Source organism: Mesocricetus auratus, unplaced genomic scaffold, assembly GCF_017639785.1.
Source record: "Mesocricetus auratus isolate SY011 unplaced genomic scaffold, BCM_Maur_2.0 Super-Scaffold_100007, whole genome shotgun sequence".
Classification (NCBI taxonomy): domain Eukaryota; kingdom Metazoa; phylum Chordata; class Mammalia; order Rodentia; family Cricetidae; genus Mesocricetus; species Mesocricetus auratus.
In genome coordinates, this window is record NW_024429191.1 from 65,742,255 (window position 1) to 65,855,807 (window position 113,553).

At 44.0% G+C, this 113,553-nt stretch overlaps 4 protein-coding genes across 22 annotated transcripts in view; all 4 read left to right on the forward strand.

Annotated features, from left to right (window-relative positions):
* The window catches only part of Tex14 (testis expressed 14, intercellular bridge forming factor), a 121,776-nt gene extending 112,960 nt beyond the window's left edge, over window positions 1–8,816 (forward strand). The window contains exons 28-31 of the mRNA XM_040749429.1: window positions 3,182–3,274; window positions 5,448–5,557; window positions 7,529–7,580; window positions 8,461–8,816. Coding sequence (XP_040605363.1) covers window positions 3,182–3,274; window positions 5,448–5,557; window positions 7,529–7,580; window positions 8,461–8,497 — 292 coding nt within the window. The 3' untranslated portion in view covers window positions 8,498–8,816. The remainder of the gene's footprint in view (window positions 1–3,181; window positions 3,275–5,447; window positions 5,558–7,528; window positions 7,581–8,460) is intronic.
* A 9,144-nt stretch (window positions 8,817–17,960) lies between these two features.
* Window positions 17,961–41,608, forward strand: Septin4 (septin 4). 13 transcript variants are annotated; one of them, XM_040749432.1, is made up of 14 exons: window positions 18,043–19,496; window positions 20,042–20,086; window positions 21,402–21,409; window positions 34,491–34,787; window positions 35,094–35,187; window positions 35,557–35,643; window positions 36,262–36,385; window positions 39,821–39,955; window positions 40,069–40,186; window positions 40,276–40,377; window positions 40,564–40,660; window positions 40,752–40,914; window positions 41,105–41,151; window positions 41,389–41,608. In XM_040749432.1, the coding sequence occupies exons 1-13, from the start codon at window positions 18,074–18,076 to the stop codon at window positions 41,121–41,123; spliced, it is 2,712 nt and encodes a 903-aa protein (XP_040605366.1). In that variant the 5' UTR covers window positions 18,043–18,073; the 3' UTR covers window positions 41,124–41,151; window positions 41,389–41,608. The 13 variants fall into 13 exon arrangements, 12 of the variants coding, with proteins under 12 accessions (XP_040605366.1, XP_040605364.1, XP_040605365.1 ...); XM_040749430.1 differs by having other exon boundaries at window positions 18,059–19,496; window positions 41,052–41,151; XM_040749431.1 differs by having other exon boundaries at window positions 18,059–19,475; window positions 41,052–41,151.
* A 2,200-nt stretch (window positions 41,609–43,808) lies between these two features.
* Window positions 43,809–68,276, forward strand: Mtmr4 (myotubularin related protein 4). Of its 5 annotated transcripts, none has more exons than XM_040749441.1 (19): window positions 43,809–43,823; window positions 45,161–45,199; window positions 49,177–49,266; window positions 49,601–49,717; window positions 50,449–50,531; window positions 52,044–52,204; window positions 52,320–52,416; window positions 52,602–52,715; window positions 54,339–54,535; window positions 54,724–54,852; window positions 55,358–55,469; window positions 55,927–56,122; window positions 56,341–56,526; window positions 56,605–56,775; window positions 56,921–57,075; window positions 62,592–64,011; window positions 65,367–65,477; window positions 65,720–65,808; window positions 66,043–68,276. In XM_040749441.1, the coding sequence occupies exons 2-19, from the start codon at window positions 45,197–45,199 to the stop codon at window positions 66,218–66,220; spliced, it is 3,609 nt and encodes a 1,202-aa protein (XP_040605375.1). In that variant the 5' UTR covers window positions 43,809–43,823; window positions 45,161–45,196; the 3' UTR covers window positions 66,221–68,276. The 5 variants fall into 5 exon arrangements, with proteins under 5 accessions (XP_040605375.1, XP_040605372.1, XP_040605374.1 ...); XM_040749438.1 differs by lacking the exon at window positions 43,809–43,823 and adding an exon at window positions 43,890–43,995; XM_040749440.1 differs by lacking the exon at window positions 43,809–43,823 and adding an exon at window positions 44,348–44,788.
* Window positions 68,277–68,792: 516 nt separating this feature from the next.
* Hsf5 (heat shock transcription factor 5) lies at window positions 68,793–110,688 on the forward strand. 3 transcript variants are annotated; one of them, XM_040749442.1, is made up of 7 exons: window positions 68,794–69,924; window positions 75,479–75,853; window positions 83,349–83,446; window positions 88,264–88,785; window positions 91,158–91,332; window positions 108,480–108,546; window positions 108,799–110,688. In XM_040749442.1, exons 1-7 carry the CDS (start codon window positions 68,970–68,972, stop codon window positions 108,839–108,841), a joined length of 2,235 nt encoding a protein of 744 aa, XP_040605376.1. In that variant the 5' UTR covers window positions 68,794–68,969; the 3' UTR covers window positions 108,842–110,688. The 3 variants fall into 3 exon arrangements, with proteins under 3 accessions (XP_040605377.1, XP_040605376.1, XP_040605378.1); XM_040749443.1 differs by lacking the exon at window positions 108,480–108,546 and having other exon boundaries at window positions 68,793–69,924; XM_040749444.1 differs by lacking the exon at window positions 108,799–110,688 and having other exon boundaries at window positions 68,801–69,924; window positions 108,480–108,792.
* The last annotated feature ends 2,865 nt before the right edge of the window (window positions 110,689–113,553 follow it).

Below are 113,553 nucleotides of genomic sequence, written 5' to 3' on the forward strand. Positions count from 1 at the left end.
GAAACCTTTAGTTCTTTCTGGCTTCTAAGAGAAAAATTTTGTGGTCATTGAGATCTCAAGAAACCTGCACTCTTTATATGTGTTGTAAGGTGTCTACTTGAGCTCACTCCCTTTGCCTCTTGACTTATTTGAACTACCATTCAGGGCCAGGACAGGAAGAGGTAAGTCATATACACTTGAACACAAGCCTGAAGGGATAAAAACCTCTGCAGCCAGTGGAAGTAATTAAAAAGGTTTTTAAAGAATTGTTATTTTTGTTATAAACACACAAACACAATAGTTGCTGTGGTCATAGTGTCTCTTCACAGCAATAGAACACTTGACTAAGACACACTCTCTTAAGTAATGTTTTATATAATTTTTAATAAGATTTAAGTTGAGGCTGGAGAAATGACACAAAGATCAAAAGTACTGGCTGCTCTTCCAGAGGACTCTGGTTCAATAACTAACACCAGAATGGCAGCTCACAAACCGTCTGTAACTCCATTTTCAGGGCTCTGACACCCTTCTGCATATATACATATAGGCAAAAAACAATGTGCATAAAAATAAAAAGGAATCATAAAAAGGATTGAATTCAATATGAACTATTTCACAATGAACAAAATAAACTTTGAAAAGAGACAAGACTTAAATCTGAGGTGGCACTTGCTCCTACCCTCATCCTACTCCTAATATTCATCCCCCATCTCCTCAGGGAAGCCATACACAGTGCTTTCAGCAGCAAAAACCAGAAAGCCCCACTGCCATGGTCAAGTGAGTTTTTCTCATTTAACAAGAGGTTGATGTCATACCAGAGTCAGAGACTTAGACTACTTTTCCTTTTTCTGCTCACTGTGATCCCGTGACATGTTGGCCTTTGCTCTGGCTTTATTTGTCCCACTCTAAAAGGCTAAATCATTCTTTTTAAGGAAGGACAAAAGAAGCCTAAAACAGAATCACAGAAGTAGACGAGTCTTAAGAGCTGAGACAGGTCTCTTCTCTGTCTCTCTGTCTAGCTCCTTCTATTTCTTCCCTTCCCCTATTTCCTTATCTTCCCCAATAAACTTTGCATAAAAAATAGCCAAGACAATTTTTTATTTTTGGAGGATACAAAGAGCAAAAGGGCAAAAGGGAGAAGACTTTTTTGTCCAGTAGACATTTTGGAAAACATTTTTATTAAATTTTGTTTTTCATTTTCTGGGGTTTTTTTTTGGTGTGTGTGTGGTGTATGGGAGCATACATGTATACCATGATCTTCATGTGGAGGTCAGAGGACAGCTTTGGGGAACTTGCCTTCTCCCACTTTTGTATGGGTTCATCCATATCATCTCACCAGCCCTGAGAAATCTTTAATCTATGATGTGTGTTGTAATTATTCCATCCATCTTCTCAAAGCACTTTCAGCAAAAAACTATGTGGACTATTCAGGAGAAAGGATGAATTGCCCTAGGTCAAGTTAGTGCTGGGTATGGTGGCATATTTTTATATTTCCAGCAGGAAGACCAAAGTTGAAAGCCAGCTTGGGCTTCATACATTTCACTATCCAAGTGTAAAGTTCTTTATACCTCATCACCAAGTTAGCTACTGGGACTGGGGATGTGGCTCAGTTGGTAGAGTGCTTGTCTGGAATTCGTGAAGCTTTCTGTTTGGTTTTTGGTTTTGGCTTTATTGGTTTGGTTTTGTTTTTCAAGACAGGGTTTCTCTGTGTAGCCTTAACTGGCCTAAACTCAACTCTGCAGACCAGGCTGGCCTAGAACACACAGAGATCCATCTGCCTCTGACTCCTGAGTGCTGGGATTAAAGGTGTGTGCCACCACACCTGGCCAAGGATTTTGTTTGATCCCTAGCACCACATAAACTCAGCCTAGGGACACATACTGTAACCCTAGCACTTAGATGTAGAAGTGGGAAGTGCCAAAGTTCTTGACCAGCTTCGGGTGCGTAGCAAGTTCAAAGCCAGCCTCGGCTTATATGAAACCCTGTCTCAAAAAGTTACTGTTGTTTCTTCCTGTTTTTGACATGTTTGTTATTTGTGTCGGAGGTGGCATGGCTATAGCACACATGTGGATATATCAGAGAACAACTGGCAGGAGTTGGTTCTTTCCTTCCACCTTGTGAGTCACAGGAACCTAACTCAGTCATCAGGCAAACACTTTACCCACTTTACCTATCATACCTGGAATTTACTAATTTGCCTAGTCTAGCCAGCCAGCCTGACCTAACCCTAACCCTCTAAATTTTGGGGTTACAAGTGGACTGGCTTTTGTGTGGGTTCTGCTTCATGTTTATTTGACAAGTACTTTTTCACTGACATGCCCCCTCCTGCCGCCTCTTTATCTTAATTTTTCAAAAGGGCTGGCAGTGCTGCCCCCAAACAGGTTTCCCACAAAGTTCAGGTGTCTCAGTGCCATGTGACTGGTTAGTCCTAGACACTACTATAGAATGGAAGTGTTAAAAGAAGCTTTTCCTTGCTAGCTGCTTTGGTTTATCCCCCGCCAGCCACCTGGGCTCTGCCGCATTGTAGTCCCCAAATAAACACACAAGACGCTGTATTAATTATGAAGCTGTTGGCCTTGCTTGTTTCTTACTGGCTAGCTCTGACTTAAGTAATTACCCCATAATTGTTAATCTAAGTATGTCTCTTACCGGAGAGGTTTCCGGGCTTCCTACCCCAATGGCGTTACATCTTGACTCTCCTGTGTTTCTCCTTCCCAGAATCCTCCTGGATTCCTAGCCCCACCTATCTAGATTCCTATTGGCCAGACAGTGCTTTATTGACATATACACAGGACTTCCCCAACATGGAAGATCTGTTTTCAGTTGGAAAGTGTGCATTTTAGGCCTTCTAGAAATACTTTTTATCTTCTAGCCTCAGAAGTAGTTCAGAAAAAACACTTAGAAAGCATGTACAATTATAGCCTCATATAGAAACTGAATTTAATAACCTATAATTGAGACAGTTGGCATTGGAGGGAGTGATCTCATGGGTGCTAGGGTTTTGTCAAGGAGCTAAAGGACTATTTAGTGCACATATAAGTTAGATAAAAATGACCTCTTGGAGTCTAGACACAGTCTCACACTTAATGTTCTTTCAGTTCTTGGGAAAGCACCAGTTTTAAGGACCCTTTCACTGTGCAGTGATATGCCAAGAGGGAAAATGACTCTCTCGTCACCATTATCTTTACTTGCCCCTGGACAGAGCTCATTCTTCTCTTGATGAGGACCTGGAAAGATTGCTGCAGTCACCTGAGGAGAACATGGCACTGCTGGACCCTTCCAAGGGCTCTACAAGGTTGTCTTTCCCCTTTAAGGAATCATTTTCTTACATTTCACAGGGAAAAGAACATACAAGGTGCTATGTGTCTAGGGCATAGAATCGTAGACTCCCAGTTCCTGCATTTTTTTTCTTCAAAGAAGTAGCTAGGCTTTTGGCTTGTTGGAGAATGAATGTCTGTTGATGGTATTGCATAGCTGTAGATCAGCCAGCCCTGACTCCATTTGTCTGTACCCTCACACCTGCCTGTCTTCCTCCAACCACCTACTCTCCAAGACACCAATTAGGAGACTGATATCAGTTAGAACTCTTACAGTCACCTTCAGCATGTGCATCAGTCACTTGAGTTAAATCAGAAAGTCATATGTATCCAATTTTCAGATAACACAAATCTAAAAGTGAATGCTAATATGATAGATGGTAGACTTAAAATCCAAAATTATCTTGACAAGTGGAAATCTTAGCTACTCTAACAGATAAAGACAAAGCCAGGCATGAACCTGTAGTTTTAGCTATTTGGAAGTCTTAAAGGGGACAATTAATTGTTTGAGCCCAGAAATTCAAGATCAGCCTGGGGACATAGGGCTACAGTGTCTCAAACAAACAGAAGTGTAATAACAAAAATAATAAGGTTAAGCTGGGCAGTGGTGGCACTTGCCTTTAATCCCAGCACTCGGGAGACAGAGGCAGGCAGATCTCTGTGAGTCTGAGACCAACCTGGTCTACAAAGTTGAGTTCCAGGACAGAAACCCTGTCTCAAAAAACCAAAAAAAGAAAAAAAGAGAAATAAACTGTTCAAGATCAAGGAAGTACACCATGGGTAATGAGTGTTGAAGGAGTCCTAGGACACATTTCTAATGGATGTTAGCAATCCACAGGGAGGACACAGAATAGTCACAAGTCTGGAATCCAGGTCATATGAGATATCGGAGGAGTCAGGGAGACTCAGCCTGAAAAAAGCAGATGAGTGGAGAATTAATTTAATAGTTTACCTCAAATGCCCAAAATACTGTAAAGTGAAGAACGTGTGCTTACTGTCTTCTGCACCAAAGGATGAAGCTGGTGACTAGATGTTGCTAAGTAACAGATTTTTACTAGTGAAGCCCAAACTTTCTAATCATCACAGCCATTACAGAGAGGAAACAGCCATTTCAACAATGGCTATAGCTGCCCAGGTGAACTGGATGCCCTGCAGTCTTGAGTGTTTGGACAGAAGTAGAAGATAAACTTAAAGGCCTTTGCCTCTGAATATGTTATTGCAGGTTAAAAGAGAAAAATCTCCTTTTACTCTAGGTGACTTTATCTTCTCCCCCACTGTAGAGGGGTAGCTGTTCTGCTCTTAAGGATAATGTGACTTTCAGCTGCTTATTTAGACTTCCCATATCACAGGGAGCTTGAGGGAAAAGAAGGCAAGGTGATACATTATTTCAAAGATAATGTTGATTATAATATAAGGAAAATACTCTTTTTTTCCAGTTTGGGGCTAGCTGTGTATGTTTAATGGTTGAAAGCAGAATCTGATTACATAGGCTTTCAGAGTTAAAGTCCAACTTTAGAACTTCTTAGTATGTCATTTCGTATGCCTTGGTTTTCACATCATACAATGTAGGTGGGTAGCTGGAACTGCTTCATACAGTTCTGAAAATGAAGTGAATTAATATACATCTTTTTAAAGATTTATTTATTTATTATACATATAGTATTCTGCCTGCATGTATGTCTGCAGGTCCAAAGAGGGCACCAGGTCTCATTATAGATGGTTGTGAACCACCATGTGGTTGCTGGGAATTGAACTCAGGACCTTTGGAAGAGCAGTCAGTGCTCTTAACCTCTGAGCCATCTCTCCAGTCCCCGAGTTAATGTACATTTAATCTAACCTTGTTGGCCTGGTGACACATGCCTTTAATCCCAGCACTTTGGAGACAGGCATGCAGATTGCTGAGTTCAAGGCCAGCCTGGTTTACTACTTAATGAGTTCCAGGCCAGTTAGGGCTACATAGAGAACCCTGAATGTAAATAAATAAATTAAGTAAATATTAAAGATAAAAAACTAAAATACATAAATAAGTATGCTGACACTTGACCCTGTAGGAATATCCCACCAGTACTAAGTACTCTATGTTTACTTTGGAGCATAGTCTTGTTCCCCTGTTATGTATGTATTTAATGTCCCAAATCATTGTCATTAAAGGGAGAGAAAACCCAAAGATCAAGATGCAGTTGAACAGAAGATAAAAAGAAATGAAAGCATCAAGCCAGAGAGAAGGAAATCAGACAGCTTTTTAGGGACTTTGGAAGAAGGTATGGATGAATGCTTATTACGTAGTCTGAAGTCCTTGGGCTTTGGTAACCCAGTGAAGTTTTCCTTTTTTGTTTTGTTTTGTTTTGTTTTTTTGAGACAGGGTTTCTCTGTGTGACCTTGGCTGTCCTGGAACTCACTCTGTAGACCAGACTGGCCGCAAACTCACAGAGATCCACTTGCCTCTGCCTTCTGAGTTATGAATAAAGGTATGTGCCAGCACTGCCCAGACCATCAGAGCTTTTAAGAAATGTTTCCCAGTTGCTATATACACAATCTTGCAGCCTGGGATAATGTCCTTTTCCTTGCAGTTCAGTTCATGATTATTGAGAATTGCCAATCATAACTTCATTACAAAACAGTAACATCAAATGTTTTTTTTTCTTCTTTAGTCTTAGTTTTGATTTTTCCTTTTCCCCGAGATAGGGTTTCTATGTGTAGCCTTGGCTGTACTGGATCTCATTCTGTAGAGTAGACTGACCTTGACCCATCTGCCTCTACCTCCCGAGTGCTAGGGTTAAAGGTGAGTACCACAACCACCTAGCTGTTCTTTGGTTTTTTGAGACAGCCTCTCACTCTAGCCTCACTCAGCATTTCAAACTCAAAGTAGTCCTCTTACCTACCAGGTGCTGTGATTGTAGGCACAAGTCAACACTCCTGGCTTTTCTATTCTGTTTCTAAAACAAGCCATGGGCCAGCCTCCATTTGTACATTGTCTGTAGAGCTGTTTTGCATTTAAATATATTCAAAAGAGGTTTAAATTTAAGTTGAGTGTGGTGACTTGCCTCAGTACTCAGGAGGTAGAAGCAGGAGGATCACCCACGGATTTCAAGGCCAGCCAGAGATACCTTACCTAAAAACAAAACCAAACCAAGAGCTTCAAGATTGTTCAGTGGGTCTTGCCACCAAATCTGAGGGACCTAAGTTTGATCCCCACTACCCACATAAGGGAAGGAGAGATCCAACTGAAGTAAGTTGTCCTCCAACTTCCATATACATACGTGCACATACACACAAATAAAAATAAGGTAAAACATAAGAATTTTAAATTTAGCTTATATGTGTGTACTGAAGAAATATTTAAATGGAGTTAAAAAGACATGTAAAAGTTATAGGCTAACCTTATTTCAAAAGTATTCTAGTAGAGGGTCAGCTTCTAAGACTCCTTTACAAATGGTCTTCTGTGTTTATTTTACTCAGGGAGTTAGATGTACACCCTTTCAGGTCTTCTAGTCTTCCTTACATCCCTTCCCTAGTCCCTTTTCAATCTCCTTCTCTGCCCTGTTTTGTGCCTCAGGATGCAGACCCTAGTGGACTGTATCTCCTTGACTTTCTATTAGTCAATGGGGGCCCTGGTAGAAGATCAGAGTGCAAGAAAATTGTTAATCATCTTCTGTTCCTACCTACTTGAACAAGTATCCTACTTTTCTAACCCAGTTCCCACTCCAATTTCCAGTAGCTATCCTGCTGACCCATCCCACTGCTAGGCTACTTTCCACTTAGTCTTCCCACAGCTACTAGCCAATAGATGCCTTGTCAATCCTTGTTTGTTCCCTTAACTCTAATTATACCTTTGTGTATAGCCACTTTGTTAAGAAATCTTTATCTGTACTAGCTATGTTTACATTTTATTTCCTCCAGAACTCTGATTGGCATAGGGCCCAGGGTATATGGATATTTAGCCAAGATTGAATTCACTGGGAAGATAACTCAGGGAATTTGGAAAGGTAATGCAAGGACTTTTGAATTAGTATCACTATTACCTATTGTTATCACAGGGAGCTATAAGATATTAGAAGTAACCATTAACTGTGTTTTCAGAAAAGTTGTATCTTTATAGTAGTAGAGTAGAACAAATAAGTAAACAGCATCCTAAACTAGAGAGTACTCTAATGTGAATATTGAATTCTGGCAGCCCTTGACCTAGAAGCTAACCAGACTTTTTTTTTTTCTCCCTCTTGTGTTTCATCAAGATGAACTAAAGCCCTGTTTTTGGAAGCGACTGGGTTGGTCTGAACCTTCCAGGTAATGAAATAGCATGTTTATAGGTCAGAGTTTGTTCTTTTTAGATTGCATGAGCATACTTAAAATATTTACCAGTTTCAGCTGGGCGTTGGTGGCGCACGCCTTTAATCCCAGCACTCGGGAGGCAGAGGCAGGCGGATCTCTGTGAGTTCGAGGCCAGCCTGGTCTACAGAGCGAGTTCCAGGACAGCCTCCAGAGCCACAGAGAAACCCTGTCTCGAAAAACCAAAAAAAAAAAATATTTACCAGTTTTTAAATAAATACCATTGACAGGTTAAATTTACACCACGCTGCTCAATTTATAGTTAAATATCTCTATAATTGATAAATATAAGATGAAGTTAATGCCAGCTTTGCTTAAATAAGTGATGTCTTCTCAAGAAAGGGAATATGAAAGATGCCACTGTCAGTTGCTTTGTAGTCATTTTGCATTTCCATGATATATTGTTGATCCCTATCTGCCTTGATTATACAAAATTCCTTTTCTGTGACTTCATTTGAATAGGAAAGTGTGTGTGTGTGTGTGTGTGTGTGTGTGTGTGTGTGTGTGTGTGTGTGTGTTTTCTAAATACCCACTGGGTTTAGGCTATGAAGTGAGAGGTAGAATGCTTGCCTGGGATGTGATCCCAAGCACTGCACAAGAGTTTTTAAAAGTATGTATAATCTCAGCCAGGCGTTGGTGGCGCACGCCTTTAATCCCAGCACTCGGGAGGCAGAGACAGGCAGATCTCTGTGAGTTCGAGGCCAGCCTGGTCTACAGAGTGAGTTCCAGGACAGCCTCCAAAACAATACAGAGAAACCCTGTCTCGAAAAACCAAAGAAAAAAAAGTATGTATAAACTCAAAACTTCCCTTTTTGCCCTTTAAAATCTGTACACACAGGATAATTGTGCTGGATCAGAGCGACTTGTCAGAGTGATTGGAACTGGATCGGAGGTGGTTCCAGCCTAAATTCAGGTGTTATGGCTTATGGCCTCCTTTCTTCTTTTGTCTGCGTCAGTTGCCTGGAGGACAGTGATTCCAGTCTGTAACTCACACTTATTTCTGCTGCTGCTGAGGGCACAGTCATGTGACCCTATCATGTATAGCATGCTTAATCATTTGTTTTGAATCAGGTTTCTGAATAGTGCAAGGTGACCATAATGGCAAACATTGTGTTCAAAATAGCTTTTTATCTTATTGATGTAAATTTTTGAAACTAACTTTGTTATATAATAAAACATTTACTTTTAATACTGGTTAGGTCCCAGTTGTGTAAGATCTGTTTCTGGGCTTTAGTTTGGGGGTTGGGAAAATTGCTGTATTTCCCTTTTAGCTAGAATCATCTTACTAGGAGATAGCAACAGAAACCTAATTACTTTAGAACTTTCTGAGGTGAACAACATCATCCCCACATATTTTAGGTTGCACACCTCACATACTAGTGTACTTGAAGAATGGAATTATGATAAAACAAAAATCACAATGTGATTATTAACTAGATGCAAATGTGTATCTAGACTGAAATCTAGAGGGTTTGTGTACATGTATAATTTTCACATATGAATAACAACTTTTCTTGGAAGCTTTGTATTGTTGTACAGTTTTAGCATTTTATTTTGTCTTGGTAGGTAGTAGGTCTTTGTTGTGAAAACCTAGTAGCTCCTATTGTGGATGATCACATTCATACATTTTAGATTACAGAAAATTTCCCCTGACCAGATAAAATAGAAAGTACACATTTGTTTGGTTACTTTCAAACAAACAGTTGTTGTGTTGTAACAGAGGAAACAAATAAGTTACCTAGGTGTGTGGTGGCCCAAGAATGCCTGCAATCCTAGCACTTCAGAAGCTGAGTCGGAAGGCTGGCCTTGATTCAAGGCCAGTCTGGGATATAGTGTGAGACCTTTCCTACAGAAAGCAAACAAGGGGATGACAGGGTGGCTCAGTGAGTAAAGGCACTTGTCATTGAGTTTGACAACTTGAATTTAATCACCAGGACCTGCATGGAAGATGGAGAGAGCTGGCTTTCAGAGGTTGCTCTCTGACCTTTCTCCACACACACAATGAATAAACAAATGTGATAAAAACAAAATAAAACCACTCCCAAGTTTACAAACAATACTACATGCTAGGAACTGTGAGGATATAGAGACTTATGGTACAGTTTTCCCCTCAAAAACTTCTGATAAGACAATTATATGTAAGAATATGAAGACTACTAGCAGATACTACATGAGAAGTGGTGACATCAGTTCATAATCATTAATACCCTAATGCCTGCTCATAAGAATCATAATCTAGGGTGGGCATGGTGGCACACATCTGTAATCCCAGCACTTGGGAGGCAGAGGCAGGCAAATCTTTGTGAGTTTGAAGCCAGCCTGGTCTACATAGTTCCAGGACAATCAGGACTATGTAGAGACCTTGTGCACATCAGTCCTTTTCTTGTACGTAGCAGCCCTACCATTCTTTAGGGTGCTGCTTCTATAATTCTCGTCAGCTAGTTCAAGCTTCAGCCCCTCATTTCCCATTGACACTCAACAAATTACTCTCACATCTAGCTTTAAGAAGAAAGTACAAGCCATTTGGAGAAAATTAACTCAGCTTCCCATCACCACAACTCCTAACACGGCCACATCAATCTCTGTAGAGGAACAGATGTAGTCTCTCTTGAAGTACAGTTCAATGCATTCTGTATGTACTTATTCTTCCCACTTTCTTTTATCCTAAAGGAATGTAGGAATGTCCTTTTTATCTCAGGATAGTTTCATTCCTGTCCATTCAGAGTTTTCCTTTTTATATAGCATTTTCTTTTCTGCAACTTCAACTTTTTCCTTTTTCTTTTACACAGACACACATGAGAGAGAGAGAGAGAGAGAGAGAGAGAGAGAGAGAGAGAGAGAGAGAGAGAGAGAGAGAGAGAGTGTGTGTAGGGCCAAGGTCTGGAGTCTTCCTCAATTTCTGCCTGCCTAAACCGGGCTGTGGTGGCACACTCCTTTAATCCCAGCACTCAGGAGATAGAGGCAGGTGGATGTCTGTGAGTTCGAGGCCAGCCTGGTCTACAGAGTGAGGTCCAGGACCTCCAGGGCTGTTACACAGAGAAACCCTGTCTCAGAAAAAAAAATCTGTCTGTCTTCCTCATTGAAGCAGCATCTGTCACTTGAGTCCAGAACTAACTGATACAGCTAATCTAGCTAGTCAGCTTGCTTGCTCCTGGGATCCCACCTCTGTCTTCCAAGCACTGGAATTATAGGTGAGAGGCTGTGGTGGTTGCAAAGAAAATGGCCCAAAAGAGAGTGGCACTATTACGAGGTATAGCTTTGTTGAAGTAGGTGTAGCCTGGTCTTATAGACCATGTCCTATTGCCTGCAAGCCAAGACGTAGGACACTGGGCTCCAGCACCATGTCTGTATACACACCACCATATCCCACCATGATAATGGACTGAACTGAGCCACCACAATTAAATTTTTTCCTTTATAAAAGTTGTCATAGAAGCCAGGTGTTGGTGGTGCATGCCTTTAATCCCAGCACTCGGGAGGCAGAGGCAGGAGGATCTCTGTGAGTTCAAGGCCAGCCTGGTCTACAGAGAGAGTTCCAGGACAGTCTCCAAAACAATACAGAGAAACCCTGTCTCAAAAAACCAAAAAAAAAAGTTGTCACAGTCTGCTATGGAATATAATTTTGTACACTGAGGAATTGTTGCTGTGATTGGTATAATAAACAAGCTGGGCCAGGCGTTGGTGGCGCACGCCTTTAATCCCAGCACTTGGGAGGCAGAGGCAGGCGGATCTCTGTGAGTTCAAGGCCAGCCTGGTCTACAAGAGCTAGTTCCAGGACAGCCTCCAAAGCCACAGAGAAACCCTGTCTCGAAAAAAAAAAATTAAACAAGCTGACTGGCCAACAGCTGAACAGAATAAGGTCATGTGGGAAAGCCAAACTGAGAATGCTGGGAAGGAGAAGGATAGAGTCTAGAGGATTGCAATTTGGAGGTCAGGGTGAACTACAGAGTGAGTTCAAGACCAGCTTGACTACAGAAAGCAACAAAATGGTTCCAGAGATGGTTCAGCAGTTAAGAGAACTTGCTGCTTTTTCAGAGGTTTGGAGTTCAGTTCCTAGCGTCTATATCAGGGATCTCACAACTGCCTATAAGTTCAGCTCCAGGAGTCCTGACATCTTTTTCTGGTCTCCACAGGTACCTAAATACGTGTGGTGCACACATACACATAAATTGTAATAATAATAAATCTTAGCCAGCCATGGTGGTACATACCTCTAATGTCTGCACTTCCCAAATGGCAGAGGCAGACAGATCACTGTGAGTTCAAGGCCAATCTAGTTTACAAAATGAGTTCCAAACTAGCTAGGAGCTACACAGTAATAGACTCTATCACAAACAAACAAAAACACTTGCCATGCCTGTCTGCTTCCTGCCATGATTACAGACAAATCCTCTGAAATTGTAAGCAAGCTGCCAATTAAATGCTTTCCTTTATAAAAGTTGCCTTGGCAGGCGGATCACTGTGAGTTCGAGACCAGCCTGGTCTACCAAGCGAGTTCCAGGACAGCCTCCAAAGCCACAGGGAAACCCTGTCTCGAAAAACCAAAAAAAAAAAAAAAAAAAAAGTTGCCTTGGTCTCTTTATAGTAACAGAACAGTAACTAAGACAGTGACCTAGTTTTCTTCTATGGTTTCAGTTAGTGTGTATGTTCTAACAATCCCAGATTTGTATTGTGAGTCTAGGAATAGGCCTCTCATCTGAGTTCATGTGCTTACCCATACATTCTATGTCTCCTCTTAGGTTTCTTTCTGGTATCTCACTTATACAGCCAATATTGAACTCAGTCTTGGCCTCATTTGCTTTTGGCATTCCCTTTCCAATCAGTAGTGTTAGTGTTCTGTTATCCTATCAAACAAGATATCCAGAAACCATCCTTGACTCTCATTACTTAACTCATTACATTTAAGAAATCAAGTCAAAGCCGGGCGTTGGTGGCACATGCCTTTAATTCCAGCACTCGGGAGGCAGAGGCAGGCGGATCTCTGTGAGTTTGAGGCCGGGCTGGACTGACAGCCTCCAAAACAATACAGAGAAACCCTGTCTCATAAAACCAAAAAAAAAAAAAAACAAAAACAAAAACAATAAAGACTTACTTGATTCAAGATGGGCATGGTGGTACAGAATTATAATCTCAGCATTTTGGAGGCCAAGGCAGGTATTTCAGTGGATTAGAGGCCAATCTGGGCTACAGTGTGAGAGAAACAAGCAACAACAGCAACAAAACACGGTTAAGAACTCCCTCTCCCAGACAAATAAGAATTTTTTACCTCCAAAGTACATGTTGCCACTTCTCCAATTTTTGTGGCCACTCTCCCTATCCATTCTGCAACAGCCTTATTTTCTTTCTCTTTCTTTCTTTCTTTCTTTCTTTCTTTCTTTCTTTCTTTCTTTCTTTCTTTCTTTCTTCCTTCCTTCCTTCCTTCCTTCCTTCCTTCCTTTCTTCCTTCCTTTCTTTTTTTTTTGGGACAGGGTTTCTCTGCAGTTTTGAAGCCTGTCTTGGAACTTACTTTGTACACAAGGCTGGTCTCAAACTCACAGAGATCCTTCTTCCTCTGCCTCCCAAGTACTGGAACTAAAGGCATGCTCCACCACCACCTGGCTGCAACAGCCTTCTGAAGTGGTCTCTTACATCTAATTACATTTAATTTAAGGCTGGCCTTGAACTTCTGATCCTCCTGAATCTACCTTCCAAGTGCTAGAATTACAGGTACTTGACACCATACCTGTCTTACAAGTCTTTTTAATAACTCTTATACGAAATTCACTACCTTAGACCTTCAAGCAATGATGAACCAAGCAGAGTCTCTGCTGTCATTGAGTTAAATGACCAAATAGTATTAATAGTAAATGCTGTAATGATAATAGACAGGTTAGAATGATATTAATTGCATCTGGATGGTAAAAGGTGACTTAACATTAAATAAGGTATTCAACAGAAGCTGTTCTGAAGATGTGGCCTTTAACCTTTGGCTAGAATGAGGGGAAAGAGCCATTCTTGTGACTGGAGGATGAGCATCCAGCACCAGGATCAGCAGGTGCAGACCTCTATGGGAGCCCTGAACTGAGGCATGAAAGACCAGTATGACAGAGAAGTAAGTAGAGTAGGTCATATGGAAGCAGTCAGAGAGTACAATGAGGGGCTGGGGAGATGGCTCAGGGGTTAACAGACTGGCTGCTCTTCCAGAGGACCGGGGTTCGATTCCCAGCACCCACATGGCCGCTCACACCTGTCTGTGACTCCAGTTCCAGGAGATCCAAAGCAGCCTTCTGGAACACAAGGTGCACAGACATGGGTTTAAGTTAATAGAAACTCCTTATTAGCAAGCCACTGACTACACAGAGTATTCAGGATCCTGGTGTAGCATTGAGCCTTTCTCAGGGTGAGCTTAAGCACAAAACCATGTTCTGGGTTGACATACTTCAGTTAATAAGAACAGTTAACCAGAAGTGGAACTATAGAAGCCAAAATCAAGGATAGCACATTTAGAAACTTTCCCAGTACTATGAATGTTGATGAATTTGGCATGTTATGTGCATGCTGAGTTTTGCAGCCTGAATGGTGCTCTCATCATGGAGTTAGTCATGATAAGGTCTGGGGGCCTACTAAGGTTTGGTGCCCTGTTCCAGTATTGGGCCCTCAGCTATGGCACAGCAGTCCTTCCAGAGGTAGCTCCAGACTACACCAGGGAGACATTAAGAAGCAGTCTCTCTGGGCAGGGGTGGCACACCTTTAGTCCCAGCACTTGTCAGGCAAAGGCAGGTTGATCTCTGAGTTTGAGGCCAGCTGGTCTCAAGTTCCAGGACAGGCTCCAAAGTTACACAAAAATTACAGAGTCTCTTTCCACCATTCCTCTGGAGAGGCAGGTCAGTCTCTGTCTGTTTCTCTTTTCTTTCTTTTTTTCTTTTTCTCCCTCCCCTTCCCTTACTCCCTTCCCTCCCCACAAAAAATTCCCACATTAAAAAAAAAGAATGATGGAAATGGGGATGATGGTAAGATAGCTCAGTGAATACAAAGCCATATAAACCTGATGACCCGAGTTCAATATCTGGAACTCACAGTGAAAGGAGAGACCAACTCCCAAAAGTTGTCCTCTCACCATACATTTTTCTCCCTGCCCCCCTTTCTCTCTCCCCTAAATAAAATACAAATTCTGAGATGGTGTCCATGCTTTTGCCTGAAAAGCTGTCGTGTTGCTTATGTTGCTGGTCTTGGCAGCCCCTTTGCATGAGATTTAGAAGACTTTACCTTAAAATCATGGCCTTAAGCCCTGGGCCCATATTAGAACCATCTGAAGAGGAGGTCTCTCTCTCTCTCTGTCTCTGTCTCTCTCTCTCTCTCTCTCTCTGTGTGTGTTTGTGTGTGTTTTTTAAACAAATACTGATGTTTAGGTCTTACCCCTAGAGTTATTGAATTTATTTAATTGAAACTATGTGTGAGCTTTTAAAAACTCTCCAGGAGACTCAAGTGTGCACTCAGGATGAAAAATGATTGTTCTGGGGCTGGATAAATGGCTCCAGCAGTTAAGAGAACTTGCTGATATTGCAGAGGACCCCGGTTCCATTCCAGTCACGCCACATGGTGGGTTACAACCATTCTCATCCCAGTTCCAGGGTTCAGATGCCTTCTTTGGCTTCTTCAGGCATGAGGAACATGGCACATATGTACGTGCAGGCAAAATACTCAAAATCAGTGTATCTAGTAAATGAAGAAAGAGCTATTGTCCTAAGGGGGAGACACAAAATGTTTATTACAGAATTGTTAATAATATTGAGCCAATGGAAATAACCCAAATGTCCAATAGTAAAAGACTGGTTTAAAAATTAAGAAATAGGGAAGTGGTGGTGCACACCTTTAATCCCAGTGCTTGGGAGGCAGAGGCAGGCGGATCTCTGTGAGGTCAAGGCCAGCCTGGTCTACAGAGTGAGTGTCAGGACAGGCTCCAAAGCTACAGAGAAACCCTGTCTCGAAACTGCCCCCCCCAAAATTATGAAATAACTGTAGGTGAGTTCATTTAAAATCATATCAGGTATGGACTAACATGCTTATGACATATGAAATAATTAAATATTCTTGTAGATGTAATATTACTCTGTATATAACTTTATAACATCCACATATGGTAAATGCAGAAACACTAAAATAGGAAAGTGATCCTTTTACGTAATTTCAGCTTTTTGTAATTTCTTGCAAACTCCCTTAATTTGGGGGAATAGAAAGAATTTAGAAATACTTAAAATTCAAGTCCCTTTGGAGGTTAGAATGCCATTATAATTAACCATAAACCTAATTAATTTTTATCATAACTCATTTGAAGAAAAACTAACAGAAGAGACTGGTCAGTGTAATGTACAAAACATGAAGGTAAGTCTTGGCCTAACATCTGTAATCCCAGCATCTAGGAAGCTGAGGCAGGAGGATTTCGAGTTAGAGGCCCCCTGTGCAACACAGTAAGATTCTGTCTGAGACTCAAGAACCTTGATCTTTGAAAGTGGTAGAAGGTTCCATGTGGTCATTTCTGTCAAAAGAGGGTAAAGGAATGTCAAAAGGTCATTGAAATGGGAAAGTCACTCTTCGAATAAGAAAACTCGAAGGGGCCTGGCAGTGGTGGTGCACGCCTTTAATCCCAGCACTCAGGAGGAAGAGGCAGGCAATTTGAGGCCAGCCTGGTCTACAGCTAATTCCAGGACAGCCAGGGCTACACAGAGAAACCCTGTCTCAAAAAACAAGAAGATAGATAGATAGATAGATAGATAGATAGATAGATAGATAGATAGATAGATAGATAGATAGATAGATAGAGGTCAGGTGTACCTGCCTGTAATTGTCACAACCTGAGAAGCTGAGGTAGGAGGATCGAGAGTTTGAGGCCAACCTGGGCCATTTAGTGAGAACCTGTCTCAAAAGAGGAGGGGACTGAGAAGGTGGCTCAGCAGTTAAGAGCACATCCTGTCCTTGCAGAGGGCTTGAGTTTGATTCTAGCACTACGTCAGGTGGCTCACAGTGGACCAATGCCTCTAGCTTTGAGGGCACCAGCACTCACATGTTTACTAAAAACAATGCCCAGGGCAATAAGTTCCTGAAAAGGGCTGGCCCACGGGAACTGGTGTCAGAGCAGAACCAGCCAGGGCTTAGAGAGCAGGAGCCTTTCTGGAGGGAGGCCTTTCTTGGGAAGTTTTCGTGAGCCTTTTTGGGGTCAGCTTAAAGTTTTCTTTACACCGTTGAACGAGTCTCTGTGTTGTCAATCCCTGACACCCTCCGCACATTCTCGGACACAGGCTGCGCAGTGGCACACATGAACATATACATAGCTTAAAAATGCATGTTTTTGCTGGGCGTTGGTGGCGCACGCCTTTCATCCCAACACTCGGGAGACAGAGGCAGGCGGATCTCTGTGAGTTCGAGACCAGCCTGGACTACCAAGTGAGTTCCAGGACAGCCTCCAAAGCCACAGAGAAACCCTGTCTCGAAAAACCAAAAAAAAAAAAAAAAAGCATGTTTTCTATTGGAATATAGCCTGATATACATTACATAAACTGGGTATAGGCACATGCCTATAATCCCACACTCCTTGAGAGGTGGGAGAGGTGGAAGCCGGAGGACTAGAGATCAGAAGGGTAAGATCCTACAGAAGGAGTTCAAGGCCAGCATGGGTTACTCTCAGAGTGTCAGGGGGCGGGGTCTGATTATCTGAATCTAGCTGATTGCTAACAGGATTACTAGTGAGAAGGAACATTAATATTTATTGTGTGATACTCATGAGCCAGGCAGTAGTTTCCAGATTGAAACTAAGACTCAGGTAAGAATCAGGTCCACTCATTTATGATCAAAACCAAGCTACCTCCAGATCTTTACATATGATACTACATGCTCTTGGAACAATATGAAGATTTATGATTTGAGTAACCTAGGTTTTGACCCTAGAGCCACCACACCCCATTCACAAAACTTGGAAAAGGCTGGAGCTCTATTTTTTTTAATTCAGATGTAGCAGTTTCAAAAAACTTGGAGTAACTCTGTATATCATCACAAAAGGTACCTTGTTAACTGTGAGCTAGCATAGAATGACTGACCTGAGTGGCTGACTTCTTCTCTGGATGAGTCCCTGAGAATTCCTAGAAGCCAGGGAGAATAAGGAAAATTCCAAAGCCTTCCCTGTATACAAGGAAGTCCAGATTTTCTTACATACTTGGCCAGAGGGTTAGTGTCAAGTCCACAGACAGATTCAGTTTTCATCTGGGTAGTGATTTTCCATGAATTGTAACTGTAACACAAGATGTTTAATAGAAAGCTCTTTCCTTTGTGACATCATCAGACAGATTGTAAAGAGAGCCATTTCAAACACTCCAAACAGCAGCCACTTTCCTGGGGGACCAAGAACAGCAGCCCTGAAAACAATGAGGATAAACACTCATGCTTAGTCGGTATCCTGAAAACAAGCCAGCTGATAAAACATGGCGTCTACTCAGAAGGCCACAGTCTTTCATGTGTTGAAGACAAATAAAAGTGGGAGCAAGGTAGCAGTTTCATCACACAGAGGGGCTGAGGTTACTGCCTGCACTCCTCAGCGGGGACATGGGTGTATTTCCTCAAGCCAGCGGGTTGCTCCTGTCTCCCTGAGCCCTTCTTCCCAGAGAAGAGCTGAGGCTGCTTATCACACCACTCACTGTTCAACATCAGACTATCCTCGACCTCTGTCCCCACAGTCAGGGCCTGGCCTCTCTACAGTCTCCACTCAGAGGGGAACTGAGACCCGACCAAGAACAGAGACACCCCGCCATCGTTCTCCTCATCGAAAGAACCAGTCGGTCCAGACAGTATCTTCCCATCTCCAGGGAGGGCATCGGAATGTCAGTCCAATAAGGGAAGAATCAACACGAAGATGTGAGAACAAGCCAGGCCGTGACCTTGGCTACCATTCCTCTTTGGCTTCTGATGGCAAATATCGTCACTTGAGTTTTATAAATGAAAAAGAGGAGGACCCACCCTCCAAGGTCCAGAACCCCCAGGGGGTTAGAGTACCCCGTAAGATTTCAGCTTACCCAAAGGATGAAGCTATACAAACAGAGCCCACCCGAAGGACTTTCGAGGTCAAATCTTCAAGAAACGTCTCGGAGCACGGCAGTCGTGTCAGTAGTGACCATCAGGCAGTCCTTAGAAAGCTCCCTCCCCAGGAACCAGAAACTGGTCCTCCCTGCTCAATTCTTTCAGAACCTAAGCAAAAGACCATGAAAGCATCATCAGGCCTGAAGCTTTCTGTCCTTAGAGATTTAGATGGGGCACCTCGAGTTCCTTTGCGTTCAGATCGTTCAGTCTGTATTGAGACCAAGCCCTCCTCAAAGGTTTTAATATCAGAAATGGAGCCCCCTGTGAAGTCTCCAACCCGAGACCGTGAGTGTGGCCGCAAGGTGACCATCTCCCCAGGAAAACAGTCAGCACAGTCAGCTCATCGAGTGACAGCTAGAGCAGCAGCTGAAGGGCACTACAGATCTCCCCTGTGTTCAGAGCTCTCACTGAAGCCCTCCATCCATGCAGAACTGGAGTTGACCCCTCGACCTTTGCCCCCGAGGTCCTTACCTAGGTATGGGCCTGGTTGCTCATGGTGGGCCTTACTGAATCCTAAAGTTGAAATGCCCCCAAACCAGCCATCAATATTTGATTTTGAACCTACGTCCCCTCCTCCCCTAGACCCTTTTGAGTCATTTTTTGAAATGGACTCAAACCCTTTCTGTGAGGACCTGGTGTTCCAGAGAGAAAAAGTAAGCCTACCATCATCACCAAAGGAGTCTTTACACCGAGTACCATTGCCGGAAGTGCCAAGGATCACGAAGTGCACCAGCAAACAACCCATTCAAGGTTTCAATGCTTTCTTCCTGGGTATGTGATGAAGTGGAGTGCTAGGTGCAGCCCACACTTAGTGCAGTAGGACACTGGGGTGGGCAGGAAAGTGGACCTTCTTAATTCTGGGCCCTGAGGCTGCTTTCCTGCTAGTGCCAAGCTGCTTCTGTCGTTGAGCTCAGTGCTCCATGCCTTGGCTGCCAGCTTCTCTGAGCTCCAAACTAGTGACATCAATGCAAATGGTTAGATCTGGAGTTTAGCACTATCCCCAGCAGGCAATCAATGCAGCTCAACTCTTTCATGGAAGGTAGTGGACTTCAGAAGTGGATTCCTTATAGCATACATGAAGAACTGAGGCAGGGTGAGGGCTGTTAAAACCAGTAAGGGCCTCAGGTTAGTACCCTAAGTTCAAAGTAGAGGAGGTAGGGCATGCATGGGCTGGGTCTCGGACTTGCAGGAGGTGGAAATGGTTAAAAATGCAGAGAGATGGGAGAGGGACAGTGGTGAGAGGAGAGCCTCTGAAAAAGGCCAAGGGGGTGGTGACATCCCACAGGCAGGAAAAAGCAAGTTTCTGTTACTTTCAGATGTTTCGGAGGAAATGTACAACCGGATCCTCTGGTGGCTGAAAGGTCTGTGTTGCCCCTTCTTACGGGGGCCTTGTGGGGAGCTTGAGGAGGGTGAAGGCAGGTGGGAGGGTGGCCGCCATGCCTGTTTTGTACCGCTGGGTCTTTTAGCAAAGTAAATGAGTAGAGTTTAGACCTTCGGTTCTGTTAGTCATCCTTTGGGAATGTGAACCTTTTTCAACAGTGAGTTCTACTGAGAACTCACTTCCTGGAAGGAGAACAACATAAACCCTGTGGTCCTTAAACTTAATCTCATCTACCATATGTTGGGTTTTTTGTTTGTTTGTTTTTGAGACAAGATTTTGTTATGTAGCCTTGGCTGGCCTTGACCTTGCTATGTAGGTCAGGATGGCCTTGAATAGAGATCTGCCTGCCTCCAAAGTGCCAGGGCTAAAAGGCGAGTACCACCATGCCCAGCTTCTATCACGCCTTTTAAGATGTAATTTATTTGATGTGTATGGAGTGTTTTGCCTGCATGTAGCTCTGTGCCAATGAAGGACAGAACAGGGCATCAGATCCTCTAGAACTGGAGTTACAGACAGTTGTGAGCTGCCATGTGGGTGCTGGGAATTGAATCTGGTTCCTCTGCAAGAGCAGCTAGTGCTCTTAGCCTCTGCGACATCGCTCTAGCCTGCTATCATGAGCTTTAAAGAAAAGTCATCAAAACAAACTACCTGCTTTTAATTAAGTCTTACCCATTGCTGCTGACTCCATAGTGGCTGGTGAAGGGTGCAGAACTCTCTTGGAGCCTAGCCTCCACTTGTTGCCCTGGTAGGATCTCTGAGCCTGCTCACCCCTCCCTCTCCATATCAGTGGGTCTTGCATTCACCTCTGCAATCATTAGCCTCTTCTCAGGTCCTTCTGTTCCTTCTTATGCTTGGCCACTGGTGGCCTGGGAGTGTGAGGGTCAGACCTCCAAGAGTGAACATGTCTTAGTAGCAGAAATTCCTGCTGGAAGAATTATGGCATGATAAGCTCCTATCCTATAAATGGGACACAGGCCAGGGCTCTGGATGACATTCCTGGGGAGGAGGGATTCCAATGAATGCACTCCAATCCTAATCCTTCTCCCATTTGTTGGGTCTGACCAGTGTGGACTGCTTTATATGAAAAGTTCTTATCATGGTGTTCAGTGTCGTGAACACTCAGTAAACATAACTGCTGGGACATCTGGGGCCCTAGGATGGGACTTGGGCTGGGTTATGCCCATATCAACTGGATATCTTGAGTAACACTCTCTTTTTCCCTCTTGTTGATACTTTCTGAATTCCATTTGCTGCCCCCCTGGAAATGCCTGACTTCTACTTCTTTGTTATGACAGATGAGGAGGTAAGAATCCCTCTGGGAGGTAACTTCCAGACCAGTGTCCCAACCCCTTATCTAATTCCTACTCCTGTCTCTGATGGAAGGGGGCGTGGAAGGAGACATAGCTGCTACATGTGGCAGGGCAGGCTGTTCACTGCACAAAAGGGATATTTGTACAAAAGTGTCACACGAGCTAAAGTTGCAGCTTTGAAGTGAGAATAGAGCTCTTTTGCCCAGTGCTCTGTGGGAATCTGGGCAGCTATGGGCTGGGTCATTCCCCATCTGGCTCTCCGCTCCTCTGCCTAGGACACTTCAGAAAGGGGTCGCCTTTCTGGGTTACACACTGAGTCCTTGAGTTGGAGAAGCATGAAGTGGCCTCTGTTCTTGGCAGCCCTGTTTCATCCTAAATTTGGCAGTGTCCTGATTTTGCAGTGCATTTACTGTTCCTTTAAGTGCTTGTCTTAGTCCATGTTTGATAAGATGGTCAAAGCTCTTCCTGCCCCCATTCTTTCTTGGACCACATCTATCTCTCACCCAAAGCCTAGCAAACGCTTCTCGTGAGTCCCATCCATACTGACTGACCCACGATGAACAGGACTTCAGATAGAAAAGGAGTGGAGACAGCAAGAGCTCAGATAACAGAACAGCTGAAGGGGAGGTGTTCAGGAATGCAGTTACCACCCCCTCTGCTATGAGTTCTTATTCAGCTTCAGGCCTGAACTCAGCTGTAGGTGGAAGCAGCCTCTTTAGAGACTATCTCCAAGCAAGGCAGTAAGTCCCACTTTCCTCTGTATCCTCCAGTCCCGCCCGCTCCTTCATTCCTTAGACAGCTTTTTAAATCAGGTGTGTGACACTCTGCCAAGACACACACACACACACACACACACACACACACACACACACACACACACACATACACACACCAGTTCTTTTCTTTGAGATCCTGACTACACAGATGGGGAGATAAGATATGGACAGGAAAAAATAACATTATGTACTAGTCTGTGCTCAAATACCCCAACAACCAACAGTCTGAATGAATGCTCTTAGAAGGACTTAGGATGTGGGGAATCAGGAGGAGAGTAAGTAGAGGTGGTCACCCCATCCTTAACAAAGCCACAGGGAGATAGCTTAATACAAATGTATCCCTTTGGAAAGGGGGACTGTTTTCTTTGGTTCAAGAGTTGATGTCTGTGACTGAGCAGGCTCCTCTCCATCCTCCCCAGGCCTCCTCCCCTTTTCTGTGCATCTTGTTTTAGTTTAGGAAGTCAAAAACCTTGGCAGCTGAATGACTTCTTCCCAAAATAGCTCTTATCCTGTCTGGATAATTACAGCTCTTCAGCCCTGTTCAGCAGCAAAGCTGCTCCCCAGAAGCTGGGACAAGAAGGCTCTTAGGCAGCTGGGCTGTTGCTCTTCTCTGGTTCTCTGGAAGCAGGGTTTGGGTAGAGTTTGGCAAAGTTGTCACCATGAAAAGCCAACTTCCCCAACCTGTCCTTTCAGTTTACATAACTCTTAGGCAGGCCCAGGATGGAGACTCCAAAGTCCTGGTGTGCGTGGTTCCTCTGATTTGGGAATGCTTGACCATAGAGACTGTTCCAGATTCCATTCCCAGCAGGAACTCTCCAGTGGCTTGACCCAGGGCCATTATGAAAGGATTCCTCTGGGTCCACAACTACGAGATGCCAGATTCAGCCCATCTTTGTCAGTCTCCTTTGGTCTAAGGAGTGGGGTTGAGAGATGCAACTCATCCTTGGATTGGGATGATAGAGGATGGAGTCTCCTCGGAGAAGACCCAGGCTGTCAACAAGAAGGTCCAACAGGGCCTTCAGTGGGGCAGGGAAATAGCCTTCTCCTCTGGCCCATGGAGTTCCTGAAATAATGCTGCTCTTAGTACCAGGGGCAGCAATACTTCTGATGGACAGGGCTACTCCAGCCCCAAGATGATGTGTCTACAGGATAACTAACCTGCTAACCTCTGGACATGACTTCTCAGGCTATCTGAGAACGAGGTGGTTTCTTCTTTGTTGTCTCTATCAATTATGCAAGAATCCTACTCTGGAAATTAGGGCAGGAACCAGAGGAGGCCGTTACAGTGGCACTTAAGGCAAACTAGAGATGTCTACAGGGTAACACATCAGTTGATCCTGAAGGACAGGGTGGTCAGACTCCTGCTGACTTCTGCACCCTGGCGACGTTCAACTCTGAGGCACTCTATTTACCAAGGAAAGCCCCAAGTCTCTCCGGAACTCAGGAGTCTCCATTCAGGAAGGTGGGAACAGAATCCTAGAATGTAAACTATTTGAAAGGAATCCTGGGAACTTGCTCTCCCCATTCCTCTTGCTTCGTGGGGAAGCTAGTATTGAAAGCTTAGAGCAATGGGGGTGAGAGTGAGGCAGGACATCTCAGGAAATGAGGCTTTTCACAGCAGCTTGACTACCCCTCTACCCAGCTTGTCACCCTCTCAGTGAGTGCCACCTTGTTTCTTTTCAGCTACCCTGGGTAGCTAGTTCTGGGACAGGATGAACAGCTTCTGGCCCATGACTTGCTAATCTGGGGACAGGTTAGGTTGACCAGCTCCTAAGGGTTTATTACTGAAAGTCCTGCTTTCCATGAACCCTCCTTAGTCCTGGACAAGCCAAACCTCATGGAGTGATCTACCCCAGCACTGACCTCTGGAGAGAAGAAGGGAGTTGAGAAATGGTTTCCCAGCTTCACCCTAAGATTTGGGCAGCTTGCTCTTGGCCTGTTGTAATGAGGGCAGGAAAATGTGGTTCCTCTTGGCTTTGATGGTGAGACTAAAGCTAAACTTCTTAGTTTTTGTTGTCAAAGTAATGTCACACAGGCACATACATTTTTGGACTTCCTAATATATATTTTTCTTTTATGTTTACTTAATTTATGGGTATGGGTATTTTTGTCTGGAAGCATGTCAGTGTACCACATTCGTGCCTGCTAACCCCAGAAACCAGAAAAAAGCATCAGATGTAACTGAAGCTGCATATGGTTGTGAACCACCACATGGGTGCTGGGAATTGAGCCTGGGTCCTCTGGAAGAGCACTCAGTGCTCTTAACCATTGAGGTATATCTCCAGACCTTCCCTCCCATCAGTGGACCTTGAAGAGCTAATCACTTTCCTGACTGAGTCCACTGCCAGTCTTTTCTGTTAGAATATTTTAGTGATGTTTGAGATGGCGATTTTAGTAAGGGAAAAGACAGTGGGCTTAGGCAGATGAGGAGCATTGGCTTCAGGGGGCAAGGTACTACTTGAGTGAGGAAGGAAGATCTTTAACCCAGAAGCCACCCTGACAGCTGTTCAGCCAGAAGGCTGCCGTCAGGAGCAGCAGAAATGGCCATATCCCATCACCCCCTGCTCAGCTGCCTTTAGTTCAGCTGCTGGGAGGGGAGCAGCAAGACAGCTGCTCCTCCAGGGCTGGACAGAGGCTTGGAGGAGGGGAACAGAATGTGAGTTATGCCTCTTAGTTCCTGGGAGAAGCCCGGCTCTGAGACTTGACCTGGAGAGGTCAAATCTCTTCCTTGGTACACCCACCATAGTCAGCTAAGTCCAGACAGTATCTGGGTGACTTTTCTCAGGAATGTGGGTTGGTTGGTCTAAGACCAAGACCTGAAAAGCTGACCCCACAGGTGGCTGCAGCATAGTCCGAAGTCACTTGAAAGCATTACTCTGGTATTCTTTGCTCCCATCTCTCTATACCCATTGCCCATGGACACTCCTAATCCTTTGGAGGGAAAACATTTGAAATAGCCACAGTTTGCAGCAGCTGGTTGGGTGTTGATAATGTCCTCATTTGCAGATATAAGAGCTACTATTCATCTGAGTGACTTTACCATATCATGTTACTAAATATTTATAGCAAACTGTGGAGTAGACTTCTTCCTCTCTTTCACAGATGAAGAAACTGGGGGTCTGGGTTTTGTTTGTCAACAAGGAACACCAGGGAGCATCCCATTCTGGTATTCCATTGTGCAGGACAGATATTCTTCTGTAGCTGCATCTTCCCGGTAAATACCTTCTCAATATTTCAGAGACATCAAGAACTGTGAAAGGGATGGTATTACTAGGCAGAGAGGTAGCCTGCGCTTGACAGAATGAAGGACAAGTGATGGGTCAATGAAATAGAGAGCCTCAAGGCTTGTCTGTGCACTAAAATCAGAATGGAAAACTAATTAGTCCTTTGTTTTAGTCGGTCCATATTGATTGGCCAGTTCCCAGGGGCAGGGCCCTGGTTACCATCACATATAGTCTCTGTCCCTTCCCTGGATAGAAGTCAGGAGAGGTTGAAACACACTCTAGCCCTTAAGGGGCTTTTGCTTAATTTGGGAGAGGGTGTGGGCATCCAAGGGCAAACAAGGTCTAATGAAATGAGTCAGCAAATCTTCTAGCACTGAAGCATTCAGGAAAAGCCAGGGTGGGGGAATACCTTGTCTCAGTATGACAAAAGCCTTGGTAAATAATTTCCTAAAGACCGCATTCAGTGACCTTGGGACCATGGGAGGTATTTAAAGAGTCTGGGAAGACTGAAGGAGCCTCTTAGAAGAATCAGACCTTCCAGGGAGTGACGACATCAGAAGGCCTGCAAAACCTTTCCCACCTGGAACTCAGAGATGGAGTTGGAAATCCCTGCTTTGTTGAAATGGCTGGCTCTAGCTTCAGAACTGATCACTGTGGGGAGCTGCATAGCAGGTGCCAAGAAACAAAATGATTCCCAACCTGTCCCAGGAACACGAGGCAGCAGCTGAGATAGTGGTGGTGGGCTTAAGGAATTTTGTGTTTTTGTTGTTGTTGTTGTTTTGGTTTGGTTTTGGTTTTTCATGACATGGTTTCTCTGTGTAGCTTTGGAACCTGTCCTGGAACTCGCTCTGTAGACCAGCCTGGCCTCGAATTCACAGAGATCCTCCTGCCTCTGCATTCCTTGTGCTGGGATTAAAGGCATGCACCACCACCACCAGCAAGGAGTTTTTTGTTTCCTGCTTGTATGCAGACTTACTGAGGTTTCCTTGAAAGACATATCCCAGCTCTTTGTTTCCACCAGAGCTCTTACTATGTCATCAGTAAGTCTTTCATTTGTGGCAGAAGGGAGACACAATGGAAAGGGCTGATGAGAGGCAATGGTGGCCTTTGCTTATCACAGAGATCTGAAATACTGGCTTCCTGTGGTAATCATTTTTATCTTGGGCTTGAGCTTGGCACCCACACAGCCTCCTTACTAAGCAGCTGTGCCGTATGCAGCCTTCATCCGTGAGTGGGTAGAAAGGATACAGTAGAGGACACCAGGAGGTTTTCTGCACAGGTCTGGGGTAGCAGGCTAGAGCTGTGACTGCTGGTTTGAGTTTCTCAGGGAGTGATGTGGTCCTTCTGTGCCTAGCTACATGTCTGTTCCTCAGGTGTTCGGCTCCCCGCGCTAGCAATGCCCAGGAAACTGGACTCTAGTCAAAGATATCCATGCTGCGTGCTCCGCTGGATGTTGAATTTCAAGGGAGACTCAGAGGTCTATGAGCTGTATGGTGTGAAGGCAAGGTTGGCCAGCTAGAGGTGGGAAGAGTACTCTTAGTCATCAGTGCTTTATGCAAGAATGGCTCAATCCAGGCTGGGCTGCTGACCACATATGTATCCTGTCCTGATCAATACAGAGGAAAAGCTAATTGTGGGGAGTATCCATTTTCCTTCAGCGAGAGAAACAGAGGCCCAGGAAGATCAAGGGATGTATTCTGAAGCTAAGCTCACACAGAGCCCTTTGAATTCTGCAGGGTTACCATCCAGGCTTGTGAAAGTGCAATGGCTTAACCTATCTTCAGCTGTTAATTCACCCAGTATGTTAACGTACTATGGTTAGAAAGAGCCTGCGCGCCATCCAGACCCATGCTTCTTGGCTTGGATCTGAGTTTTTATAGTCTAAGGCTTCTCTTGGGGCCTTTCTCAAGGCAAGCTGGCACCAACACGTCTCAAGTCATTTAGGGCTCCAGAGCCTAAGCAGCAGGTACTAGGAAAGAGCTGCAGGAGCCCAGCCACAGCTGAGGATAAGCCAGCCGAGCTGCCTTTTGAGATATTTCTGGGTCCACACTTAGAGTGGGCTAGGGCTAGAGCCTGGCGGATTTGATGATAAAGGAAAACAAGACTTTGTGGTTAGACCTGCCACGCCCTCCTCCTTTTTAAGCCTGTTTATATGTTTGTATGTACATATGCATGTGTACTTGTGGAAGCCGGGCCAGAACTGTACCTTTGGTAAAGGTAAAGCCACCCACCCTGTTTTGTTTTGTTTCCAGACACGATCTCTTACTGGGACCTAGAGCTTACCAGTTAGCCTAGGCTAGCTAGCCAGTGAGCTCCAGAGATCCTGTGTAAGATTACAGTATGCCATCACACCCAGCTTTTTATATGGATTCTAGATATCAAACTCATGTCTTCAAGCTTGTACTGAAAGCACTTTATAGACTGAGCTATATCATCTCCCCAACCTGTGGTATGTTTTTGTTGATACAGACTTTTCCCCCACTCCCACCCACATGACCAGAAAGACTGACATGTATCTTACAGGTGTGTGTTAGTGGCCTGGGGCTGTGTGTAGCCTAAGGTTGACACTCAGAAGTTACAGCAACAGCAGCTGCTGCATCTGTAGACTCCCAACAGCACTGGGGTTTCCCTTTTATGTTTTTGTTTTTCTGTCTACCATAGGCCTTTGTCGGAAACCTATTTATATCTTCAGATATAAATACAGCCTGAAGACAAGCTGCAGGCCCCTACTATGTCCCTCAGGGTCTTTCTCAGTCTCACCATGACCAAACTTCTTTGCTTTTGTTGTCCTCCAAGGCAGTGATTCGCAACATGCAACCCTTTGGGGTCGAATATCAAATGTTTACATTATGATTCATAATAGTAGCAAAATCACAGTTATGAAGTCCCAAATTTTATGTTTGTTTTGTTTTGCAAGACAGGGTTTCTCTGTGTACCCTAGCTGTCCTGGAGTTTACTCCTTAGACCAGACTGGCCTCATACTCAGAGATTTGCCTGCTTCTACCCTTTGTGTGCTGGGGTTAAAGGTATGCACCATCAACTCCTAGTACCAACAAAATAATTTTATGCTTGGGGTTCCCCACAATGCGAGGAACTCTATTAAAGGGTCGCAGCATTAGGAAGGTTGAGAACCACTGCTCTAAGGCCTATGGAAGTGCACAGCACACTCCTTGGATACTGCATCCACTTTGAGAATGCCACTAGGAACAGTCAGAAACTTAGAAACTGTCTCGTTTTACCCTCTTATGTTTTGGGGTAAGAAGTGAAACAAGTTGCCTAGTCTCCAAACTAGAAAGGTTTTTCCTCAGCCCACTGGCACTTGTACTGCCCCCTTATTCAGGTAGGGGCCAGTCAGTCAGCCTGCCTTTGGGGGAGGGATCAGGGAAGGGTATGCTTCTGGAAACTTCCACAAGAGCCTGACAAGTTCAGACCCTACTTAACTCAGGAAATCCCAACTCCCTTCTCAAGTGTCTCCCTTCAGCTAGCTGCTGGTGTGACCCTTCTGACCTTCTAATACTCCTAGAGCTGCTGGGCATTGGTCCCACTGCGTTTGGCCTGCTTTATTGGATTATGTTTGGCTGGCCTTTCTAGAGGCCCTCCACACTCTGCTTTGTTCCAGGCAAGGCTCCCTTCGCCTCTTAGAGCCCTTCTGCCTCTTCCTTCCACCCTTCCAGCCGATGATCCCTGGATAATTTATGCAGCGAAGCCTCTTTAAGCTTTAATCTGGGGTCTTGAACAAAAAGGAGCCTGCTGCTAACCTGTCTTTTTCACAGCTTTGAGTGGAGGTGGAGAATGTCTGACATTTACCTCTTAGGAGGTGTAGTGTGCGTACGAGCAGTGAGTAACTTGGATGTTCCTTGTTGAATCTCCGGGGGTAACTAATGCTTTCTCTCCAACTCTTGCCACAACTCGTCCTCCCTGTGCAAAGGCAGCATCTTCCAGGGATGCCAGTGGGTGGTTTATTTTTCTCTGGGGAGTGACTCTAGTTCCTACGGTGCAGTGCTGCCTGGAGAGCCCATTCTAGAAAAACAAAACAAAAACAAACAAACAAACAACAACAACAACAAAAACCAGTTGCCCTGGGCTTCAGGAGGAGCTCCACTCAGGCACCCACCGCGGCTGCAGAGGTGCAGGCCCCGCCCCGGACCCGACTAGCCCCGCCTGCCTCACCCCGCCACCAGAGGACCGCACTCTGCAAGGCGAGTGGAGCCGGTGGTGCAGCGAGGTCGGCGCGCAGCTCCCATCGCGGGTTGCTGGGGCGCTGTCCAGGAGGAGCCGACCCGGCTCGGGCTGCAACCATGGTAAGGAGAGCGGGCAGCCGGAAAGGTAGGGCCTGCCACTCCCGGGCGGCTCCGAGGGGACGCACAGCGCTGCAGCCCTGGCTGGCCAGGGCGGGAGGTACTGTCTCTGGCTCCGGGTTCAGAATAGGCACTGCTGGCGCTGGGCGCCGCGTCGTTGCTCTCAAGTTATTCCTTCTGAGCCGGGCAGCTTTGAGTCGGCCCCGACCCCCAGGGTGCTGCCCAAGGTCTTGGAAGGAATAGGTCAGTTCTGTGGGAGGTGCCTGCTGGTAGCCTCTGGTGCTAGAGAGGACAGCGCTGATGGTAGGGCGATAAGTATCCGCCCTTGTAGGAATCAGCTGTGTTACCTGGATGACCCTTCTTCGTTCACCTACCCCTTCGGAAAACACAGAGGAAATCCATAAACACTGCCTATTTCTCTAAAAGGGATGGTAACATACATGATCCACATCCCCTGGACCTTTCTCGGAGCGGAAGAGGAAAGCCCAGTTCACCATCGTGCAGGAGCGCAATCAGCTCTATCCCTTTGCCTCCCAGACCAGAACCTTGGGAAACAATTCCTCCTGCTGCATCTACCCTCTCCGTGCAACTAGGTCCCTCTGCAGTGTGTGGGGGTTGGGGCGGGGTGGGACTCATTCCTGCCACCTGCCTGTGAGAAAAGAAGCTGTAACCCCAGATAAAAGTTTTCAATCCTTGGCTCTGAGGATACCAGCTCTTCTGCTGTTGTTACCAGATCCTGCCAGAAATGCAATGTATGGGTGTCAGGGCTTCCAGGCCACACCTACCATCCTCTTCCAGACTTTGTCTTCTGTATGGGGAGGCACAAGCTGTTTACAGCAGGAGGGGATTGGTGAGCAGCCCACAGGGCAGGATGTTGGCTGTGAGCAGCTGCCAAAAGGGAACTCTGGGCCTTGTGGAATCAGAAGCTTCCAGTCTAGAAAGGCCAACCTTTTGGGTTGTTGTCTCTCAAGCTGTGTCTAGGCAGAGGCCCAAGTTTTGGCCAGGAAGTATTAGTGGCCCTATGACCTACTCCAAAGGGGTTCCTGGGAGAGGCCAAGTAGTGCTTGTCCTTGTCCTAGTCCCCCACCTTCTTCCCACATGGGAGATGGACAGACTGATTGTTCTAAGACAGAAGAAGCTTGGGGAAGCACTGATTACCCCCAGTGCGTTTAAACCCAGCAGGAACCAAGGGCCCCTTTTCCGCCACACACTAAGTTCAGTTCAACTGAGGTCTTTGGGCTTTCAGCTTGGCCCAGGCCACCCTGCTCTTCCCTAACTAAAGATACCATAGTACTACCCAGATGTCCGGTTTCAGGCCTCTGCCCTCACAAGCAGCCAAGTGCTTAGACTGACTGGTTCATGTCAGGCCACACTTCTCTTGTGTTGCATCTTGCCAATGGAGACCTGTATCCTAGCTTCTTTGGAAACCAGTGGGGAGACCTCCAGATGAAGAGCTCCAGGAAGTTTAAATTTCCACATGAAAAGAATGATGACAGGACAGTTTTACTGACTATTCTGTGAGTTGAGATGCTCCTCATCTTCAAATCCACTTGAGGTATTTGTTACCTGGGAGTCCTTTCATTCCCCAGCTGTCCTGGTGGCAAGGAAGTTCCAGGACATTAAAGCCCTAAAACTAAGGCAGTGTTCAGCCTTACAAAGGATATTTCTGCCCCAACCAGAAACACTGACTTCCTGACTCTAAATGGAATGCTCCATCTGTATACCCCTGCTAAGTCTCCTATCTAGATCAGCTCTGAAGCCTCTGGAATGCCAGCCTCCTTTCATTTGAACCCATGTTCCACAGAGACCAGGTATCCTAGAGATCCTGTAGCAGAAATGAGGTAGTGGTATCCCACTCTTCATGAGCCCAGAGGGCATGTGTCTTTGGATGGCTGGAGTTAAAGTAAAAGAAGTCAAAGAGATTGGAATCTTTGGGGATAGGTTCCTTGGGTGGCTGTCCCCATGTACTGATGGGCCAGGTCACCTTAGGAATACTTTCTAGTTATCAGGCAGGCTCCAGTATCCTTAGGGGTTAACAGGAGAGGTTAAGTGGGTCAAACCTATGCTGCAGACTTACTGGGAGGTTGGTGATGTGCCCACCAGGATAGGAAGCAGGCAGACATCATGGGACAGCCAATCAGAGGAGGGAACTGCGGAGGAGCCCAGTGATCCTGCTGCAGCTGAACTGTCCTTGGATGGAGGGTGGGAGCCCAGGGAAGGGGAGGGGAAGAGGGGGTGGAGAAGAACATTCCACAGGCTTTTTTGGCCCCTGCCAGAGACTGAGCTGGGTCAAAGAAAAAAGGGGAAGGAACAAGTCAGGAAGCCAGATGACAACAAGAGTATCAAGACAAGGCTGTTCTGTGTGAGGACCTCTGCCTGGACATAAAAGTAGACCTAGAGTTTGCTGACAGGGGTCTGAAGTGTGGGGCATGGACCATTCACTGGGATGGCAAGGGAACTCTGTCCCTGAGGACGGGACTGAAGCTGGGGTAAGATGGGGCTTGGGGAGATGGGTAGACCTAACTGGTCTTCCACTTGGTCTTGTTCAGCATAGGAGCTCAGTGTTGGAAAATGGTTCAGTCCCTGGTAAGCCGGGGGAGGTGGATAGACAGATGGACAAAGAACCTAGTGCCCTAAACTCATTGTCTGGAGCCCTTTGGCTTGCCCACGTTGATGTACAGTCAGCTCTGGCAGGGAAGATGGTGATGCCAGGAATCTGGTAGCTCCGCTGGAAGACTCTGTGTTTAGGATTCCCATCAGTGCTTCTCCGTCTTCCTTCATGCTGTCTTCTGCTCTGTGCTCCAGAGAGAACATAGTTCTTTCTCAAATGGTTAGCAAGACCCCCCCAGATCTACTCCTGGGTCACTGCAGGGAGTTGTAGGAAGATTTTCTGGAATTCCCCAGACTCATTAGCTGCCAAACAACAAAACCTGCTCCATCCTTTCTCTGCTGCAGCATAATTAATTTGGCCAAGCTGGGGCACTCTTGAGAGTGAAAGGCGCAACAATTAATCATTATGCTAGACCAACAAGCATAAACTGGGTTGTATGGTTACCCCATTGGACCTCATATGTAATGGGTGAGAGAGGCCTGTGTAGTCAGGCTTGCTTAAGCATAGCCTCTTGGGAGCACTAAGGCCTACATGCTAGTTCCAGTTTCCATTCTCTTTCTCTCTCTTTTTTGGTTTTTCGAGACAGGGTTTCTCTGTATTGTTTTGGAGCCTATCCTAGAACTCACTCTGTAGACCAGGCTGGCTTCGAACTCACAGAGATCCGCCTGCCTCTGCCTCCCGAGTGCTGGGATTAAAGGCGTGCGCCACCACCACCGGGCCAGTTTGCATTCTCATGTCCAAGCAAACCATGAAGATTGGTGATCAGCAGGTATAGGGACCTAAGTCATACCAGGCATTCCCCCTAACCTTCCATTATCTCTTTTAGCATAAACCTGGCAATGTGCATGTCTATCTCTTTCACTTCTGACCTTTGTAAAAGATCTATGCAGGAAGACTGTGGCCATCTTATCTCTCCTACTCTAGCTGAGACTTCACAGTGGTCCAGGGTAGCCCTACTGGCTTGGCCAATCCCCAGAGGGTGACTCAGCCTCTGGAGATGGCCCTTGTCCATTGTCTGTGGGTGGCACGTGGCTGTTGTGAGGCAGAGATGAGCCCAGCACTGCCAGGCACCCCACAAAGAATGCTGACCCCAAAAGGAGAGGGGAAACTCTTGGGAAGCTTATAGCTATGGGGGACTAAGGTCAAGAGGGGGGAAACCACTTGTCTTCCATGATGATGGTGGAACAGGCTTCTGCAGAGAAGTTATCGAATTCTATCAGCACCCCACATCTGTACTTCTGAGTTCAGGGAAATGGGCAAGGAGGCAACTAAGGGAGGGGTCTGTCCCTAGATGTTGCTCCCAGTTTATGGTACATTTTTAGAGCAGAAGGTTAGCCCTCCCAAGCTCTAAGTGTTTTCTTTTTGGTTTTTCGAGACAGGGTTTCTCTGTATTGTTTTGGAGGTTGTCGGTCCAGCCTGGCCTCGAACTCACAAAGATCTGTCTGCCTCTGCCTCCGGAGTGCTGGGATTAAAGACATGTGCCACCACCCAGCTACAGTGTTTTCTTTATCTTCTCTCACCTGGCTGTTCTTAGCTGTCCTTCATATTTAACATCCACTGGGGGTAACAGTTAGTCCTCGATTCTGGGGTTTAGTGCCACATTTGAATATTGTTCAGCATTTAACGTAAGAGTAGGGTCAGTGAGCCTAAATCTTGGGCAGCAATCCTGGAAAACAGCCCCTGTAGTAGAATATGCACCTCTGTTCCCAGATCCCTGACTAGTGGTGAACCTGCCGCTGGCTTTTTACTTGCTTGGAGGATAAGCACCCCCTCCCCCACCAGTGTCCCTGTCCTTTTCTGATGCTACATTCCTCTTGAGTGACACACTCAGGTCTTAGGCCTCACTGTTCCTTTCGCAGTCTGATTTCTTTGCCTTTGGGACAGCGGCTGGTCCCTGCCTAGGGCAGACCTCCAGAAATGGCAGCCTCAGTGATAACGGAGGACAGGGCTCTGTAGGGCTGGCCTCAGAGGCCCTTGGCAGTCTCTTGTCTTGGGGAGACTAGTGAGCAGGTGTGCGTGGGATAGGTATGAGCACCTCCTCTGGCTTTGTTGCTGTGTCTTTCCCTTCTAACCACAGTACTTTCCTCCTCACCTTCTGTCTTTTGCCTCCATCTTCCCATCCTGCCCCCTCCTGTCACCCCCGCCTGCTCTACCCCAACCCCCAGATCAAGCATTTCCTGGAGGACAGCAGTGATGATGCGGAACTGGGCAAGTTCGTGAAGGATTTCCCAGGAAGCGAGCCCTGCCACCCAGCGGAGGCCAAGACCAGGGTGCTCAGGCCCCAAATCGTGGAGCCAAGGCCCCAGACCCCAGAGCTCTGTGATGATGACCTGGAATTTAGAGCCACCTTGTGGCCCCAGCCCTCTGAGAGTCAGCAGTACTTCTGTGCCCCAGCCCCTCTCAGCCCTTCCTCCAGGCCCCGCAGTCCATGGGGCAAGCTTGATCCTTATGATTCCTCTGAGGTAGAGACTCCAGCCCTACCTATGCCATTCAGTGGGTGGGTGCAGAAAGACCCCGGGAGGGCACAGAGAGAGGCTGGGGCAGGTGTCTGGGTATGTGCACATGCATCAAATGTGTCCACAGGGCCTTTGGGTCCTGGATCAGTCCTAGCTCTAAGGTTTCTGCCTTGAAGTCAGAGTAGGGACTGACGACCTGGCCAGTGGCCTCAGACGGAAGCGCAAAGGATAGGGCAAAGGCCCAGAAGAGAAGAGGAAGACTGAGGATGGAGCTGCTTCTAACCCTATGCTTTATGTCTTCCTGTCCACCAGGATGACAAGGAGTATGTGGGCTTTGCAACTCTCCCCAATCAAGTCCATAGGAAGTCTGTGAAGAAAGGCTTTGACTTTACACTCATGGTGGCAGGTAGGAAGGGGCAAGGCTGGGCTGGGCAAGGGCTGTTTCAGGTGCAATTAATGTGTGTGTCTGAAGAGCACATGGGGAGAAGGAATGAGCGCAAATGACTGTGCCCTTTTTTCTAAAGTCATACAAAGCATGGCCAAAATGTGCAGATTTGGGAGAAGAGGAAATGGGAGTGATGCACCCACAGTTTTCTAGTATTTTCCCCTTCCCTTGCTATTGTGGGCAGTCTCTTGACTTCATTCAAACAAGATGACTGTATAAGCTTCCTCTCAGTTCTGAATTACCGTGTTTTGGTTGACAGCAGTTTGCCCCAGATCTTCATCAAGTAGACCTCACCTTGTGACTTGGTGCCTCTGTCTTCTCTCCCATCAGGGGAATCTGGCCTGGGTAAATCCACTCTTGTTAACAGCCTGTTCCTCACTGACCTGTACAGGGATCGGAAACTCCTGGGTGCCGAAGGTAAGGAAAGGAGAAAGAAGTGACCTCCCTCCCTACAGGTGCTGGAGATGGGGCCTTCCCTGGAATGCTGGAAGTCCTGGCTTCCTAGAGAGACACATGGTTTCTTTCCTTAGACCAGTCTGGTTTGACAGTCCACCAGACAGCTCCCTAAAGACCTGGGTGCTGTGCCGGGCGTGGTGGCTGTGCTGGGCGTGGTGGGTGCATGCCTTTAATCGTAGTGCTCAGGAGACAGAGTCAGGCAAATTACTATGAGTTCGAGGCCAGCCTGGTCTACAGAGCAGGTTCTAGGCCAGCCAAGGCTACCCTGTCTGGGGGTGGAGGGTGAGTGATGAAGCAGGGCAGGACCAGCATCCTGATCTTTGAATGAGTTTCTGACCCCTAAAGGATTCCAGGAATCCAAGAAAAAAGCCTGGAGCAGAGAAGAGGCTGGGGCCAGAGCCAACAGCCACCGGCATTTCCTGTGTTGGGAAATGTGTATTTTGCTGGTTCCCAGGGAACAGGCCCTCAGGCGCCTGGGGGTGAAAAGGGAGGCAGTCTGGGTAGCAAAGCTATTTGGGGTGGGCAGGTTGTTTTGGCTGGGCAGGACCATGCCCTTGCCTCAGTTTCCCTCTTCTCCAGAGCGGATCATGCAAACCGTGGAGATTACTAAGCATGCGGTGGATATAGAAGAGAAGGGAGTGAGGCTGCGGCTCACCATTGTGGACACGCCAGGTTTTGGGGATGCAGTCAACAACACAGAGTGGTATGTCTGAGCAAGTCAAACCCCAGCTGTCCCTGTCCCGCCACTTGCTGCATGCATCTACACAGGTCACACACGGTCACAGACATAGTTTCATTTGCTAGGAGGAAGAGGTCTGTGACAGCTGGATTCCTTTAACTGGACAGCTGTCTCTTCTGTAAGTGAGGAAGGTTTGGAATGGCCGGTCTCATTAATTAATTAATTAATCAATTTATTTATTTCTGAGACAGACTTACTATGTAGGCTAGGCTGGCCATGACCTCAGAGATCTGCCTCCCAAGTGCTGAGATTACTGTTTATTTTGACAGGGTCTCTTGTTGTATAGCCTGAGACTCACTATGTACCTCAAGCTAGCCTTGAACTCAGCAGTTCTCTTGCATTAGCCTCTCAGGTGTTGTGAGTGCAAGTATGCATTTCTGTGCTCAGCCCCCCAAAGATGTTTTTAACATTCTTTCCAGTTTCTGACATACAGTTCTATGGTGTTTGTGAGGACATAATGTGAAAAGCCTCAAAAGAGCAAACACCCATGAACACAGGTAGGTGCAACACAAACACCATCACCCTCCTTTCTTTCCTTTCCACAGCAGTTATTTTAGATGCTGCAAACAAGTCTTGTTTAAGGGTGGTGGGAAGGAAAGAAAAGCAAAAGAGCAAAGGGGAAGAATAGCAAAGGGAATGCCAGGTGGCATAGTGGTACATCACTGTAATCTCAGGACTTGGGAGCTGGGGGCAGTGTCAATCATGCAGCCAGCCTGTGTTATATGAGACTGTCTCAAAACAAACAAACCAACCAAACCAAAACAACAACAAAACAACTGAAAGAGTTAGGGAAAGAAGAAGAAACTCCAGGCACCCTTTGGGCTACCTAACAAAAGAAAGGTGGTTTTATAAACCTTAGCTTTTGTTTTTTTCATGTACTAGAGGGATGCTTAGGTAATGGTCACACATAAGGGAACAGGTGCAGGTAATGGACAAAAAAAAAAAAAAAAGGCAAGAGAAAAGGGCAGCGAGTCTGATGAAGAAATTAAGCAGATCACACCAAGAACACAAATCTTCATTGGCATTTAGTACTGCATGATCTTGAGCAAATTGGTTGCATTCTGTCTCCTAATGGAATAAAAACCAAAACCAAAACCAACAACAATAAAACATCAGTCATTTCATTTCCACATCATCTGAATGATCTGAAAATAGCCCAGAATTATGCCTATGCATTTTAGCAGTAGTAACTGCAGTACCAGAAGCAAGATTTGTGGGTCCCCTTGTTCATAATTATAAGAATTTCATTATGGTAAGAACGACAGCAGACCGAGCATGGCCTTCCTGGGTGTAGATTCCTGTGTGACTGCACAGGGTATATGCCCATGATGCTTACCCTAGATAACTGTCTTAAGCTTAACCAGACCCTCACCGACATTCCTTAGCCCTCATCGCCTGATTTTTGTTACAACATGTGGCTGTCCTCACAGATAACTGATTCATCATCAACTTTTTTCTGAGCTTTGACTGGATGGCCATCTCTTACATTCTTGCTACAGCACTGTGCCAGTTAGTGGTACATGATCTTGTAGTTTCCATGGATGTGTCTGATGGGCTGAGGAGATGCTATGTTGTCATCATCTTTCCTGCCCTAGCAGTATATCTCAGCAGACACATCTGTCCTGAAATCCTAATCTGAACTAGTACCTGGTTTCTACTGTGGCAGTCAACTTACCTCCTTTTCCTTTTAATAAATAATTTCAATTTCAGTAAGAATTCCCTTTCAATAATAATAGTTTCCTGACAATTCTACTTTCCTGTTTATAGTGTACCTCCATAAATACTAATGTAGTTAGCCTGCGGGAATACATGGAGCATAAACATACAAGGTGGACATTTTCAGGGATGCAGAGCAAATATGAATGATCTGCATCCCTGAGATGCATACAGCCTGGTTGGTATAGTGGGAGAGCAGAGGGAGAGCTGGTTTGTAATGAGTTGTGTTCATCAGATAATAAATGAATGGGCCAGGCCACATGTAGTTGCTGACACTGAGCTCTAGGAGTCACAAAGCCAAAGTAACAAACTCAAGCAGTAGAGAATTTACTAGCCAAATAATCTGGAGCAAGTCTCTCACAGCATTCAGATTTAGTTTCTTTATGTACAAAATGAGAGTGTTGAGCTCAAAATGCTGATATCATGGCTGTGAGGATTAACCTAGGTAACAGAAGAGCAAAAGACTTGAAAAATGAAGTTTTCAAAACACACACTCTCGGGCTGGAAAGATGGCTCAGAGGTTAAGAGCACTGCCTGCTCTGCTCTTCCAGAGGTCCTGAGTTCAATTCCCAGCAACCACATGGTGGCTCACAGCCATCTGTAATGAGAGCTGGTGCCCTCTTGTGGTTTGTAGGCATACATGCAGACCGAACACTGTATACATAATAAATTAAATCTTTAAAAAACACACACACACACACTCTCATGGGGAGGGCATCATTGTTTAACCATGGGGACAGATTCTGAGAAACACATTATTAGGTTGTTTCGCCTTTGTATGAACATCAGAGTCTGCTAACACAAGCCCAGATGTCATAGATCAGTTACTTGACGAGGCCTCTCAAGGGCAAGAGACTGAACAGAAGAAGGATGAGGCTGCTGCTGACAAAATACAGCAACTTTTTACAATAAACATTTCTTGTAAGTAGAAAGCATACACTAAAGTACAGGGGATGAAGTGATAGCCATTTGTCATCACTTACCGACTTAGATTTTTCTCATGTGCTGTACCGTCAGTGTCCATGGTGTGTGTTTGTGTCCTGGGCCTGAACACAAGTCGCTAGGCTTGAGTGGCAAGCATTCTTACCAACCAAGCTCTCTTCATCAGCTGTCTGTGTGCTGCAGTTTTTACATGTCTGACAGCACATGCAACACATAGGTGTTACGTTATGAAGGCAATGTTTTTTAGTTCGGTTACCCTCTTGTGGGACTAATGAAATATATGTATTCAAAGCTGATTGAAACATTGCTTCGTTGTGTTTGACTATGGGTAGTAATATACACATGGCTGTGGAGTGAAGAGGAGAGCAGTGTACGTTGCTAAAGTCAAAGAGACATTCATGGAAGAACTGCGTCTTGGATAAGATAATGAAAGGGTTTAGAGGCAAACTCTAAGGCCAGACTGAGCTTGACTTAGGGTTTCTCTGGTTTCCAACTGGTATTCCCCTGCTTCCACTCTGCTATGCTTGCTTCTTTGCCAGGTCACCCTTCAGCCCCTTTTCCTCATCAAGCTAGTATTAATTGAACTGTCTAATTTTCTATGGAGACGTTAATACTCCCATCCTACCCAGGTAGTTCTCTGAAAGAGTAGCCAAGAAACCCTGAGCAAAACAGAGCTCAAGCCAGAGTTCACCAGGCAGCCCCCACTCCCACAGTTTCTCTGCTTGTTTGTCCTTGCTCCAGCTGGAAACCTGTGGCCGAATACATCGACCAGCAATTTGAGCAGTATTTCCGAGATGAGAGTGGCCTGAATCGCAAGAACATCCAAGACAACAGGGTGCACTGTTGCCTGTACTTCATCTCACCCTTCGGCCACGGGTATGGTCTGAGCCTGAGGCTCCTGGCACCACCGGGTTCTACTAAGGGAACAGGTCAAGAGGTCCACAGGCAGGGCTACCACTAGCAGGTGGTCACAGATTCCTGTTCCCCAGGCTCCGGCCATTGGATGTTGAATTCATGAAGGCCCTGCACCAGCGGGTCAACATTGTGCCTATCTTGGCTAAGGCAGATACACTGACACCTCCTGAAGTGGACCGAAAGAAATGCAAAGTGAGGGGAACTGATGGGGGGAGGAAATCAGGTGGGCTTCTAGAAAAGATGGGGTACCCAGAACTGTGGACCCCTCATCTGTTTGCCAGATCCGGGAGGAGATTGAGCACTTTGGAATCAAGATCTATCAGTTCCCAGACTGTGATTCTGATGAGGACGAGGACTTCAAATTACAGGACCAAGCCCTAAAGGTGGGGCCACCCTAGGGCACCCCTTTCCCATCTTGTTTCTGCTGGGCAGAAGAGGGGAGTAGAATTCTGTGTCAGGACAGACTATTGGGGTGGAAGAAGGACCCTGTCTTCTTAGAGAACAGAAGATACAAGTGGAAAGGACAGGTGAGAACAAGGATGCTGACCGGCAACCATAACTTCTTTTAGGAAAGCATCCCCTTTGCGGTGATTGGCAGCAACACTGTGGTAGAAGCCAGAGGGCGGAGAGTTCGGGGACGGCTCTACCCTTGGGGCATAGTGGAAGGTAAAGCTCTGAGCTTGTGAGCAGAGTACCCTTGCCCTTAGGGGCTCTTCTTTACCTGTGACCCTGGCTGACTCCTAGCCTTGCTATGCAGTGGAAAACCCAGGTCACTGCGACTTTGTCAAGTTGAGGACAATGCTGGTGCGTACCCACATGCAGGACCTGAAAGATGTGACCCGAGAGACACATTATGAGAACTACAGGGCACAGTGCATCCAGAGCATGACCCGCCTAGTAGTAAAGGAACGGAATCGCAAGTATGACCAGAAGCCAGGACAAAGCTGGCCAGGGGAATCCCAAGTCCTCCCCTTATTACTCTACAGGCCCCAGGCTTCACTCAAGTTGGTGCTGGGGTCCCCCCAACCTTACTACCCTCCTTTCCCCCTCCCTTCAGCAAACTGACAAGAGAGAGTGGTACTGACTTCCCTATCCCTGCTGTCCCACCAGGGACAGATCCAGAAACTGAGAAGCTAATCCGAGAGAAAGATGAAGAGGTGAGAGCAGTATGCCGGGGCTGTCAGCCTGGGATGTCCCGTCTGATAATTCTCAGTGTCTCCCGGGAACAGAAAGACCCCCTGGCTCTGGCACAGATGTGGGATGTTGAGCAGCCCCACCATTTTCATCATATATAAGGGCTACCAAGGCCCCAGCCTCAAGGGATTAGAATCTGGGGACACTTCCCCAATACAGTAAGACTACCACACACCTTTTGACGTATGTGCCTATTTCAGCTGCGGCGGATGCAGGAGATGCTACACAAAATCCAAAGACAGATGAAGGAGACTCACTAACGGGCCTTTGGACCTGAATATTTAAATCTCTTCTTCCTGCCCATGCTGGCCCCTCCCTGCACCAGCTCTGCTCAGGCCCCTGCAGCTACTACCACTTCGCCTTATATCCCTGCTGACTTCTCAGAGACTCAGAGGAAATAAACTTTAATCTATATGCGGCTTTAAGTGTCTGTATCATGTTTACTAAAAACAATACAATACTCGGGGCAATAAGTTCCTGAAAAGGGCTGGCCCACGGGAACGCCCTGACCTTGACCTTTTCCAAAGACTAACCGCCTCTTCTGACACACCCAAATCAGTTTCTGGTGTCAGAGCAGAACCAGCCAGGGGTAAGGAGAGAGCAGAAGCTTTTCTGGAGGGAGGCCTTTCTTGGGAAGTTTTCTTGAGCCTTTTTGGGGCCTGCTTAAAGTTTTCTTTACACCGTTGAACAAGTCTCTGTGTTGTCAATCCCTGACACCCTCTGCACATTCTCGGACACAGGCTGCACAGCGGGTGAGGCAATTTTCTTCTTGTTTTTTAGTGTGCATTGGTGTCAAGGTGTCAGATCACCTGGAACTGGAATTACAGACAGTTGTGAGCTGCCATGTTGGTTCTGGGAATTAAACCCAGGTCCTCTGGAAGAACAGTCAGTGCTCTTAAATGCTGCGTCATCTCTCCAGCTCCCTATGTGTCAGTTTGAAAGGCTGATGATACTGGTTTCTGGCTTTTGGTAGGAAACAGGAAGAGGGGAGAGCTTCCCCTTCCCTTATAGCATTCACTCTACTTACAACACAGCTTGCCCAGCCAGGCGTTGGTGGCGCACGCCTTTAATCCCAGCACTCGTGAGGCAGAGGCAGGAGGATCTCTGTGAGTTCGAGGCCAGCCTGGTCTACAAAGTGAGTTCCAGGACAACCTCCAAAGCCACAGAGAAACCCTGTCTCGAAAAACCAAAACCAAACAACACAGCTTGCCCTATTGTTCAAGACCATTTCTACTCTGCCTCCATTATCTGGGCCCCAAGCCTCCATGTTTCCCACATACAATACTTTCATTTTGTAGCTGCCTGTTGTGAAAACAAGGTATTAACTACATGGCAGCCTCCACCTTCCTGTTTTCCCCCAGATTTGGATGAATAGATAATGCAGAATTAAGTTCCAAATTCCAGGAAGCTTTTGGTAGAGCACTGAACAAATGCTGGAGATCCTGTAGTTAAAGACTGTACATGCCGGGACAGAAAACAACACATCACTGTCCCCAAGGAGTTCAGGATCCAGCTTCCGCTAGGTTACAGACCCTGGTTCCAGATCCTGGGGCTGGAACAGTGAACCCAGGAGAAGTTCCTACTTTCCTATGACTTTTAACTGTACTAAAAGTTACAGTGCTTCATAAACCAAGACATGTGAGGACACTAGCCTGATACCTAAATGCCCAGACCAGACTCCAGAATTGTGTTGAGAATCGGAATTATTTTCCATTTCTGTTTGGGTAGTAGTAGCAGCGCGGGTCACGGAGATCTCCAGTGGTCACCCTCCGTCCTGTGACTGGCTCCGGGTGGCTTGGGAGTCTTGTCACTTCCCTCTTTTATAGACTAGGAAGCCGCCGCTAGCTAATAGCAGTCAGACCCATTTCTCCTCTGTCGGCTGAGAGATCATTATTCAGGCCCGGCGGCCAATATAGGTCTCGAAGGACGGCAAGGTCGGTAGTCGATAAAAATCGAATTACTTGTCCAGACACGCGGGGGGGGGGGGTACACCAGCGCCGGCAATGCGAAAACTCTTTATTCCTAGCCTTCTAGAAGCGTCTTTCAAGTGTTGCTTTTCCATAGCTTCAGCGGTCCACAAGCCCAGCTCTTTTCGCGGGCTAAGAATTTTTTCCAGGATTGTCTCTTTCCTCGGCCGGGGGATGAAAAACAAGGGATTAATGGAGTTGAAGGAAGACTGGGAAAGGACACAGAATAAAATCTAGTCCTTCCCCTTTCCCAGCCGGCGTGCTTTTCTCCCATCCTTGCATTACCGGAGCGAAACAAAAACATGACTGGATTAAAACGCAGAGCCACCGGGAAGTCATTCGAGAACTCCCTCCAGGACTCAGTCGTCACCGGAAGTGACCGCAAACCTACCCCGCATTGTCCCGCCCTCCAGTTGCGCTACCAGTAGGCGACGGGGTCGCCGTACTTCCTGTGCCCGGAGCCGTAGTCTGCAACCCCTCTTAGTCCTCTCCCATTGGCTGCCATAGGGACGCGCTGTGATTTCCTATTGGTCGCGTCTGTCCTCTGGCGCCAAGCCTCCACCCTCCGGTACTGTCTGGTCTCTGGGTGCCGGATAGGTTACAGGCTGAGAGGGCGTCTGCCCACTGGACCAGTGAGCAGCGTGGAGAGTGAGGGCGGCGGCTGCGTGGTAAGGCAGGGCGGAACTCCGTGTGGCCATTGGCCAGGGCGGGTACAGGCTAGAGTTACGATTGGTTGGGGAGAAGGGACCGTGGTGGGGTTCGAGCTGCGCGGCCTCAGCAGCTGCGGGAGACGGAAGTGGTGAGAGCGCGGCTTTGGAGGGTCGGGCGGACGCCGCCTGGGTGAGTCACTGTACCCCGTGCACTGCCAGCTTGGGAACCACAACGACCAAGTCCTGCCGGGCCCTCACCGGCTCTCTTGAGTCCCGCCCTCTGTCATTAGGGGCTCCGCCTCCGAGCCTTTAGCCCCGCCCCTAGAACCTGGGCACCTGGGATCTCCTGCCAACCTGGCCCGTCCCCCTACCCCAAGACCAGATTCCCTAACTGAGGAAACCTTGGGCCTCCCAGGCCTGGTCCTTGTCGCTCCCTTCCTCTCTCCGTTTTTCAGGCTGCGTGCCAGTGAGCCGTGAGGCAGCACCTCCGGCTGGCCGCTTGCGGGCTCCCCCGTGAGGGAGGGAAGGTTGGTAGGATCACAATGGAGGCTTTAATCGCTGTAGCCTCCTGTGGGACTCTGCTGCTCTCCCTTACCCCCGCCCCCCAGCATACCAAACATGAAGGAGTGTCGGTGAAACTCAGGCCTGGCTCCTTAAGTGGGCCTAGGAGGCCTTAACTTGAAATACTTGCTAATTCGACCCATTTGACAGATGTTGACTCTCTGGCCGGGCTGGCCTGATTCTGCCCTTGGAGTGTGGACTCCTCCCTATAACCTTCATCCACTTGCTCTCAAGTATGCTCAGCAGGACCGGGCCAGCCCTGCTGCTCTTTATCACAGGTTGTGGTCCTCTCCCTCCCTCTTGTCCTCTGCTCTGGACTCTGCTCCCGGTAACAGGTCAGGTGGGTGCTACTCCTAGACTCAGAGAAAGGCCGAACAGCCCAGTGGATTCAGGCCCCTGCCAGGGCCGAACGTGAGTCCCAGGTGGGCAGTTGCCTGTGCAGAGTTGGCATTTCTCCTCTTTTGTAAAGAGCAGGGTTTGGAGTGCTCTGCGTCTGGCTGTGGAATCAGAACGATTGTGTTCTGCCGAGTAAATGGGGACGATACTTGCTCCTGGATTTTAGTGGTGGACTTCACACCGCGCAGGGTCACTTTAGTTGATGGACTTCACACTACGCGGGATCGACTTGTTGCTCCTCCCACTGCCTGATTGGTGTGGTACCTTGTTGAGAGGCTGGGTTCTCTGTGACAGGAAAATGAGTTGTAGAGGAGTGCAGGGGCAAACCTGTGACATTTGTTGATTCCATGCTGATGATGTTAATGGTGCACTTTACTCTTGTGCTCTGTCTCCTTTAGTGACAAGCAGGCTGCTAGGACCCTCGCCAAGCTAGAATGGTGAGTACTCTATTTCCTCATACCACTGGGTATAATCCGAGTCTCGCTGGAAGCTGCCCCACCTCTCTCTCGGCTTCAGTGCTCCAGGGTACTCTGTTCACTTCCTAAACAGGTTCGCCTGACCTGATAAATTGTTTCTTTATCTTTTTTGGTGGCAGGTGTTGTTTTGAGACAGATTCTTGTTATAAAGCCTTGGCTAGCCTGGTACTAGAAATGTAGCCCATGCTGGCCTTGAACTTGTGGCAACCCTTCTGCCCTCCGTCTCCTAAGTGCTAGTACTACTGGTGAATGCAGTGTTGGGCCTTGCGAATGTTAGGCAAGTACTCTAACACTGAGCTAAATATCTAGCTTATGGTTTCTTAGGATTGGAAAAAAAAATAGGCAGGAGATAGCACTGGGCTCAGTAACTTACAGTTCTTCTGTTAAGTGTTTTGTCATGCCTTCCTTATAATAACAAGCTACTATATCACCTCTTGCTTTTCTTGGGTCCTTGGTTAAAACTCTCCATGTTTAAAAAAAAACAAAGTTTTTCTTATCTTTATTTATTTATTTTTGTTTTTTTCGAGACAGGGTTTCTCTGTGGCTTTGGAGGCTGTCCTGGAACTCACTTTGTAGACCGGGCTGGCCTCGAACTCACAGAGATCCGCCTGCCTGTGCCTCCCAAGTGCTGGGATTAAAGACGTGCACCACCTACGCCTGGCAGTTTTTCTTATCTTAGTATCCCTGAACTTCAGGGCATGGTGGCACAGGCTTTTTACCCCAGCACTTGGGGCAGAGTCGGGTGAATCTCTGTGAATTCAAGGTCAGCCAGGTCTATGTAGTGAGTTCCAGGACTTCGTAGAAAGACCCCAACTCCTAAAACTAAAACAAAAACAAAAAAAAAGCTCCTGGTGAGTCTCATCAATATATTGTTGATGCTGTGCCAGACTGACTCCACCCAAATTGTAGGCCTTAGCCAGCTCCCAGGTGCTGTCTATTAAGCTCCTATAGATGACAACTTACTGTCTTCTAGGACAGAATTCTAAAGGGGACCAGAGTGTCCTTGGGGGTGGTGCATGACACCCTGAGAAATTCTCAAATTGAAGGAATTCCTTAATTCCCAAGAGCTAGGACTTCAGCAGTGAGATGAGGAAGAGGTGTGGGCAGCGTTTTCCAGACAAGACTCACCCTTTGGCTGCGTCTCCTCAGTTTCTTTCAGGGGTTACAGGTGAATGAATTCAGTTAGCCCAGGCTCTTTTCAGAAAGCCTACCTACCACGATCCTGCTCCCATCAACTGGTAGCGCATCTCCTTTTTCCCTGTGGTGGTACACTGAAGATAGTCTGCACTTCAGGGTCAGCCCGTCTACTTAGCACTACCTTAGGGGAATTTCACTCTTTCTCTCCCTTGGACCTAAAGACTCACCAGTGAAACTGGATGGGGGTTTATTTTGTGTAGGGTTAGGGTAACATTTGACACTGCTCAGCATTATTGTACTTAATGAAAATGTCAGATTTTTCAGTTTATCCCGGTCCTCCCTTCCCCCAAACAAAGCCCTCATTTCTGAAAGTTACCAGGTACAGGAAGTTGAAGAGTTCTAGCAAGCTCCTCCCGTCCCTTTTGCAAACACTGCGCCCCTTATGTACTCCTCCTTACTTGGCTCACTACGACCCAACTCCATTCATTCTTTCTCCTCCTGGCTTTTGAGTTTTGTTTTTCTATAGCTACAGTGGTCCATAATTCCAGTTCTCTCAGATTAAGAAGTTCTTCCAGGAGGATTTTCATTTCCATTGTCCAGGGCATGTGAATCAAAGGAGAGATGGAACTATAGGAGAAGGCCATGAAACAAAAAAGGGTTTCCCTTAGAGATGTGAAGTGACCGCTAAGATAGCACCAGACCGGTATTCTTTTAGAGGACAAGAGGGATTTAGTGAAGGCAGGCTAGTAGAAGAGGCCAATGAATCAAGCATAGGTTCAGAGGGAAGAAGGAAGGCTTGGGACTGTAAAGAACACCGGATGGGCTCCATCTTGGGATCCACAGAAGCCTAGAGGGAGCTCTGAGAAGAGGGAAGAGGGTGGGAAATTCTGTGTGACAAGGGTGTAGGGTAGTACACCTGGAAAAATGGGAAATGAGAAAGTGTGGGAGGACTCGCTTCCCCTTTCTGAGCAGCCCCAGGGCGATTCCTCGGCCCACTCTAGAATGTCCCTAGAGGTCCCGGGGATTGTCGCCCTCAGTCGCCCCGGGGGCTGCAGGGCGGGAGGAGCCTGGGCGGCGGGCGGGGCCCCGAGAGCCGCTCCGCCTCCCCGGTGGCGTCCTGGTCGCTGGGCTCCCCTCCCCTTCGGCGCTCTTGTCGGAGGGCGGAGCCGGGCCCGCTCCATTGTGGAGAGGAGGGGAGAGCAGAGGCTGGGTCCTGGCGCCAGGACGCTCGCTTCTGGCCGCGCAGCTGCATCAGGCAGGCCCCGCAGCCGGGATGCAGCGGGCGCCCAGGGCTGGCGGGCAGCGCAGCAGCTCCGGGGACATGTGGTGCGCTGGCCCAGACAGCCCGCGACCATGAGCCTGACCGCCCGCGTCTCCTGCTCCATGCTTAGCTGCTTCGTAAGTGTCAGGCCTGTCCTGCCAAGGCCTGGGGCGGGGGTTGGGGGAGCGCTCTACGCTTGCTGTACCCACAGCCCCGCCCAAGGACCCCCCGCACGACCCCAGCCAAACCTTAGGGGCAGGGGAGACGGGTTAGCTCTTTTCTTCCTCTGACTTGGCTACAAGAAAGCGGGTACTGGGGATTGTAGAAGGCCGGGGATAAAAATTCTGTGATTCTTTCTGGCTCTGCAGCCACTGCCCTTGACTGCAGATTTTCAGGCCCCGCCCTGCAGGGGTACATCCCTTTACCTCCTCCTCTCCATCTTGGTCCCACCCGCTATATCCTTGCTTGGGGATGTAGGATGTGCCTAGTAGGTTGTGTGGGATGTTAGGTTGCCGAACGAGGAGCTTGGATGTTTGTGAGCTGTCTCTAGGTCTCCGGTCCCCTCCCCCCTCGCTCACTCCGTCGTTCACCTGACATACCATTCTTTTCTCCTTGACTGTGCCCCAGACAGCCTCTCTTCTCCATCTTCCCTGCCTCTGCAGGGTTCTGTATCTCTGAATCATCCCCAGTCTTCCCCTCCTCCCCTCTGGCTAATGCTCCTTCCCAGCTTCCCCCATCTGTCCTCTCAGATGTCGTGTCTCCCCCAGCTTCCCCCCCCTCCCCGTAGGTGTCTGCCAGGCCTCCTCTCTCCCCTGGCTGTCCTTGGGTCTCCTGCTTCCTCCCTGAACGTGGATTCCCTCTTTTCCTCTCCCTTGGTAGTTGGGAGCAGAGTGACTTCTGCTTGCTCTGGGTATTCCTAAGGAATTCCCCTCAGATCAGCAGGCGGGGCGGGTTGCTTGGCACTTGGCAGGTAGTGGGGGCTTGTCAGCAGCGCTGAGCCCAGTGGGAAGATAAGCTCAGCTCCAAAACACATCCCTCTTTTGAAGATATTCACAAAGGCCCTCTAGAGGCTTGGGACTGAATCCCCCCCAACCTCCTCCTTTGTCTCCACCCACCAGGTTGATGCCTGAGTGGCTGGAGGGACATGGTTTCCTTTCTCTCTCCAGTCAGCTACCACACCTGGCTCCTGTTCCTCAGGTTTCTTTTCCCAACCCTGCCCTTGTCTTATTTTGACACGAGTCTTCCTTAGTCCCCACCCCCTACTCTGCACACACAGTTTTTGCAATGTTGGTTCTAAGGAGAAGCCTCCTTAAACAGTAAAGATTCCCAGCCCCTCCTTGGCTAACCTCATGTTCCCCTGAGCACCCTCTATGTCGCCCTGCTTCCAGCCAAGCCAGGCCTCCTTTCCTTCCTCTAGGAACCAGTGCCTTTACATATATGACGAGGAGGGTGTCTCTAGGTTTGTTGGTAGAGGAGGAGAGTGAATGAGCCTTAGGAGTCAGGTGGGGTCTGGCAACTCAGGATTCTGGCCTCCCTGCAGGGTGAGGAGGGGCCTCCCAGCCTGGAGTACATCCAAGCCAAGGATCTGTTCCCTCCCAAGGAGCTTGTGAAGGAGGAGGAGAATCTTCAGGTAAGGAGGAACAGGAGGCTCAGGGCGGGAGGGGCTTCCTGCCCAGTTAGTGCTGTAGACTCCCAAATCTTCCGAGGGCCTCCCAGAGCTCTGGCTTCCTCCTTGTAGGCCTCTGCAGGGAGAAGGTGTGTGCATTTGTTGGTCTGTATTGTTGGAGCCTTTGCCCGTAGAGAAGGAGAGGCAGTTTTCCCGGACAGCTGGCGTGTCCTGACTTTTGACTCTCCTTCGTTATCCACCTTTTTTCTGAGCGGTTCCTGGAGAGCGAGCAGGGGCTGCAGAGAAAAACAAGGGAGAGACTTGATTCTGGGCTGAACGTTTCTCTGACCTTTGACAGGTACCCTTCACAGTGCTACAGGGTGAGGGAGTGGAATTCTTGGGCCGGGCAGCTGATGCCCTCATTGCCATCTCCAACTACCGACTGCATATCAAGTTCAAAGACTCTGTCATCAACGTAAGTTCTCGTCTTGCTTTTCTCACACCAAAGTGGTGTGCTTTAAAGTGGTATTGTTCAGTTCTCTACCTGATCACGTCTCCAAGAACAGTTGGGGTTCCCTTCTCGCCGGCTTTTGCATTTCATGCTTCATTCCTCTGCGTAAAGGTTTGTCTGTCTCTCTTCCCCCCTTCCTTTCTTTTATCCTGTTTGGGCCCTACCTCCTTTAAAGATTTCTTTTTATTTTATGTTTATTTGTGAGTACTTGCATGTATGTATGTATGTATATGCTCCCTGTGTGTACCTAGTGCCTGAGGAGACCAGATGAGGGTATCGAACTGGAGTTACAGGAGGCTGTGAGCAATTGTGTCAGTGCTGGGAACTGAAACCAAGTCCTCTGCAAGAGCAGCAAGTGCTAACCACTGAGCTACCTCTCCAGCTTCCTGTGTGGGCTTTTAGAAGAGTATGGAAACAGTGGCATTATTAAAGAGCATAGACTTTGGAATCAGGCAAATTTGGCCTTCTGTCTGCACTGCCACTTCTGTGTCACCTTGGACAAGTGATGGTGTCCTCCTTATTGAATAAAATCATGGGCCTTTAGGATTATTATGGCATTAACTGGTCACGTGTGTGAAGCACTTGGTGGTATAGTTACCAAGCCCTTAACAGATGCTGGCTCCCTTTTTTCCAGTGGTGCGCGTCACCTTCCAGGCTAGGGTGTATCTGAGCCTCAGTTTGCTCTTCCTCTGCAGGTGCCCCTCCGGATGATTGACAGTGTGGAAAGTCGTGATATGTTCCAGTTGCACATTGCCTGCAAGGACTCCAAAGTGGTGAGGTGAGCATAACGGGGCCTCATTCCCGTTCTCTGACCCTAGTGTTGTGAAGCCCTGTCTACTGCAGGGCACCTTTGGAGCAGGAGAGGAAAGATGCCACTTTCCCTATTGGAGGAAAAGGTATTCCATTCCATGTTCTTCGTTGGAAGGTCAACTTGCTAACTCATTCTGTCATGACCTGATATAAAATGGGGATGCTGTTTAGCCGATGGAGCCATCGTGGAGGATTACTTGAGTTAATGCATATGAGCACCTGGGTCAGGGCCTGGCTCACAGCTCTCGTTTAAGTAACCGTCTGTACCGTCTGTACCACGGTTTAGGTACTGCAGATACAGCAAAGAACTCAAACATTCCTGCCCTAAAGATCTGTATCCTAGCCGGGAAGGCACTAACAATAAACAAGTGAAATAATGATAATGTAAAATTAAAAGTAAAACCAAGGGAGGTCTTAGCAGGTTAGCTTTAAACAAGTGAGCAGAGAAAGTTGCGTAGATGACGAGTGTTTGGGTCAGGACCTGAGGAAAGTTACTGAACAGGTATGTGAGTGAAAGGTATGCCAAAGGGCGAGTGGAGTGCAAAGGTTCTGGAGTGGGTGTGTCCCGTGCCTGCACATCAGAGGAATGGCAAGGTGCTAGTGTGGTTGGAAGCCGCACATATGGGCGAGGCTAGCGGGGCAGGAGAGCAACGGCAGAGGCAGCAGTGGCTGGTGTTGGCTTTGACTTTGAGGGAACTGAGAAATCCAGGGAGGGTTTTGAGCAAAGGGGTAATGCGATTTATGGACTCCCTCTGACTGTTAGGTTGAAACCCCATAGAAGAAAATGGGGACAGAAGCCAAGGCTGAGCAACTAGTTAGGAAGCTGTTACAGTTGACTCTGGTGAGAGGTGATGGTGCCCTGCCTAGCTGAGATGACAGGACTTGCTGTAAGTTGGCTATGAGAGAAAAGGGGAACTGGGCTGACGCAGGCTGGAGAAGGACGCCAGGTGAGGGCCTGCCGTGTGCAGACTCATGAGAACCCATATTGTTCTTCCCATATACGAAAACGGAAGTTGCTAAAGGCAAACCTAATGTGGAGGTGTGCTGCTCAGAACCCCTACTCCATACTCAAGGCACATTTGGAGTCAACAGAGGAAAGACTTCGTGGCGTGGAGTAGGCTGGGGAGGCTTCAAGGAAGTTGGGGGACTGAACCTCTTTAAAACTTGAGTAGGTGTGGCAGAGGAGACGTTAAGCAAAGGAGAGAGAATAAGGAGATAAGAATGCTGAGGGCAGGACTTGTGCCTCATGGGGAGGTACCACTGGCTGGTAGGCTGGCCATAGGTCTGGTCTGAGACATGGAAAGGCTCATCGGAGAGAACAGCTGTGTCTAAACATAGAGCATTGTCTCAGGCCTCGGTGTCTCCTCACCTGCTTTGCAGTGTCTTTTCTTCACAGTCTTTGTGACCATGCTTGTGACTCTTGGTCCCATGGCATGTCTACCTTCTGCCTCATCCAAGCCTGTGGCTTCTTGCCTGGCAGGTGCCACTTCTCCACTTTCAAGCAGTGCCAAGAGTGGCTCTCAAGGCTAAGCCGAGCCACAGCGAGACCTGCCAAGCCGGAGGATCTCTTTGCCTTTGCCTACCATGCCTGGTGCCTGGGGCTGACGGAGGAGGATCAGCATACCCACCTGTGTCAGCCAGGTGAGGCCAGGCTGTTTTCTTGGGGAGTCTGCTTCTTGGCCCACGATTATCACCCCTCCACCACCCCTGGGTATTGGTGCTCTGGGAAGCTGACAGGCTGGGGGATGTGTTGCAGGAGAGCACATCCGATGTCGACAGGAGGCAGAGCTCGCCAGGATGGGTTTTGACCTGCAGAACGTCTGGAGAGTCTCACATATCAACAGCAATTACAAGTGAGGGTGCAGGGCCTATAACAGCCCATGCCTGAACTTTCTCTATGTTTAGATTAAATGTAGTGGATATAGCTTCTGGGTCCATGAGGGAGGAGGTCTTAAATTGTCCCTATTGTCTCAAAGTCTTTCCCTGGGATTGTTATCCCATATTTAGATGAAGACACCCTCCCCCTGTCTTTTCTCAGGCTGTGTCCCAGTTACCCCCAGAAGCTGCTGGTTCCTGTGTGGATCACAGACAAAGAGCTGGAGAATGTGGCTTCCTTCCGATCTTGGAAACGCATCCCTGTTGTCGTGTACAGGTGAGGCAGTATGGAACAGGAAGTAGGAGGCTACTTTTGATGTGGCTAGGAATCAAAACCTGTGGTTTGCCAGGTGTGGCAGCCTACGCCTTTGATCCCAACAGATGAGGCAGGGGGATTCTCTGAGTTCAAGGCCAGTCTGGTCTAAAAAGTACAGACAGGGCTGTTAAACAGAGAAATCCTGCCTTAAAAAACCAAAAGGAAACAAAACAAGAACAGGTTTGGGGTAGTCAGTGGAGAGGAATTGGCACCTTGTTGGGAATTGACGAAATTATTATTAGTATTATTATTTTGGTTTTTCGAGACAGGGTTTCTCTTATTGTTTTGGAGGCTGTCCTGGAACTCGCTCTGTAGACCAGGCTGGTCTCGAACTCACAGAGATCTGCCTGCCCCTGCCTCCCGAGTGCTGGGATTAAAGGCGTGCGCCACCAACGCTCGGCTGAAATTATTTTAAAATAAGCACTTTCAGGGCCAGAGAAATGGTTCAGCAGTTGAGAGCACTTGCTTTTGCAGAGAACCTGGGTTCAGTTCTCAGCACCCATGACAGGTCACAGCCATCTGTAATTCCAGGGGATGTGACACTCTCTGGCTTCCACGGGCACACACATGGTACATATACATATGTTCCTGCAAAACACTGATTCACATCAAAATAAAAATAGCTGGCCAGTGGTGGCACATGCTTTAATCCCAGCACTGGGGAGGCAAAGGGAAGCCGATTTCTGTGAGTTCCAGGGCATCTAGGGTTTTATACAGAGAAACTGTCTTGAAAAGCCAAAAAAGAAAGAAAAACCAAAACAACAAAAAAAATAGAAATAAGTCTTAAAAAAAAAATAGAACTATAGGTACAATCTCAGATTTCTTTTTTCACCTAAAGATAAAGCTTTAGGGAAATTGGTTTTTGTTTGTCAGTTTTGGGATTTTTTCCCCCTTAGTGTATATGTAAAATACTGCATTTACTAAATGTTTGGCAAGCTGGTCTGAAGACTGAATCAGGCCTATACCTTATTTTATGATGTTATGATTTTTTTTTAAAGATATGGTCTCACTAGGTGTCCAAGTGCCTTTTTATTAGCCGTTTTCTTGCTCTCTCAAGAGTGCTGGAGTTATAGGTATGTGTCGGCACATCCTGTTTTGGCTGCTCCTTTAGTGGAGACTTGGCCAATTCCTATGTCAGAATGTAAGTGAACAGCCTGGCACTTTGGAGGCAGGTGCAACAATATGAATTTGAAGCCAGCCTGGTCTACCCAGTGTGCTCTGGGCCAGCCAGGGCTACATAATGAGATCCTGTCTCAACAAATAAAACTAGGCTGAGATAGACAGTAACCATGAGATTTAGAATGGTGTATGTTCTTAACTCAGGCTTGTTCTCTTGGTGCATATTTGAACCTGGAGCAGGTGCTATGCAGATTTGATAAGTCAAGGTCACAATGGGAGTATGGGAGGTGTTTCAGAAAAATGTGCTCTGGAGGTGTGAAGGCTTTTGGTTGCTGTTTTCATGACCTGGATATGCTGGTAGCCTGTGCTGGCTCTGGAGACCTTGGTCTAGCCCCATGAGGTCTCTGCGGTAGCTTCTGGAGGCTTGGAATACCAAGGGCATTATGGTTTCTTCTGTTGTGTCAGACACCTGCGCAATGGGGCTGCCATTGCCCGCTGCAGCCAGCCTGAGATCAGCTGGTGGGGCTGGCGCAATGCTGATGATGAATACCTGGTCACGTCCATCGCCAAAGCCTGTGCCTTAGACCCGGGGACAAGGGCCAGCGGGGCCTCCCTCAGCACTGCAACTACTGATGCCAGTGAGGCATGTGACACTGATTTCGGTAAGGAATGGGTGCTGCTAGTTCCCTCAGTTCTAGCCCCTATGAGCCTCTGGGTCCCTACCTTTTGGGAGGTGGAGGTCTGAGGGGTCCGAAAAGACTGTTCTTTTCTTCTGAGCTAGAGTGCCCCAAAGCTAGGATGACGCTGAATGGCTGACTGAACCTGAGTTGTCTTCTTGCTGTGTATTTAGATTCATCTCTGACTTCATGCTCTGGTGTGGAAAGTACAGCAGCCCCTCAAAAACTGCTGATCCTGGATGCACGGTCTTACACAGCAGCAGTGGCTAACCGGGCCAAGGGTGGAGGCTGTGAATGTGAAGGTATTGCGGCCCCTTAGTGTCTGCAGTCACTGCTCTGGGGCAGCTTTGGTGAAAAGGGGGTTTGAGGGCAACTTGAGCATTTGAAAGAACTGAACCCATCTGCTTAGATCCAGGGCTCTGCCACCTACTAGCCATGATTGTAAAAAAGTGTCAGTCACCTTGTAAGTTTTCTCATCTGTAAAATGAGGATGATTGACACCTTGCAAGGTTATTAGAATGACTAGCTTAGACAGAAGATTGGTGGCTCAGAGCAGCTACATCTGTGGAGAATTTGTATCATTATCCCTAGTACTGCTACTGTCAACGTTACAGTTACTGTTTGACTAGTGGCGATTGAGCATCCAGAGGAAATTCAGAGGCAATTCACAGTTAACAGTATGTTTACTATGTTGCCATTCTGGAATGTTCTGTCCTGCCTGGGGAGCTCTGTCCACTGGGACTGCTCTTGTCTTGTGGCTGTTTCCAGGACAGGTGTGTATGCTCCACTTTTCTCTCCCGTCTGCAGAGTACTATCCTAATTGTGAGGTTGTGTTTATGGGAATGGCCAACATCCATGCCATCCGGAACAGCTTCCAGTACCTCCGGGCTGTGTGTAGCCAGATGCCAGATCCCAGCAAGTAAGTGTTTCCTTTGAGATTCCACGCCCTTCCAGTCTTATCCTTAAGAATCTGAGCGGGAGATGGGAAGTTTGAAGTTTAGACTTCAGTGTCTGAGCAGGGTGAGTGCAGTGCACCACTTCTAAGAGCTCTTCTTCCTCTCCTTGAGTGACACTTTGCCATTGCCATAGGCCATTGGAATCTTTTTTTGTAGATGATTGTCCTAGCAAAGAAAACAGAGAACTGGGAGAAGTGTGGCTAAGTAGGCATGTGACGCTTCACAATTCCTCTTTCGAGTCTAAGAAGTTCTTATCTCTGTGTCTCACTTCCCTACCTTTTCTGCCTAGAGATATCTGGCAGGGTTAGATTTCTTGGTTTCAGCTCTTGATGGGGTTTTTGTTGGGTAGAGCAGCTGAGGAGGCAGAGAAGTTGTGGTAGCCCCTAACCTTGGTGATTCTGTTTCTCTGCTCTTGCACAGCTGGTTGTCGGCACTGGAGAGTACCAAATGGCTGCAGCACTTGTCAGTGATGCTGAAAGCGGCTGTGCTGGTAGCTAATACAGTAGATCGGGAAGGCCGGCCCGTGCTGGTGCACTGCTCTGATGGCTGGGACCGTACGCCACAGATCGTAGCCCTGGCCAAAATATTACTGGACCCATATTACAGGACCCTGGAGGTACTGAGAAGGGATTGGGAAGAACAAAGGAGAGGAGGGAAGAGGGATGGTGTCAGGTTTTCTGGAGAATGTTTCAGTAGAGGACGTTGGTACCATTGAGTCCTCTCCCAGGGTTCGACTTCTTTGTGGCTGCCAGCTCCCAGCGTTGGACGGTTCCCTGGAAAGCTGGACCCCAGTCCTTCCAGAGTTGCCTTGTGCTGAGACTGGCCATTTTGCAGGGCTTCCAAGTATTAGTGGAGTCTGATTGGCTGGATTTTGGGCACAAGTTTGGAGATCGCTGTGGCCATCAGGAAAATGCAGAGGACCAAAATGAACAGTGTCCTGTGTTCCTCCAGTGGCTTGATTCTGTTCATCAGCTGCTTAAGCAGTTCCCTTGCCTGTTTGAATTCAATGAAGCATTTCTGGTAAGTCCTCAAGCCTGTGGCCAGGGTTGGAGAGTGGTATCCCGAGGCCCTCAGGTTCACACTGTCTGGACTTCCTAGGTAAAACTGGTGCAACACACATATTCCTGTCTCTATGGCACATTCCTGGCCAACAATCCTTGTGAGCGAGAGAAGCGGAACATCTACAAGCGGACGTGCTCTGTGTGGGCACTCCTGCGAGCTGGCAACAAGAACTTTCATAACTTCCTCTATACACCTGGTTCGGACGTGGTAAGGTTGAGCCCTTTTCCTGCTGGAAACCTATAGGGGGAGGAGAAGAGACTGAGTCAGTGAAAAGAAACGTAGAGCCAAATGTTCAGGGAAGGAAAACGGACAAGGGCTCCCATAAAACGCTGACATTGGACTGCTTCCGTAGGTCCTGCATCCTGTGTGTCATGTTCGGGCCCTGCACCTCTGGACAGCTGTTTATCTGCCTGCATCATCTCCATGCACTCTTGGAGAGGAAAATATGGATCTTTACCTTTCCCCAGTGGCTCAGAGCCAGGAATTTTCTGGTCGTTCTCTGGACAGGTGAGAAATCCTTCTTGGTTTCCCCTGTCTTTACTAGGAAAGCAATAATTACTTCTTACTCTATTTCACATCAAACTTCTCTTTCTCTTCCTTCCTTCCTTCCTTCCTTCCTTCCTTCCTTCCTTCCTTCCTTCCTTCCTTCCTTCCCTCCTTCTTTATCCCTTCCTCTTTCTTCTTTTGTTTTTTCAAGACAGGGTTTCTTTGTGTAGCCTTGACTGTCCTAGAACTAGCTTTGTAGGCTGGTCTCAAACTTACATATCTGCCTACCTCTGCCTCTGCCTCCCGAGTGCTGGGATTGAAGACATGTATCACCACCATGAGGCTACCTCAAAGTTTCCTACTTTTGTTTACACTTATTTATCTGTGTGTGTGCTTGTATGCTTGCACATGTCACAGCATACATGTGGAGGTCAGAGGACAACTTCCAGGAGCTGGTTCTCTCTCTACCCACGTGAGTTTTGGGGATTGTACTTAAGGCATTAGGCTCATTCCCACTGAGCCACCTCACTACCCCATGTTCTTTTGTAATGAGCTATTTATAAACAACTTCTTGAGTCATGTAAGGGAGAAACTTGCCTCAAGACTCAAGGCTAGACGGGAAGAGACTGTTTTAAAGGTCTACACTAAGTTGTTTGCCTTCTTTTTTGGGTGCCAGTGTCACCTGGTGTGACGTCCCCACGCAGGTGAGAGGAGAATGAAGGAGCTTGTGGGAATGCTGCTGATTTTTGTTCACTGACTCACAATGTAGAGAAATTGTTCTCAGAAGCAACCTTGGCTTTATCCAATATTAACTTGTAGAAGCATTTCACTCACAGAGCCAGCAAAAGGGTAGACTCTATCTTTAAAAGGCCAAATTTAAAGCGGGCCACTAAAGTTCTCTTCTGGATGAACTTTTGGGGGTAAGAGACTTAATTACTTCTTGAATTCACTAGTACTCCATGATACTTTTTTTTTTATAATGTTAAACTCTATAGAAGAAAATGAAGTCTCCCGGTTCTTTTCCTCACAGGTGTATACTGTTAACACTTGTAGGTGCATATTCAGATGCTTATCTCTTTAAAAGCATCACACGCGCCTCAGGCCCTCAGGTGCAAGCTCTCCTGGCTCTCTAGGAAGAGACTGAAGCAGTCGCTCCTGCCTGCACAACACATTTGTTTTTAAAAACAGCTCCCCAGTTTTTTGTATACTGTTTTACAAGTTGTTCTCATTTTGTGTCAGGCTGTGATTCCATGACAACACATATAAAACTACTTTTTAGAATTTCCTTCTTATTATTAATTTTTGTAATACTAGGCATCAGTCTGATCCTTGTGCACACTAGGCAGATGTTCCACATTTAGTTACATCCCCAGCCCTGCTTTATTCTTCCATGGCTTTAGAGTAGTCCAAAGTTAAGAGTTATTTGTATACATACCCTCTCCATCCCTTTTTGATCATTTCAGGATTAATGTTGTTTTTGAGACAAGGCCTCACTATGTAGCCCTAGCTGGCTTGGAACTCACAGATCTTCCTGCTTCTGCCTCCTGAGTGCTAGGATTAAAGTCAAAGGTAATAGAAAGAAACACAAGTTATTGTAGGCTGTATAATACTACAATTGTATAGTAGTACAGTTGCAGGCATTATAATGCAGAGTTTATTCTATGCATTTAAAATAAGTGTATTTTTAGCCGGGCAGTGATGGTGCACACCTTTAATCCCAGCACTCAGGAGGCAGAAGCTGGCGGGTCTCTGTGAGTTTGAGGTCAGCCTGGTCTACAGAGAGAGTTCCAGGATAACTAGGGCTGTTAGATAGAAACCCTGTCTCGGAAAACAAAGACAAAAACAAAATTTATTTCACATCTATAGATGGTTTGCCTACACACATATCTATGTGTTGTGTGCATGCTTGGTGCCTGAGAACGTCAGAAGAGGGTATCAAATGTCCTAGAATTGAAGTTACAGGAGGTAGTAAGCCACGATGTAGGTGTTGGTAACCAAACCCAGGTCTTCCATAAGAGCAGTAAGTGCTCTTAACCACTGAATCATCTCTTCCATCTGCATTTTGATTCAGTTGTCAGTAGTAAGACAGCATAAGCAGTGATTATGACCTACTAGCAATAGCATATCTGGAGAATTTACCACCTAACTTGGTAGGGACACGAGGACTAGCCAGCTCTGCTATAGTGTAATTCATTTATAAAAAGCCTCTGGAAAAGAGAAGTATATTCAGAAATAAAATAGAGACATTTTTAGTAGACTGTGGAAATGGTTGAAAGTTGGAGAATAAATGTGTAGAGTGCAGAGGACCCAACGTTTCTTCAGAGTCAAAGACAGGTTTACAAGTCTTAAAGGTTAAAGATGAGGAGAATGTTCATACCACCAGTAGCCAAGGAAGAGTGGAGAAGACAAGCCAGTTTGCAGAGAGAGAGGAGATGCAGGGAGGATGGGATTGAAGTATCAGTTGATAGCAGAGAGGGAGGTGTATTACAAGGCAGCCCAAGATGGAGCGAGTTGGATTTAGAGACTAACTGATGTAAGGATTTAAGAGGAAATGTTTCGTTAACAACTGTCCTGACTTCCTTTGGCTATACCTTTTCCCAGACCACAGTATCTTCCTCCTGTCTTTCTTTATTAAAGTCCAACAAATGGTTTTATACCTGGTTAGGTTCTGTGCTTTCTGTGTAGTCTTCTCTGGCCATGTGGGCTGGCTTAGCCCATTTCTCCTTCTAAGTCCTCAGGCATTATTGTCTATACCAGTGGTTTTCAACCTTCCTAATGTTACAGCCCTTTAAAAAACAGTTCTTCGTGTTGTGGTGACCCCAGGCATAAAATTATATTCCTTGTTACTTCATAACTATGATTTTACTACTGTTATCATAATGTAAATATCTGTGTTTTCCGATGGTCTTAGGCAATCCCTTGGAAAGGGTCATTACACACACACACACACACACACACACACACACACACACACACACACACACACACTACCCCCACAAAGGGATTGAGAACCACGGATCTAAGCTATCATCATTATTATTATTTTAAATAATTTATTTACTTTTATTTCATTTGTATTGGTGTTTTGCCTGCTTGTATGTCTGTGTGAGGGTGTTAGATCTTGGAGTTAGAGACAGTTGTTAGCTGTTATATGGGTTCTAGGAATTGAACTTGAGTCCTCTAGAAGAGCAGTCAGTGCTCTTAACTGCTGAGCCATCTCTCCAGTCCCATAAGCCATCATTATTGGCTAAACCTCTGGGCACATGTGAAGCTATGAAGATTGGCACTGTTAATATTTGAACTTGAAAGGGTGCGTGGGAGTCACACTTTTATATATAGTTGAAAGTTTCTGTAATAAAAGATAAAGCAAGAAAGCCGGGCGGTGGTGGCGCACGCCTTTAATCCCAGCACTCGGGAAGCAGAGGCAGGCAGATCTCTGTGAGTTCGAAGGCCAGCCTGGTCTACAGAGCAAGTTCCATGATAACCTCCAAAGCAATACAGAGAAACCCTGTCTTGAAAAACCAAAAAAAAAAAAAAAAAAAAAGATAAAGCAAGAAAAGACAAAGTCAGTTGTAACTTTTTAAAAGTACAGTACGCTGTGCTGGGCTGTGTGTGTAGCTCAGTGGTAGAGCATATACATGCATTGAATCCCCAGCTCCACCAAAAAAAAAATGTGTGTGTTGGTTGGCAGGGTGGCACTACAGTTATTTAGGCCTTACTCTTAGCCATCCTTAATCAGTAGGTTTTGGATGGACCTTGGAAGCAAGATCTGATGTATGCTATAATGTACATTTGATTATTGGCTTCCGTTGACCTTTGGCATCCTGCTAGCAGAAACCTAATGTGAACTTAAAGCTTATTTGTTCATTTCCTTTTTCAGTTATTTTTTTTTGGGGGGGGGGTGAGAGTGTTCAAGACAGGGTTTCTTTGTCTAGCCTTGGCTGTCCTGCAGCTAGCTCTGTAGACCAGGTAGGCCTTGAGCTCTGCCTCCTGAGTTCTGGGACTAAAAAGGGTATGCCACCACACCCTGCTAGTTCATTTCTTAATTTCCTATTGCTGTGCTAACTGTTGGGTATTCAAGTGAGACATAGGAGACCTGACCTCAAGGACTTTGGAAGAGGGAGATAAACAAATAGTAAGTGAATACTGTGCTTTAAAAGCCCCAAGCACTGCCGGGCAGTGGTGGCGCACGCCTTTAATCCCAGCACTCGGGAGGCAGAGGCAGGTGGATCTCTGTGAGTTTGAGGCCGGGCTGGACCGACAGCCTCCAAAACAATAATGAGAAACCCTGTCTCATAAAACCAAAAAAAAAAAAAAAAAAACCCAAGCACCATGCTTTGTTATGGGTGATTTGTTCAGATTTCACTATAGCTTTAAGAAGCTGTCACTTGCTGGGCGTTGGTGATGCATGCCTTTAATTCCAGCACTTGGGAGGCAGAGGCAGATACAGGCAGTTCCAGGACAGCCTCCAAAACAATACAGAGAAACCCTGTCTCAAAAACCTAAAAAAAATGCTGTCACTTTAATCTTTCTTCCACCAATGAGGGAACTGAGGCTCAGAGAAGTTAAGTTGAAAAGTTTCACAGCTGAGATTTGAGCCCTGGCTATGAGCTAGAGCTCTAGTACCATGTACAATGCCAAGTGCAGAGCTCGTGCCTTGTGTTTATTTCTTAGCTCTGGGGACACAAAGACAGGAGGAGCTGGTTAGCCAGTCTAGCCAAATTGGCAAAATTCAGGCTTAGTGAGAGACCTTGTCTGAAAAAATAAATTGATTGAGGAAGACTCCCAATGTTGACACATGCACACATAACAGTGAGCCACATGCAAAATTGATCACAAAAATAAAATCAAATATGAAAATAGTCTGTTACAATAAATATCAAAACTAAGTACTTACAATGAGCTATGATGTAGCTTGGCCTTTGGAGGATTTTGAGCTGATATGGCATCTGAGAAGAGCCCTGTGGAGTGTCTGTTTCCTGCACAATTTCCCTAAATTTTTATTGCTCAAAAGATTTAGTACTGCAGTAAAATCAAGACAACCATTCTTGAAAATGCCTGACACCATTTGGTGAATAGGAGTGTTCCTTGAGTTCTTTGAGTGATGTCTACTAGAAGTTTCCATGGGTTTGGAGAGTTGAAGGGACACGCTGCTACTAAAAATTTGTGTTGAGGAATCATGCCTTCTTTTTTTTTTTTTTTTTTTTTTTTTTTTCGAGACAGGGTTTCTCTGTGGCTTTGGAGGCTGTCCTGGAACTCGCTCTGTAGACCAGGCTGGCCTCGAACTCACAGAGATCCGCCTGCCTCTGCCTCCCGAGTGCTGGGATTAAAGGCGTGCACCACCAACGCCCGGCTCAGATAAGCATTCTTGAAAATGAGTGTATCTTCAGGTTTGTGCAAAGTAGACACCCATCAACTTGAGTTATTTATAATATTAAATGTCAACATTGATTTTGATACCACTCTGATGACCTAATTGTATACATTGGAAGTGTCTCCCATTTCCTAACCTGGAGGTTCTATATTTGTCATTTCAGGTTACCTAAAACCAGATCCATGGACGATCTTCTTTCTGCATGTGACACAAGCAGTCCCCTCACTCGTACTTCCAGTGACCCTAACCTGAATAACCACTGTCAGGAGGTCAGAGTCAGTCTGGAGCCCTGGCATAGCAATCCTGAAGGAGCAGAGACAGGCTTTGTAGACTCTGGTGTGGGAGGGCCACAGCTGACTGTGGGAGAAGTGGGCCCTTCTCCTCCTCCTCCTCCTCCTCCTCCTCCTCCTCTTCCTCCTCTGCCCAGCAGCCAGAAAGACTACTTGAGCAGTAAACCTTTCAAGGGTAACAAAAGCTGTTCTCTCGGTTATAAATTACTCAATACTTCTGTGCCCTGGGAAGTGAAGAGCAACACCTCTGATATTAAAGTCCTGGAAGAGACTAAAACCCTGGCCCCAGGCCCTCCAGCCCAAGAGGAACAGAGGACTTCTGATGGCTTAGGGAAGCCACCTGAACAGTGTCCAGAAAAGGAAGCTGTCAGTGCATGCTCTAACGTTTCTAGCAAGTGTGGTGGAGCCTGTGATTTTCCTGAGCCTTTCCAGGATTCCCTTCCAGGCACTCCCCAACAGGCCCATCTAGACTCCATGCAGGCTGTGCCCACACGATGTACTGTAGACCACAGTCAGGACAGCCTCTGCAGCCCACCAGATGCTGCCAGCCAAACTCCGCAAGAGCCAGATACTGACCTCCTCAGCCAAGATCCCCCAGGGTCTATGGCAAGTATCTTCCCCCAGGAGCAGCCTAGGTTGGTGCCGGATCTGATCTACAAGAAGGAAGATGCTGGCAAGAGAGGAAGTAAAAATGGACAGATATTAGAAAATCTGCGCTTTGGGAAAATGCCATTGGAGTTGGCACGAAAGCCAATTTCTCAGAGCCAGATCAGTGAGTTCTCATTTTTAGGGTCGAACTGGGACAGCTTCCAAGGGATGATGACTTCATTCCCGAGTGGGGAGACCACTCCTCGGCGATTGCTTGCTTATGGCTGTTGCAGCAAGAGGCCAAGCAATAAGCACATCCGTGCTGCAGGACCCTGCTTTGGGGGCCAGTGGGCTCAGAGAGAAGGCGCAAAATCACCTGTCTGCTCTAGTCATTCCAGTGGACATTGTACAGGTCCAGGAGGAAAGACCAACCGGATGCGGTTGTCCAGTCATCCAAAGCAAGTCTCCAGCACAAAGCCTTCTCTCCTGAGCTGCCCTTCTCCTGTGCCTCCTCTCTACCTGGATGATGATGGACTCCCCTTTCCCACGGATGTGATCCAGCATAGGTTACGGCAGATCGAAGCAGGGTACAAGCAAGAGGTGGAGCAGCTCCGTCGACAGGTTCGAGAGCTTCAGATGAGGCTAGACGTCCGTCACTGCTGTGCCCCTCCAGCAGAACCGCCCATGGACTATGAGGATGACTTTGTAAGTATTCACCAGCTGCCACCTGTCCATTCAGTAGTCACTTGTTGAGTACTGTCTGTGTGCCACTGAGTTAGGCACTCCTTTCAGGATGAAAGACAAGCAAACTGATATTCTGAGTGTTAAGATTGGGCAGGCACCGGGTGTTATGGAGGTAGAGTGGAGTAAAAAGGTCAAGGCAGGCTCTCCTGAGAACGTATTTAGCTGAGTGCTGAAGAATGTGTGATATTTAGCAAGGTAGACAGTGAAAGGGAGAGTGCATGTTCAGAAGCATGGAGGCATTATGTATGGCTTAACAAAGGGTGGGGTGTATGTGGGCATGTGTGTACACTTGCATATACTTTTGTGCTGGGATGGAGAGACAGGAAGTATAAATGAGCTAGCACTGGAGAATTAATGGAGCATCAGCTTGAGGACCTTTTGATGAGGCAAGTGAGACCCAGAGTAGGAGGCTGGTTAGTACATTTTTATTTATTTATTTATTTGAGACAGGGTTCCCCTATATATCTCTGGCCTTCCTGGAACTCGATTTGTAGACCAGGCTGGTCTTGATCTCCCTGAGATCCTCTTGCTTCTGCCTTCCAAATGCTAGGATTAAAGGCATGTACCACTATTCCTGGCTTGGCTGGGCCATTTTAAAACAATTCCGGTGAGGGATAAGGAGAACCATTCCGGCTTTACTGTCCTAGCTGTCTTAGATTCTGGCATTGCAGTCCTCAGGGAGCATCTAGGACTCATCTTGCCCCTTGCTGAATACATGGGTTGACCCCTTCCATTAATTAAGGTGCTCCTAGTTGTCTGCTGATAGAATAGACAGGACTAATAGCTTCTTACCTTCCAGGGTGATGCTTTAAATATTCAATCAACTTCTACTTGTACAGGCCAGATGATAAACATTTTTAGATTGTGTGGGCCAAACAGTCTATAAGACAACTATTGTGTGGCTGTGGTAACATAAAAGTAGTCACAGAGAATATGTAAATGAGTAGATATGGCTATGTTCCACTAAAACTTGATTTATGAAAACAGGATAGATTTGGCTTCTGGTTTGGCAACACTCAGCTTAGGGTATAACAAGAAGTACAGTCTTCACTATGCTGTGCTGTCACATACTGGTTAACAGATGGTTCTGAGCCAGAATACTAAGATTAAATATCAGCGTTACCACTTACGAGCTGTAGATGTCTGTGACTTAGTTTCTTTATTTTGTGCAGTGAGGATAATACGAATACAATTCACGATTACTCTGAGGACGTAAGTAAGTTTGTTCATGTAGTGCATGTAGAACAGAACTGATAAATGGCAAGTGCTGGAGCTGAGGGAAGTGATGCTGCTGTCTTTGCCTGTGTGTGCTGCAGACGTGTTTAAAGGAGTCAGACAGCAGTGACACTGAAGACTTTGGCTCTGATCACAGTGAAGACTGCCTTTCAGAAGCAAGCTGGGAACCTGTTGATAAAAAGGAGACTGAGGTATGTGTAGGCAAATGTGTGGCAGGTATTTAATGTAAGCCAGCGAGTTACATTTCTCAGAGATGAGGATGGCCTGAGGCCTAAACCGCCATATCCCAGATAAATATCATCCTTGTAGGCAAGTAATGGCCAGTCATAAAGACCATCCTGGTCATTTTCTCCTGGGATACTTTCCTGATTGCAATGTTGTTGTTCTCCTTTTTGAACGTGGACCTGGAATTTTCCCTTGTGCCTTCTGGTAGGTGACTCGCTGGGTTCCAGACCATATGGCCTCACACTGCTATAACTGTGACTGTGAATTCTGGTTGGCCAAACGAAGACATCATTGCAGGTAAGTTGTTTTTTTGGTTTGTTTTTGTTTTTGTTTTTTGTTGCATTTCATTGTTACTCATAATGTAGGATTCTATATATAGAATGAAAGTAAATTAATTGAAATTGGAGATACCTTAATAGTATTTTTGTTTACTCCTAGGCTTTTTATTTATTCATGGGAACCCTTTTAGACTCATTCATTCTCAGGACACTGATATTTCTAATTAGTTCCTCCCTCTTTGTACTTTGGCAGAAATTGTGGGAACGTATTCTGTGCTGGATGCTGCCACCTTAAGCTGCCCATTCCTGATCAGCAACTCTATGACCCAGTTCTTGTCTGTAACTCATGTTACGAACACATTCAAGTGTCTCGTGCCAGGGAACTTATGAGCCAGCACCTGAAGAAACCCATCGCTACGGCTTCCAGCTGAATGCCTGAGGAGATGACCTGTCCACTCTTAGCAGGTTTGAAGGGAGGAGGAGCTGCTTCAGGTGTAGTCTGGAAGGTTCCTTGGTATGGCTCATGAACACAGAGCTCAAAGATACCATCTTGAGAAATCCTCCTTGGTACCATGTGACTGCAGCAGAGGCATTTGAATTTGGCAGGAGATTTTCTGCTGGAGAGACCCTTACTTTGGGGTAATGGTCCTGATCCAGACCCAGAGTCTGGAAGCTTCACACTAAGTTGGTGACTCCAGCTTCTCTCCTGGAGGTCACAAGGTGATGATTTCATAAATAACTGCCTGGTGCAAAGTGCCCAAACAGCAATAGAAAGGCATACTCACAACCAAACTCCAAGTGATAATGAGACCCGTCTCTCCTCCACCTTGAGAAGAGCAGATCATAGTATACAAGATAGGACTTTCCATCCTATTTGAGAAGAACTCTCTTCCGTACCTCTGCGCTCTGTGTCTGTGCATGAAGGCTCCGTCTTTTAGAGGCGCTCCCTCTAGTTGCATTAGTACTGTCCTCTGTGGAGTCTGCTTCAAAGACTGGTTTGGCAAATGGAGGTTTTGATGTATTTTTCACCTGGCTCATTGGCCAGCATCAGTGAATATTCAATTTTTAGAGGGACAGTTCTAAGGATTAAGACGTTTTTGGAAACAGAGGAAAGCTCTGATGTGTAGTCTTGGCGAATATCGGTTATTTTGAGCTGTGAAGGCAGTTGTCACTCTGTTCCACAGTGGCTGCTCTTGAGGGTGTGCGCACTGTGAAGAATGAGAAGGGAAAAGCAAAATTATCCTTGTGAAATTCTGCGGATTGTGCCCTACCCTTTGCACCTGACTTTCCTAGTTGTCCTGGTGCTAACACGGGAGCTACACCTTGATCCGCCCCTGGCATGAAAATAAAGCAAAGGATTTTGTTGCTCCACTGCCCACTTTCCCCATGTTGTCTTTCCCTTGGCTGCTGCCTCCTCTGGGTCACACTGCTTCTTATCCTGAACACTTGACACCGTGAGGGTAGAATATAGCATTTGGTTTTTACCTCCTAGCATATGCTATTTGGTATGTGAGGGTTTCAGTACAAATGCTGCTGTCTATTTCTGTGCACTTAACAATGGAACCCAAACAGAAAGAAGAAAGCCTTGATACCAAAATTGGGAGTGATGATGTGTCCATTTGGACCAAACGTTTTGTTTTATTTTGATTTTGTTTTTCATCTTACTATGTACCAGTGGCACTTAACCAAAAGATACAGTAATATAGCCATGTACTGTGGTCGGGACAGGTACAGTCTCCTGGCTTATAGTGAAAGCACTAGGACTTCCTATCCGTGTTTTCCTTAATTCATTCATGTAGAAAAGATAAAATGCTTACTGTGTTAAAACTACAGCAGTTGTCTTCCTCGCTGCTACTGTCACGTTGCTTTCTAGAAAACATCTTTTTCATTCCAACTAACCAGAACCTGCATTTAGAATAGGAATCACTGTCCTGACCTTTTCTCCAGTTGTGCAGCAGAGCATCTGTGCCCCTTGTATATGAGTCATGGATGTAACCTAAAAAGTTTTGGCATATTTAGGTCAACCTAGCAGATTTGTTTTTCATTTAATATGGAGCTGAATAATGGAGATTTTGTCTGGGAAATTCCTAAGATCAATGAAAGAGTGACAAACTATTTGTCTGTGATACATAAAAATATTTTAAACATTTTCTCAATCATTAAAATTGACTGCCAGTCACAAGTGGCTTTTTAATTACCGACTTTCATTGCACTTCACTCTGTTTTCAGGGGATCGGTAACATTCTGGGAGACTGTATCTGTCTACTTTGTGTGACTGTTCTGAGGGACTGTCCCATCAGTGAACAAACTGCATGGCCTTGGAGAGAGACTCTGGGCTTCTGGCTCAGCTGTGTTTATCCTTTCAGAGCTGTTGTGGGTGTAAGTGACATGATGTGGCCAAAAATCCAAACTGTGCAGTTGCGTTGTGACAAACATGCAATGTGCTGTAAAAACTCAATACAGTTTAAATAAAATCTCTATATTAGTGCTGCTTTGTTGGGTCTTTTTATTTTTTAGTTTATTGGCATTGGAAGTGAACCTATGGCTTCATGGATAAAGCACTCCACCGCTGGACTAGATTCTAATTTCTAAGAAAATACAGTACTTTGAGCTGGGTATGACTATTGTGCTCTGAGTGCTCCGCAGTTGAAGGCAGGAGGATGAAGGCAAGTTTGAGGCCAGACTGGGCCATATACAAAACCAAACTGCAGTGTACTCATCTGAGCCCTCTCATGATTGGGTTTGTTGACTACATATGGGATTTATTCTATCCCTTTTCAAGTGAGGTTCAGTTCGCTTTATTGTCTGGGAGATCATAGCTGGTCAGCGAGCACATAGAACTGTCCCATCTTCTCATTATTCCCTTCCGCCAGGTACCGTGGGCCTTGTCTAATTTGAAGTCAAGTTTTCTTGAGTAATTTTTTTTAAGATAAAACAATGCTACTATATTACAAAATGAATTCGTGTGCTCTGGTTACTGTATCTAAAGGAGAGAGCAGCAATTCGACTGTTAGGAAAGACTATGGAGTGAGCTCCCTGTTCTCAGGAACCACTTGGCTGTGTATCACCTAAGCACACTCCACGTTCTGAATCCCCTGGGCCATCCTGTCCTGCGGAAGCCCCTCCGATCTTGCTGAGGTAAACTGGCCTCTTTCTCCTCAGGAACCACATTTCTCTAGTATGCTGCCTTCCGGGGGACCCGACAGAGAGGGGCAGGTTCTGGAGGGCCCGCGAAGGTGGCCCCAGTGTCCTGCCATCACCGTGGCAGGCGTGCGCCCCGCTGAGGGGGAGGGCGGGCTCGCGCCCCGTTGGCCACCACGCGGCGGGAACTCGAGGCCTCATTGGCCGCACCGGAGGGCGTGCGGGGACTCGTGCGCCAACGGTCCGGGCCTCGGCGGCCGGGCGCTGGCAGGAGGGGGCAGGGCGCAGCGAAGGCCCGGGGGATCGAGAACGGTGGGAGAGCCAGGCTCGGCGGGGCGAGGCCCAGGGCCGGGGCGGGCGATGGAGGAGGCGCTGCTGTCCACCCCCATCAACCCCAACAACTTCCCCGCCAAGCTGTGGCGGCTGGTGAACAGCCCTCGGTACCGCTCCATCCGCTGGGACGGCCGTGGCGAGGGGCTGCTCATTGACCAGCCGCTCTTCGAGGCCGAGCTGCTTAGCCCGCCGGGCCCGGGGGCCGGGGGCGCGGGAGGAGCCGGGAGCAGCGGCGGGGGTGGCGGCAGCGGCGTCGGGGCGGCCGGGGCCGAGCCCGAGCTCTTCAAAACCACCAACTTCACCAGCTTCATCCGCCAGCTCAACCTCTACGGCTTCCGCAAGGTGGTGCTGGGTGGGCCGGGGGCGGCGGGGCCCGGGCCAGGGCCTGGGGCTGGCGGGCCGGCGGGCGACGGGCCACTCCACCACTTCCACAGCCCGCACTTCCGTCGCGACCAGCCTCAACTGCTCGTTCACCTCAAGAGGCTCACCAGCGCCAACAAGGCCAAGCTGGCGGCCGGACTGGAGGTGCCCTGCCGCCCGCCCAACCGCTTCCAGCGGCTCCTCATCACGTCAGCATCCGCTTCTGCCTCAGCATCCACCTCCCCGTTGCAGCATCAGGACCCGCCGCCCCAGCCCGCAGGGCCCCGGCCAGAGCAGCATGGTGAGTGTGTGCCACCTGGATCCTTGCTCCCATCATGCACGTGGGCGCCAGGGAGTGAACACCATTTCTGCACAAGCCTAGGACTAGGTCACATCACCTGCATCGTCCTCAGTAGCATCTGCATTTCCTCTGGCAAGAGTCCATAAGCATCCCCTGGACAGTGTGTAGCTGCAAAAAAGCACATAGGTTTTAGGCTTGCTTTCCATTCTTCTCCAAGAGAGTGACCCCCCGAAGAGTTAATGTACTTCCAAACCTCTTTAGCCATTTACTTCTGCAAAGTCTCTCCAAGAAGTAGCCATTTATCCAAGCACCAGGTGGGAAGGGCCTCCATTGTCAGAAGAACAGGCACTCTGCAGGTTCCAGTGCGAATGAACAAAGTCACTGCCAAGAAAACCCAGGCTTTAACCCAGCCAAGGGAAAGGGGAACAGGTCCCTCGAGTGGAAATTTGAGCTTGAAGGGACATGCCACCTTCCACCTATTGACACATCTAAAAAATCATTGAAGTATTAATGAAAACAGTCGTATTTAAAGTTCCAAGTAATGTATATAGGGTGGTAGACTTTATATATCTAAGGGGTAAGCTTTGTTCCAGTGTAGAATCAATTCACTAATACTTATGTCACAGCATATTAGAACTTGAGATGCTACTGTTGGACAAACTTAAAGCAAAATAGCTAAAGACAAAACACAAACTAGATGTCAAGACTTAGTTTAAAAGAATTTCATAAAACATACATTTTTAGTTTATTGATTTTTCAATATTCCTGGTCATTCAGGATTGGGGGAGGGGGCCTGTGTGACTATTTAGTGAAAAATTCAGAAACCTTTGGTCAGTTATTTCATGGACTCGATTTGAGATGCATTCCCACACACAGGTGAGGGTGGCTCTGTTTCCTTGCTCTGTGGAGGCCACCGTAGACAGCAGTACCAAGGAAGCAACAGGATACACTAATCCAGATTTGGAATTCTGTTTTTTTTTAACCTTTAGATAAGTAATAAGAACATTTTCAGACTGTCAGCATGGTTAAACGTAAAGAAGTCTGGGGTTATTTTTGAAGCATGGAAAAAAGTTTAAATGTACAAATAACTATGGTCCCTTTAATCCTGGCCCAGTACTGAAGCAATACCAGTACTGCATTTGGAATTTGGAAGATTAGAGCCTAGGTTTTCTGTCTGTGGAGTTTGGAAGATAAGGAACTAGGGTAGAGTTCTAGTAACAAGCTGAGAAAAGTGGCGAGGGAATGTTCTAAAGGAATTCTAAAGGAAAAGTGAGTTGCCTCTGTGTGGTGATCTTTGATTTAGCTGGGGAATTGTCTAGAGAAAGACAGTGGAGACAGTTCCATGGAATATGTTTCGAGGAAACTAGCTTGGGTTGTTTGTTCATTTTGTTTTGTTTTTCAAGTCTTATTTCTAGAGGGCGTAAGGAGAAAAGACAGGGAGATAACATTGGTGTTTAAAGTTACATGTTTACTTATTTGTGTGTACTTGAGCACACGTGCTCTTGAGGTATGGCATATGTGTATGAAAGTCAAAGAGCAACTTGCTATGAGTCTGCTCTCTTCTACTGGGGATCAAACTCAAGTCATCAGACTGACTTGCTAGCAAGCTCCTTTACAAAGTGAGCCCTTTTTTTTGTTGTTATTATATTTTCCCAGGTGTATTCATAAGATCAGTGTGCAATTTATTTAAGCATGTTAAAGATTATCTGTTGAAGGAGTCATGCTTTTTGAGTGTGTGAGGTGTGTGAGTGTGTTTTCAGGCATCTGTTTTCTCCCTGTTGTTGTGTACAGAAGGCTGTTATCCATTGCCTATACTTAGTGCAGTAGGCAATTGTGTTCCTGCCTCAGGTGTAATGTAATTCTTTTGTAGTTTCAGGAATACTGTTGCAGTTGTTTCCTTCTGTGTGTCAAGGTCCTTGGCACTTCTAATTTTCCTTACCTTTAGGGTACAAGGTCTTGGGTATGTAGTCTAGGTTGATTTTGCAGTCTTCCCAACTCAACCTCCCTAAAGATGGTATTACAGGCATGTGCCCCCCTGCCAGTCTTCCCACATCCAATTTTTATTTTACTTCAACTTGCCTCAGTTATATGACTGCTGCTTCCTGCCTTCCAAATCCTCCTTAATTGTAGAATGGTCTGTCTTAGGGCCTAGTCTTCTAATGTAGATCCACTAAGTTAAGATAAAAAGTGTGAAGAGTCTGAGGTTTTTTCCTTTTTTTGTTAGTCCATTTATGTTATTTTCATTGACAATTTATAAAATTTGTTATACTGGTCAAATGAAGTTTAAGGTCTGGGAAGCAGATACTCTTGTGTGGTCATACAAGCTCTCCATAAGCAAATGTAAGGATTCTCTGATGGAAATGGTTAGTTTGGTTTCATTTCCATGAAAGGAATAGAATCTTTACAGTCAAAAATCCATCATGCCCCATGTTTCCAGAATTCTGAATTCAAATATTGCCAAATATACCTTAAAGAGGTCCTGAAGATACAAATATGATGGTTTATAAAGTTGATCAGAGAGAGCCCTATTAGCTAACCCTTAAAGGAATAAAAATGATCTGATCATGTTCTTTAGGAAGCAAGTTGAAGTAATGACCTTCCTCCCAACTTCTTTTTTTTTTTTTTTTTTTTTTTTTGGTTTTACGAGACAGGGTTTCTCTGTATTGTTTTGGAGGCTGTTGGTCCAGCCCGGCCTTGAACTCACAGAAATCCACCTGCCTCTGCCTCCCAAGTGCTGGGATTAAACACATGCGCCACCACCGCCCGGCTTCCTCCCAACTTCTTTTAGTGGCTATTTTTAGTAATACTTTGAAATTTTCATCATTTTGTATTTTGATCATACTCATCCCTCCCTCCCCCCTCCTCCTAAATCATTCCAGATCCACTCCATACATATAAATATATATATAATATATAAAACTGAGCTTAATTTACTTTATTTATTTTAGTTACTTCAAGACAGGGTTTCTTGTGTAGCCCTGGCTGTCCTGGAACTCGCTCTATAGACCAGGCTGGCCTAGAACTCACAAAGATCCACCTGCCTCTGCCTTCTGAGCTCTGGGATCAAAGATGTGTGCCGCCCCCACCCCACTCTGGGTCTAATTTATACCCCCCATGTACTCATGGGTGTGGAATCATCCCCTGGAGCATGGTTGCCCCATTAGGGGCCACACCCTTAGATAAAATTGACTCTCCTTTCCCCAGAAGCTATCAATTATTGATAGCTTCTGTCAGTAGTGAGGAATGACCTTCTAATCCTGACAGTATGCTTTTTTTTTTTTTTTTCTGAGATAGGGTTTCTCTGTGTAGCCCTGACTGTCCTGGAAGACCAGGCTGACCTCTAACTCACAGATCTGCGTGCCTCTGCCTCCCATGTGCTGTAATTAAAGGCCCGAGCCACCACTGCCTGACTCAGAATTTATTTTTCAGTTCAGATTTAAACTACATTTTTGGAACCCAATTAGATATTTAGCAGCCTATCTCTGGAAAGTCCAGAAGGTTTAGTAGGCAACCTGTAGTTTTGATATGTAAATCATAAGGAGAAATCAGGTAGGGGCTGGGAGTAGTTGGGTTGCTCAGAAACACTAGTTTCTTTAGGAATAGTCTGTGGTGAATGGAAGGCGTGTGACTGTAAGAAATTGGTAGGCCAGCATCATCATAAGAGCTGCTCTTTGTGCTTCAGAGGAAAAGTTGAGGTGGCTTTTTTTTTTTTTTGGCAGGACTGGAGGTCAAACCCAGAGCTTCACACATGCTGGGCAAGTTCCCTATTGCTGAGCTGGATCCCCAACCAATAAAAGTTTTAAAAAGATCTATCATTTGAATACTTTTGGTTTTCTAAACTAGTGTTTTTTGGTTTTTGTTTTTTTTTTTTCTTCTTCATTAGCTAGAGCGCTTGATTTCCCAGGCTCCGGATTTTGTGTTGTTAGTATTCACACATATATTTGTTTATTCTTGTTATTATTATTGTATTTGCTAAGGAAACTTGATTGCCATGGAAATAGAATGGGAGATGTATTATGTGTTGATTGGTTTATAATTTGATTATTTAAATGGGTAGATATTTGAATGACATCTGTCAACATGTACCTTAGCACTGAAGTCACACATAAATTAAGTTTTGCCTTTAATAAGGGTTAGCTCAATAAAATAAATTGCTTAATAAAATGATTAGTTTAAGAAAACATGTTGAAAGGAAATTGTGAGCCATATAATCAATAGGTAATAATCTCCTTCTGGATAAGTTAGTTTGTTCTTTATATTCAAGAATTACAGTCCATAAAGTAAATCCAGGCTATACTATTTATAGCCATCCTTTTCTCATTACATTCTTTTGTCCTTTTCCTCTCATTTTTCTATCTGGTTAGATAAGGAACAACAAAATGCTGTGTCAGAGTCTCTGAGATTAGTTAGATAGCGGAAGTTTAATCAGTGCTTCCTATAATGCATGTGAAAGTCAAACATGTGAAGGCCACTGATATCTGGGAACGCTCTCTATTAGAGACTAAAGAAAAAGAAAGGTTCAGGGCTTGTACCGTGGCTTAGTGGGTCAAGTGCTTGTCTAGCGTATGCAAATAATATGTCAGGGTTTGATTCCCAGACCTGAAAAGAGAGAAAAAAATCATGAAAAAGGATTGCTTGCTTGCTTGATTGAAAAGATGAAGAAAACTAGATGAAAGTTATCAAGCCTGACTTTTTTTTTTCTTTTCTTTCTTTCTTTTTTTTCGATGTTAAAGCAAAGTCTTTTATTAACGAGTTAACTGTATTAACCTAGTTCCTCCATCTATCTGACACAGCGGGTGGGGCAAGAAGGACCAAGCCTGACTTTTCTATTAGGATTTTTTTCTTTTTGTTAAGCAGAGTGTGGAGGCACATGCCTTTGCTCCTAGCACTCAGTTAGCTGAGGCAGGACAATTGCTTCAGTGCTTTACTTATACCTGGACTATGTAGTGAGTAGTCAGCCCGTGTTAGGACAACATAGCAAGACTGTCTCTAAAAATTAACTACATAAATAAATATAAAATAAATAAATCAAGGGACCAGTGAATTGCTGAATTCGATCTCCCATAACCCACTTTGGTAGAGGGGAGAACTAACTACTGAAAATTGTGGCAGCCATGCTCAAACAATAAGTAAATAATTAATCATTGCAATAAAGAAATAAACATAAAAGTAATTAAAAGGACAGAGGGCATGATATCTCTTTGTGGTTCATGTTATGAATTTTTACTTGTTCTGAACATTTCTTTTATGTGTGTAGTAGAGCAATACTTTCCTAACTTATTAAAGTTCCTGTCTTCAATGAATGCATGGAAAACTTTTGATCTAATTTGAACACTATCAGTTAGCCACTTTACCTTTTATGACAGTCATGTTGAGAATCACCAAGAGTTAGTTATTCTTTCAATACTGTATATTGAATTGGTTTTTGCTTAATTCAAAGTTCTGTTGTGTAAAAAATAGCTGGTAGATGAAAAGCTGCATAGCTCTGATCTTTGATTTACTGTCTGATGGCGTATTGTAAAGTTTGTAAATGTGTTCTTCCTCTCTTATGCAGGACCAGTGGCTGTAGGACAATTCCACCGGTCATTCCGGCGAGATAATTTGTCTCCTTACTCCTACGTATCAACTTCTTCCCACAACCACAGCACTTTCCCTCTGAAAGGTTTAGATCGAACCCCGATTCCTCCTAGAACATGGCAGAACTCCCTTGGAATGCACCCTGGACAAGTGGAGACATCTCCCACTTTTTCAGAAAAAGGGGTTCCATTTCCTGTACTGCAGAGATTTCCAACTGAGGTTACTTATACGCTGCAGCCCAGCGCCACATCTGTACACGTTCAACAAGGTCCTCAAACAATGGTCAGCTCCTCCCAAAAATATAGCAACTACACACCCTCGGCGCAGTACTCCCAAGCCTACTATCCAACAGGTAGGAGACATTCAAGTTCAGTGACTTCTGTACAGGTAGTTTCTAAGAACATCTGTATTTTTGTAGCATTTTAATCCTTGTGTGCTTAACAAATAGGAATATTCGTTTAAAAAATGTCAATGACTTCTTAGCCAGACACATTTTTAAACGATATATAGTGATTAAGGGCTGGAGAGATGGCTCAGTGGTTAAGAGAGTATACTGCTCTTGTAGAGGGCCCTAGCATCCATGTCAGGGGGCTCACAGCTGCCTGTAACTTCAGCTTCAGGGGAGCCAATGTCTCTGGCATTCACTAGTATCTGCACTCACTGCATATATCCCTAATTCAACATAAAATAAATCTTACATGTATAATACATATATGAAGTTTCATCTGTTCTTAAGGATTTTGAGGATCTGTTACCACATAAAAGTGTATATTTCAGCCAGGCAGTGGTGGTGCACGCCTTTAATCCCAGCACATGGGAGGCAGAGGCGAACCTGGTCTATAGAATGAGTTTTGGACAGCTAGACAGAGAGACCCTGTCTCAAAAAAACAAACCAAAAAAAGGTATAATCTTCAGTGAAATGATAATTCTATATCCTCAAAGTGTATTCTAGTTCTGAATTTAAGATTTAGTGCCCTGGGAGTCTGAAGAGATGGCTCACTGGTTAAGAGCCCCGGCTGCTTTTCCAGAGGACCTAGGTTCAATTCCCAGCACTCACATGACAGCTCACAACTGCCTGTAACTTCAGTTTCAGAGTATCTGACATACATACAGACAAAACACCAATGCACATAAAAAAGAGAAATTTAAGCCGGCGTTGGTGGCGTACATCTTTAATTCCAGCATTCGGGAGGCAGAGGCAGGCGGATCTCTGTGAGTTAGAGGCCAGCCTGGTCTTCAAACAGAGTTCCAGCACAGTCTCCAAGCCTGCAGAGAAACCCTGTCTCGAAACCTCCCCTCCCAAAAAAGAAAAGAAAATGGTTCAAGTAGTTAATACTGTTCATTCTTTGGAGAAATAGTATTCATTAAATTATTTATTTGGGATGTGAGACGTGGCTTAGTGATGGCATTCTAGTACATGACATGAAGCAAGTGAAACTATTTGCACATTCCAAAGCACTTTATAAATAGAGCTGTCTGCTGTGGAAAAGAGAGTTCCATAAAAATACTGTGCATTTGCCTAACTTCTCTCTACAGAGGGTGAAGGATACAAAATACTAAGCAATATACTCACTACTTACTGAGACGCTATTTGTGAACAGCGTTATGAACAGCCGTCTCAGGCTAAATCAGCTGCTAGTGCTGAAAGGCAAGACAGCCCCTACCACATTCGGGTAGGTTACAACAGAGAGACTGAGAAGTGATGGTCCAGTCCCTTCAAAACAAACTCTTGTGAGCTGAGGCTCAGATAAAATTTTAATAAAAAAACTAGACTTCTAAAAATCAGTTGTGAGACTCTGGAGAGACAGCGTGATGGTTAAGAGCACTGGCTGTGTTTGCAGAGGACCTGGGTTCAGTTCCCAACATCCACATGATGGCTCACAGTCATTTCTAATTCCAATTCCAGGAGTTTTGGTGCCCTTTTCTGGCTTATGTGGCCAGGGAAAAAAAGCTGCTTTTTTTTTTTTTAAACTCTAGCATTCAGGAGGCAGAGACAGTCATGTCTCTTAAGTTCAAGACCAGTCTGGTCTACAAAGTGAGTTCTGGGATAGCCAGGACTTTGTAGTAAGACTCTATTTCAAAATAAATAAATAAATAAATAAAATAATTTGGGTAAAAAATACACTTGGATTTGGCCTCTTTAAATAGTATGACTACCAAAATTTCATAATTTTTATAGTAAAGCCAAATCCAGGAACTGAAGCATGCCATCAAACCGTCTAATTCAATGGCCATCGGAGTCTTCTATATTTACCTCTCCTTTGGAACACTAATTTTCCTTGCCTGGCACATTTTTATTTTTTATTTTTGAGGCAGGGTTTCTCTGTATTGTTTTGGAGGCTGTCTTGAAACTAGCTCTTGTAGACCAGACTGGTCTCGAACTCACAGAGATCCGCCTGCCTCTGCCTCCCGAGTGCTGGGATTAAAGGCATGTGCCACCACCGCCCGGCTTGCCTGGAACATTTTTAAATTCATAATTCTTTAAAGACAAACTGTTGTATCTGGTGTTAGTTAATTCTGTCCTGAATCTAACCCCTCTGTTACTACAATCTCCCTCTTTTGTAGAAAATGTTCACTTTAGGCCTTTTACTTTTACTTATTTTTACTATATATTTCAATATACCTAATATTCATTTATCCATATTTACCTATCAAGTTCTGTTAAGAATTTTTTTTCTTGACTAACATGCTAAATTGGCTCAAAGTCAACTTTGTCTTCTTTTCAGAATTATTTCTTTCCTTTCTGTGTGTATGTATGTGGTATTTGTGTGTATGTTCAAATGTGTTGTGGGTGTCTGTGCACGTATGTGTACATGCATAAAAAGGACAAAGGTTGAAGCTGGGAGTTTTCTTGATCACTGTAAACTTTATTTTTTGAGGCTGGGTCTCTCTGTGGTTGGCTGGCACAGCTAGTCAGCATGCGACGGGTCTACTGTTTCTGCAAGTTGCGTTTGTTAGGTCAAAGTGTGATGATTAACAGATTATAACTGTCCTTAATTCATTGTAAAAGGGGTACCTGTGAGTAAGGACTTTCCAAACGTTAACTCATTTAATTCTCAGACTTCCTCAGGAGATTGAGTTTTGTCATTTTACAGATGGGGAAACTGAGGCATTATTAGTAAGTGACAACTGATGGAGAAGCCCAGTCAGTTGGCTTTTTTTTCCTTTTTGCTACCTGCCTACATTCTTAGAAGTGCCCCCAACACACATGTATTGTGTGTGTGTGTGTGTGTGTGTGTGTGTGTGTGTGTGTGTGTGTGTGTGTGTGTTGTTGCTGCTGTTTCTGTTGTTTTGCTGTATTTCTCTTTTAGGGGAATCTTGTCAGGTGCGGTAGTCAAAGAAGTTGGTGGAGAGATGTATCCTTGTATGCTTCTGGTGGCATTGGGAACATGCTCCAGATGTTAGAGTGGGAAGGCCAAATTGGGAGCTCAGGGGAGTGGCTGCTTTCAATGTGTTTCAGTATCCTCTCCTCTTAGCCTAGTTCTTGATTATAATGGACCCCTGGTAAACATTCCATCTGATGTGGCCATTAATGGGTTATCATAATTCTCAATTTCTCATCCTATAAGGAGGCCATAATTGTTTTGGGCCAGAAACTGAATAATACCCATGAATAGGTTTTGTAAAAATTAAAACAGGACTAACATGCAAAGCATAAAATACTTTAACCCATATGGGAGTACACACCTGTAATCTCAGCACTTGAGATGTAGAGGCACTTGGTTCTGGAATTCAAGGTCAGCCTGAGCTACATGAGACCCTGTCTCAAAAACCAAACACCCCCCCCCACACACACATACACACAGGCACACATGTACACACGCACACACACACACACACACACACACACACACACACACACACTAAGAGCTGAGGAGATGGTTCAGTCAGTATTGCTACACAAGCATGAGGACCTGGGTTTGGACACCCAGCCCCACATAAAATGCCCAGTGGTGTATGTATGCCTGTAGTCCTCATACTGGGGGGCAGAGGAAAAGGATCCCTAAGGCTTGGTGGCTAAGCAGTTTAGCTGAAGCACTGAGCTCCAGCTTCAGGGAGACAGTCCCTCAAAAACTGAGGAAGAAAAAGATGAAGGAAGATACTTGACACAAACAAACCTCTGGATTGCACACACACACACACACACACGCACGCACACGATAAACATTTTCAAAATTAGTCTTTTAAATGAGGCTAGTAACTAATACTATAAAGGCTAGTTTGTATAAATATTTGCCTTGGGGCCTAGAAAGTTGGCTCAGAGTTAGTCTAGAAATGCCTGTAACTCCAGCTCCAGGGGACCCAGTGTTCTCTGTTGACCACCATGAGCACCTGAACTCATACACAAACCCACATGAAGTTGTATACATAATTGACATAAAATCTTGAAATACAAGATACATTAAATATTTGAATATTTTTATTTTAAATATATTTTTCATTATTTAAAATTGTGTTTGAATTGGTCCTTGGGCAAAAGAGTTGCTTATAAGCATTATCATCATTGTTATTTGAAACAGTTTCTCACGTTGTGGCTCTGGTTGGCTGGTAACTCACAGAGGTCTCCGTTTCTGCCTCCGAATGCTGGGATTAAAGGCTCTCATTGGTTTTTGTCTGTGTGTTTGCTTTTCTAAAACAGGGTTTCTCTGTGTAGCTCTGGCTGTTCTAGAACTCACTCTGTAGACCAGGCTAGCCTTGAATTTACAGAGATCTGCCTGCCTCTGCCTCCTAAGTCCTGGAATTAAAGACATGGCACTCATTGCTTTTTAAAGCATTGGGAGAGAGGGCGGCAGAGAGTGTTTGGTTAGAACCTAGGCTTTGCACATGCTAGGTAAACACTCTACCATTGGAAAATTTTACCTTCAAAAGTTTGGTTTATAGGTTTTTGGTCCTGCATGGTGTACATAAACACAGAATATGGAGTCACGCATTTCCCCAGTGTTGTTACTATGCTCAGATACAGTATAACACTTATGGAAAAGGGGGACTTGTCACAGGGAAGCTCTTTATCTCCCAGAAGAAACAAAGCAAAAGCATGCCATCTTTATAATAAAATGTACATAATCAAACTTTAACTTGTCTGTGGCATTTTACATCAACCATTACCATTAGACAGCCCCAAAACTTTTTGATTTTCCCAATCTGAAAATTAATACCTATTATATGCTAACTCTCTATTGCCTCCTTTTCCATCCCTGGCAGCCTGCCATCCTTCCTGTCTGTGAATTTGACTATTCTCGATAGATATCTCATATAAGTTGAACTATATAATATTTAATATGTAAATTTGACATTTTAAGTTTTACAGTTCATTGTCAGTAACTCACAATATGGTGAATCATTCACTAAATTCACAACATTCACTAAGTCAGCATTTCCAAATGAAACTGTACTAAGCAGTAGCTTTTCATTCTTCCTGTCTTCCACTCCTTGGCAGTTACTAGCTGTCTGTCTATGATGAATATGACGATCTAGGGTCCCCACATGTATTTATATAATGGTTACCGTTTGTTTGTTTGTTTGTTTATGGTTTTTCCAGACAGGGTTTCTCTGTATTGTTTTGGAGGCTGTCCTGGAACTCACTCTGTAGACCAGGCTGGTCTCGAACTCACAGAGATCCGCCTGCCTCTGCCTCCCCAGTGCTGGGATTAAAGGCGTGCGCCACCACTGCCAGCCAGTATGTCCTTTTTTTTTTTTTTTTGAGACAGGATATTGTTGTGTGTTGTAGGTTAGCTTCGAACTCAGAGTTCTCCCTCCTGAGCTTCCTGAGTGTTAAGAGTCAGCATCACTATCACTATTCCCAACTTAAAAGTATTTTTTCAGGCTAGTCAGTGATGGTTCATGCCTTTAATTCTGGCACTTGGGAGGCAGAGGCAGGGGCATTTCTGAGTTCAAGGCCAGCCTGGTGTACAGAGTAAGTTCCAGGACAGCCAGAACTACACCAAGAAACACTGTCTCAAAAAACAAAACAATAACAAAAAACCCCTAAAAATTCAGATTTCTATTTTCATTTATGAGTATACAGATGCACATCCACTATACCAATACGTTCTATATCCCATCGTTAAGTTGAAGGTATATTAAAATACATTTGATACACCTAACATTCAGAACTTCCACAGTTTAATAGGGCATTATAGGGTATTGGTTGTTGAGAGCTGGGGCTCACTGTTGCTGCCCAGCATCTCAGGAGTAATGAGCTGAGGAACAAGATAAGGTTTCAGGGTGTGGTTTTACACTGAATGCTTATCATTCTTACACTATTGTAAAGTTGAAAGATTATTAAGGACTGTATTATTGCCAGGGGAATTTTCTTCACCACAAATGAGATATTAGCACTTTAGTTGCTATAGTAACTTAATCTTGGAATTAAATGTATTATTAAATCTACTGTTTCTTTTGAGCATTTATGTGACTGGACATTTTCTCATTATTAACACTCTGTTGCCCTGGAATAGATTCATATCTGAAACATTATATTCTTTAATTATTTCCATAGAGCTGGGCATAGTGGTGCATGCCCTTAGTTTCAGCACTTGGAGGCAGAGGCAAGCAGGTCTCTGTTGAGTTGGAGGCTAGCCTGGACTACAATGTGAATTCTAGGACAGCCAGGGGTGTTAAACAGAGAAGCCCTGTCTTGAGAAACAAAACAAAACAAATTATTTCCATAAGATAAAGTGCAAATGTGTTCGCGTTACCTATACTGAGGGCAATGATTTTCAGTAATTCTGATTTTTTTTTTTAGTAATTCTGAATTTTTATTACTCAGAAAGTTTTAAATGCCCTCCACTCTTAAGGTGGCATGTGAAGGGAATTCTAGTTTGTTGTTTACACTTTTTTTCCCCTGGGACAAAGGTTCTTTGTGGCTTTGGGGGCTGTCCTGGAACTAACTCTTGTAGACCAGGCTGGCCTCAAACTCACAGAGATCTGCCTGCCTCTGCCTCCCATGTGCTGGGATTAAAGAAGTGCGCCACCACCGTCTGGCCTATACTTTTTCTTGTACAAGGTGCTGAATGCCTGAAGTGGGTATTGCCTTCAAGAAGACAAAGCAAGAAATTTAAACAGAAGTGTGTCTTGGGACACAGGGATAACTTGGTTTCATAGTGTTATTGCTTTCATGATGCACAGTAAATTAATTTTTCATATATTAAGCGCAAACTTGGATTTTGGCACGTATGTATTCTATTCCTCATGCTTGGCTAAAAAGCACACTCTGCTCTTAGTTGACTGTATGAAGTGGCTGCACTGGTAAGCAGGGGTCTTTGGAGAGTGTAACTTCACAAGCTCTCTTTTCTGTTCCATTTCTCATCTCTTACTGGACATGCTGAATAGCATTTATGGTCTTCTGTTTTCTTACACACAAGAATCAGCTATCAACTCTATATTATAATGACGTTTTCAGAGCTATATTATACTTTTATTTCTCCAACAAATTTATTTTAGAGACCATTTTAATCTCTTCAGTTACAGAGTGAGTTTTTGGCCAGCCTAGGCTGCGTGAGACCCTGTCTCAAAACAACAAGAAATTACAAAAGTGGACATAACCTTTTAAGCATTTATTACAACCAGGTATAGATACAACATTTATAAACTCAGCACAAAAGGAAGAGAGCTAAGAGGATACAGGAGTTCACAGTTAGCCAGGGATACACAGCAAGAACTTGTCTTAAAAAACAATAAATAAAAAGTTTAAACATACTATAGGACCATTTTTTTTTTAAAGTAGTCAACAGCGCCTACTTTTTTGGTAAGTGTGTGTGTGTGCCCATGCGTGCCGCGGGAAGGATGTTGTTTGAACGCTATCTCTTATTTGGTTGATGTCTTGTTTGTATTTGCATCTGTTCCAGCTGTGCTACAGTGCTGTTCTCCTTCCACGCACATGGATGCCCTAAGTAGCTGTGTCACTCCTACTGCCTCTTCCTATGCACACTGTAACTACTTCCAGGTAAGATGATTGCACACACTGTGCTTGGCAATACTGTTAATTTAGCAGATTTTTCAAAGGAGAAGCCAGAAATAAGCTGGGTTTGTGGGTAGTTTTCTGTAAATGAAAGAGGGATGATGTGAATGCTGCCTGAGTATTATTCTTGGCTAGCATGGTCCAATATGGGAGTCATTAGCTTCATGGAGCCTTTTTGTTTCTGGGCTTTGCTTTCCTTTTTTGAGACAGGGTCTCGCTCTATCAGCAAAACTGGTCTTAAATTCATGATCCTTGCCGGGTGGTGGCGGCGCACGTCTTTAATCCCAGCACTCGGGAGGCAGAGGCAGGCGGATCTCTGTGAGTTTGAGGCCAGGCTGGACCAACAGCCTCCAAAACAATACAGAGAAATCCTGTCTCATAAAAACCAAAATAAATAAATAAAAAAAAAATTAATGATCCTTATGTCTCCGCCTTAATGTTGGACCACAGCTGTGTATACCACCAAGCCCACATGTGTCCTTTTTACTTTAAATTACTGGGCTAGGGATTTAGGCCCCAGTACTGAAAAAAATTAATGAAAATTTAAAACTCTTTCCATAGCCACACTTCATTCCAGTTGTTCAGTAGTCTTGTGGTTAATGATCATGAAACTGCAGCAGAGAAATGCAGTGTTTCCATAGCTGCTGACCACTATTTTGTATTGTACTGTTCTAGGCTCTTTCAGGGTAAGGTGAATACCAGAAAAACTCAGGCTATCCAAAATGAGAAATGTAATTGCTGGCCCCTTCAGCCTTAGCATGCATGTTGTAAACACTGTACTTCACATATCTTGTCAGTATTTCTTATACTGGTTTATATTGGTGTTTTTAGAATAAGAACAGATTATATGCTATGCAGTTAGTGCTATAATTCCTAGAGGGAAATTATGTGTTTGCGAAGATAACAATCTAGCTAAAATAGCTTTGCTTTTAAGAGAATTTGTGTGTGTGTGTGTGTGTGTGTGTGTGTGTGTGTGTGTGTTGCAGTGCTGGGGATTGAACCCAGGACTTTACATGTTAGGCAAACACTACAACCAGCCCAATAGAATATTTTCCTAGTGGTATTAGGGTACTCCAAAAGACATTTATTTTTATTGAAAGCATGGAAAGTAGATAATCAGACTATTATTTGAAGAATGTAGAGTCTGATAAAGCTGGATAGGTAGACAAGGTGGCTAACCTTGTCCTTTTTTTCTCTCTCTCTTTTTCTTTTCTTTTTTTAAAGGTAAGGTTTCCATCTATAGCCTTTGCTGTCCTGGAACTCTCTATGTAGCTCAGGCTAGCTTTGAGTTCATGAAAATCATTCTACCTCCTGCATGCTGGGATTACAGGTGTCAGCAACCACATTTTGCTTAGTTGGCTATTTGTTTGTTTTTCTCTGTGTATCCCTGGCTATCTTGGCGCTCACTCTGTAAATCATGCTAACCTCAAACTCACAAAGATCTCTCTGCCTCTGCTTCCCAAGTGCTGGGATTAAAGGCGTGTGCCACCACGGCCTGGCCTTTAGTTGGCCTTTACTTATTTTTTTAAGATTCATTTATTTCATGTAGATGAGTGTTCTATCAACTTTATGCCGGAAGAGGGCATGAGATCCCACTATATAGATGGTTGTGAGCCACCATGTGGTTGCAGGGAATTGAGTGCAGGACCCCTGGAAGAGTGGCCACTGCTCTTAGCCACTGAGACATCTCTCCGCTCCCCTAGTTGGCTATTTTTTTATGACTAGTATCATCAGACATGATGCTTTAAGTTCATCTTCTTTAAAGGGGTGTACTTAATCCACAACTAGATGTTCTTGTTTATACATTTTCTCTTTTCTCTAGAGTATGCTAGAAATATACTGATGGTGTTTATGTCTATGTTCAAATTTTAAATGCATTATTTGAACATTTTATATGCATTTCTTACAAATACATTTCTTACAATACACGTTAATCTTAGAAAAATGGAAATAAGTATATATAAAATTTTTTAAAAATGGGAAGACATGGCAGTCGGTAATGGTGCACGCCTTTAATCCCAGCACTTAGGAGGCAGAGGCAGGTGGATTTCAGTGAGTTTAAGGCCAGCTTGGTCTACAAAGTGAGTGACAGGACAGCCAGAACTGTCACACAGAGAAACCCTGTCTGGGGAAAATAAAGAGTGAAAACACAAAGCATTTCAGATTCCATTTATTTTTCAATATAGTAAGTACTAGATATACTGGCATATGTCTTTAATACCAGCACTCAGGAGATAGAGGCAGGCAGATCTCTATGAACTCAAGGACAGCCTAGTCTACAGAGTGAGTTCCAGGACTACAAAAAAACTCTGCATAGAAAAATCAAAACAAAATAAAACAAAAATTTATGTGATAAATTTAGTGGCATTGTTGGCTCCAGTGAGGATATGCATGAAAAGTTAAGGATTGGCCAACAAGCTATCTCAGCAGGGAAAAGTGCTCGCCACCAAGTTAGACAACGTGGATCCGATTTCCAGGGCCCTTGTGGTGGAAGGAGATAATAACAGACTTCTATAAGTTGTCTTTCAACCTCCACATGCACACATTGGCGGCATTTGGAATTTGAGAGAGTGTGTGTGCATATAAACACAATCACAGTAAAAAAAAAACAGTTCTGGAGGAAAAAAATAGCAGAAGTCAGGCAAAACTAAGACTGGACCCTGGCTCTGTCAGTTATTTCAGCATAAGGTTTTAGCTAGGCATGGTTACACATTTCTGTAATTTCAACACCCAAGAAGCTAAGGCAAGAAGTTTCAAGTTTAAGAACAGTCTGAACTACATAATGAGTTCCAGGCTAGCTTGGCCTATGTATCAAGATCCTTTCTTAAAACAAAACCAAAACAAGCAAACAAACAAAAAACCAAACGTGATAAAGTAGGACCAGTATGGTTCAGTGCAAGCCTGATGACCTGAATTTGAGTCCCAGAACACATGTAAAGGTGGAAGAGAGGACAGTCTTCCCAGGGCTGTCCTATGATTTTCACATTGGTGCCATGGCACACACACCATCCACCGCGATAATAAATAAATATTTAAGTGATAAGCTAAATTTTATCATTTTGAAATGGAAATCATTGAGCTGAAGGTGTAGCTTAGTTGGCAGAGTGCTTGCCTGGGATGCATGAAGCCCTTGGTTTGATGAGGTCCTTATAAACAGGGTGTGAGTCACATGACCGTAGTCTTAGTACAGGCGGAAGTAGGAAGGTCAGAAGGTCAACGCTAACCTCAGTTCTATAGGGAGTTTGAGGCCAGCCTTAGATGTGTAAGTCCCTTTCTCAAAAATAAATAAATAAAAATGAGTGAAGGACATCACATTTCATAGGGCTTTTGAGGATTAAATGAAGTAATGTCTGTAAAGCACTCAGAATGTGTTTGGCACACACTTAAGAACTCAAGTGGTGATATTGTCTATAGTAACTTCATGCTTGCACTATTTGAGTTTGCATTATTTACTCTAAACATCAACATGATCCTTGTAGTGTTTTCAGCAGTATCAGCTCTTCCTATGTTTTATCTAATTATAGTATTTCTGTTTATAATCTGGAATGATATGCCATCTATTGAATGTCTAGTTAAAGCACTGTTTAATTATTTATCTTTAAAGTTTTATTTATTTATTTTGTATACAATGTTCTGTCTGCATGTATGCCTGCAAGGCAAAAGAAGGCACCAGGTCTCAATACAGATGGTTGTGAGCCACCATGTGGTTTCTGGGAATTGAACTCAGGAACTCTGGAGGAGCAGCCACTGCTCCTAACTGCTGAGCCATCTCTCCAGCCCTATTTAAGCACTATTTATAAGAACATATCTTTAAATTTTTTTGAAACAGGTTCAATCTATGTAGCCCTAGATGTCCTGGAACTTACTGTGTGGATTAGGCTGGCCTCAAACTTGTGGTGATCCTCCTGACTCTGCATCCCAGATGCTGGGATTAGAAGTGTGTTCCATCACACTCTGCTAAGAAAATATATCTTAAAGATATAAATCTAAAAGCAACAACTCTTCTAGTCTGTTGCTTTATTATTAAAACAGTCTCAGGAACCAGAGGACATTTGACATTCCACCCATTTCTCCCCAGGTGTTTGGGAACCAAGTATTAGTGTCTCCCCCCCCCAATTTATAGAAGGATTGATGGACTTATTCTGTATTTTAAGATCTCCTTACTCCTTAAATTAGTGCATGATAAATAAAGTGACATTTTGTCAGTCTTCATGGAGGATTATAGTATATAGACATTTTGTCAGCAAATAGGTATTTGGGTACTGTAGCCTTTTTTAGATTTATTTATATATATAATACATATATATATATTTTTTCGAGACAGGGTTTCTCTGTATTGTTTTGGAGGCTGTCCTGGAACTCACCAAGCTGGCCTCAAATTCACAGAGATCTGCCTTCCTCTGCCTCCGGAGTGCTGGGATTAAAAGTGTGTGCCACCACCGCCCGGCTCCTTTTCATATTTTTTATCCTGAGAATTAGTAGTCTATTCCAGTACTAAACTTACATGGTTGGTGTATGATATGTACTAAGCAAATGTTACTGATAGCACATTTAAAGCTACCACTGCTGAAAAGCAAATTACCTTCAGGTTTTCTTTCTTTTTTGATGTTGGTAACTGAACCTAGGCCTGAGTATGCTAGGCATTGCTCTACTATTGAGCTATATTCCTAGCCCCACTTTCAGGTTTTGTAGTGAGCTCAAGTTTACTGTATTTAGCATTCATGAACTTAAATGTTACTACTTTCCTCCTTAATTTTATACTTGATTTTCTATCCAAACAGTACTATTTTCTCTTTTCCCAGAATCCTCCAATGCAATCTTCCTATCCAGTTGAATTTCTGCCTTCTAATTGGCCTTGCAGTGCTACTGATGAAAATAAAAAGACAGAAGTAAATCTAGAGGCTGTCTTTCAAATAGTAGATGAGTTGCATTCCTCCCCTAAATTGGAGATGGTAAAGGTGGAGCCTGTTGAGAATCAGTGTCCATCATCTCAGTCTAACAGAGGCCAACATATCTTACCTAACTCAAACAACAGCAATCCATCTTCCACAAGTCAGGCTAGCCAACTGGAGCCACTTACTCCTGTAGGCTCAGATATTACGTCTTTTGTGGTTGGAACAGAACAAGCAATTACCTGCTCTCTACCACAGTCACCTGAGTACATCTATACCATCCACACAGCTCAACCTTTGGAAAATAGCACAATGCAGGAATCTGCAACCATCCAGCAAACTCATGTCAAACTGAAGGAGCAGCTAAATCATAATCCATCTCCATCTTCAGTAGTATTTGTGCAGGAAGGGCTACCGTTCAGCACACAACAGGTAAGAGTACAGGCAAGAGTACTAACTAAGCTCACAGTACACAGTGTTTCTTGCTAAAAATGCTAGTCAAGAGTTTGTCTAGATGTTATTTGTATTCAGTGTCAGTTCATTGTGGTTTCCAAAGTGATCATGTTGTATTGGTTAAGCAAAAAAAAAAAAAAAAAAAAGAGGAAGTTACTTTAACACTAGCCATATCTGTGGTACAGTCTGAAAGGAACCTCTAGAGAGACTATCAATCAGATTGATTGTTAGAGTCTAAATACTATCTGTAGCCTGGTGGCACTTGCCTATATCCCAGCACTTAAGAGGTGGAAGCAGGAGGGTGCTGGGCATTTGAAGACACAATGAGCTATGTAGTGGGTTCAAGGCCAGCCTGGGCTATATAGATAAACCTCATCTCAAAAAACAACTAAAATTGAAAAATAATATATTTCCATTTTGGGTATTCCTTGATTTTTGTTACTTACCTTGATTTGCATACACTGAAAGATATGTTCAGCTGATACAACTTTACCACCTAAAAGAGTGGTCTATTTGACATATATGATGACTTTCTTAGCTATCTGTAGATGGAAGTAAAGATAAGTTGCAGGTCATTTCTTTCTTTTTTAAACTATTTATTCACTTTATGTTATGTGTGAGTGTGCCTGTATATGTGTTTGATAATCTTGGAAGTCAGGGGAAGGTGTCAGATTCCCTGGATCTGGGATTGTGGATGGTTGTGAACCACATGTGGGCGCTGGGTCCTCTAAAAGAGCAGCCAGTGCTCTTAACTGCAGAGCTCTCTCTCCAACCCAGATTTCTTACTTTTTTTATAACATCACAAAACTCTATTGATAATGATGCATATTAATCTTGCATTCCTAATCAATTAAACAAAAACTAGTTAATCAAAGAACATCCAAAGTAGCCCAGCCCTTTGAGGTGGGAGGAGTACCACAGTTCCAGGCCAGCCTGGGTGACAGTGTGAAATCAATCTCAAAAAGATAAGAAAACTGGGCGTTGGTGGCGCACGCCTTTGATCCCAGCACTCGGGAGGCAGAGGCAGGCGGATCTCTGTGAGTTCGAGGCCAGCCTGATCTACAGAGCGAGTTCCAGGACAGCCTCCAAAAACAATACAGAGAAACCCTGTCTTGAAAAACCAAAGGGGGGGGGAGAAGAAGATAAGAAAAATCTATACTTACTGTATGAAATCAGAAAGTTATGTAGTCTGTAGTCCATGCTGGCCAGGAATTCACATTTTAGCTCAGAATAACTTGGATCTCTGATTTTCTCTTCTCAGGTGCTAGGACAGTAGGCATGTGTCATCATCATACCTGATTAATTTTGTTTTGTTTGTTTGTTTGTTTAGATAGGTCTTATTAATGTAGTTATTTTTAAAATATCTAAATGTATATACTATTTAAGTGTAGAGATTTTCATTTTCTTCCCCCCACCTTTTTTTGGTGGTAGTGGTAGTGTTAACAGGGGATGGAATATAGGGCCTTGCCCATTCTGGTTAAGCTGTTGTATTTGAATATACTGAAAGATATACCCAGCTGATATAATTTTAGTACCTAAGCAAGCATTGTAACACTAAATGTCCTTAGATTTCTATAAATTCATTGTCTTTTTTGAGACTATTAAAATATGTATTAAGGTGATGTAATTTCAGTAAAGATAGTCTCATTTTATTTTAAATATGACTATAGAAATAAAAATATTTAGTATCTTCATAGTTATATATGTACTACTGAATTGCATGTCTTAAATTGATATAGTTATATTCTAGATAAACTTATAAAGAATAGCATGGCAGAAGTTAGTTATCTTGACAAAGGGTTTTAACATTTCAAAGAAAATTTTGGAACCAAAGAAACTCATTAATAAACAGGATGGATAGCAATTTTATAGAGAATGAATGAAGCACATACAATTTTGATACCATCTTTAATACATAATATAAAATTAGTAAAATAGTATCCATTCCCCTTAGGCAATGCGTATTTGTGACCATCCCAGGGTCACCACCAAGAGGGGTGTCAACTTGAACATACACTAACATGAAAGGATAGAGGTTTTCACCAATTATGTTTGAAATATCTTATTTGTGTAAGTCATAAAAAGCATCCAGCCTCATGGTAAATCTTCCTGTGCTCATCAGTAAATCTTTTAGCTTCATGTGCATTTCAATGACTTGAGTATGTGGAAAATGTACATCTTACTGTTGAGTATTTAGATAAGACAACACAATCAAGGGTAATACCCTACATAAGCAGAAAAACATGTTTGTGGGATCCTGTTCCTGTAATAGAACTTCTCTGATAATATATATTAACTTTTAGTAGGTATTTGGGGTAAATATCAGATAATAAGTGTGTTTACTATTTTAGGTGGATAGCAGTATAAAATGCCAGACCAATCCACAGGAGAATATCTTGCCTTCAGAACAAATGGGATTCCTTATTTCAGAAATGGGGCCTGCTAGCAAGCCTAGTAAAGACACAGGCTTATCCACTCCAGCCAGATACAGAGAGCGGAGAAGCAACTCACGAGGAAAGTCCCCTGGTAAGGTGAAATAGTGAAAGCTCTAGAATGTGTAGCTCTAAAATGCTAGAAACAGAACCTCGGTGTATAATTCATATATGAATGGTCATTTGCATGGATCTTTATTATTTATAATGTTTATGCCTCTCATGTTCCTGTTTTATAGAATTGCAGTTTAAACTGGTGTTCTTAGTTCCCTTTGTAATGTAGGTAATAGTTGTTTTCCTGATAGTGCATACAAGAATTTGAGGTTTTGGGGAACTGGGGAGATGATGGGTCAGCCAGTAAAAGCACTTACTGTGCAAGTATAAGGATGTGAGTTCAACTCTCCATTACTCACATCTTAAAAAGCCGGGCGGGCATGTGTGCATGGTCTCTGCTGGTTGCTGGGCTTACTGGCCACCAGCCTAGCTCCAGCTTCAGTGAGACCCTGTTTCAAGGGAACGAGGTGTAGAGCGATGAAAAGGGACACCTGAAGGCTCTGGTCTCTGTGTGAATGTACGTGCATTCACCCTCACTCTCTACATATTCAAAAGAAATAAATGAGAGAATACGAGCTTTCAAAATAGTGTATATATTAAAAAGAAGTAAAGCATTTCAGATTAACTTTGAACAGATAAGATGAAGGGTAATTTAGTAATCATCTTGAGATGCTAAAGTTTATTTATTAACAAATAGGGTGTGTATTTAAATTGTGAAACAAGAATATTTGATGACATTAAAGATACTACCTTGAGTACATTATAAATATAAAGAGTGAATCTGTAGATTGGTATTGTTTTTATATGTGTGGTTTATAGGCATCTAGTCATATATTGGACACTGGGGCACTTGCAGGTGGTTCCTTCTTTTGAGATGGGGTCTTCCCCGGCTGCCCTCAAACTAGAGCAGGGATTCTTTTGTGTCAGCCTTATTAACATGTAGACATATACCACTATACCCAGCTTTGATTCGCTACTGGTAGTGAATTGAGTACAAGTGTATTATTTTAATCTAAAAATGTTTTCTAACATCCAAATCAAGTCATTGTACTCTGCAGTGAACATTTTTTTCCTTTTCTTTCTTTTTTAATATGTATCCCCAGCTGACATGGAACTTACTGAGTAGCCCAGAGTGGTTTTGAATTCATAATCCTCCTGCCTCCTGAGTGATGAGATTGTGGATATGTGCCACTATATCCTGCTTTCAGTAGCTAATGGAATATTCTCAAATTAGCCAGATATGGTGACTCACTCCTGTAATATCAGCACTTGGGAGGTTGACACAGGAGGACTGATGCTACTATAGATCAAGGCCAGCATGTGCTGCAGAGTAAAACCTAGCTTCAACACACAAAATGCAGGGTTAGGGATATAACTTACTGGTAGAACACTTGCTTAGATTAAACCACAGCACTAAAAACAAAAACAAACAAAAAACCCTGAACTTAAATGCATGTTAGATGCCTGCCATATGGGCAAAATTAATTAGTCAAATTAGCCACTAACCTATATTTTTAAATATTAAGAATTTATTTGAGAAGTTGTCCAAAAAATATGAAGATAATAGTGCTCAGGTCTGTTATGGGGGCACACACCGTCATCCCTGCACTTGAAAGGTAGAAGCATTGTGAGTTTGAGGCCAGTCTGGATCACAAACGAGACCTTCTGTCAAAAACCCTGAAAGCAAACCAAGCTGGTGTTGAGACTGACAAGGGCTAGCTTGTGAGTGAGCTTGTATACTCATGTTTAGTTGAGGATATTTCCCATCAAGATTGAGATTTCTCATACTTAAAGACAGACAGGTAAAGCTCAGCTTTATCAAAGTGAAAGGACAGAAAGTAATTTTGAAGTGCCTATTTTTATGCTGTAAGAAAATTGGATGGAAGTACTGCAAATTTTTTTTTTCGAGACAGGGTTTCTCTGTATATAGGCTTTGGAGGCTATCCTGGAACTTGCTCTGTAGAACAGGCTGGCCTCGAACTTACAGAGATTCTCCTGCCTCTGCCTCCCCAGTGCTGGGATTAAAGGCATGCGCCACCAATACCCGACTGTTATTGTCATCTTTTTTTATATATATTTTATTTATCTATTGTGTATACAGCCTTCTGCCTGCAGGCCAGCAGAAGGTACCAGATCTCATTCAAGGTGGATGTGAGCCACCATGTGGTTGCCGGGAATTGAACTCAGGACCTCTGGAAGAACAGTCAGTGCTCTTAACCGCTGAGCCATCTCTCCAGCCCATTATTGTCATCTTGAGACAGAATCTTCCTATGTATCCCTGTTTGGCCTGGAACTTACTATGTAGACCAGACTGGCTTGAGTCTGCCTTCCTCTGCCTTCCAGGACTACGATTATAGATTCGACCTTGTTGGTTTTTTAAAATTACATAATGCATTACATAAGGCCACTTTTATGCAAGTATTGAATGTACTTTGAACATACCCCCTCATACCCTGCTATCTTACCCTTTTCTTTTTAACTAAGGCAGGTTTATTAAGAAAAATAATGACATGAACACAAACTTCTTTTCATTTTTTTAAATTTATTTTTCAGTTTAAATTTAGATAAGAAACAAGGTTGCTTCACAAGTCAGTTCCAGGTCCCTCTCCCTTTCCCTCCCCTCCTCCCATGCCCTCCCCCCAATCCCCCCATTATCCCCTCATTTCCACAGGGAGGGTGAGGCCCTCCATGGGGGTGTCCATAGTCTGTCATTTCATATAGGGCAGGGCCTAGACCCTTCCCCAAGAGTTCAGGGTGAGAGTGCACCTCACATTGTTGGATGGGAGTCCAAAGTCTGTGTGTATACTCGGGATGGGTACTGATCTACTTCTTTTCATTTTGAAAATTCAATGGAATAAGTATTAAGCTTTACAGAACAAAAATTTTATTTTAAATCTCAATACTGTGCCTCATATGCAAAGAGTTAATCCTTAAGCATGTTATATTTTCATTAAAATATAACTACATCATTTTCCTCCATTCACTTTCTTTTTTTTCAACTCCTCCTATGTCCTCTTTCTTCCACCCCTTTCAAGTTTCTGGCCTCCTTTTTTTTTTTTTTTTTTTTTTTTGGTTTTTCGAGGTAGGGTTTCTCTGTATTGTTTTGAAGGCTTTCCTGGAACTCACTTTTTTTTTCTTTTCTTTTTTTTTTTTTTTTGTTTTTGTTTTGTTTTTTTTTTTTTTTGAGACAGGGTTTCTCTGTGGCTTTGGAGTTTGGAGGCTGTCCTGGAACTCACTCTGTAGAACAGGCTGGCCTCGAACTCACAGAGATCCGCCTGCCTCTGCCTCCCAAGTGCTGGGATTAAAGGCGTGCGCCACCAAAGCCTCTGGCCTCCTTTTTTAAAATCATTATTGTTACACACACACACACACACAGGCACGCACACACACACACATACGTATATATGTGTGTATGTATGTATAAATATATAAATACAACATGCTGAGTCTTTTCAGTGCATGTACATAATTTCAGGACTAGCCACTTAGTGTTGGATAAGGGGCATAAGGGGCTCACCTGAGAGGGAAGATTACTTCTGCTCTCAATATCTTTTTTTTTTTTTTTTTGGTTTTTCGAGACATGCTCTCAACATCTTTTAGTTGCCTATACTTCTTTGTCTAAGCCAGTGAGATTTCCCCATCCATGCCTATTGTTGCTCTTGTTCAGATCTTGTTTAGGCAACCACGTTATTGAGTTGTAATAGGTGAAGCTGTCCTATTATTTCTAGAAGACACAGTCTTGCAAGGGATTTCCTAGTCCTCTGCTCCCTCCCAGCTCCCCTTTGTTTTTTTCGGGACAGGGTTTCTTTCTATGTGTAGCTCTGGCTGTCCTAGAACTCATTCTATAGACCATGGTGGCCTCAGAGATCCACCAGCCTCTGCCTCCTCAGTGATGTTATTAAAGGTACCACCCCACCGCCTTGCCTTTTGGTTCTTAAAATCTTTCTTCTTCTTTGGAGGTGTTTCTGAGCCTTACGTACAGGAATTGTCTTGTAGATATATCCACTGGTCTCGGCTAGACACCCCACAATCAGTTATTCTCTGCATTTTGACCATTCGTGGTCTTTTGTAATGTTCTCTTCCAAAGGGAAGTTTTTTTTTTTTGTAAGGGTTGGGAGCTACACTTCTTTGTGGATATAAAGATAAATTAGGAATTGTTCTGGTTTAGTAAGCTAGTGGTAGTAAGGTTCTCGTCTAAGATCCATGGTCTCATTAGCCCTGGGTAGTTGGCTAGATTTCCGGTATCAAGCATGATTTCCTTGCTGTTGAGCAGATCATAAATCCAATTTTATAGCTGTTGGTTACTGCCAAGATGTGAATGTCACTATTACACCTTTAGGGATGTCTTGCCTTGCTTGTCTTTTTTATAACAGAAAAGTTCTGTTATAACTATAAACCACATTTTTTTATCCATTTTCAGTTAATAGACACCCAGTCTAGCTTTTGTTGCCTACCTTCCACTAAAATAGTTCTAAAAAGCTTGCAGATTAATATAGGATCTGAGTAGTCACATACTTTGGAGAACAGGCTTACTAACCCTCTGGCATTTTAATCTTTTCTAAAACTGGCATATATGCATTTGTAAATAGTAGTTGGTTTCATAATCTTAAGATAAAGATACCTGCTTTCTTATTTTTGGCCATTACAGATGAGAGATAAAGCAACCAGAGATCTCATTTAGATCATTTTAATCCTGAACAGTGTTTGCTGTCTGTCTTGTTCATTTTCTCCCTTCAGCCTAGTAACAACCTATATTGAGGTCATATGAAAGTGTGTTATATTGGACTTAGTTGAACTTGATTTTTTGCTTTTTAAAACTTTGTTGTAAATATGTTCTTTTTGGAGATTTATTTATGCACAATGGGATTATTAAAGTAAGTTCTTGGTCTAAAAAGAAGATACATGATAAAATTTGGATGCTCTTTCTAAGACTTTATTTTAAAATTTTTTAAGTTTCATTTTATGTGTTTGGGAGCTTTGCCTGCATGCACATCTGGGTACCACTTTCATGCCTGATGCTTACAGAGACCATAAGAGGGTGTCCAATGCCCCTGAAACTAGAGTTGCAGACATCTGTGAGCTATTAGTGGATGCTAGGAATTTTGTGTCTTCTGGAAAAGCAGCTAGTGCTTTTAACTAGTGAGCCATCTCTCCAACCCAAGACTTTATTTTAAATTATGTACATAGTTAGATGTCTTTGTGTGAGTTTGTACACATGAGTGCAATGCCTGTGTAGGCCAGAAGAGGGCACTGGATTCCCTCAAACTAGAGTTATAGATGGGTATCAGCTGCCTGATGTGGGTGCTGACTTGGGTCCTTTGCAAGAGCTATTTGCACTCTTCACTGTTAAACCATCTCTAGCCTCTGGTCCTTTGTGAAATCGTTTTCTACTACTACTTATTGGGATGCTGAGCAGTTGGACATACGACCTAAATAACTGAACCCTAAACATAGTTTGTCAACCGTAGGCAAAGAAATATTCCCTTCCAGGCAGTAGCTGGTTGGTATAATGCTTACCTAGCATGTATGTTATGGTCCTTATTATTTATATGATTATTTTAGTCTAATTTACATACCAATATGGGATTTGGAATCTAGAAGTGAGGTACAGCAGATTTGATCCCCAGTACTGTGTAAACCAGGAATGGTGTTGTGGATTTATAAGTATAGCACTCCAGAAGTGGGTGGAGGCAGGAGGATCAGGAGTTCAGCTATAGAAAACCAAGCTTGGGTTAAATGAGACCTTGTTATAATAAGAGAAAGAAGAAAAGAAGCATTCCCTGTTTCTAGTTGCATAGTGAGTGCCTTTATCCTGTTCTCATCTCCTCTTTTAAGGATTTGCTAAGTGCAAGAAATAAGTCAAAACAGTGTAAATTTTGTTAACCCTTTCCTCTGTGGCTGTACGTTCATCTGTTCTGTAGTTTGCATTACAGGTAGTGACTTTTGTCAGATGTTTTTGTGTGGTTAGATCTTCTATTGCTATGATAAACACCGTGGGCAAAAGCAGCTTGGGGAGGAGAGAGTTTATTTCAGCAGACAGTTGTAGTTCATCATGAAAGGAAGTAGGAACCCAAGAGGAGACCATAGAGGAATTCTGCTTCCTGGTTTGCTTAGCCTTTTTTTCTTATACCACACAAAACCACCTGCCCAGGGGTGGCACCGCATACAATGATCTGGACCCTCTCACCTTGATCATTAATTTAAAAAAGTTCTTACAGACTTGCCTTCAAGCAATCTGATGGAGGCATTTTCTCAATTGAAGTTCCTCTTCCCAGATCACTCTAGCTAGTGTCAAGTTGACAAAAACTAACCAGGACACATGAGTGGCAAAGTTCACAACATCCTAGCCTGCTGTATACTAGCGCCCTACACAGTAGTAGCCCTGCTAGTGCTGCCATTTTGTTTTGTTTGGGGTACTGGGTATTAAATTCAAGTATGTACATCCTATGCATATGTTCTATCAGTGAACTATGCTGCCAGTCCACATATTTTAATTTGGATTGTGTCAGTACCCCACTTCTAGATTCCAAATCCCATATTGGTATGCAAATTAGACTACAATAATCATTTAAATTATAAGGACTACAACACACAAAACAGAATCAAAGGCTCAAGTCCTAGCTCAGTGGTAGAGCCCTTAGCCAACATGTATGTGACTCTGGCTTTAATCTTCAACACTCTAAAACAGACAGACAAAAGTAGGAGTTTAACAACTTTTCCCTCCTGACCAGCCTGGGTGTCAGCTGGCCAAGAGCTGATGTGACAGTGATGTCATTGTGCTAGCTATCATATGTGGCATGACCAAAGGACTGGGGAGATGGTGGTCAGTGGAGTGTTTGCTACTGAAGCTTGAGGACCTAAGTTCAGAGGCTTAGTACCCACTAAAAACCTTGTCATCCAGTGCTGGAGAGAAGCCAGGAGGATGCTTGGAGCTCCAGGTTCAGTAAGAAACCCTGCTCTGAAAATGAGATGGGAGATAATATTGGAAAACATCAGGTGATAACCTGAACTCTACACATATGCATACACATGTACACACACACACACCCCACAGATGGTTTTCCTCTCTTTTATGTCAGCAGGCTGCTATAAATATTCCTTCATCATATGAACATAATTATCACATATGGCCACAGGGTTTTTTTTTATTAGAACTTAGTCATGGAGGGCCAAGTTCTATAGCTTCAGTAGAGCTTAAAAGTAAAGTTGTGAGTAGCTTACCTATTTAAGATAACAACATGGAAGCCAGACATGTTGGCTCATGCCTATAATCCTAGAACATAGGAGGTAGAAGTAGAAGGATCAAGAGTTCAAGACTATCCTTGGCTACATAGTAAATTCAAGGCCAGCCTAGATTATATGGCTAAAAATAAATAAAGTGAATAAACAAATAAAAATAACAACATGGGATAATAGGAAAAGAATCAACATTAGGAGACAAGTAGAAGTCTCTGTCATGCTGCCTAAGAGAAAATATTTAGAATATAAAACTATAAATCATTATATTCATAATGATTGAAAGCCCCTAATACTAATCAAGAAACTACAATGCAATAAAAAATAAGGTTAAGTTAGTGGGACTGTCAATTGTTGGAAGAATGGTTGTCCAGCATGCACGAAGCCCTGGGATCATTCTCAACACCAATAAACTGGATATTGTGGTGCATACCTGTAACCCTAGCACTCAGGAGACAGAAGAATCAGAAGTTCAAGGCCATCCTCAGCTACATAAGGTTCAAGGCCAGCCTGGAATATGTGAGACTCTAGCTCAAAAAAAATTATATGTACTTTACAAGAAATATAAATTATTTGAAGTATAGAAAAAGTGTTCAAAGGTGGGGATATATTTTAGTGGTAGACAGGTGACAAAGTCCAAGGCCCTGGGTTCGGTATATATCCCTGGGGCAGGGAGGGAAAGATGTTTAACCTCTCTCTGTTCATCAGAGAAATACAAATTAAATCAAACCAATTTTCTTGTGCCGATATAATCAGCAAAACTTTAATTGGTAATAATCCCAAACTTCATAAAGATAAGGGGAAATGAACCTTGTATATGCTGTAACTGGAACATAAATTTGTATATAATTTCTGTAATTTTTTTTTTTTTTTGGTTTTTATGAGACAGGGTTTCTCTGTATTGTTTTGGAGGCTGTCGGTCCAGCCTGGCCTCGAACTCACAGAGATCCACCTGCCTCTGCCTCCCGAGTGCTGGGACTAAAGGTGTGCGCCACCACCGCCCGGCAATTTCTGTAATTTTTTAAAGATAGAGTCTCACTATGTAACCTAGACTTCCCTAGGACTATGTAGCCCAGGCTGGCCTCAAACTTGTGACATTTCTTATTCCTTGGCCTCCCAAGTTCTGAGATTACAGATATGAACCACTACACCTCCTGGCTCTATAATTGTTGTTTCTTTTACTTTTTATTTGTGTGTATAGGATGTTTTGCTTGAGTGGCTATCTTTGCACTCTGTATGTGCAGTGCCCACATGGGCCAGAAGAGGTCATGAGATTCCCATGGAACTGGGGTAACAGCCAGTTATGAGCCATCTTGAGAATCGAACCCTGTGTCCTCTGAAAGAGCAGTCAGTGCCCTTTACCACTGAGTCATCCTTCCAGCCCCTTTATAGCTGTTTAAAAGACAATTTGGGATTATTCAGTTGTAAACAACTAAAATGTTCATGCACTTGGACTGAAGAATGGTACTCCTAATGAAAATATTTCATTATAAAAGGTATTCAAAAGAAGCCCACTATAGTGTTATCAATAATAGCAAAAATGTAGACAAACAGAAATACCCAACTAAAAAGCTAGATAAGTTGTCATACATTGATGTAATGAAATACTGCCCAACCATTTAAGAAACAGCAGTTAAGAGCACTGGCTGCTCTTCCAAGGGTCCTGAGTTCAATTCTCAGCAACTACATGATGACTCAGAACTGTTTGTAATGGGATCTAATACCCTCTTTTGGCATGCAGGTGTACATGCAGAGGAAACACTCATAAATACATCTTTTTTAAAAAAGAAAGAAACAAACAAAGCAATGCCTGCTATGCTGTTACTGGAAAGATAATTAAGCATTAAGTGTTCATAGTATGCTAAATGACTGGGCAAGTTGCTGTACAGTGCTTCTTTTCTAGGGGCAAAAGAAAGATAAATGTATGTCATTTAATTATAGAAAAGTCAGCCAGGTGGTGGTAGCACCTGGGAGGCAGAGGCAGTCAGATCCCTGTGAGTTCGAGGTAAGCCAGGTCTACAAAATGAGTTCCAGGACAGCTAGGACTGTCACACAGAGAAACCCTATCAGAAAAAACAAAAACAAAAAACTTATTATAGAAAAGTCTGGCAGTATATGAGATAAAATAACCAGATACATATGCTGGTTATCTCTGAGAAGATAAAAATTGAAGGATATAAGGATATTTTTAACTTCTCAGTTTATGTGTGTGCACACACACAAATGCATTTATGTGATTATGGTGAAATTTTTACCATATATATTTGGTTTTGTGATTATGGTGAAATTTGTACCATATATATTTGGTTTTTTGAGACAGGGTTTCCCTGTGGCTTTGGAGCCTGTCCTGGAACTCTCTGTAGACCAGGCTGGTCTTGAACTCACAAAGATCTGCCTGCCTCTGCCTTCCGAGTGCTGGGATTAAAGGCGTGTGTCATCAATGCCCAGCACCATTTATATTTTTATATAGTTTTATTATATACTTGAATTTTTTCACTTATATGTGTGTATGTGTGCATACCATGGCATGTATGTGAAACTCAGAGAGCAATTTGTGGAAGACATGTTTCACCATCCACACCTGAGTTATCTTGCTGGCTTATATTTTTCTATATGATTTTGAAATTGGACAGAAAAGTATTTTAAATATAGAAAGAGGGACTGGAAAGATGGCTCAAGGATTCAGAACACTTCCTGCTCTTCTAGAGAACCTGAATTCAGTTCCCAGCACCCACACAGGTCAGGTCACAACCACCAGTAACTCCAGCTCTAGGGAGCCTGATACCCTCTGACCTCCAAGGGCACCCCACACACACGTTACATGCACTCACACAGACACACGCACACACACACACACACACACACACACACACAATCTTTTAAAAACCCAATAGTTATAAGCTTGGTGGCACAGTCTTGCAATCACTGCCATTTAGGAGGCTAAGACAGAAGGAACAAAAATTCAAGGTCTGCTTGTGCAACAAAAAATTCCAAAGGCAGCTTAGATAATCTTGTGATGCTTTGTCTTAAAGTAGAAAAAGAATAATAATAACAAGGGCTGGAGGTACAGTGTGAAGCTCCAGGTTCAATCTCCAGCACTTAAAATATCCCCCCAAATAAAGCCAATAATTTAAATCTCAGATATTAAACTGAGTTTTGTGGCTTAGATATTATTGACTCATTTATCCTTTACCAAAAATGCATTTTTCAAGATTTCTGAGAATTTCTAGATCTCTGACTCTCTGAATCTCTCTCTCTCTCTCTCCCTCCCTCCCTCTCTCTCTCTCTCTCTCTCTCTCTCTCTCTCTCTCTCTCTCTCTCTCTCTCTCTCTTTCCTCTCTCTCTCTCTCTTTCCTCTCTCTCTCTCTCTTTCTCTCTCCTCTCTTTCTCTTTTTTGGTCTGAGTACTCCGGCAGGCCAGAAGAGAGCATCAGATCTCATTACAGATGTTTGTAAGCCACCATGTGGTTGCTGGGAATTGAACTCAGGACCTCTGGAAAAGCAACCAGTGTTCTTAATCATTGAACCATCTCTCCAGCCTGAGAATTTCTAGATCTCATAGTGGGTTTTTCACTCGTGTTTGCTTAATTTCAGACTTATCCCTGCCTTGCCTTGCAGAGCTGTCTGTCTAGTCCACGCTGTGTCAGATGCAGAACTGGTGTCCCTGTCTTTGATGCCTCTCCCAAGCTTTCATCCTAGGAATTTGAACACATAGCTTACTTTCTGCAAACTGGGAGCGATAGAAAGGGATTATGTTTGAAATACTGCAAAGAATTTGAAGTGGGATGATAACCCTCTCTGCTATTAATTTTGTTTTTGTTTTATTTTTTAGAAAGGGTCTCTCTATGTAGCCCTGGCTGTGCTGGAACTCACTATGTAGATCACAGAGATCCTTCTGCCTGTGTCACCTCAGTATGGGGATTAAAGCCATATACCACTACACCTGGCTTCTTACTTGTGTGGATGTGTTTATTTATTTCAGTCTTGAAGAGGCAGGGACTCATGCAGCACAGAATGGCCTCTATCTCCCTCTTTAGCTAAAGATTTTCCTAAACTTTTTTTCAGTTAAAAAATGTGTATATGTGTGTATGGATATATTTATGTATGTATGTATTTGTGTGTACGTAAAGGGGTATGTACACTGATGCAGATGGATGCGGAGGCCCGAGGCATAGGATACCCTGGGAACTATAATTATAGGCAGTTGTGAGCTGTCCAGTGTGGGTACTGAAAATTGAATTCAGGTCATCTGGAAAAGCAATCCACAGTCTGACCATCTTGCCAGTCCCTGCCTTAAACTCCTTTTTTTTCTTTTTTGAAACAGGGTTTCTCTGTATAGCCCTGGCTGTCCTGGTACTCAGTCTGTAGACCAGGCTGGCCTCAAATTCACAGAGATCCACCTGCCTCTGCCTCTGCCTCTGCCTCCCAAGTGCTAAGATTAAATATACATACATACATACATACATACATACATACATTTTTAAATGATTTATTAATTTACTTTATGGGCACTGGTGTTTGTCTGCATGTATGTCTCTGTGAAGGTGTTGGGTCCCCTGAAACTGGAGTTACAAACATTTGTGAGCTGCCATGTAGGTGCTGGGAATTGAACTTAGGTCCTCTGGAAGAGCAGCCAGTGCTCTTAACTGCTGAGTCACCTCTTCAACTTAAACTCTTGATCCACCTGTATCCATCATCTGATCTCCTGATTGCTGGAATTCATTGCTATGCCTGGCTTCCATCTCTTGTTGTTAAAGGCCTTAAGCTACTTTACTGTTTGTCATCTTATTTATCACTCATCTTTACACCCTTTCTCCATGTCACATTCTCTCGAAGTATCATCAGGTCTTCTCTGGTCTTTCTTTCTTCTTCCCTCAGGGCCCAAATCCTATTACACTTGGACAGAAGTGCACAGATTGGCCTTCTTTTTCTGATACGCTTGAAACCTCATCCTTCCTAACCTAAACAACCATCAAGCTGCTTTCCTCACAATGACAGTCACTCCCTCATAGGGCCTCTGGAACCTGCTGTTAAAATATCTTCCTCCCTTCCAGTACATATTATGATTATAAATGTGAATGATAAATGATTGGCACTTTACTTATCTTTATTAACTCCCCCGACTGGCTTTTTCTAAGTAAAGCCATATCCCTTGGCTAACGGTGGTAAGAGATGTCTTAATTAACCCTGATTCCCTGCAGTGGAAAATATGAGCTGTGAAATAGTAGCATCATCGTGCCACCTAATCATACTTTTATCAGGAGAGGGGAGAGAATATCTTATAATTAGGCTAGGACATCTCTGTTGAAAAGTTAGATTTTATAATTAAAGTGTAAGCAGAAACACAATTTATGATGTTGCAAGTTTTTCTTCTCTGAGGGAATTAAGCCTATCAGCTTGTCCATTTTAAATATGAATATAGAGTTGGGTTGTGATTATACCTGTTTGTAATCCCAGTACTTGAGGATAGAAGCAGCAGGATGAAGAGTTCAAGGACAACAGCTAAGCAGTGAGTTCAAGGCCAGCCTATTTAAAACGAACAAAAATAAATAAATAAACCAAGTAATTGGCTTAGCATGGTGACTAGTTAGTAATCAATACCCAGTACATGATCGCAGGATTTTAACAATAATTGCTATTGTCTTCATATTAGTTGTCTTAGTTGCTTTTCTACTGCTGTGACGAAACATTATGACCAAAAGCAACTTGGGGAGGAGAGGGTTTATTTACTCTTCTTTTTTTTAACCTTGAAACAAGCTTGTTTTACATGTCAACCCCAGTTCCCTCTCCCTCTCCTCCTCCTCTGCCCCCCATGGACCCCTATCCCATCCTCTTTCTGCTCCCCAGGCTGGCCTCAAACTCATATAGATCCCCTTGCCTTTGCCTGCCAAGTGCTAAGATTAAAGGTGTACGCCACCACTGCTTCCAACCTACTTTCTTACAGAATCCAGGACCACCAGTTCAGGGGTGGCACTACCCACAGTGAACTAACTGGGTCCTCCTCCATCAATCACTTAATTCAGAAAATGCTCTAGAGGCTTGCCTGTACAGTCCTGCTTTATGGAGGCGTTTTCTCAAGTGAAGTTCCCTCCTCTAGATGACTTAGTCTTGTGTTAAGTTGACATAGAACTAGCCAGGACAGTAGTTAGTCATTTGTTAATTACCACTATTTAGCTTTAATTTATTTTAAACTATACTCTATATAACAATACTTTATTTTTAGAAATATAGTGAGGTCTCAGCCTTGGAAGATACTATATAATGAAGGTTGGCCTTGAACTTACTGGATAACAAGTATACACCACCATGACCAGTTTAATCAGTACTGGGATAGAAGCCAAGGCTTTATACATGTTAGGCAAGCACTCTACCACTATGCTACCACAACTAATAAAAGGAAAACTTGAATATATTCCCACTAATCTATTTGTCAGCTTCCCTCCAGTGTGTTCCTCCACTCTCCTTCCAGCTCTTCTCAGACATTCTGCCATTGCTTGTCACAGTGAAAAGTCAGTGCTTGCATTTGTGGACAGAGTCTCATCCTTATATAGACCCACAGACATTGCACCTGTTTCTGCCTCTCATGTTCTTTGCAATCACATTTTATCCTTTGTATTAGATCAGCAATCATTGAAGGTAATATGTCAGAAAAACCCCCTTCAGCCAGGTGTGGCACAAGCTTGTAGTCTCAGCTTCCCTAGAGGCAGGAGGAGAAGTTGGGATAGTTTTTGTACTTCTGCTTGGTTGAAACCTCCCTTTCCAGATTTCTGATAACTGCCCCATTGCCAAATACAGTAGGTATTTGAACTGCAAATGAGTATTTGGACAGATTGGGTCAACCTTAATAAAATCATCTTTTCCTGGTTTTCTTTCCAAACCACTAGCTACTTTCTATAATTAATTCAGAGGAAATGTCAAACATTTTCATTGCTTTATCATCTTTATAGTGGTGGTTCCTAAATTGTGTCTGAAGTTTGAATCTTCTCTGAACTTCAGACTTATATAGTCTATTGTCTGGTCTATATCTTTAGATTTATTTGTTTATTATTTGTGTGTGTGTGTGTGTGTGTGTGTGTGTGTGTGTGTGTGTGTGTGTGTGTAGTTACAGGCAGTTGGTAGCTGCACAATCTTGGCACAAGGACCCAAACCCAGGCTCTCATCAAAAGCCCTATGTGCTCTTAACTGCTGAGCCATCTCTCCAGCTCCCTATTTATTCTGTGTCTTTGGATATGTCCAATTTGTGTCCAAGCTTAACACATTTTATCTTCTCTCTGATTTTACATATCTATAAATAGTTCTATGTAGTTTTCTAGTCATACCAAGATATGGAAGTCTCTGCTGACTGCTTTCTCTTTTATACATCAAAACCATTACATTAGAAAATCCTGTCCATTCAATGTGGGATCAGATTCAGAGAACTGACAGTTTCTCACTACCCTCTGAATGGTTAGGACGGCCCGAGACTATCCATCCTCTTGTCTAATGACTTTAATGACTTCTTCACTAATCTTCCCATTTCACAGTTACAACAGCAATCAATGACCCTCAGAAAACATTCAGGGCAGGGGTATACCTCATTGTAGAGCGCTTGCTTAGGATGCCCAAGGCCCTGATCTAAATCCCCAATACTAGAAAAAAGTTTCTCTAGTAGTTTCCATCACATTTTCGATAAAGTCTAAAAATCCTTAATATGGTTTAGATCCTAGCAACTGTTGTGATTTCATCTCCTACCACCTTCCTCATCTAGTCCAGACACGGTAGCCTCTTCTCTAGTCTTTGGGAACATCAAACATGGCCCTGTCTTCATATTTGTTCTCTGAATGGAATGTTCTTTGTGTGGGTTGTTCTCCATTTCATTGTTTCCCGCTCAGAAAAAAAAATCCTGACTGTGTCTTGCCTTTCTCCATTCATTCTTCTTATTATTGGCTTTTCTTTTATGGTTCTTGTTTCTACTTGACATTTTCTATTGCTTTCTTCACTTCTAGAAAGTGTTGTATATCTTACTGAGGCTAGGCACACCTATATGAACACATCTTATTTCTGTGTCACTGAAGACTGAGATAGGTTTAGGTAGGAATTTTATACTTTATAGTTATTTCCCATTTCCCTCTTTGTTTTTGCTTGTTTCTTTTTTCTTTTTTTTGGTCTGGAGTCATTTCCACTTAATAAGAACAGATGCCTTTTAAAGGTAAGATTAACACATGAGGTAGTTTAAAGCAAGCAATCCAGTGGTGTTTAGTGAGCTCACAATGATGGGCAGTCTCTTCTCCCATCCAGACCCAGAGCATCTTCCGTACTCTCAGAGAGAAACTGATGTTTACTAGGAAGGTTTTTCATTTTGTTTTTAACATTTCTGCTTTTCTCTTGTTCTGCAAATCTGTCTTTGGCCTCTGTGAATTTGCCTAACCAGAATATTTCATGTAAATGAAGTCATGCAACATGGGACCTTTGTGTCTGGTTTGTCCCATGTCTAGCATAGTGCTTATGAAGGGTTACCCACGTCATAGTCACCTTTGTGCACTAAACTATCTCTCCACTGCCACCACCTCCTGTTGTTTTGTTTTGTTTTTTGTTTTGAGACAGAGTTTCTCTGTGTAGCCCTTGCTGGTTTTGAGCTCACTATGTACACCAGGCTGGCCTTGAATTCAGAGACCTGCCTGTCTCCACCTCCTAGGTGCTGCGATTAAAGGTGTGCAATTATGACCAACTCCAAGTTTCATCTTATTTTAAATCTCAGTTACTAAAAAAAAGGGTTACTGCTGTTTTTCAGTCTGTTTTCTCATGAGAGATCTATAGTTCCTTTAATAGTTTCTAGAATACACATATAGACTAAGCTTACCTCAAACTTGTGGCAGGCTCTTGCCTCTGCCTCTCAGGTGGTAAGATTACAGGGGCCCCCCCATCATATCTCAAAATCTTATTTTAATATTTTTCATTACCATATGCCTTGTTCTTGTCCTGATATGAAGCTGAAGTGTTTAGAAAATGATCATAATTGTTACTCCTAAATCTTTTGGCCAGCTTTCAAAAATCCTGTGCCTTAGTTGCACTCCATACCAATTAAATGAAAATATCTGGAGGAGGGAGCCCCAGGAATTGGTTTTTTGAAGGCTGCCAAATGATTCCAGTGTGTAACAAGGTGGAAACCACTGGCTTTCCTTACTATCCATATAATAGCTTAGTTGCTCCCAGTTATCAACTTACTTGTTAGGTTAAGTGAATGGCTTATAGTAATGTATTTATCCAATTGAAAAATGCCCATATGTTACATAAATGTATTACAGTTGTCACTGTAAAAAAATTCTGAACTCATATTTGAGCTGACAACTTTTAAACTTTCTACTCCTGATGAGTCACTTTGCTTTTTGATCGCTGTCAGGGTATCCTTTTTCCTTACAGGTCAGTGATGTTGTGTGTTTGTGTGTGTGAACATGTGCAGGAGTTCAGTTGTGTTAGTAAACAACTCACCTTCCTGTCCTTGCAACATAAAGGAAATGAAGTTTTGTTTGTGTGTGTAGATTCCATCTTAATTCCTTTTCACACTTTTTCTTTTATGTTTTATTTGCTTGCTTGCTTGTTTGTTTTGAGACAGGATCCCAATGTAGCCTAGGCTACATGAGCTATGAGCTCTATGTAGCCAAGGCTGGCTTTGAGTTCCCAACACTTCTGCCTGTGCTGAGGTTACAGGCATATGCCACCACATGGCTATCCCTTTTCAATGTGTAATAAAAGGCAGTGTTTTAAACTTTATTGATCTGCTTGGATTCGTGTCTGACTCCATGAGTGTTCTTTAAAGGGTAAACAAAATGTCCTAAAATCGGGGTTTGGTGAAGAAGTGTAATTTATGGCCACCACACAGATTATCTATAGACAACTTGTCCTTGTGTGAAGACTTCTGTAGAAATCTGTCCCCTGGGAGGCTGAGAGTGAGTAAACAATCCTTTCTTTTTAGATCTTCATCTGCTGGTGGACGTGGCCTGCAAGCAGGAGCATTTTCCAAAGGAGGAAGAATTAAAAGAGTGAGGAGTGGATGACAAATGTGACATTGTGCACCAGCCGTAGCTGGAGGCAGACTAGTCTTGCACATGACACACTGTTGGGATTTTTTCAGTTCTGTTAAGGAAAAAAAGTATTTTTTGTTTTGTTGAGATTTTGTTAAATTGAAAATTGGGAGTTTGGTGTTTACTACAGCTGTTCAGTTCAGATTACTTACCTTGACAAACTGTTTAAACATCTAGCGGCTTTTTTTTTTTTTTTTTTTTGCTGCCCAGATTCCTTTCAAATGAAAAGTCCTGGCCTTCAAGAAGCATCTAAAATCTGCTGTGTGGATGGCACTGGAGCGGTGTGTGTGCTGATTTAGGATGCCATTTTGAACTGTAGTCAGCACAATGTCGTCTGTCTCAAGTCACAGTGTGATCCTTTAGGGAAGATGGTGTCATAAACAAAGACATGTGAGGTCACCAATATCACAAGTCCAAGCGGGTCAGGAACTCCAGGGAGGAAGTTCTGGAAAAGTGTCATGTTCTAAGCGGTTAATGAAGAACTTCTCTTGTTTCTGAACCCCATGTCCTGTTTCAGGAGCAAGGCACCGGACTTGGCGTGTCCATCACACTGACAGCCTCTTGTTCTTTAATATTCATGGGAGCGTTTTTTCCATTTTCATGTCTTTCCTTAATTTGAATGATAAATTATCATAAATAGTAAGAAAATTTTGTTAATATCACTTACATAAATGTCTTCTAAAGAAAAATATTTAATTTGTTAATTATATTTATAAATGCTGATAGATTTAAAAATTTTAAAGCTTTGTATTTTTTATTAACATTGCAGAATAGAAGGATTAAAGGGTACATGTGTAATTTTGTTTTTGAAGGGTAAATGTACAATATGTGAACAAAAACACTGAGGTTTAACACAGTGTTTTCATGTTTTAGATTTTTACATTCAGCAATTATAAATTCTTATCTATAGAAGGTATTGTGTGCAAATTTGGGGGGAAATTGTTTCATTGTCATTTACCAGAAACTATGCTTTAATTTTTAAGAAGCAGTTTATATTTGAAATATTAAATGGCTTAAGTTTCTGAGACTTTTGGATAGTGGGATAGACTGTCACCATTTTTTTCTTCCCCCCTGTAGGACCATACATTTGAGTAGTAGGATTGTGGGACTGTTTTAAAGGAGAGGAGGGACATTTTGGATGTCCAGTTTCTGTAGTTGATCCATGTCTACCAAATGACAGCAAGAACTTTTCTGATTTGAGGTATTTTGACTAGAACTTTGTTGTCGGATCTGCCTCAGTTTTCCCAATAAGCTGCAGAAACAAAAGGAAAGCCTGTGAATTTAAAGCTAATGAACAAGAAGCAGCGCTTAATAGTGGCATAGGCACTGTGTTTGCCATTGTGGGTTTGCAGTCCATTTCTTGCTTTGCACTGTGCCTTTGCAATGTTATCAGACCTGGATGCATTACAGAGCTCTAGCTGTTTTGGAAAGGGTAAGCTCTGTATTGTTCTACAGCAACTCAGTTTACATTGAAAGTAGGTTTTGATCCATCTAACTAGACTAGCTGGTGCTCATTTTTTGGGCACTTATTCATCCTTATTAGTAAGGCTTGAAAGATGAACTGATTATCAAGCGATCCACATCTCATATCCATGCCAAATATCTTGGCAAAGTATGTGAAAAGGAGACCAGTTTCCTAATGTAGGAACTTTGCCTTTCTCTGTCACATTGAAGAGCTGGTAAGCTGTGTAGGTGATATTTCCTCCCCTCAAAATGCCTTTCTTAGCCTTATGTGTATTAAAAGAGATAATACCTTATGAGGAACACGTGTCAAGCAGGAACCTTGGCACAGACATGGTTTCAGTGGTTTTAAGGCTTGATCAATGAAATGCCTTGATCAGCTTTCCAAACATTTTTATATATGAATACACCAGACAAAGGAGCTGGATCTCCTGCTCTACTCACATGCCTGGAACCCATCTCCTAAAGCTATCATCAGTGACTTGTGCAAATGGCAGCAGTAAAGTGAAATCTGCACGTGAATTAGCCAGCAGAGCCTGACACATAACTAAGAAAGTTCCCGTCTAGCACCCCAGTAATTCAGCACCTTAAGCACCAATCAGTTTCAATCCGTCAACAATAAAGTGAATATTCCAACTAGACCTCTTGTCTTGCTTGTTTTTACTATTTAGTTTTTGGTAACCAGTAGAAAATTCAGTCATTGTGAGCATTAATGCTGGTGAACTTCAAACACAATGCATTCTGCTTTTCAAAAAAATCTGATTTCTTTTCTCTCTCTCTCTCTCCTTACCTCCCTGCAGTTCTGGAGATGAACCCAGAGCCTGGCATGCATGGGAGGCAAGCACTGTACCTTGCCACCCTTTTGTTTGTGTTGTTTTGAGACAAGGACTTGATTGTAGACCAGGCTAGCCTTAAACTTGCAATAATTCTCTTGCCTCTTTGTATCTAGAGTTCCGCATTTCAGGTGTGTGCCACTGTACACAGTCTGATTTCTTCTTCTTCTTCTTTTTTTAACATTGCCCTGAAGATGTAACTCAATTGGTAGTGTTCACGGGGCCCAGGGCTTATCATCAGCACCACAAAAAGCAGATATGGTCGTGCTACCTGCAGTCCCAGCAGAGGCCAATACAGAAGAACCAGAACTTCAAGGTTATTCTAGGCTATGTAATGAGTTTGAGGTCAGTCTAGGATATTTGAGATCAAGACAAAACAAAAAAAAAACCCAAAAGCTGTTCAGACCTTTAAAAATTATTTTAATAATGATTAAAAATTTAAATGTTCCTAAGAATGAGGACACGCCTTATCCATATTTTACAGAATCCTGGGTTTCAGAACAGGGTGAATAACCAGTCAATGCAGACTCGACAGGAGGTCATTCCTTTAGTGTAAGATTAAGTTGAGGCTGAGGATGCTCTCAGTGGAGAGCACAAGGCCCTGGATTTAAACCTCAGCACACACAAAAAAAGTCAGTAAGACAGGATTTTCAATACCGCAGCAATACCAGGTTGATGACAATTCCAGGGGAGTTCTATGGCATATCAAACCTAATTTGAATAATATTTTTTCTTGCTTGTCATTTTGGTGGTCTAAATGAACTATAGATCATTAGTGCCCCAAAGTTCATAAAGCTGTTTGGCTTGACCCCAAGTCTTTCATGGTCCCAAGTTCATGTTAAATTTTATCATCATTCCTAGATTGTAGAATTTCCTCAAGAGAAAGCGACCAAATTTATACTTTTTTTTTCAACTAAATATATATGTTAACTATTAGTTAATTACTTGTGAGTTTCGAAAAGGAAAAGGTGCAGTCTGCGTAGAGGTTACTATTTAGTTTCTCTTAAGCTTAAATATATTTTACTTGTATCAGTGATCTATAATGCATAGTTTTCATTATTTTGATATGCAGTTATACAAAATACAAAAATAGATAAACAATAGATTTTTAAAAGAATTATCTCCTGCTGAGATACTGAATTGGCTTTTATCCTTTGAGATAGGACTTGCAAAAGGTCTATATAGTTATATCCTTAATGTCCAATAAGAGAGGAAAAGGTGCTAAATCAATAATTCACCTTAAGGCTGCAGAGATGGCTCAGCAGTTAAGACCATGGACCACTCTTGCAGAGGACTTGAGTTCAGCTCCCAGCAACCACATTGGTGGCTTACAATTGCCTATAACTCCGTTGTGAAGGAAACCCTACACTTTCTAACCTCCTTGGACACTTGGACATGCATGCACAGATGTATACATAAATAAAAATGTATCTGTTTTAAAATGCATTGACTTTTTAAAGTTTAGTTGGGTCATAGGCACTGATGCATGTGTTCATGAAATAACAGTCTATTGCTATGGTTAAGAGCAAAACATCTGGGCTAGTGAGATAACTCAGCAGATAAAGCACCATGCAACCCTGATGACCTTTAAATTGACCCCCAGAACTCATGTATCCATAGAGGGAGAGAACTACTCCATGAAGTTGTCCTCTGACCTTCACACATGCTCCCCTATATACATTATACACACACAGAATAAATTTACTTCAGAGCTGGACACAGTGGGCTGTGTTTGTAATCCCAGCACTCAGAGGTTTAGGCAGGAGTTATAGGCTAGCCTGGGCTCAAAGCAAGAGCCCTTTTTCAGAGAAAAAAACATTTAGAATCTCTCTCCTCCAGGTTAGTTATTTATTATAAAATTCTAAGACTGTCCTAAGCCTAGAAAAATACCAGTGGGTAACCTCATGCTTTCAGAGACATTATACCACTTAACCTTCACCATAAGCAGTTATCCAAAGGGCTTTTTTCTTTTCTTTTCTTTTTTTTACATAGGGTCCTGCTAGATATCTCTGACTTACTGGGAACTCACTCCACAGTGCAGGCTGGCCTCCAATTGGTAACAGGCTTGCTGATTCGTTTTTGTGACTAGTAACATTACAGGGTTGAGCCACCATGCCTGACTAACCCCATGGTTTTACACGTGACCGAACGAACAGGTTCATCTTTGTATGAGGTTAAAACAGAGAAACTTATCCCAATTATTTAAAATGTATACATTTCAATAGAGTTAATTTGTTCACATTGTTGGTTGTGAGTAGATTTTCAAAAAAATTGGCAGTAGTTCAAGAATGAAATGTCTAAGCCTGGGGCCGGAGAGATGGCTCAGAAGTTAAGAGCACCAATTGCTCTTCCAGAGGTCCTGAGTTCAAATCTAAGCACTCACATAGTGGCTCACAAGCATCTGTAACTCCAGTTCTTTAGGATCTTATACCCTTTTCTGGCCTCTCACACACATGATTTACAAGCATACATGCAGATAAGACCTCCATACATATAAATAAAAATTTTAAAAATGTCTGACCACAGTCAAATAAAATTTTGTAAATTTAAGTATTATAATAGTCAAACATCCCATGCCGAGATTACTATAAGGAACTCTATTATATGAATGTGGCAATTAGCTGAAATTAGTTTTCTTTTTCCTGTACTGTTTTCATTAAGCATATTTAAC

Bases quoted from the DNA above. Each gene is read 5' to 3' on its own strand.
- Septin4 (XM_040749430.1), top strand. From the start codon at position 18,074: ATGGCGTCTACTCAGAAGGCCACAGTCTTTCATGTGTTGAAGACAAAT. The intron at 19,497-20,041 runs GTATGTGATGAA...TGTTACTTTCAG, and splicing joins TTTCAATGCTTTCTTCCTGG to ATGTTTCGGAGGAAATGTAC. The intron at 39,956-40,068 runs GTATGGTCTGAG...CCTGTTCCCCAG, and splicing joins ATCTCACCCTTCGGCCACGG to GCTCCGGCCATTGGATGTTG.
- Mtmr4 (XM_040749437.1), top strand. From the start codon at position 47,729: ATGAGCCTGACCGCCCGCGTCTCCTGCTCCATGCTTAGCTGCTTC. The intron at 50,532-52,043 runs GTGAGCATAACG...CTTGCCTGGCAG, and splicing joins AAGGACTCCAAAGTGGTGAG to GTGCCACTTCTCCACTTTCA. The intron at 65,809-66,042 runs GTAAGTTGTTTT...GTACTTTGGCAG, and splicing joins AAACGAAGACATCATTGCAG to AAATTGTGGGAACGTATTCT.
- Hsf5 (XM_040749442.1), top strand. From the start codon at position 68,970: ATGCTGCCTTCCGGGGGACCCGACAGAGAGGGGCAGGTTCTGGAGGGC. The intron at 91,333-108,479 runs GTAAGGTGAAAT...CTTTCTTTTTAG, and splicing joins CTCACGAGGAAAGTCCCCTG to ATCTTCATCTGCTGGTGGAC. The intron at 108,547-108,798 runs GTGAGGAGTGGA...TTTGCTGCCCAG, and splicing joins AAGGAGGAAGAATTAAAAGA to ATTCCTTTCAAATGAAAAGT.